Source organism: Suncus etruscus, chromosome 7, assembly GCF_024139225.1.
Source record: "Suncus etruscus isolate mSunEtr1 chromosome 7, mSunEtr1.pri.cur, whole genome shotgun sequence".
Lineage (NCBI taxonomy): Eukaryota > Metazoa > Chordata > Mammalia > Eulipotyphla > Soricidae > Suncus > Suncus etruscus.
The window spans coordinates 131,605,069-131,748,760 of record NC_064854.1 but is presented as its reverse complement, the minus strand read 5'-3'; the positions used below and the strand labels follow the sequence as shown (position 1 = coordinate 131,748,760).

The 143,692-nt window shown below is 45.5% G+C and overlaps 3 protein-coding genes across 8 annotated transcripts; 2 read left to right on the top strand and 1 right to left on the bottom strand.

Moving 5' to 3' along the window:
• Positions 1–22,621: 22,621 nt before the first annotated feature.
• Positions 22,622–84,102, top strand: FAM107A (family with sequence similarity 107 member A). 3 transcript variants are annotated; one of them, XM_049776212.1, is made up of 5 exons: positions 22,622–22,887; positions 59,195–59,258; positions 80,708–80,882; positions 83,254–83,410; positions 83,842–84,102. In XM_049776212.1, the coding sequence occupies exons 1-5, from the start codon at positions 22,864–22,866 to the stop codon at positions 83,947–83,949; spliced, it is 528 nt and encodes a 175-aa protein (XP_049632169.1). In that variant the 5' UTR covers positions 22,622–22,863; the 3' UTR covers positions 83,950–84,102. The 3 variants fall into 3 exon arrangements, with proteins under 3 accessions (XP_049632169.1, XP_049632168.1, XP_049632171.1); XM_049776211.1 differs by lacking the exon at positions 22,622–22,887 and having other exon boundaries at positions 59,020–59,258; XM_049776214.1 differs by lacking the exons at positions 22,622–22,887; positions 59,195–59,258 and adding an exon at positions 72,062–72,301.
• Positions 84,103–97,735: 13,633 nt separating this feature from the next.
• On the top strand, positions 97,736–133,891 carry ACOX2 (acyl-CoA oxidase 2). 4 transcript variants are annotated; one of them, XM_049776185.1, is made up of 15 exons: positions 97,736–97,889; positions 99,693–99,874; positions 100,890–101,049; positions 101,211–101,362; positions 101,880–101,987; positions 104,220–104,339; positions 104,602–104,717; positions 105,777–105,949; positions 107,386–107,548; positions 109,183–109,373; positions 111,137–111,316; positions 114,257–114,362; positions 117,540–117,757; positions 127,802–127,934; positions 133,739–133,891. In XM_049776185.1, exons 2-15 carry the CDS (start codon positions 99,715–99,717, stop codon positions 133,799–133,801), a joined length of 2,043 nt encoding a protein of 680 aa, XP_049632142.1. In that variant the 5' UTR covers positions 97,736–97,889; positions 99,693–99,714; the 3' UTR covers positions 133,802–133,891. The 4 variants fall into 4 exon arrangements, 3 of the variants coding, with proteins under 3 accessions (XP_049632142.1, XP_049632143.1, XP_049632141.1); XM_049776184.1 differs by having other exon boundaries at positions 97,737–97,889; positions 99,689–99,874; XR_007497515.1 differs by lacking the exon at positions 117,540–117,757 and having other exon boundaries at positions 99,689–99,874.
• A 4,126-nt stretch (positions 133,892–138,017) lies between these two features.
• On the bottom strand, positions 138,018–142,353 carry KCTD6 (potassium channel tetramerization domain containing 6). The gene is made up of 2 exons (XM_049776210.1): positions 142,218–142,353; positions 138,018–138,950 (listed from the first exon to the last, which is right to left on the bottom strand). The coding sequence occupies exons 1-2, from the start codon at positions 142,320–142,322 to the stop codon at positions 138,264–138,266; spliced, it is 792 nt and encodes a 263-aa protein (XP_049632167.1). The 5' UTR covers positions 142,323–142,353; the 3' UTR covers positions 138,018–138,263.
• Between the last annotated feature and the right edge of the window lie 1,339 nt (positions 142,354–143,692).

The following is a 143,692-nucleotide window of genomic DNA, read 5'->3' as shown; positions in this document are numbered from 1 at the left end:
GTGTGCCCAGAATAGGACAGGGACAAAGACCTCGTGGTCCCGTTGATCCCTCCTTATATAAGATGGGAAGTGGGAGGGGAAGGAGTGACGCTACTTCCTTGAGGACTGGACTTCCGCTACGGTAACACAAATCATTGGTGAGGTAGGGGTAAAGGTGGGACTTCCTTAAGGGCAGGACATCTGCCAAGATAAAATGAGTTATTGGTGGGGCCGAGGTAGTGACGACTTCCTTAAGAGGCGGGACACCCGCCAAGGTTGGTGGAGGCAGGGCTGACTTTCCTTTTCAAAATAATATACTAATAACTAATATTTTCCCAAAAAGACAATACTAATTCATTATTTTGTAAATTTCTATGCTTAATTATTTTCCTTATAAACTCATTTTTAGGACAAATATTCTAAGCATTGCTAAAATATAGAAGGCATTTTAGCTTCATTCCCCCATTGGAAGGATAATACATTTAATTAAATTAAGTTATTTTATATGAGGAAATTTTACATTGAATCTGTTTTCAAAGATTTTCTTGTGTGCAACTCTTTATAACATTTCTGTCAAATTAATACAGTCTATCAGGCAAAAGGTCAGAACAGTTCCTATATAACCATTTTTTAATTTTTATTATCATTTTATTTTGTGGCCCACACCAGCAAGTGTTCAGGGTTTACTCTTGGCTCTGCACTCAAAAGATCACTGCTGGGCAGGTTCAGGTGATCTTATGTGATGCCATGGATCGAATGCAGGCCAGCTGTGTGCAAGGCAAGTGCCGTACTTGCTATATGATTGCTGTGGTCCTCTATGTAATATTATACAAAGAAAACTCAACTACTAGATAGTAACAAAAAAGGTCTTTGACAGTCTACTTACAAGAGAACTACCAGCTCCTTCCTACCTTCAAATACTGATACAACATATTCGGAGAACTTTCCAATTGTCTGAAATCAGATTCAAGTTGAAATGAGTTTGCAGGAACTGGTGGATAAACTGATAAACTGAGTGGGTGCTTTGTCTGGCTCTACAGAAATCTTACTGAAAGATCGACATACACTCTGTTTCAAATTCACTTGATCTGAAACATGCAGAGGCAATTTTAAAAAAGCATATAAAAAGTCAAAGTTTGTGTAAGGGGCTGGAGAGATAGCATGGAGATAAGGCATTTGCCTTGCATGCAGGGCGGTGATTTGAATCCCACTATTCCATATGGTCCCAGAGCCTGCCAGGAGCGATTTTCTGAGCTTAGAGCCAGGAGTAACCTCTGAGTGGAGTTGGGTGTGACTCAAAAACTAAAAAAAAAAAAAAGTCAAAGCTTGTTGTAAGAAACAAAATTTTTAAAATTTCTACATTTACTAGTATTATATTCTTAAATTACAGAAGTATTTCAGTTGCTAGTATATATATTCTTGGCAAGAACACAGAATATTCTATTCTTATGTTCTGAGCCATATTAAATTAGTCATAATTTAAACACATCATTTTATATACTTTTATTGCTTCATTACACATACACAAAACTGACTTTTAAAAATCTGAACTATCAGTTTAAGAAAGATATCCCAAGAAAGAATGTTTCCGTGGGGTCTGGCCCTGCTGTGAGAGTGGCGACTGTGATCTGTAGTGTTTTTCTTCTCTTCTGTCTCCTGAAGCTCTCCTGAGAGGGCTAGGAAGGGCCCAAAAAACTGTCTCCTGGAGGTGCTCAGGCTGAAAAGCCAAGAAAGACTGAGTGAGTGAAAACAGGCTACCAGAGGTGCCAGGCAGAAAGATGACTCTTTTGTCTGTGAAAGCAGGTGGAAGGAGTCTGGCCCTGCTGTGAGATTAACAACTGCGAGAGACTGAGGGGACCTATTGGCTTTGTGTGTTTCTCTTCTCTTCTGTCTCCTGATGCTCTCCTGAGAGGGCCAGTAATTGCCCAGCAAAAACTGTATCCTAGAGGCTCCATAAGAGTGGCTCAGCTTCGCCTCACCACTGTGCACACTTATTAACTAATGACCCTACCATAACATGCAGAAAAAAATTACACTACAAGAGTGACAATGGGGAAACCTCGCTGGCAAACACCATGCACAGAGAATGAAGATGATAGCTGTGATGACCCAAAAAATACCAATCATCTGATTAATCTCTCAGATAAGAAATTTAGAATAGAAATATGGAGGATTCTCATGGAAATCAAAGAAAACATAGCTATAGATGAACAGAAAACAAAGACAAAATGAGAAAACTCCAAAATGAAATTATAGATCTGAAAAACACGGTAGCTCAACTGAAAAACTCAGTGGATGGCCTCTCCAGCAGGGTAACAGCAGCTGAGGACAGAATCGGCGTACTGGAAGATGAGATGCAGAAAAATTCAACACAGCAGAAGAAATTGGAAAAGAACCTTAAGACAAACGATCAGGCAATGGAAAAAGTACTCAAGGAATGTGAACAAATAAAATAGAAGTCTTTGATAAACTCAACAGAAACAACATAAGTATCATTGGAGTCCCAGAGGCCCAGGTAGGAGATCTCCAGGAAGAATCAACTGTCAAAGACATGACCAAAGAGATACTCCCAGAGTTAAAGACTACATGCAATCAAATCCTGCATGCCCGGCTAAAAGAGACCCAAAAAATAAAACACTCCAAGACACATCCTTGTTACGATGATAAATCCCACAGATAGAGATCAAAAAGGGAAATTACATTCAAAGGAGCATCTCTAAGATTTACAGAAGACATATCACAAGAAACTCTCAAGGCCAGAGTAAGTGTTGGGATATTGTGACAAGTCTGAATGAAATAAATCCCTCACCAAGAATACTGCACCCAGCCCGACTCACGTTCAGGTTTGAAGAAAGGATACATAGCTTCATGGATAAACAACAGCTCAGAAACTTTACAGATGAAAAGCCACCCTTAAAGGAAAAACTGAAAAGTCTACTTTAAGACAAGAGAGACCAACAAACACAGCAAACTTATCTACAAAGATGGCATTAAGTCCTATGACATTTATCTCCCTCAATGTCAATGAACTAAATTCACCAATTAAAAGACAGAGTGGCAAAAATGGGACAAAAAGATGAATCCAACCTTCTGCTGCCTACAAGAAACACATCTGAATAGTCAGAACAAACATAGACTCAAAATCAAAGGCTGGAGGAAAATCAGCCAAGCAAATAGTACCCTTAAAAAAACTGGGGTGGCCACCCCCCATGTGCCAGCGGCCTCGTGGTCTGGCCTAGGGTAGGGGGGCCCGGATCTGGGTCACCCGACCCCCTCTCCCCCATTCCTCCGGATCTCCAGGTGGGTTCCTGGGAGGAGCTGACGGGGCACCCGGGGTTTTCCCCACTCCCAGGCCAGGCCGGACACTGGCCTAGGGTGGGGCTTAGGGGGTGGAGTTTGATCTGGTGGGTGGCAGATAGCTGCTCAGCTATACTCTGGCTGTCACTGGTAATTTCATACCAGTCTACATTTTGCAAACCGCGCAGGGGCTAGCGCCCCTGTGCTAACATTTGCTCCTTCCAACCATCAGTACCCCAGATTTACCCTTCTTAACTTCAGTAACACATAGTTCTAATCTCTGACCTAAGACATACAGTATATCTAACAAATCCCAGAACTATTTAGAAGGACACAAATTGAACACATATATCTTTTAAATATTTTATGGGTATTTTCTTTAACTGATGTAACTCTCTATATATTCTTCTACCATGATGTTTCTATTCACTTTTCATCTTGTCTTTTCTTTGTAAGCTGTTCAGTAAGGATTGTTGGTGGAACTGTCCCTCAGTTTGATGCCTATGATTGAACTATGTCATGGAAATTTCTGGTCTTGTTCCTATTGCCTCCAGATGCACCAATAACGCCCCATGGCATTGATCCTTGTTTGCATAGACACATTAAAATGGGAAAACACCATACATACAGATAAGTTCTTATCTAATAAATCTCAGTGCAATGTACCTTACACCCTGAACATTGATATAATGACCTGGCACAGGCCTCAGAAGAATGGGCATCCTCCATTCACGCCGGAACCAGGCAAGCTATCTACGAAACATCCAAGGTCTTTTATAGCAACAGCTGGAAGCAGTCCTCTACCAGGAAAGACACTACCAAGGGTCTGACATCGACCTCTTAAAAAGAGACTTCCGTTTACACTGAGAAGACTTGACAGCAACAATGACCTGCTCTACAGGATATGGTTCTCTCTAGTGCCCCTTAAGTGTGAGGTGAAACGAGAGGATGCTCTGCACCATCCTGACTGCAATATGGGATATGCAGACTCCAGGATCTTTAATACAGAAGCATGATACCAACAACAGAGACTATGTGAGGAATGGAAGTGTATTGCCACTACAGACGATGACTTGAATTGGACAAACTAATTTGCCTGGAGCCTAGAGTCAGTCCTGTGCCAGGAAACTTCAGGGGTAGGGTCTCCTTGTATTTAGACCATAATTTGTCTTTCCATGTCCCTTATGTTTTGGTGGGCCTATGCAAACAAATGCCACTTTAATACCATTTTTTACTATGTTCCCTTGACTCCAATCCTTAAGAAAAACAAGCCACTAAAACTTTTGAGGTTAACTTAAACTAGTTAGCATGTGCATGGAACTAGAGAAATGTACTTTGCCCTCAATGTTTAAGGAGTTACATAAGTCTAATGTCTTTAGATTATATTGTGTGCTGCTAAGAAATAGTATGTACTACAACTGGGGATTTGAGGGACAAAGTAATTTTATTGTACATGGGTTCAGTTTTGTTTTTCTTAATGCTCTTTGGCTGAAAGTTCAAGGCTGGAATATCATCAAAGGGACTACCGAGAATTCTGTTTATGGGTGATTGGCTTCTACTGTAACTTTACCCTGTCCTCTTTCTTTTAAACTTTGTTGTCATAATTAAAATTAAAAAAAAGAAAAATAAAAAAATAAAAAATAAAAAAATGAAGATATTCCTATACAATGAAAGACAAAAATGTTTGTTAGTGAGCTTTTTACAAGAAATGTTAATGTTTTTAATACTGAAATAGAACATAATTAATGTTTTAAAGTCATATAAAGAAATAAAATGTTTGATAGACAAATAAAAAAACCAAAAATGAAACTGGGGTGGCCATATTAATATCTGATGACACCAACTTTATACTCAGAAAAGTTGTAAGGGACAAAGATGGACACTATGTACTAATCAAGGGATATGTGCAACAGGAAGAAATCAGGCTATTAAACATATATGCACCCAATGAGAGATCAGCAAATTATCTAATACAATTACTGACAAATCTGAAAGAAGACACCAATAATAACACAATAATTGTGGGAGATCTCAACAAGGCGCTATCAACACTTGATAGGTCAACCAGACTAAAACCCAACAAAAACATACTAGCCCTGAAAAGAGTAATGGAAGAAATAGGACTAGTAGATATATATAGGACATTTCACCCAAAAAAACCTGGATGCACATTCTTCTCCAATGTACATGGGTCATTCTCCAGGATAGACTACATGCTGACACATAAAAAATACCTTCATAAAATTAAGAGGATAGAAATCTTGCAGGCTACCTTTGCTGACCACAAGGCTCTGAAATTAGATGTGAACTACAAAGGCACACAGAAGAAAAACTTTAAAAATTGGAAATTAAACAGCCTACTACTGAACAACCAGTGGGTCCAAGATGAAATCAAAGAGGAAATCAAAATTTTCCTGGAAACAAATGATAATGAAGACACAAACTGCCAGAATCTATGGGACACAGCAAAAGTGGTCCTGAGAGGAAAATTTATAGCTCTACAAGCACCCATCAGGAAGAAAGAAGGGGCATACCTAAATAACTTAATGGTGCAGCTCATAAAATTAGAAAATGAACAACAAAAGGAACCAAACATAGGGAGACAGAAGAAAATAACATAGCTGAAAGCAGAAATCAATGAAGTGGAAAACCAAAAAACAATTCGAAAGATCAATGAAAGCAGAAGTTGGTTCTTGGAAAAAATAAACAAGATTGATAGACCACTGTCAAAACTCACAAAGACAGACAGAGAGAGAGAGAGAGAGAAACCTGATAAACCATATTAGAAATAAAAAGGGGAGATCACGACAAATATTGCAGAGATCCAAAGGGTAATCAGAGACTACTTTGAGAAACTTTATGCTACTAAACATGAGAACCTAGAAGAAATGGATAAATTCTTGGACACTTATAACCTTCCACAGTTAAGTAAGAAGGATGTACCATATCTAAACACCCCCATCACTATGGAGGAAATTGAAACTGTAATCAAACATCTGCCCAAAAAGAAAATCCCAGGCCCAGATATATTTACTAATGAATTCTTTCAAACCTTTCAAGAGGAGCTACTACCATTTCTAACCAGGATCTTCCATGAAATTGAAAAAGCAGGAACACTCCCAAACAGCTTTTATGAAGCCAACATCACCTTGATACCTAAACCAGACAGAGATGCTGCCAAAAAAGAAAATTACAGACCAATATCCCTGATGAATGCAGATGCAAAGATCTTCAACAAAATCCTGGCAAATAGGATACAATGCATCATCAAGAAGATCATACACTACGACCAAGTAGGTTTCATCCCAGGAATGCAAGGATGGTTTAACATCCGTAAATCTATCAACATCATACACAACATCAACAACAAGAAAAATAAAAATCACATGATCATATCAATAGACGCAGAGAAAGCATTTGATAAGGTCCAACACCCATTCTTGATCAAAACTCTCAGCAAGATGGGAATGGAAGGAATCTTTCTCAATCTAGTTAAAGCCATCTACCACAAGCCAATGGCAAATCTTATCCTCAATGGAGAAAAACTAAAAGCCTTTCTTCTAAATTCTGGTATAAAACAAGGCTGTCCACTCTCACCACTCCTCTTCAACATAGTACTGAAAGTGCTTGCTATAGCCATCAGGCAAGAAAAAGATATCAAGGGAATCCAGATAGGAAAGGAAGAAGTCAAGCTCTCACTGTTTGCAGATAACATGATACTCTACTTAGAAAACCTAAAGACTACCAAAAAGCTTCTAGAAACAATAGACTCATATAGAAAGGTGGCAGGCTACAAAATTAACACACAGAAATCAATGGCCTTTTTATACACCAATATTGATAGGGAAGAGATGGACATAAAGAAGGCAATTCCATTCACATTAGTGCTACACAAACTCAAATATCTTGGAGTCAACGTGACCAAAGACGTGAAGGACCTATACAAAGAAAACTATAAAGCCCTGCTCCAAGAAATAAGAAAAGACATTCAGAAATGGAAACACATACCATGCTCATAGATCGGCAGGATTAACATCATTAAAATGGCAATACTCCCCAAAGCATTATACAGATTTAATGCAATTCCTCTAAAAATACCCATGACATTCTTCAAAGAAGTGGATGAAACACTTATGAAGTTCATCTGGAACAATAAACACCCTCAAATAGCTAAAGCACTCCTAAGGAAAAGGAAAATGGGAGACATTGCTTTCCCCAACTTTAAACTGTACTACAAAGCAATAGTTATCAAAACAGCATGATATTGGACTAAAGACTGAACCTCAGATCAGTGGAATAGGCTTGAGTTCTCAGACAATGTTCCCCAGACATACAATCACCTAATTTTTGACAAAGGAGCAAGAAATTCCCCCCAGTTAACATCATGTACGAAGGTAAAATCCAAATGGATTAAAGACCTTGATATCAGACCTGATACCATAAGGTATATAGAACAAGACATCGGTTAAACACTTCATGACATTGAGACTAAAGGCATCTTCAGGAGGAAACTGCACTTTCCAAACAAGTGGAAGCAGAGATCAACAGATGGGAATACATTAAGCTGAGAAGCTTCTGCACCTCAAAAGAAATAGTGCCCAGAATACAAGAGCCACCCACCGAGTTGGAGAAACTAGTCACCCAACACCCATCAGATAAGGGGCTAATATCCAAAATATACAAGTCTCTAATGAAACTTTACAAGAAAAAAACATCTAATCCCATCAAAAAATGGGGGAGAAGAAATGAACAGACACTTTGATAAAAAAAAAATACAAATGCCAAAAGGCACAGAAAAAATGCTCCTCATCACTAATCATCAGGGAGATGCAAATCAAAACTACTATGAATGGTACCATCTCACACCAGAGAGATTAGCACACATCACAAAGAATGAGAACAATTAGTGCTGGTGGGGATGTGGAGAGAAAGGAACTCTTATCACTGCTGGTGGGAATGCCCCTCTAGTTATCAACCTCTATGAAGCGACTATGGAGATTCCTCCAAAATCTGGAAATTGAGGCTCCCAATTCGACCCAACTATTACACTCCTAGAATATACCCTAAGAACACAAGAATACAATACAAAACACCCTTCCATCACACCTATATTTATTGCAGCACTATTCACAACAGCCAGGCTCTGGAAACAACCAAGATGCCCTTCAACAGACAAATGGCTAAATGAAACTGTGGTACATATACACAATGGAATATTATGCAGCCGTCAGGAGAGATGAAGTCATGAAATTTTCCTATACATGGATGGTACATGGAATCTATCATGCTGAGTGAAATAAGTCAGAGGGGAGAGAGAGAGATGCAGAATTAGTCTCACTCATCCTATGGGTTTTAGAAAAATAAAAGTCCATTTTTGCAACAATCCTCAGAGACAATTGAGAGGAGGCTGGAACTTCAGCTCACTACATAGACTCAAAATCAAAGGCTAGAAGAAAATCATCCAAGCAAACAACACCCTCAAAATCGCTGAGGGTGGCCATACTAATATCAGACAACACAAACTTTAGATTCAGAAAAGTTGTAAGGAAGAAAGATGGACACTTTGTACTAACCAAGGAATATGTGCAACAGGAAGAAATCACACTACTAAACCATATAGCACCCAATGAGAGACCAACAAAATATCTAATACAGTTTATTGACAAATTTTAAAAGAGAACATACAATAATAAACACAATAATATGTAGGAGACCTCAACACGACCCTGTCAACACTTCGATAGGTCAACCAGACTCGAAACCCACACAAAAATATACTAGACCTGAAAAGAGAAATGGAAGAAAGAGGCCGTAGTAAATATATATAGGACCCTCTATTCCCAGAAACCCGGATACACATTCTTCTCTAATGTACATGGGTCATTCTCCAGTATAGACACACAGCTTGGTACATGAAACATACCTCCATAAAATAAAGAGGATAGAAAATTTTGCAAGCTGACTTCCGGTGTCCACAGCCGGAGCCGGCGGTGCGCTGGGTGCTGCGGCGCGTCGCGTCTGGTCGCGTCGCCTCGCCTCGCCTCGCAGGTTAACATTTTTATTTATTTTATATATTAAAAATATATAAATGTGGTGACACCAGGCGGGGAAAATCCGCAAAAGTACACCGGCCCAGTGGGGCTCAGCTGTGGAAAGCCTGTGAGTGTGACCTGTCTATGTCTGTCTACTGTCCTCTTGCGTGAAACTCTTGCGAGTGGGGCAAAAAGAGGCTCTCTGGACTGTCTTCTCTGTTGCATGCTCGGGCCTAAGATTTGACCCAGTGTGAGGCTTCATCCACGGAGGACTCCCCTCCCATAGAGGCAAGTCAGCCCATCCAGAAAGGGAGGAGCCAGAGGAGTGTGCTGCCTACATCATATAGACAATGAATACCACTACAACACGTAGAAAAACCCACAATACAAGTGTGACAATGGGGAAAACAACGCAGGCCAGCATCAGACATAGAGAATGAAGATGACAATTCTGAGGACCAGATAATGACTGAACAACTAATCAACCTCTCAGATAAGGACTTTAGACTAGCAATATGGAAGGTGCTCAACAGACTCCCAGAAACCATGGATCGAGTTGAACAGAACACTAATAAGAACCAAGAAAATATGAAGGCAGAAATGACAAAACTCCAAACTGAAATAACATGTCAACTAACAGGACTGAAAAAGTCAGTAACGAAGGTGAATGACAAAATGGATAAGCTCTGGGACAGGGTATCAGAAGCTGAGAATAGACTTGGTGCTGTGGAAGATGAGATACATAACAATTCCATACAGCAGGAGAGATTGGACAAAAAACTTAAAAGCAAATGAGCAGACAATGGAAAAATTAGTCAAAGAATGGGAACAGACGAAAATAGAAGTCTATGATAAGATCAACAGAAACAACTTAAGAATCATTGGAGTCCCAGAGACCCAGGAAGAAAATTTCCAGGAAGAATCAATGGTCAAGAACATCATTAAAGAGAAACTTCCAGAGCTAAAGAATATATGTGATCAAATCCTGCATGCCCGAAGAGTACCAACCAAAAGAGACCCCAGAAAAACCACCCCAAGACACATCCTAGTCACAATGACAAATCCCACAGATAGAGACAGAATTCTGAAAACAGCAAGATCAAAAGGGGAAATCATGTCAAGCAAGCTTTCCCTGAGATTTTACAGCAGACCTGTCACCAGAAACGCTCAATGCCAGAAAGCAGTGGTGGGATATTGTGACAAGACTGAATGAAATGAATGCTTCACCCAGAATACTATACCCAGCAAAACTCACTTTCCGGTTTGATGGAAGAATACATGGTTTCACAGACAAAAAACAGCTCAGAAACTTCACAGACACAAAACCAGTCTTAAGAGAAAAACTGAAAGACCTAATCTAAGACAAGACTACCCAAAAGGACACACCAAATTTTGAAATAAAGATGGCGTTAAATCCCAGGGACAATTCTTTCTCTCAACGTCAATGGACTAAATGCACCAGTTAGAGACACAGAGTGGCTAAATGATCAAAAAAACTCAATCAACCTTCTGCTGCCTACAAGAAACGCACCTGAATAGTCAGAACAAACATAGACTCAAAATAAAAGGCTGGAGAGAAATGGAATTATCCAAGCAAACAACACCCATAAAAAAGCTGGAGTGGCCATACTAATATCAGATAATGCAAACTTTATACTCAGGAAGGTTGTAAGGGACAAAGACGGACATTTTATATTAATCAAGGGGTACGTAGAGCAGGAAGAATTCACTCTCCTAAACATATATGCACGAATGAGGGGCCAGCAAAATATTGACAACTGTTGACAAATCTGAAAAATAATATCAACAACAACACAATAATTGTGGGGGACCTTAACACGGCTTTGTCAACACTGGACAGGTCAACCAGACTGAAACCCAACAAGAATATACTAGACCTGAGGAGAGAAATGGAAGAAAGAGGCCTAGTGGATATATATAGGACACTCCCATCCCCAGAAACCTGGATACACATTCTTCTCCAATGTACATGGGACATTCTCCAGGATAGACTACATGCTGGCACATAAAACATACCTCCATAAGATCAAGAGGATAGAAATTTTGCAGACTACCTTCGCTGACCACAAGGCTCTGAAATTATTTGTGAACTCCAAAGGGACTCAGAAGAAACACTTTAACACCTGGAAGTTAAACAGCCTCATGCTCAATACCAGTGGGTCCGAGATGAAATCAAGGAGGAAATAAAAAGGTTCCTGGAAACAAATGACAATAAAGACACAAACTCTCAGAACTTATGGGACACAGCAAAAGCAGTACTGAGAGGAAAATTTATAGCTTTGCAAGCACACATCAGGAGGAAGAAGGAGCTTACCTGAGTAGCTTAATGACACAGCTAATAGAACTAGAAAATGCTCAACAAAAGGACCCAAGAATAGGAAGACAGAAGGAAATAACAAAGCTGAGAGCAGAAATCAACGAAGTGGAAACTCAAAAAACAATCCGAAAGATCAACGAAAGCAGAAGTTGGTTCTTTGAAAAAATAAACAAGATTGATAGACCACTGGCAAACCTAACAAAGAAAGAGAGAGAGAGAAACTTGATAACTCGTATCAGGAATGAAAAAGGAGAGATCACTACTGATATGACAGAGATTCAAAGGGTAATCAGAAACTACTTTGAAAAACTCTACGCCACTAAAAATGAGAACCTGGAAGAAATGGATAAATTCTTGGACTCTTATAATCTTCCACGGTTGAAGGAAGAGGATGTAGCATATCTAAACACCCCCATCACCATTGATGAAATTAAAACAGTAATCAAATGTCTGCCGAAAAACAAAAGCCCAGGTCCAGATGGATTCACTAATGAATTCTATCAAACTTTCCAAGAGGAACTACTGCCAATCTTGGCAAGACTCTTTCATGAAATTGAACAAACAGAAACACTTCCAAATAGCTTTTATGAAGCCAACATCACCTTGATACCTAAACCAGACAGAGACGCTACCAAAAAAGAAAATTACAGACCAATATCACTGATGAATGCAGATGCAAAGATCCTCAACAAATCCTGGCAAATAGGATTCAATGCCTCATTAAGAAGATCATCCACTACGATCAAGTAGGTTTCATCCCAGGAATGCAAGGCTGGTTTTAACATCCGTAAATCTATCAACATAATACACAACATCAATAACAAGAAAAATAAAAACCACATGATCATATCAATAGATGCAGAGAAAGCATTTGATAAGGTCCAACACCCATTCTTGATCAAAACTCTCAGCAAGATGGGAATGGAGGGAACCTTCCTCAATATAGTGAAGGCCATCTACCACAAGCCAGTGGCAAATCTTATCCTCAATGGAGAAAAACTGAAAGCCTTTCCTCTAAATTCTGGCACAAGACAAGGCTGTCCTCTCTCACCACTCCTTTTCAACATAGCACTGGAAGTACTTGCTATAGCGAATAGGCAAGAAAAGGATATCAAGGGAATCCAGATAGGAAAGGAAGAAGTCAAGCTCTCACTGTTTGCAGATGACATGATACTCTACTTAGAAAACCCTAAAGACTCTATCAAAAAGCTTCTAGAAACAATAGACTCATATAGCAAGGTGGCAGGCTACAAAATTAACACACAAAAATCAATGGCCTTTCTATATACCAATAGTAATAAGGATGAAATGGACATTAAGAAAACAACCCCATTCACAATAGTACCACACAAACTCAGAATATCTTGGAATCAACTTGACTAAATATGTGAAGGACCTATACAAAGAAAACTATAAAACTCTGCTCCAAGAAATAAGAGAGGACACACGGAAATGGAAACACATACCCTGCTCATGGATTGGCAGGATTAACATCATCAAAATGTCAATACTCCCCAAGGCATTATACAGATTTAATGCCATCCCTCTAAAGATACCCATGACATTCTTCAAAGAAGTGGATCAGACACTTTTGAAATTCATTTGGAACAATAAACACCCTCGAATAGCTAAAGCAATCATTGGGAAAAAGAATATGGGAGGAATTACTTTTCCCAACTTTAAACTGTACTACAAAGCAACAATTATCAAAACAGCATGGTATTGGAATAAGGATAGGTCCTCAGATCAGTGGAATAGGCTTGAATACTCAGAAAATGTTTCCCCAGAGATACAACCATCTAATTTTTGATAAAGGAGCAGGAAATCCTAAATGGAGCAGGGAAAGCCTCTTCAACAAGTGGTGTTGGCACAATTGGATAGCCACTTGCAAAAAATTGAACTTAGACCCCCAGCTAACATCATGTACGAAGGTAAAATCCAAATGGATTAAAGACCTCGATATCAGCCCCAAAACCATAAGATATATAGAACAGCACATAGCAAAACACTACAGGACATTACAGGCATCTTCAAGGAGGAAACTGGCACTCTCCAAGCAAGTGAAAGCAGAGATTAACAGATGGGAATATATTAAGCTGAGAAGCTTCTGCACCTCAAAGGAAATAGTGCCCAGGATACAAGAGCCACCCACTGAGTGGGAGAAACTATTCACCCAATACCCATCAGATAAGGGGCTAATCTCCAAAATATACAAGGCACTGACAGAACTTTACAAGAAAAAAACATCTAACCCCATCAAAAAATGGGGGAGAAGAAATGAACAGACACTTTGACAAAGAAGAAATACGCATGGCCAAAAGGACACATGAAAAAATGTTCCACATCACTAATCATCAGGGAGATGCAAATCAAAACAACGATGAGGATACCACCTCACACCCCAGAGAATGGCACACATCACAAAGAATGAGAATAAACAGTGTTGGCGGGGATGTGGAGAGAAAGGAACTCTTATCCACTGCTGGTGGGAATGCTGTCTAGTTCAACCTTTATGGAAAGCGATATGGAGATTCCTCCAAAAACTGGAAATCGAGCTCCCATACGAGCCAGCTATACCACTCCTAGGAATATACCCTAGGAACACAAAAATACAATACAAAAACCCCTTCCTTACACCTATATTCATTGCAGCTCTATTTACCATAGCAAGACTCTGGAAACAACCAAGATGCCCTTCAACAGACGAATGGCTAAAGAAACTGTGGTACATATACACAATGGAATATTATGCAGCTGTCAGGAGAGATGAAGTCATGAAATTTTCCTATACATGGATGTACATGGAATCTATTATGCTGAGTGAAATAAGTCAGAGAGAGAGAGAAAAACACAGAATGGTCTCACTCATCTATGGGTTTTAAGAAAAATGAAAGACACCCTTGTAATAATAATTTTCAGACACAAAAGAGAAAAGAGCTGGAAGTTCCAGCTCACCTCAGGAAGCTCACCACAAAGAGTGATGAGTTTAGTTAGAGAAATAACTACATTTTGAACTGTCCTAATATTGAGAATGTATGAGGGAAATGTAGAGCCTGTTTAGGGTACAGGCGGGGGTTGGGTGGGGAGGAGGGAGATTTGGACTTGGGTGATGGGGAATGTTGCACTGGTGATGGGTGGTGTTCCTTTTATGACTGAAACCCAAACACAATCATGTATGTAATCAAGGTGTTTAAATAAAAAAAAAATTAAAAAAAAAAAGAAAAGAAATTTTGCAAGCTACCTTCGCTGACTATAAGGCTCTGAAATTAGATGTAAACTACAAAGGGACACAGAAGAAAACCGTTAACACCTGGAAGTTAAACAGCCTATTACTGAACAACCAGTGGGTCTGAGATGAAATCAAAGAGGAAATCAAAACTTTCCTGGAAACAAATGACAATGAAGACACATACTATCAGAATTTATGGGACACAGCAAAAGCAGTACTCAGAGGAAAATTTATAGCTTTTCAAGCACATATCAGGAAGGAAGAAGGAGCATACCTGAGTAGCTTAATGACACAGCTTATAAAATTAGAAACTGATCAACAAAAGAGACCAGAATTAGGGAGACATTGTACAGATTTTATGTGACCCCTCCAAAGATACCCATGACAGTCTTCAAAGAAATGGATCAAACACTTCCGAAATTCATTTGGAACAATAAACACCCTCAATAGCCAAAGCAATCCTTGGGGAAAGGAATATGGTAGGTGTTATTTTCTCCAATTTTAAATTGTACTACAAAGCAATAGTTATCAAAAAAGCATGGTATTGGAATAAAAACAGACCATCAGATCAATGGAATAGAGTTGAGTACTCAAAGAATGCTTCCCAGACATACAATCACCTAGTTTTTAATAAAGGAGCAAGAAATCCTAAATGGGACAAGGAAAGCCTCTTCAACAAGTGGTGTTGACACAACTGGATAGCCACTTGCAAAAAAGTGAACTCAGACCACCAGCTCACATCATGTATGAAGGTAAAATCCAAATGGATTAAAGACCTTAATATCAGACCTAGAACTGTAAGGTGTATAGAACAACACATAGGTAAAACAGTTCATGACATTGAGACTAAAGGCATCTTCAAGGAGGAAACTGCACTTTCCAAACAAGTGAAAGCAGAGATTAACAGATGGGAATATATTAAGCTGAGAAGCTTCTGCACCTCAAAAGAAATAGTGCCCAGAATAGAAGAGCCACCCACTGAGTGGGAGAAACTATTCACCTAATACCCATCAGATAAGGGGCTAATATCCAAAATATACAAGGCACTAATGAAACTTTACAAGAATAAAACATCTAATCCCATCAAAAAATGGGGAGAAGAAATGAACAGACACTTTGTCAAAGAAGAAATACAAATGGCCAAAAAGGCATATGAAAAAATGCTCCACATCACTAATCATCAGGAAGATGCAAATCAAAACAACTATGAGGTGCCATCTCACACCACAGAGATTGCACACATCACAAAGAATGAGAACAAGCAGTGCTGGTGGGAATGTGGAGAGAAAGGAACTCTTATCCACTGCTGGTGGGAATGCCATCTAATTCAACCTTTATGGAAAGCGATATGGAAATTCTTCCAAAAACTGGAAATAGAGCTCCCATATTATCCAGCTATACCACTCCTAGGGATATACCTTAGAAACACAATAATACAGTACAAAAATCCCTTCCTCACACTTATATTCATCACAACACTACAATAGCCAGACTCTGGAAACAACCAAGATGCCCTTCAACAGATGAATGGCTAAAGAAACTGTGGTACATATATACAATGGAATCTTATGGAGTCTTCAGGAGAGATGAAGTCATGAAATTTTTCTATACATGGATGCACATGGAATCTATTATGCTGAGTGAAATAAGCCAGAAGAGATAGACGAGAATACACTCATCTATGGGTTTTAAGAAAAATAAAAGACATTTTTGCAATAATTATGAGACAAAAGAGAGGAGGGCTGGAAGTTCAGCTCACAATATGAAGCTCACCAAAGTGATGAATGCAGTTAGAGAAATAACTACATTGAGAACTATCATAACAAAGTGAATGAATGAGGGAAGTAGAAAGCCTGTCTAGAGTACAGGCGAGGATGGGGTGGGGAAGAGGGAGATTTGGAACATTGATGATGGGAATGTTGCACTGGTGAACATGACTGAAACCCAACTACAATCATATTTTTTTTGGTTTTTTAGGGCCACACCCGTTCGATGCTCAGGGGTTAATCCTGGCTAAGCACTCAGAAATTGCCCCTGGCTTGGGGGAACCATATGAGATGCCGGGGGATCGAACCGCGGTCCTGATCCTTGGCTAGCGCTTGCAAGGCAGACACCTTACCTCTAGCACCACCTCACCAGCCCCTACAATCATATTTTTAATCAAGGTGTTTAGATAAAGATATTAATAAAAAAAAGATGGGGCCGAAAATATAGCATGGAGGTAAGGCATTTGCCTCTCATGCAGAAGGTCGGTGGTTCAAATCCCAGCATCCAGTTCTGACAGGATTAATTTCTGTACAGAGCCAGGACAACCTGAACTCTGTCAGGTAAGGCCCACAAACAAGAAGGAGGAGGAGGAGGAGGGGGAGAAGAAGAAGAAGAAGAAGAAGAAGAAGAAGAAGAAGAAGAAGAAGAAGAAGAAGGAGGAGGAGGAGGAGGAGGAGGAGGAGAAGGAGGAGGAGGAGAAGGAGGAGGAGAAGGAAGAGGAGGAGGAGGAGAAGGAGGAGGAGGAGGAGAAGGAGGAGGAGGAGGAGGAGAAGGAGGAGGAGGAGGAGGAAGAGAAGATGATAAAGAAGAAAAGGAGGAGGAAGAAGAGGAAGAAGTAGGAGGAGGAAGAGAAGAAAAGAAGAATAAAGATGAAGAAAAGGAGGAGGAGAAGGAGGAAGAGAAAGAGGAAGAAGAGAAGACAGAAGAAGAAAAGAAGAAAGAAGAAAATAGGAAGAGGAAGAAAAAGAAGGAAGAGGATAAAGGAAGAAGAAAAGAGGGAAGAAAGAAAATGAAGGAAGGAGGAGGAGAAGGAGGAGGGAGAGGAAGAAGAGAAGATGAAGAAGAAAAGAAGGAGGAGAAAGAAGTAGGAGGAGGAAGAGGAAGAAGTAGGAGGGGAGGAAGAGGAATAAGAGAAGAAGAAAAGAATTAGAAGAAGGATGAAGAGAAAGAGGAAGAAGAAGAAGAAGAAGAAGAAGAAGGAGGAGGAGGAGGAGGAGGAGGAGGAGGGGGAGAAGAAGAAGAAGAAGAAGAAGAAGAAGAAGAAGAAGGAGGAGGAGGAGGAGGAGGAGGAGGAGAGGAGGAGGGGAGAGAAGAAGAAGAAGAAGAAGAAGAAGAAGAAGAAGAAGAAGAAGAAGAAGAAGAAGAAGAGAAGAAGAAGAAGAAGAAGAAGAAGAAGAAGAAGAAGAAGAAGAAGAAGAAGAAAGAAGGAAGAATAAGTAGGAGGAGGAGGAGGAGGAAAAAGAAGGAGGATGTGCAGAAGGAGGAGGATATGGAGGAGGAGGAAGAAGGAGAAAAGAAGAGGAAGAACAAGAACAAGAACAAATTCCAGGCACTGGGGACCTGATGCAAGAGAGGGAGTGAGCATGACCTGCCAACAAGACCCAGCCTGGGGATGGTCTAAGAGTGCTCTCTGGGCAGAAATGCCTTGAGGCAAGTGGAATCTCAGCGAGGAAAATCTTGGGGTGAGAGAGCTGGAGCTTATGGAAAACACCACAAGCTGTCTGCATGTTGAGGAGGCTGAGACCAAGGCTGTGCCTGCTGGATCTTGTACTCCTCAACAGGGGGCACAATGTAACTCCGGTGGATGCCCCCAACAGGCCATGTTATGCCACCAAACCCACCCAGGAGATGGCGAGCTAGAGCAGTCACCTGGGGCTTCAGTGGCAGTGCGGCCACAGGAGGCTTTTTGAAAGTAGCAATGGTTATCGGAATGTCCACACTGAATGGTCAGGGCACTCTGGCCTCTAGAAACAATCCCCAGGCAGTTTGGGGAAGTATTTGAGTCCAAGAAAATGTCTGTGCCAGGGGAGGGGGAGCTAGGGGCAGCAGGTGAGGAATGTTGGCAATCTGGTGGGAGGTGTGGTACCAAAAGCTCTCTAAGCCCGAAACATGGAGACAAAGACTATAAATCATAATTCCTTGGCCAACGGTTTTTAAAAAGTGGTGGAAGTGGCGTTACATACAGTATGGCAGGTAAAGTACTTGCTTGCCTTGCATGCACTGACTCAAGTTTGATTTTCAGCATCCTAAATGATGCACCAGCTGGCCAGGAGTGATCCTTGAGTGCAGAACCAGGAAAAAGTCCTGAGCACCGCTGAGTGTGGCCCAAAATAAAACTTAAGTTAATTTAAAAGGAAAAGGCCAGTCTATAGAGCTGGGCCTATAACTGCTTAAAATCTGTTTCTTCAAATCACAAACAGTCCACCTCTCCTGCTGTGTCTGGGTTGGTGCCAGGACACCCAATCTAGGGAGCAAGTAGAGAGGCTGCTTGGCTCCACCAGGACTATGCTGGGATCACTGGGAAGTGCGGGAAGAAGCCCCTGTGTGCAGGGACTCTGGACTAGGCAGAGAACAGCAAGAAGCGGCCTGGAACAAGAGCTAAGTGGGAACTGGGAAGAGCCTGAAGGATCTTGTCAGCTGGGAGAAGAGGCTCTGGCATTGCCTGGGAACTGTGGGGACACACTAGGCCGTGGGGGACGAATGACCTGGAACAAGATTTCTTTTGGCTGCGGTGTGGAGAAAGGAGAGGAGCCAGTGCTTGGAGAGATGGTGGAAGACTGCACCAGGATAGAGAGAGGGATGGGGAATCAGGTCGGTGCCAGGGGGAGAGAAAGGACATGACAGCCGCTGACTCGGGCAGTAGAGCAGGTGCATGCCAGAGGCCCGGGTTCTAGTCGAGGCATGTAGTGGCCCCCAGAATCGAGGCCCGAGCACTGAGTTGTATGAAGCTTGGCAGGGTGTGACCTCCGTTGTCTTTCCAGAAGCTGTGATTCTCATATTTGGCAGCAGGTGGCACCCCAAGCTAAGACGGTTGTAAGATGGCAGGATTCCCTGGACCATCAGTTTGGGGAGGAAGTGTGGATACTAGGTTATTAAGGATTAGGGATTTGCCAGTGCGCTATGGATTCATCGTCATTATTATTATTACAGCAGCATAGAATATCACCTCAATTCTGAGCCTTATCTAAATTGACCTAAATTTAATCCACCTAGCCCCAGGAAACGGGAGCCTTTTACACATGAGGAAAATAAGACTCAGAGAAGCCAAATGTCTCACTCAGAGAAAGCCACACAACTGAGGAATCTCTGAATAAGGGCAGGAAAGGTAGTCTATATCCACTGCTAGGTGGAAACACAGGCCCTGAAATGAAAACAAACAAAAAACAAACAAACAAAAAAGTGTTTTTCTGAGCCTATTCTCCTCCCTTTCTCTTCCTCCTTTTCAGTTTCCTCTATCATTTCTTCAAAAGAAATGATTTAGTATGGGTTTAGCATGGGAACGAACCCTCTTTTCAAAACCCTTAGACTTTGCAAGCCCTGCTTTCTACCACAAGACTGTGTTTCAATATAGAGCAAGGTTATTCTCATAAAAAGGATAAAAGATGTTAAGAGAGAAGCCCAGGTCTGGGAAAGCTGAACCTTGAGTCCGGTTTATCAGACCATGGATTCCTGCAACTGTCTTTTCAAGCACTATGAAAGTGCCAGGCACAAAGCATGCTCCAGAATCATAATGGGCCATTCCTTGTCCCCCGGGTGTGGACCTAAGTTACACCTCTCAGACCAACATCCCCCAGGAGCTGGGCTGCAGCTTTCAGCCAATTGAGGCTTCCAACCAACCTGGTTTTCACAGCTGTTTCTAAGCCATATTTCTGCAATACTCTAAGCATATGTGGGGGAAATGAATAGACATACAAAATTCATTTGTTCTCATTCCATTCCACAGAGATCTGTCAACAGAATTTGAGCTTCAGGGTTGATTTTTGACATTCTGACTCTTCTAGCTTCCTCCCCACTTAGCCCTTGCCCTTTCCAAGTTTATGGGCCTCCTTATTCCAGGAAGCCTGAAGGTGTATCCTAGCCTGAGTGAATTAAAAAGAAGAGGAACAGGGAGCAGTCAACTCTCCTGAGCAGTTGGGCTGAGTTCAAGGGACAGAAGGAAGAAGCCATTTTTATTTTTTTGTTTGACTGGAAGGGTATGAGGGAAAATTGAGCAGATACAGTGTTAATGGCCTTTCAAGGAGCACTTTAGCAGAGTCAGGCTCTCTCACATGAGAGGCAAGTCTCCCCCCCCCCAAACCCCCACACAACTCAATTTAGGCTGTTCCATGGAATCTGTCACTGTGTTGTTCATTGATGCTGTCTATGTTTATGGAGCCACCATAAGGTACCAAGTGCCTTCCACACCCCAAGACAAACTGATGGAGGAAAAAGTCCAGTTCCCAGCCTTTATGCTATTAAGTGCAGAAATAACCTCTTGTTCACTTCTAAGTGCCTCGAGAAAGTGAAGATAGACCGGAAGACTTCTTCACAAAGGACAATAAGAGAAGGTTCCTGGGAGGAGGTGGTTGTGAAGCCTAAAAATGAAAGAACCCTGCAGGGATCAAAACAAAGGAAAAAAAGAAAGTGAGTTGAGCACTTTCCAGCAGAGGCAGCCCAGGCAGTGGTTCAGAGGTTGGAGGAGACACTGACCCAGGAGCCATCCAGAGAGAGAAAACTAGGACTTGAGGACTTGAGGCCCAACAAGGAAGCAAGACCAAACATATGGTCCCAGAGGCTGTCCTTCTAAGGGTAAATAAAGTCTGAGCCTGGAGCATCATCCTTGGCCCTTTGCCACAACTGTTTCATGAACCATCTGTCTGCCTTCTCAGGGCCTGTTCTGTGCCAGGCACAGGAGCCTAGGCCAGGGCAGGGGTTGATACTCCCCACCTCCCTTCTGGGGAAATAATAAGGCGCCACTCTCCACCAGTTACAGGGACCTGCCCAAAGGAAAATATGCCACTATCGCTGATAGAGCCCTAAACCGAAGCAAAGGGAACCTCTGTGGAGTATTGCTGTTGTCCGAATGTGCTCAAGCTCCAGCTTGCCATGAATTACCTCACTCCACCCTCCCCACCCAGTGAGGGTCATTGTTATCCCATCCAGTCTAGAGGAAGATGAGAGAGAAAATGGGGGAAACCATGGCCTGACTTATACTTTCACAAAACAATGGCTTCCACCACCTACTCCAAAGCCTGAGCTTAACCCTGCCTTGTCAGATTCTCTCTCTCTTGTCGGATGAGAGAGAGAGAAAGAGAGTGAGAGAGAGAGAGAGAGAGAGAGAGACAGAGAGAGAGAGAGAGAGAGAGTCCCATCAATCAGATCTCCTGTTGATGCACAGAGTTATACATATCTTAGCCTCACTCCCAGGCTGCTGATGAGGGTGTGTGTGTGTGTGTGTGTGTGTGTGTGTGTGTGCGCGCGCGTGCAGCAGCGGTAACTGTGAGGGTGCAGGGAGACTGAGGATTTGGCCCCAGGCCTGAAAATATTTTCCTGGTCTAAGCCCAGATTGAGACCCAAAGGCCCCCCTATTCAGCTGCTGCCCCCCAATACTGAACATACAGAACAAAATCCATTTTTGATCTCTGCTCAGGATGAGATGCTACTCACATGTCTCCAAAGATGGATTCTTGTTTGTCTCAACTGTGCTCAGGGGCTATTCCAGGTGCATTGTTCAGGGGACATACAAAATACCAGGCACACACACACACACACACACACACACACACACACACACACACCACGCCAAGCCTAGCAGTGCAGGCACCTCACACAGCTCCACTCGCCTGAGCCCTGCCTGCCTGTTGAGCACTGGCCAGCCTGGTAAAAAGGCCAAGCCCTGCCCGCTGGGCCGGCCAGAGGTTCCCCGCCATGCCAGAGCTGTCACTGAGAGGATTGCTGGGTTTCTTCCTGACTCTGGCCAGCCTGGTTTCCCTTCCCAAGTGGAGAGGGACTGCTGGAAGCACAGGGGCCGTGGGGGCTGCCAGGACTTGCAGCTCCTGTCAGGACCAATCTCCCTAATCCTGTCTGAGGAGCTCCAGGCTTAGGAGCAGCTGTGAAAGCCACCTTTGTGACTAAGGAGAATGCACTTCCAGAGGATGGGGACCCCGGGCTGGGGGAGCCCTCTGGGTTCCTGAGATCAACTCCAGGAGGAAAGACCCCCAACCCCAGGCCCACCTCGTGCCATGGGAGCTGCCCAGGGGAAGAAGGTAGGCACCCCTGATTGGCCCCTCGTCTACCAGCCTATGAGCCCCCCTCCTCGAGCTCACACCTAGAAACCTGGGTCCAGGGCAGGGCTGAGGGCCCCTCTCCCCATTTCTGAACACAACACATGAAGGGGCGACCCAAACTCTTGTATCCTGGGATGTGCCACCCACCACCCAGCACACAGGCTCCAGCCCCCCACCACACTCTAGGGGTGTGGGGTTTAGAGGGGTGCAGAGGCGAAGTGGGGAACTAGGACCGACCTCACAATGCTGCCTGACACGTGGGCCTGATGCCAAGATGAGGACAAGTTAGTGACATTGTCTGGGACTTGCCTTTGTCGAGAAGATGGAGACATTGGTTATCTCTGAGTGTCACCAACAGGAGGTGAATTCTGGGTGCCATGTTGGGAGTTGAACCTGGCACCTGGTGGGTGATAGATACAGAAGAAATTGCTAAAATTATTTTCTTGCTCCATCTGTTCCCCTCTTTGTCCAGTCCCTCAGCAGGCCAGTACTGTTTAGGGAAATAGTCTGTGCTCTGTGAGATGGGGCAGGTGTGGTTGAGCAAACACTTCTAAGTACTCCCCCACAAGCTCTGGGATTCTTTTCTTTTATTGGGTATGAGAGAGGTGGAAAGGGCACTTACAGTGGTGCCCAGGAGCTCAGGGACCATAATAGTGAGCCAATTGGGAGACTGCCAGAATGGTAATACAGTGGGTAGGGTGCTTGCCTTGCACTCGAATACCCAGAGTTCAATCCCCGCCATTTCATATGGTCACTCAATTACCACCAGGAGTAGTTCTTGTGCACAGATTCAGGATAAACCCTGAGCATCACCGAGTGTGGAGGCCACAAAAACAAACAAAAATACTAATCAGGCTATCTACTCAGTGGTAAAGCTGATTCTAGGGACCACCGAGGGCACCCCCAGGGGGTCTCAGGGCCTCCAGCAATGCTGCTGTGAGTGGAGCAATCAAGTGATTTAGAGGAGAGTTTCAGGCTTCAGTCATGCACTATAAATGCTGAACTATGTATGCCCTGGGCCCCTCTCAGGCATTCTTGAACTTGCTAATAGGCCATTAAAGCAGGCAGGATGGTGGAGTCTGTGACCACTGTAACATGACCAAGCTTCCTGCTACTTCTGCCCTCTGACCGCACCTCCATCAACTGGGACTGGTACCTCCACCTCAGGTGTTCTGAGAACTGATATTTACCATGTGCTGAGCCCCCTGCCTGTTACACAGGGCCTTAGTTCTCAAACCACCCTTATGATTTGGGCCATTTGAGAAGGAATCAGAAGGGCTAGAGCAATCGTACAGCAGGTGAGGTACTTGGCTTGCATATAGCCTGGCTTTGATCTTGGCATCCAATATGGAGGAGCACTATGAGAGGTAATTCTGAGTGCAGAGCCAGGAGTAATCCCTGAGCACTACCAGGTAAGCCCCACCCACCCAAAAAATGGTGTAGCCGGATGTGAGTGGTTCGCCAGGGTCAATAACTATTGGGGTAAGGCAGGATTTGGACCCGTTCCATTGAATTTGGAACTTTCTACCAAACTAGCCAACACCATCATGTTAATATAAACTAAAAGGCATCATGGTGCCAGGGAGGAGGCATCCAAAACCTCAGTGTGCAGAGCTAGAAAAACCTCACAGGGCTCCTCGTGTTGTCCTCAACTTCCCCTCTCTCTGCCTCAAACTCCAAGGTGTTTGGGGATGGTCCCACCTCCCCTCAGCACCACAACACCCTACACCTAAAAGCCTGATGCCACAATAGCTCAAAACAGAGCCAACTCAAGTATCCAATAATAGATGAGTAGATGAGGAAACTTTGGTATGTGGACACAATGGTTATAAGAAAAAGACAAACTCATGCTATTTGCCACACTACATGGATGGATCTGGAGAGTATCATTCTGAATGAAGCCAGTCAGATGGAGAGGGACTGAGTCAGCACCATCTCCCTCATATCTGGGATACAAATAGGCTGTAAAGGAGTAAAGAGATGGCCAAAAGTTAATGGTGCTTAAGAACTGGTCTACAGAACTGGGCTCACCACGTTGGGGTAAGGGCAAGGTGGGAGAGGTGGAGGGAAGCAGACTCTGGGGGAGTCTGTGTCCTGTAACATCCTACAGAAGTGAATCGTGGTGCCTAAAATTAGATGTGAGAAACGTGTCTGCTGAGGTGACTGGTTTTGACCCCTGTCACTGCGCAGACCTGGTGCAGCCATGGAGGCTCTCAGCAGTGCAGCCCCAAAGCAACGTGGTCTCCCTGAGCATTGAACCACCAAGCCCCATACAGCCGGACCAAGAATTATCAGATGTCCCCACTCCTGAACACTGCTTGGAAGGCTTCCCAAAAGTAATGTAGGTAAACCAAAGCAAACCTGATGTCTGGATCTGTTTGTCCCTCGCCCAACAATCCGTGCTGGCTCCTCTCTGCAGGGTCCCGTGCTGGTCACCTCTAACCAGCATGCGTACATCACAGGGCGCCTCTGTTCCATGAGCACTGCCTTTCCAGGTGGGTCTTGTGCCTGGATCCCTCCACTTCCTTCCTTCAGGAACACTTTTCCTGCCCCTTTCCAACCAAGGGAGAATGAGTTCAGCCTCAAGGTCTTTTTATGCCAGTGTGAATGTGACACTCTCCTTAAAGACCAGTCTCCCTGTCCTAGAGAAACCTCACATGGTTTCCCTGGGTCAGCAAACAGCTTCTGTACTGCCTCTCCTTGCCCTGCACCCACAGCAGACATCACCAGTCAGTTTCTGTGCTCTTTCCCTTTCTTCAGGGGAAAAACCTCCTGACCCTGGGGCTGCAGCAAAGCATCAGTAAAGAGGCTCCTGGGAGCCCCAGTGAAAAAGCCAACAGGTTCTGGAAACTTCACCTCCAGTCTCACTCAGATCCAGAGTCCTGCTTCCAGGAAGGAGATGGGCCCACAAGTTTTCAGGGGCTGATCCTAGACTAGTCTAGCACCCCCCGGCCATGGCTTTCATCCTACTGATGAAGAGCTGTGAATAAACAATATAAAAATAATAACCTCACACACACACACACACACACACACACACACAAGAGAACATCACTGTTTACAGCTCACATTGCAGTTTTTATGCCAGTTTTCTCATGGACTCTTCAAAAAACTCATTTTAATCAAAAAATAAGAACAAAACAAAAACCATGGTGCCCAGAGAGCTAGTATAACAGGTAGGGTACTCGGTTTGCACATAGCCAATCCAGACCTGATTACTGACACATCATATGATTCCCTAATCCTGAGTGCAGAACCAGGTATGGCACAAAAACAAACAACAACAACAACAAAAATAGACCTAGGGAGAGGTTCAGCCGTGCACAGCCCCAAGCAGTTAGGCCCTCTAGGATTCCAGTAGCACAACAGGGTGAGAGCCCAGCGAGCACAGGAATGCAAAGATCAGTGAGCACTGTAGAAGTGCAGCTGTGAGCATTAGTTGAGCATACAGAAGCTGCTATGACCAAAATGTCTATGAGCACCACATCTGAAGTGTATCACACACACACACACACACACACACACACACACACCAAGCACCACCAGCAAGTGTGTGAACACCATAGCCAAACAAACACAGGTACCATTTGACATAGCACCACAGCCCCACTGGGGGAGAGGAGGCATCTGGTACACTAGGCTGAAGGGAGGTGCTGGTACTTGGCAGAACTCCAGCAAGGACTGTGGCATTGTCACCAGCAGAAGGGCAGGTGTCTCACCTGCCTTTATCAGAGAGGACTCCCTCAAAGGCTGAGACACTCAGGAATTGGGGATACTGAGAAATACCCTCCAGTATCTCACCAAGCTCTACACCATCAGCTTTCTCAATTTCCAGAACAAACGCAGCATCGGAATTCCTGGGTGTTGGCCAAGACATTCCTCCCCTTGCATTCATCTTTGTTACATGAAAGTTTCCTTGATTGAAACCAAAGGGGAAGAAATAAGGGCCCTGCAGCTAAGGTTGATAAATGGCTGAAATGGAGTGTTCGTTCTCAGAGCCCAAAAGGCACTCACTCCCCAAACAATTGTCCTGAAGTGATGGATGGCCTGCTCAAGTTCCATGGTCAGTGCCCAACCCAGCAAGGCATGAGGACCTTCTTAGGAGTCCTTGGGTCATTCATCCCACCATCCCCACTTTATCTTCCTGCCACAAATGAATTTTGAGGGGTCATGGACCCAAGGACTCTGTGAAGAGTCCATAGCTGGGTTCCCAAAGGACTCCTGGGCCTGAAATGGGAGGCTGGGATAGGAAGAGGGGGTCAGGACCAGGGAGATGCATCAAAGGCTGAACACAATCTTACCGTGTCAGAAAACAGGTTCAATCCTCAGCTCTGCATAATCTGAGGAGCTGCCAGGAACAATGCACACACACACACACACACACACACACACACACACACACACACACGATAAGTTGTCAGAGCCGTCCTTACCCACAACCTTAGCAGAGTTATCTGCTCCATCCAGCTGTCTCCTCGTTGGTCTTCAAAGTCAGACAATCCAACCTGTTATAAGACCCCAACTCAGTGCCCTCCCACTGCTTTTGTATTTAGGATACAGCTGTGCTTAGAGTTCTGAATGCATTCCAAGAGCTAGCCCACCATTGTGAGCCCACCACTGTCTGAGCCCCGGCCTGGTTCTTACTATGGCCAGAGTGATCCCTGAGCACAAAATCAGAAGTATTCTCAGGGCATTTCCAGGAGAGAGAGAGAGAGAGAGAGAGAGAGAGAGAGAGAGAGAGAGAGAGAGAGAGAGAGAGAGAGAGAGAGAGAGAGAGAGAGAAGGCAGAGAAAGGAGAGAAGAGGGTAAGAGGAGAAGGGAAAGGAGAGGAAATGAGGGAGGAGGAGAGAAAAGGAGAGGAGAGGAAAGTCCATGAACACTGCTGGATGTGAACCCCCAGCCCCAACCCCAACTCCAAGAATGTTTTCTAATCAGAATTCTTGCCAATCTAGTCACTAATTTGAGGCATATCTGTCCCCATGTTACCAAGGCAAAAACCAAGATTCAGAGAGGTTGGAGTCACTTTTTAGGACCCCACAGCCAGCAGTGCTAGAGTCAGGACCTGGACCCAGATATGTCTGCTTCTACCAGCCATGCTGACATGGGTCTGGCTGAAACTGGGCACCTTGGCCAATATCCACCTTCACCTGGCCCTGGCAGAGTTGCATGATTCGCTGGCAGTCCCTCCCAGCCTCTTGGGAGCAATGCTGAAGAGGGACATCAAAGTTCAGAAGAATTGAATTTCCATCCCAAGAGCGCTCGGAGGTGGAGTGAGAGAGGCCGAATCAAAAGCCAGCTTTTCGGAAGGCAGAATCCCAAACAAAGGTGGCAGCCTGGCCTAGCCCCAGGATCCTCTTTCAGAACATTCTGCCTTCGAAGTTGACATGAAAGAAGGACTTTGTTGCAGTAAGAGATCAGGTCTCCCTTGGGTTTGAGGGGAAGGGTGAGTGAGGAACGGAGTGTTTCTTTTGTCATCTAAGGCCCACAAAATGCCAAAACCAAAACTGGAATGCTCCCAGCCCAGGGAAGCTGAGAATTAGACTTGGTCTTGGTGACATCTTGACTGTTAGGTAAATGCAATGTCCCACATGTCCCACAAGGAATGACATACCCCAAATGTGTAAACTTTGGAAGCCAGAGAGGGCTGCTGTTTTGCAGGACCTCCAGCTTTTCCTCCGGCACTGGGCTCTGGGAAAGACGTTGGTGTTGTTTTATGTTGTACCAATGCAGGGTTTGCTAAGACTTCAGTCACAGGGCCTGAAGGAATGTGTTCAAGGAGTCCCTTCAAGGCAATGAGATATCTCTGAGGCTAAATGATGTGGCATGCTCATTTCCTGTGACTGTTACAACCAATTACCACAAACTGGTGGCTGAAGACAACAGCAATGTGTCCTTTCACAGCTCTGAAGCCATAAATCAGGGAGTCAGCATGGCCTCATTCTGCTCTGTTCCCCATGTCTCTCCAAGTCTCTGGTGCAGTTGGCAGGCTCTGGTGCTCCCTGGCCCCAGATGTACCATCCCAGACCCTGCTGCCCCAGTCACATAGCTTCTTCCTGTATGTCTCTGCCTCTTCTGCTCAGTAGATAAGGACACCAGACCCAGTAGTAGAGAGTTGACTAGCTTTGATTATATCTATAAATAAACTGCTTCTAAATAAGGTGACTTTCAGGGCTGGAGAGAGAGCACAGTGGTTAAGGCTCTTACCTTGCACATGGCTGGCAAGGGTCTAATTTCCCAGCACAATCCTTCTGTATTTATTTGGGGAGAAGAGCACACCTGGAAGTGCTCAAAGATTCCTCCTGCTCTGCACTCAGCTCTGCACTCAGGAATCACTTTTGGCCTACCGAGGGACCAATGAAATGCCAGGGATTGAAACTGGTTCAGACACATGCAAGGCAAACGCCCTACCCACTTGTACCCTCTCCCTGGCCCCTTCATGCTGTCTTTAGAAGCCCCAGCTCCATTAAGTTTCTGTTGGAAATCTAAAGTCTGTGAGTTGTTTCAGAAAGAACTTTCTAAATACCCTAAACTTCACCATTGACCTTCAAAAGCCCTGAGAGAGATCACACCTGAGATTGGACTGTCTTCCAAAATCCAAACATTGGTCCTTTTCCGTTACTGGATTTGGGTTTTCCTGAATAGAGAACACAGTATGTCTTGCATTAGAAGACCCTGACATGTTCTTCCTCAAAGATGATGTTTTGGATAGGAAAGACAACCATCTTATTATGGTAATACTAACTTTTATAGGGGGCTGAAGAGATAGCATGGAGGTAAGGCATTTGCTTTGCATGCAGAAGGATGATGGTTTGAATTCCACATCCCATATGGTCCCCCTAGCCTGCCAGGAGCGATTTCTGAGCGTAGAGCCAGGCGTAACCCTTGAGCGCTGCCGGGTGTGACCCAAAAACCAAAAAATAATAATAATAATAATAATTCTAACTTTTATAAATTATTTAATTGAATATTAAATAGTTAGGAAGGATTATCTGGAAAGTTGCATCAATAGGGTTTAATGCAGCATGGCCAACAAGAAGTAGGCTGATTGCATCTAACTATCTAAAGATAATGTATCCTCATCTGACTCCCCCAGTCATAACTTTCCCTTCTGAGATCACCAATCTTCCTCTTGGTCATTAACATAGAACCCATAAATTCTATTTGTTTGAGTGGGTGGCTTTAATGAGGCCTTTTTTTTTTTTTTTTTTTTTTTTGAGAGGAGAGGAGAGGAGAGGAGATGTTTGAGCCCTCCCAGGTTCTTGGAAGGCTACTTCTAGCTCTGTGCTCAGGGGTCATTCTCAGTAGTGCTCAGTGGGTGATGAGATGCAGGGGATCAAACCAAGTTTGGCCATATGCAAAGTAAGTGCCTTACCTACCTCTCAGGACCCTAAATTCTAACATGTTGAGATTGCTGCATAAACCAAGATTAAGGTATTCATGTCTTCCACAATTAGATTCATTCATTAACTAATCTTAAGATTCATACATGCTATTGTAAGTCTGTATATTATTTTCAAGCTAGAATGAGTGTTACTATCCAAATAATCCATACTTCATCTTACACCACTGCTGGTGAACATCTGGATTTTTCTCTGAATATTTGCAATATTCGCAAAATATTTATAATATTTACAATTGCAATATTTACAAAAATGATGCAGTGACCTTTCTGGTTTGTTTTGGAGGGTCTGTGTGTCTATAGAATGAAGATCTCTGCAGCTGAGGGCATATACATTGCCACCACAAAGAAAGGCAAAAATTTCCCTCTCCTCTCCAGATCTCCTCAGACATGACCTTTCAGAAACCTTAAAGTTAATTCAAACTAAGAATAACAAGGGCAAAGTTTGTAAACTTTTATAAGTAAATTGGAATCCTACTTAAAGAATGAAGCTTATAAAGTAGATAGAGGCCCAAGGGCTTAAATATCAGAATGAACAATGATTAGCAATTGTGGGAAGAAAGTTCCTGAACTATACAGGGAGAACTAGAGGAAGACAGGAATTACTTAACAAGATCTGTAATACAGATTTCACTTGGCCTCAGTTCCCTGTCTCTAGTATAAGATTATTTTCCTCCTAAGATAGAGAAGGTTCCTTTACAGGCATTTTATCTCTCTCTTTTAGGGAAAAAGAGAGAGCCCTGCATGCTCTTTTGCACCTGCTGCTTTTCAAGTATCTTTAGCTCAAAATATTACCTGGCCAAAATAGCATTTTTAGGGATGGCAGAGTCAGCACCTTAGCACCTTTGCTAGATAAAGCCACCCAGTCAGAGTAAATCACACAGTAGACCATCCACCAGCAGTCTAAGAAAGGCAAAAATTGTCTAAGAAAGGTACATCCGCACCAACAATTTTATTATTACTCTTTAAGCTTTTCTAATTGTATGGACCTAGCAGGTGTCTACTGGTGTCTCGTCATGACTTTTGCTTTCTCTTTTGAATAACAACCTGATTTTCCCCGAGCATTCTTAAAACATTTACAAATGCTGCCCACATTTTACCTTACAAAACAAATTTTTATGCCAAAGAATGGGCATCATATACATCCCAACATGTGCCTAGCACACGGCTTAGGAATTGAGCAAACAAAGGGAAAGGAAACTAAAGTAATTGAAAAATGGAAAAATGTGAGAGGCTTTGGGAAGAGAATCACATCGAGCAATTCCTTGCCTCTGTGCTCAAGGATTGCTCTTTGAAGGCTCAAGGGACCTTGTAGGGTGCCAGGAATCAACCCCGGGTCAGCCTTGAGCAAGGCAAACACCTACCCACTGTACTATGACTCAAGGCCCCTTAAGAAAATCTGTATACCCCAATGATAATAAAATATTATCTATTGCAACATGTGGGTTCAACTAAAACTATTTAAGAAATAAGCTTATAGCTATATGAATTATAGATAGAAAAGAAGACTGAGGTTCAATGATACTTATAGTTAGTTAAGAAGTTTGAAATAAAAGGGGAAGTAAATAGATAAATAAGGATTATGCTTCAACTGAAAAGTGAGTAGAAAACAATTTTAAAATGTTCAATTTGATTTTTAGACATTTTTATTTTAATAGCTTCTTATAAGAGGTGAAAGGAAGGAGTTGGTGAACTTGATGGCCTGGAGCACATGCTTTGCATGCAAGAGGCCTGAGTTTGGTCTTCAGCACTACATGGGCCTACAAGTTTCACGAGTGACCTCTTAAACTTAACACCTTACCTATGGAATGCTTAGATGTGTGTCCTAAAAAAAAAAATTAAAACAGTGAAAACAAAAGTTAGTAATGAGACCTAGAGACAATTCAATAGGCTAAGCACATGATTTGGAGGCAGAAGGTCTGGGGTCTGATCTGTAGTGTTACCTCAACCAGGAATGAACCCTAAGCATCCCACAAGGAGTATTCACTACACTGCCAGTTACAACCAAAAAACAAAAACAAAGTAAGTTGATAAAAAAAAAAAGAGAAGCAATCCAAAAACTAAGAGGTCATCAGAAAACAAAAATAAAAGCAGAAACAAAATGGTAGAAAAGAAATACCATATACTTGAATAATCCAGCTTTTGCAGTGCAGTGCCAGAGTCCAGTTTTGTGCAGATAAACCTACATTCAAGAACCAAACGAAGAAAACATAGAACACGAGAAGATAAATCAACATTAGATTATGTGGCAGACGTTTCCCATTATTTAAGACTGTCTTGAATGTTTTATGGCATGGGCCTTTCTCGGACATGGACTCTAAAACTAACGATACAGGGCATACCATGGAAACATCTCAAAAGAAATTCAAAAAGCAAAAAGGAGGTCCAGTCAAGGATATAACTAAAACTGAGATTCTATCACTAACGTGAACAAGAAATTTAAAAAGGCAAAAGTAAAAAGTCAAGGGGCCAGAGTGGTGACACGAGCAGTAAGGTGTCTGCCTTACTTGCACTAGCCTAGGATGGACCGCGGTTCGATCCCCCCAGTGTCTGTATGGTTCCCAAAGCCAGGGGACCATATGGGATGCCACGAATCGAACCCAGGTCCATCCCCGGTTGGCCATATGCAAAGCAAATGCCCTAGCATTCTGCTATTGCTCCAACCCTATCATAAAACTTTTAATGTAGGAAATATTTCTGACTAAATTGGACTTCAGGAGAAAGAAAAGCTGAATGATAAATAGTACTTAAAGACATTGAGTCATAAGTTAATCTTTCTACAAAGGATCTATCAAACCATCAGTTTTACCGGTCAAGTGTATTAAACTTTAAAGGAACTCATCAATTTGCTTTTATCCAAAGACTGCAAAGATTTCCCCCTTCATTTTATGATAGTGAAATCACTTTGATACTAAGTTAAGCCAGGTCTTTGGAGGAGAAATTATAGGCCAGCCCACTTGTAAATATTAATGAGAAATGAGACTCTGGTGCAATGTTTGTGGACAAAATCCTTTCAGCCTGGGGCACAGACTTCTCCCTGGAGTCTAGTCCAGGTCACAAGAAGTAGCCCAGGCTTCTCCCCTCTGATTCGCCACATCTGATGGATACTTTTCTTTTCTTAACTTTATTGATTTATTGGTTGGTTGGTTGGTTGGTTTTTGGGCCACATCCAGCGGTTCTCAAGTGTTACTCCTGGCTCTGTGCTCAGAAATTACCCACGGAAGGCTGGGGGACCATATGGGATGATATTCCCAGGTCAGCCACATGCAAGGCAAAAGCCCTACCGCTGTGCTATCTCTCTGGCCCCGCATCTGACAGATTCTAAGCAAGTCCCAATGAGTTTCCCAGGGAATGCGGCCATCCAGACTCCAGCCAGGTCACTGCTACAGACAGGGAAGTGTGCGGGAGAAATCTTGGTAGAGTCCTGCTCAGATCCCCGTTGGACCCTGCCCCAGACAGGCCTCAAGACCCTTCAAGCAACAGCTCCAGCAGACCAGGTTTGCGGCAGCTGGGAGCGCCAGAGGTCCTGGGGAGAGCTGAGTAGAGATGGTCTCCTCCAGAGAATGAGCCCCAATAAGGAATTCCCCTCACAGAGAGAAGGCAGCTCCACGACACCCACCTTGGGAAGGAGGTTCAGGTGCAGCAGAGCTTTTGTTCAAACTCAGCTCTGTACCAGGTTTGGCTCCCACTCAGGAATGTGCGAGCAACTCAGCCAGGTGGAGCTTGGAGATGAGGGAAAGGGGGGTCAGGCTGAGAGTGGGAGAGTCCTGCCGAAGAAGACAGCAGAAACCAAAGCCCTTCAGGTTCTAGGAGCAAGGCCAAGAAGTCCATCAGGAAAGGCAGGTCAGAGAGAGTTTGGGCCCTGAATTGAGGTGAACCTCAGCTGGACCTCTGGTTTTTTTTCACTGGCTGCTCTGTGATCTGGACAAGCACCTCGACCTCCCTTGGCCACAGTTTCTTCATCTACAGAAATGGAACCTACCAAAGACTGTGTTTGACACACAGGACGAGCTCAACCAATGGCAGCAGGCCTGTCAGAGAATCAAAGCTAGCAAATCCCCAAATCTCCAATACTTTATGGGTTTTGGGTTTGTTTGATTTGGGGGCCACATCAGGACTTACTCCAGGCTCTGTAATTAGAAATCACCCCTGGTGGTGCTCAGAGGACCATATGGGATCATATGGGATCCCAACAAGAGTTGGCCATGGGCAAGATGAGAACCCTACCTGCTGTATTGTTCTCTCCTATCCCAAAACTTCATGTTCATTGGTTTATTTAGATAGGCTTTGATTTGCTTTGTTTTAGGTGGGCAGTGGGTTTGGGGTACACCTGGCAATGTTCAGAGGATCACATAATGCAGGAGATTAAAGTGGGGTACCTCAGCCATGCAAAACAGGCACTTCAGCTTACTGAGCTCTCTCAGTACTTTCTATCTTATTATTATGGAGGTAATAGGGTTTACAGTGGTGTTAATGATCATGCTTCTGATATAACATTACTGCACCACCATCAAAGTGAACAAGACCCCTCCACCACTGATCAAGTCATTTCTAGTCATCTTGGCCGTTCCTCCCTTCCCATGTTTATTAATTTATAAAAATAAAATTTGCTCCTATTATATTATATCTTTTTTGTGATGCCAGGTATGAAACCCAGATTTCACACATGCAAGGCAAATGCTCTACAATTAAGTCCAGTGGTCCTTGAACTTTATAAACAGGGGGCCAGTTCACTGTCCCTTAGACTGTTGAAGGGTCAGACTATAGTAAAAACAAAAACTATGAACAAATTCCTATGCACACTGCATATATCTTATTTTGAAGTGAAGAAACAAGATGGGAACAAATACAATATTTGTGGCCCATGGGAGTCCCATCCTCATCCCCTGCTCCTGTCATTTTTAAATGTGTCTTATTTTATTATACAAGTAGCACTTTTTTTTTTTTTTTTTTTTTTTGGTTTTTGGGTCACATCCGACAGCACCCAGGGGTTACTCCTGGCTCTATGCTCAGAAATTGCTCCTGGCCAGCTCGGGGGACCATATGGGATGCAGGATTTGTTTCCCTTCTCAGCTTTGTTATTTCCTTCTGTCTCCCTATTTTTTGGGTCCTTTTGTTGAGCACTTTCTAATTCTATGAACTGTGTCATTAAGCTATTCAGGTAGGCCCCTTCTTCCTTCCTGATGTGTGCTTGCAAAGCTATAAATTTTCCTCTCAGGACCACTTTTGCTGTGTCCCATAGATTCTGGCAGTTTGTGTCTTTATTATCATTTTTTCCAGGAAAGTTTTGATTTCCTCTTTGATTTCATCTCAGACTCACTGGTTATTCAGTATGAGGCTGTTTAACTTTCAGGTGTTAAAGTTTTTTCTTCTGTGTCCCTTTGGAATTCACAAATAATTTCAGAGCCTTGTGGTCAGCGAAGGTAGCCTGCAAAATTTCTATCCTCTTGATATTATGAAGATAAGTTTTATGTTCCAGCATATAGTCTATCCTGGAGAATGTCCCATATACGTTAGAGAAAAATGTGTATCCAGGTTTCTGGGGGTGAAGTGTCCTATATATATCTACTAGGCCTCTTTCTTCCATTTCTCTTCTCAGGTCTAGTATATTCTTGTTGGGATTCAATCTGGTTGACCTATTCAGTGTTGACAAAGCCGTGCTGAGGTCCCCCACAATTATTGTGTTGTTATTGATATTATTTTTCAGATTTGTCAACAATTGTATTAAATATTTTGCTGGCCCCTTATTCTGTGTTTTCCTGAGTATAAAGTTTGCATCATCTGATATTAGTATGGCCACTCCAGCTCTTTTATGGGTGTTGTTTGCTTGGATAATTTTCCTCCAGCCTTTTATTTTGAGTCTATGTTTATTCTGACTATTCAGATGCGTTTCTTGTAGGCAGCAGAGGGTTGGATTGATTTTTTTGATCAATTTAGCCACTCTGTGTCTCTTAACTGGTGCATTTAGTCCATTGACATTGAGAGAAAGAATTGTCCTGGGATTTAATGCCATTTTTATATTGAAATTTGGTGTGTCTTTTGGTCAGTCTTGTCTAAAAGTAGGTCTTTCGGTTTTTCTCTTAAGACTGGTTTTGAGTCTGTAAAGTTTCTGAGCTGTTGTTTGTCTGTGAAACCATGTATTCTTCCTTCAAACCTGAAAGTGAGTTTTGCTGGGTGCAGTATTCTAGGCGAAGCATTTATTTCATTGAGTTTTGTCACTATGTCCCACCACTGCTTTCTGGCCTTGAGTGGGATGCTGGGATTTGAACCACCATCCTTCTGCATCTAAGGCAAATGCCTTACCGCTGTGCTATCTCTCCGACCCCCACATTTTTATTCTTAAAAAAAGAAAAAACATATCAAGGTCTTTAATCCATTTGGATTTTACCTTTGTACATGGTGTTAGCTGGGGGTCTGAGTTCGCTTTTTTGCAAGTGGCTAACCAGTTGTGCCAACACCACTTGTTGAATAGGCTTTCCTTGCTCCATTTAGAATTTCTTGCTCCTTTATCAAAAACTAGGTTGTTATATTTCTGAGGAACCTTCTCTGAGTACTCAAGCCTATTCCACTGATCTGAGGGTCTGTCTTTATTCCAATACCATGCTGTTTTTATAACTATTGCTTTGTAATACAGCTTAAAATTGGGGAAAGTAATGCCTCCCTATTCCTTTTCCCAAGGAGTGCTTTAGCTATTCGAGGGTGTTTATTGTTCCAAATGAATTTCAGAAGTGTTTGATCCTCTTCTTTGAAGAATGTCATGGGTATCTTTAGAGGAATTGCGTTAAATCTGTACAATGCTTTTGGAAGTATTGCCATTTTAATGATGTTGATCCTGCCAATCCATGAGCAAGGTATGTGTTTCCATTTCCGTGTGTCCTCTCTTATTTCTTGGAGCAGTGTTTTATAGTTTTCTTTGTATAGATCCTTCACATCTTTAGTCAGGTTGACTCCAAGATATTTGAGTTTGTGTTGTACTTGATATCATATCTGAAGCTACAAGGTACATAGAACAACATGTAGGTGAAACACTCCAGGACATTGAGACTAAAGGCATCTTTAAGGAGGAGACAGCACTTTCCAAACAAGTGGAAGCAGAGATAAACAGATGGGAATATATTAAGCTGAGAAGCTTCTGCATCTCAAAGGAAATAGTGCCCAGAATACAAAGGCCACCCACTGAGTGGGAGAAATTATTCACCCAATACTCACCAGATAAAGGACTAATATCCAAAATTTACAAGGTACTGACAGAACTATACAAGAAAAAAACAACTAACCCCATCAAAAAATGGGGAGAAGAAATGAACAGACACTTTGAAAAAAAAAGAAAGGCAAATGGCCAAAAGGCACATGAAAAGATGCTCAACATCACTAATCATCAGGGAGATGCAAATCAAAACTACTATGAGGTACCACCTCATGCCACTGAGATTGGCACACATCACAAAAAAGGAAAACAAGCAGTGCTGGCGGGAATGTGGAGAGAAAGGAACTCTCTTTCACTGCTGGTGGGAATGCCGTCTAGTACAACCTTTATGAAAAGCGATATGGAGATTCCTTCACAAACTGGAAATTGAGCTTCCATATGATCCAGCTATACCCACTCCTAGGAATATACCCGAGGAACACAAAATATAATACAAAAATCCCTTCCTTACAAAAATTCATTGCAGCGCTATTTACAATAGCCAGACTCTGGAAACAACCAAGATGCCCTTCAACAGATGAGTGGCTAAAGAAACTGTGGTACATATACACAATGGAATACTATGCAGCCGTCAGGAGAGATGAAGTCATGAAATTTTCCTATACATGGATGTACATGGAATCTATTATGCTGAGTGAAGTAAGTCAGAGGGAGAGAGAAAGACGCAGAATGGTTTCACTCATCTATGGGTTTTAAGAAAAATGAAAGACATTTTTAGCAGTATCTCAGAGACAAGAGAGATGAGGGCTGGTAGGTGCAGCTCATGACATGAGCTCAATCACATAGAGTGATGAGTGCAGTTGGACAGATGACTACACTGAAAACTATCATAACAATGTGAATGATTGAGGGAAGTAAAAAGCCTGTCTCGAGTACAGGTGTGCGGGGTGGTGGGGAAGAGGGAGATCTGGGAAATTTGGTGGTGGGAATGTTGCACTGGTGAAGGAGGTTGTTCTTTACATGACTGTAATCATACAACTATAATCATATTTGTAATCATGGTGTTTAAATAAAGATAATTATAAAAAAAAGTACCAAATTAAAAAAAAAAGAAAAAACAGAAAATGCTGATCAGAATGCTGATCAGAAAAGAAAAATTGACTCTCTTTTCATCCCTTCAGCCAATATAACCACTACAGACATGTGGTGTGAATCCTTTCTAACTTTGGTCAAACTACACTCTCACATACACTATACTGGTTCCCAACTGCTTTTTCCTCTCCACACTCCACTCCTTTCATGTTAGTCTCTTTTTTATGGTACAGAGCACTCCACAGATATGGCCAGGCCTCAGTAAACTGAAGCCACATCAGCTGCTCTCCACCAGCTCTGAACCATCTGCTCTCCAGGACACAAAATTTTGGCTGCAAAATTCTGTTGCTGCCATACTGTGAGGGAGCAGAAGGGTAAGATCCCTCTTTCCCACACCACTTGCAAAAGACCTTACCAAGGACAAAAGCAATGTGACACAACCCCAAATTCTGGTGGAAATGCAGGCATTGCATAAGCCAAACTAGCTACTAGCCAAACTGCTCCCCTGCCCCAGTCAAGTAAAAAGATGATCCATATGAAGTCAGTAATTCCTCAGCCACACTTTTCTGGACCCCCACTTATCGGCAGATCCCCCACTCACCCGGAGCTGTGGATTTGGATTTGAAATGAGTGAGGATTTGGATTTAGAGATTGTCACCAGAGGGCTAGAGAAAAAGAAAGATGTGAGGGAGGGGGGTGTCCAGAGAGCCTGTCTCCATGCCACTCCGAGCCAACTATGACTGTTCAAATATGTGTTTGACTGTTAACAGGATAAGTTTTCTAGCACAGCGATAGAATGGGCAACTTTTTTATACATGCAAAGAAAAAAGGGGATAGGGCTAAATAGGAATGCGTAGTGTCATTTTACAGAAGTAAATGCAAGCCCAGAAGGGCTCAGCCTTTTTCCCAGAGTCCACACAGCAATGATAGGGTGGTCAAACCCTAACTGCCATTGCTTCCCTGCACCCTGGAAGCCCCCACAGGGCTGGGGCTATTTTAAGGTCATAGGGGGCGGAATATTTTCCACACCAGGCCCTGCAATCAGCCAGCTTACCCTTCAGCAACCCCAACTCCTTAGAGATTTCTTGGGAAGAACAATCGATCTGTAGCCCAGGAAGGCAGCCAGTGGAAAGTGAGGTGCACGGGCCCCCATTCCAACTCCATGGACTTGCTGCTTATTCATCAATAAAACAATACTCGGTCTATTTCGGGCACCTGGAATTTTCTACTTGACTAAGCTGGGAAGTGGCTGCCAGCCCACGTCTCTGCCCTGCTCACCGCCTGGAACAGAACTGAGAAACGTGATCGCCGCCGTGTAAGGGGATCTGCAGCCAGGCCTCATTCCTGATTTCCTTGCCTTTGTCCCATTCCAGAAAGCCCAGGTGTGTTCTCTTCCTCCTCCAGGGGGTCAGAAGGGAGCCTTTCGGGCAAATTTGGATGCCGTGCCCTACGTGGTTTCTGCAGGAGCAGAAGGCAAGCCCCAGCCTCGATATTGTGTAGCTGTGGGGCCTTGCACAAGTTACTGACCATTCTGATCGCCAGCTTTCTCTTAGGAGTATCTAGGCCACCCTTAAAGGAGCAGGTTTGGTGCAGGGGCTGTGTCGAGTTCTTACAGGCGCTGTTACTCCAGGAATGAGGAAGGGCTATTCTGGAAGATTCTCAGATTGTCCTCTGGCCCTACTGCTGGCCAGCTCAATTCTAAAGAGAATTGAGAAGTGAATTTCTTCCCAAAATAATTTTAATCAAAATCTGTGCTTCTATTTATGATATAATCTAGGATGGATTTTTAAAAACTGGAAGTATGAAATATCATCATGAAAGAAAACCAGCCCTGTAAGAGTCCTGTATATAAGGTCACATGACTGGTAAATGAACAGCATTAAGCCAGGCATCTCTAGTGTGCCTAGTTTTTGTTTATGTATTACCAGTTACCACCAAATCAGCAGCTTCAAATAGCTATCATAATTTCCCTAGACAGGCGTGCAGGCCAGGCTTAGCTCTGTCCTCTGCTCAGAGTTTCACAAGACTGCAAGCAAGCAGTTTGTTGGGGCATGTTCTGCTCTAGAAGCTTGCAGAGTAAGAAGCTGCTTCTGAGCTCATTCATGGTGTTAGCATAAAATTCACTTCTTTGTGGTTGTAGGACGGGGGCACCAGATGCTTGCTGGCTGTTCCCTAGAGGCCACATGCTCCTCTAGAGGTTATCACAAACCAGCCACTGGGGCCAGGCCTCATTTTTTATTTCCTTGCCTTTGTCTCATTCCAGTTTGCCCTGGAAATTTTTGGCATGGCTGCCCCTTTTTATCCAGTCAGCAAAGAACCTCTCATTAGTTCCTACAATATGGAGTCTATCACCCAATCACTCTCTCTCTCACTCACTCCCTCCCTCCCTCCCTCCCTCCCTCACTCACTCACTCACTCTCTCTCTCACACACACACAAATGAACATTACACATATAAAAATTATATTCCCAGCCCAAAGCAAAAGAGCATTTGCTTTGCATATAACCAACCCGCATTTCAATCCCCAGCAACTCATATAGTCCCCCAAGCACTGTCAGGAGTATTCCTGCATGCAGAGCCAGTAGTAACCCCAGAGCATAGCCAGAACAAATAAATTATATATATATATATATATATATATATATATATATATATATATATATATAACATATATTTCATTTTCATGTATTACATAACATATCATACTATAATTTAATAAATACATTTGTATATTGAGTGTACATGTCTATATAAACTACATGTATTAAATCTTTCATTGACTAGTAAAAGTTCCAGATCCTCCCCATAAACATACACGCATGTAAACATACATACACACATATTCTGGGTAATAGAGGGTATAGCGCCATCATGAGATAATGGAGTTGGTTGGATTACTTTACTTTGGGGTACTTCATGCTTCTTTCACCACCTCAGCTCTTCTTTTCCACATTAACTTCCCTCAAATCCACTATCTGTAAGAAAAAGCTCAGAGATGGCATCTGTGAAGTTAATTTCCCATTGCAAATATCTGATCATATTCTGAGCTAAGGAAAACGTCTCTAGTGACAGTGACTCAGATACATGGAACCCACCTCTGGACACTACACAATGTAAGGCTTTAAGGGGGAGCAGAAGTGTGCACAGTCTCTGAACACATACCAAAAAGCTGAAAAGACTGCTCTTTTGGTTGCAGCAGCCCCTGAGTGAAGAGGAAGAAAAAAAAATGTATTGGCACTTGTAGTTGGAAATCTAGTAGCAATGATACCAGGAGAAGTTAAATCTTGGGACCCTCAGATTAAATCTTCCCAGATGTAGTCCTTTTCTTCCTCAAGATTTCACCATCCTTCCTGGCTAGTCTCATTCATTGGTCAATCTTCCTCTCACAGAAACTCCCAATAGTTGTAGGTTAGAATCATTTTTATAGTTAAAAGGAGGGTATAAAAGACTGGAGGGAAAATGTCATGACTTCATCTCTCCTGACAGCTGCATAATATTCCATTGTGTATATGTACCACAGTTTCTTTAGCCACTTGTCTGTTGAAGGGCATCTTGGTTGTTTCCAGAGTCTTGCTATGGTAAATAGTGCTGCAATAAATATAGGTGTAAGGAAAGGGTTTTTGTATTGTATGTTTGTGTAATTTTGTGTAATGAAATTTTCCCTATACATGGATGTACATGGAATCTATTATGCTGAGTGAAATAAGTCAGAGAGAAAGAGAAAGATGGAGAATTGGTCTCACTCATCTATGTGTTTTAAGAAAAATGAAAGACATTTCTCAACAATTTTCAGAGACAAAAGAGAGGAGGGCTGGACATTACAGCTGACCTCATGAACCTCACCTCAAAGAGTGATGAGTTTAGTTAGAGAAATAACTACATTGCGAAACTATCCTAACAGTGAGAATATATGAGGGAAATAGAAAGCCTGTCTAGAGTGCAGGTGGGGACGGGGAGAGGAGGAGGAATATTTGGGTCATTGGTGATGGGAATGTTACACTGGTGATGGGAGGGTGTCATCTTATATGATTGAAACCCAACCACAGTCATGTTTGTAACCAAGGTGTTTAAATAAAAAATATTAATAAAAATAAAGTATTATCAGAAACAAACAAAAAAGAAGACTGGAGGGAAAAAGAAGTAGTAGGAAGGAAGATGGTATGTGGGAAGAAGTCATGTAGATGACACTAAAGGGGTGGGTAAAATATAAAAGAACTAGAATGCAGGCAGAAAAGACTAACTTTTCATTTGTAGTCAATTACTTTCAGTGTGTTCTGCAAGGTGCTAATAGTCATTAGATAAGCCAAGGGCTTCAGGGTCAATCGCTGGGGCTAAGCCCAAGGGAGCAGTTTTCTTTCCTGTGCCACCTATACTTGTTTATACTTGCAGCAAAGACTTATGGGCTCCAGTATTACTCAAACCTATATCTTGTCCCACTGGTGGTCACAGGAGCTACTGAAGGCAGGGGAGTGAGATAAGATGACAGCCAAAGTGTTCTGGGAAGAACCACAATGAGAGGCCCACAGGAGGTGACTATAAGCATTCATCTACAGGTCCAGGAGTCATCGACAGAAGCAGAAATAAAGGCACACAGAGAGAGGAGATACAGAAAAATACATAAATTGACTTAGATTTGGAGATGGTCATAGTGAAAATTTGGTTTGATTTATTTTAGCTTTTCCACTGAAAACAGAGGTAGTGCAAGAATAAAACATGGACTCTGATGCTCAGTGAAATCATAATCAGCTCTGCCCCCACTTTGTCATTTATGCAAAGGTTTTGCTCTCTTCTGAATCTCAATTTTCTTCCATGTGCATTTGTTTGGGGCCTACTCAGGGCTTACTCCTGGCCCTTGTGCCTCGGGAATTACTCTTGGTGATATTTTAGGGACATATGCTAGTGCCTGGATTAAACCAGAGTCCTGCTACTTGCAAGGTGAGCACTTTATCCTTTGTCCCATCTCTCCAGAACCAATCATTTCCTTACTTTTAAAAGAGAAAATCAATCTCTTTTTTTACTCAGGCCTTTGTAAGAATTCCAAGGTAAATGTGAAGAGACCGTCTAGTTATAAGAAAGTGTCAGGCCATGAGGCGGACTTTACAACCTGGCACTTAAGCAGCTCTGTTCTGAAGCAACGTAACTTTTGACAAAACAAGAGGCAATTGTTTTCAGGCACTGGGAGCAGGCAGTGCAGAGTGAGCACTTTGATTCTCAGAATGTGAGCCATCCCCTCCATCATCAGGTTCTTGTCTGAGAAATTCCTGAGATTGGCGCAGGACACTGAAGCCCAAACAGAATACAATAGTCCCTCTGAGCTCCAAAGACAAAGATCAGGGTTTAGGACAACTTGGAGAATGAAAGATTGACTCTGAAGGGCAGGAGTCTGGGGAAGGGGGTTTCAGAAACCTGGAGAAGATCCTGGGACCCTCACATCTTTATCCAAAAGCAATATTTGAACATAGCTAGGTGAGACTCTTCAAAGCTTCCCAGAGAGAACACCTAGGGGACTGAGAGACATTGAAGTATCCCTTCCTCCATGCATACAGTTAAAACACCAGAAAGGGGGTTGTCTCCAGGAGCCTTGAGTAGCAATGACCAGGCTCTGGATAGACCTGCCCTAGCCAAAGCTACAGCCAAATCCTCCCAGGTCCACAGGGAAGAGTGTCAGAGTTATTCAGGATTAATAAAATGAGGGGAAGTCTGGAAGGAGCCAGAGCCATAGTACGATGCCTTGCATGCAGTTGATCTGGGTCCCATCCCCGGCATCTCATATGGTCCCCCCAGCACCGCCAGGAGTAATCCCTGAATGCAGAGCCAGGAGTAATTCCTGAAAATTGTTGGTGCAACCCAAAAACAACAGCAAACAAATTTCAGAAAAACTCAGAAAATAGTTGTGCATTGCACAATTTTTTCCTAAGAATGTATAAAATCAAACTCAGAATTTCAGTGGGATCAAATGTACTGCACACTAAAATAAAATATAAGACTCTTCAGAAAGAAATAACAGAATCCAGAGTTGGACAATGTGTCACATACATATGAAATATATTAAAAAGACTAAAATTTTCTAGGCATAGAAAGAATCTAGAAGATATAATTCTATTCCAAGAAAAAAAAGTCAGGGGCTGGAGTGGGTGGCCTACAGTGGTAGGGCATTTGCCTTGCATGCACTAACCTAGGACAGACTATAGTTTGATCCCCCGGCCTTCCATATGGTCCCCCAAGCCAGGAGCGATTTCTGAGTGCATGCCCGAAGAGTAACATCTGAGCATCGCCGTTGTGAACCCAAAAAGCATATATAAAAAAAAAAAGAAAAAAGTCGATAGAAAGTGACTTCAAATGGCCCATGTGAATAACAAATATCAAATATCAGACAAAGACCCTACAGTTTCCACTCCAGTGTTTGGCACGGAACAGATACCCCAGTAAGTGCCAGCTGCTCTTTTGCCATTTGTGTAAACACAATAAATCATGACCCTGCACCAACTCTTCAAGTGAGTGCTTCAAATCTCTGTGCCTCAGCTTCCCCACTTGTTGAATAAGGAAGTTAGGAGGAGTATCTGCAAGGGCCTTTTATCTTCAGGATTATTTGTCCACCATAGAAATTGTTCTCAGTCTGGATACACTGAACGAGGTCCTAGAAGAACTGGTTAGAGAAGGAATCAGATCCACTTCTAATACCTCGGGGAAAACTTTTCTGGGATGTAGAATAACAGGTAGAATAACATGGGGCTGTGGCAAAAACTGAGCTACTTTTCCAGAAGAGCCTTTCTTGAGAAATGTCTCCTAGCAAACCAACTTCACCGCCCAGTACAGCTTTCAGGGACCTTTGGAGAAACACAAAGGCTTTTTGTGGCAGCCTTCTTCAAAAGCCCAGGTTGCAACTGCTGATCTGCCCAGATTGCCAACGTGAAATACAGAGATCATGTGGAGGGGTGTGCCGGCGGTAGAGGAAGGGTATCCACCCACACACACCCTCGGCTCCTTTGTGACATGATCAAGGTCTCTCTTCAGGACTTGGAGCAAGGCCTAAGTTCACACCTAAGTTCAACACCAGGCTGCCTCTCTTACTAGACAAGACTCTCCCTCTCTGTGTTACATGATTTGTGCTCAATTTAGGCCCCTTCTCCCTAGACCATACCCATCACCTCTTTGCTGCAGATGTTTGACCACTACCAAGAGCATTCTCTCCAGAACACTTGACCTTGACTGATGAGAGCTGTCTCCTGCAGGTGAGAGCTGGCCAATTTGCCTTCGATCTTTCCCATGATCCAATGGCCCAAAACCACTTGAAGTGGTTATGGAAAGCCCAGTCCCCTTGCCTCCTGGAGGGACAATGGTGTAGCTTTACCAGCACTCAGAACGGACCGTGCTATCAATCTGAAATTGGACTTCCGCTGACCCCACATCTTTGCTTACTTTTCCCCCTTTTACTTCCTTCCCTTATACCTTTGCAGATTTCACGTGAGGGCACTCCCTCAGTAAGCCACCTGCAAAGAGCTGTCCTCAGATCAGATCACTCCACCTCAGATCACTGAAAAATACCAAAAAAACATCTGGCACACAGTGCGTGATTAGGAAATAGCCATCATTCTTCTCCTCCTCAGTAGCATCACTGTAATTACAGACAGGCCTGGGATCAGAGGACACTTCCAGCGAGGACAGGGCAGCAGTCAGGCTTAGGTTGAGGGGATGATAATTAAATTGGACATACTAATATAGCTAACAAAGAATTATAGATTTTCATGCCTTTCTAGACTAATATTATGAACTATTTTTCTATTATAAAAGGAATACAATCCCCTCAAAACAAAAATATTGAAGAAATTCTGAGATATATTAAAACAAGTGTGAACAAATTAATAATTTCCCTTCATTTGAGTATAATCACTGTGGACATTTTGATTTGAATCTTTCCAAAATTTTTTCACATAAACTTACATAAAACACATATATACACATATTTGTAGGCATATTTACATAATGCAGACAAAAGTTATATAGATTTCACAAAATATAGAATGCTAAATATGTTATAGATTGCATGTATGATAATATGAAATACAATTTTGCTATTAACAAAGTGAAATCTCACACTCTACACACTAGTCTATAAAATTGGGCTCCTTTTTCCCTTGGTTTTCATAATAAAGCTAATGAGTCTCTTCTGTGTTTGTTAACATAGATCTACAGTATCACTTATAGCCACAGTAGTTATATTTTTTATTGGTGACAATACAATTTATAGAATCATTTTTTATCTCTGGTCATTTATTGTAACTTTTTTTGTTACCATTACAAACACTAATGTCTAATGCATACCCTTGATCACATGTATCTTTGTACATGTGTTCCAGACTTTTCTTATAATGAATTCCTAGAAATGGAAGCACACAGCCATGGAGTGCACACATCTCCCTACAGAGGGCCAGTACTACTCACTCTCTCTAGGACTCCCATTTCCCCCACTAGGTATCCAGCCCTTTCCAGTACAGGTATTATTTTTGCTGTAATTTTTGCCAATCTGATAGGCAAAGAAAAAATAATACTCCATTGTTGCTTGAGTGTGGATTTCCTTGGCTTCTGAGGGAGGCTAAGTGTCTTTTTCTTCTATGTGCACTTCTTGGATTTCACCTACTGAGAACTGCCATTGTCCAACTGGTGAGGCTCTTTTGGGTGTCCCTTCTCTGCCCTTCCCCGCCTTTCCCCACAGTCTCAGTGGCTCTCCTGGAGTGTGATTTCATACTATCTCAGTGTTTGCTTCCTACAGGACTGGCCTCATAGGAAGGCAGAACCTGAGCTCTCAGCAACCACTCAGAGCTAGCTGGGATTTGTAAACAATTGTAAACCCTGATGTGATTCCCCACCCATCCTCAAGTAAAATAAAATGGGAAGGGAGAAAAATAACCAGAATTCCAATGATAAGAATCTTTTCTCTGGGGCTAGAGTGATAGTAGAGCAGGAAGGACATTTGCTTTGAACAAAGCTGTCCTGGGTTTGATATCAGCCATCACATCTGGTCTCCTGAGCACCACCAGGAGTAACTTCTGAGCAAAAAGCCAGGATTAACCCCTGATCAAACCAGTTGTGACCCCCAAAAAGAGCCTTTCCTCTGGAAAGCTGAGCTCAGCCCACATACAAAAAAAACACGCGACATCTCAGAAGAGCAAACTTTGTGTCCATAAGTAAGAACTTGAAAAAATTAATTCTTTTCATGGGAAAACCTGACAGACAATAGAATAGGTCCAGACTCCAAAATAACCTAGTTAATGGAAATGGGCCCTTGAAATAGATTAAAGTGAGACTAGGGAATTGCTTGGTGGTCAAGCATCGTTGCCCCTCTGCCCTACCTGTGTATTCCAGCCCTAATAAATGACCTATAAAATGACCTTATAAATGGCCCTATAAACTACCACTCAGATGGTCCTAGTGGCCCCAAACTCACTGGGCCCCAACAGAACTACCTTGCCAGGCACAAGCATTGAAAGTTTTGGTCTGGTTGACCAAGTATCAAGGGTTTTAAAAAGAAGATGGTCTGAGAGATATTAGAGCAGTTAGGGGTACCCTGGATTCTAGTCTCAACACCCACATGGTTCCCCCAGGACATGTCAGTAGAGCCCTGGACATCCCCAGCCTGCAAGAGGACTGGGAACGCCCAGCACCACAGGAAGCTCAGGCAGCTTCATGCCTCCCGGCCTTTGCACTGAATCAACCAACCAATTGGTATAGAATCACCCCCTGAGGCCCTGAAATCCTGCGCATTGCTGGGGAACCCCTATAAGAAAGAAATAAGTCAAGTGATAAAGCAAGTTGCAGAACAATGCATTTGGTGTGAGTTTCTTTGCGATTTTCAGGATTGGAGGGAGACACTCCTAGTGATACAGGACAAGGATCAACTCTTGGGACTCCAGCATGATCATTCATTGCAAGCCTTTGAGTCAAGTCCTACCCACCCCTGTTTCGCACTTTTCAAAAGGATGGATGAGAATTACTCCAGCACACTTGGCGGACCACTTCGTACATGAGGAGGTTTAGAGACTGGTGTGGGCCCCTCAGAACACAGAGCCTGGTTGCGCTCTACAGTGCAGGTTCTGGGGCCTGGAGTGAGAAATGCTGCCTGTAGATTTCTTCAGAGCTCTCTGAACTAGTCTTTCCAGGGTGAGCTAGGGGGGTTTTCATATCTGAAACATTACCATCATTGAACATTCCCCCCCTGAGAGCCTTGTCATAGCTTTCAAGCATGCAAACCTGAGCTCAAGCATTTCTCTACCACAAGCTAGAAAATACATCTGTAAAGTGAGGTGGGGCTGGAGAGATAGCATGGAGGATGTAGGGCATTTGCCTTGCATGCAGAAGGACGGTGGTTCAAATTTCAGCATCCCATATGATCCCCCGAGCCTGCCAGGAGTGATTTCTGAGCATAGAGTCAGGAGTAACCCCTGAGAGCTGCCAGGTATGATCCAAAAACCAAACCAAAACAAAACAAAAACATCTGTAAAGTGAGTTGACAAAATGCTACTTTACTGAGCTATAACAGGTTTAAAATCATACCTGTTGTGTGGTTAGCCCAATGCCTGTCACATGAGCAGCTCAAGGACTAGGAGGGAGGATATGATGCTGTAGATAATTTCCCAACATAGTGTCAACTCCCTGTTCTGAGCCTCTGTAAAATGAGATGGTGTGAACCTACGCAGAAAGTGTAGTGAATCAACCTAAATCTCCACCAGGACTAGATAAAGACCACTGTGGCATTCTGCAGTGAAATACTGCTCAACTATGAAAACAAAGAAACCATACCCTTGTTCACAGAGTGGAGGGTAACTTGAAGAGATGAGGACAAAACAAATACGTCCATGACATGAAGAACCATCAAATGGTCTCACTCATGTGGCATACAAAACCAGGCAAACCAACTAACAAGAACAGCAGAACTAAGCCTTACTGTGAAAATGATGAGTGTTACCGGTAGGGAAAGGGGAGTGCGGGAGCAGTGGGCAGTGCCACGGTCTGAGCTGTGCTGGGGGTGCAGTGAGAGACAGAGAGAGCTGCGACTCCTGTAACCAAAGATAGATCTCTACAGTCTCAGAAGACATGGGCCACCTAACTGAAGACGAAAAGAAAGAACACATCAAAGACATTCTAACGCTCCCTTGGTACTGTTCCCCATCCTTTTATGTTCCCACTCCACGCCAGCTGTAACCACTGTCCTGCCCCTTTTTTTAAGGAACCATGAGTCACTCTCTTGCTTTTAATGCCATATATCAGTTCTTGATAGGCAAGACCATAAAGAACCTTTCTAGGGGCCTGGAGAAGTAACGGCAAGTACTGCTGACCCTGATCCCTAAGCCCTGAGAGTTGCCAAGGATGGTCTAAAATTCCTTCCCCAAAAAATGATGATTGGGCTGGAAAAATAGCCAGGAGGATAAAGCACGTGTCTTACATGTGATTGACTCTAGTAAAAAGCCCTGGCACTGCCACTGCATATAGTTCCTCAAAGATTCATCAGGGACAGAACCCTAAAAACTGCTGAGTACTAGTGGGAGCCCAAATTGAAGAGAAGTAAAGAAGTGATGTTATGTGAATAAACAGGCATGTATGAAAATATCAGGAGCAGGAATTGTTTGTAATAATGAAACATTGGAAATAACCTAAACATTTAAAGAAAGGAATTTGATTTTTAAATTTTTTTTTTTTGGTTTTTGGGCCACACGCCTGACTGCTCAGGGGTTACTCCTGGCTATGCGCTCAGAAGTTGCTCCTGGCTGGGGGACCATATGGGACACCGGGGTGATCGAAGCGTGGTCCATCCAAGGCTAGCGCAGGCAAGGCAGGCACCTTACCTCTAGCGCCACCGCCCAGCCCCTGATTTTTAAATTTTTTAAGGCAGCTCAGTATTTTATTATTCATTAAAGTTGATAAGAATGACTCAGAGGGCTGGAGCACAGGGGTGTTTGCATTGCATGCAGTTGACCCAGGTTCAACCCTTGGCAATCCATCTGGTCCCCTACGCGTGCCAAGAGTAACCCCTGAAAGCTGTGGTCTAAATTTAAAATAAGAGTGAAATGGAGAGCTATATAAATAGTATGGCAGTCAGGGCTACATAGGTTCCATACCCCACTACCCCATATGGTCCCCAGAGTACTGCCTAAAATTATTTCTATGGGCAGATCCAGAAGTGGTCCCTAAGCATGGCCATATATAACCCCAAAACAAAACAACAAGAAATGAGTGAAGTAGATTGGGGCAGGGAGATAGTGTATGCACCTGACCAGAGTGTGGTTCCTGGCACCACATGGTCCCAAGCATCACCTAATGTGGTTATGGAGTCCCCTGAGCACAACCAGGGTATCCCTAGTGGTCACAGCACCAGTAGGGGCCATTGCAGCACTGTATTCTCAGGCCTTATAATTGAACTGATCAATTATTTCTAGGAAGAAAATATTTTCAGGATGGACACACAACCCCCTCAGTACCTTTTGGGATCCTCTTCCAGACTCAAAAAGAATGAAGTGATCCACATTTACTAGCATACAAATCAATCCCAGATATAGTGTAGATGTTACCAACACAAGCTTAAAACAGCATAAACAACAGCTAAAATATATATTCAACCTCAAAACCACCTTACAGCTTTGAAGAAAGGGATGTCATTTGGTTAAGAGGGGTCCAGAAGAAATTATTTATTTATTCGATTCATTCATTCATTTAGGTTTTTTAAGCCACACCTGGCAGTGCTCAGGGGTTACTCCTAGCTCAGCACTCAGAAATCATCACTTCTGGCAAGCTTGGGGGACCATAAGAGGATGCCTGCCAGAATTGAATCCAAGTTCGTCCCTGTCAGCCACGTGCAAGGCAAATGTCCTACCTCTGTGCTATCGCTCCAGTACCCAGAAGAAATTCTTTATACTTATATATTTTTAAACCATTCTAAAGGTTTAAAGCAGCCAGCTTATTTAGGATTGTCTGAGCTAGTCTCCATACCTTTGATTAGTAATTTTGGGAGGGGTCACACTGGCACCACTCAGGGGTAACTGTTAGCAAGGTTGGGGGAGCATATGGGATACAAGGAAACAAACCCAGCGTGGGCACAGCTGTGTGCTATCACTCAACAAAATCTACCTACAAAATCCTAGGTTAGATGGAAGGATCTGTCTCCTGGGTATGGGGTGGCTCCTCCCATTGGGTCCTCACTAGGGGCACAGGGACCTCACCTAGTGTGCTAGGTCTCTAGACAGGAGGGACAAAAAAGGACTGAGCAGCAAAATAAGACAGAGTGACACAGTGAGTAAATTGCTACATGGGCAGCAACACTCAGAAATCTCAGAGATACTGCTGATGAAAGCAAACACACAAAAAAGGCAATTTCATAATACCTCTTAGATGAAGTTTTGAAAGAACAAGATAAATAAATATGAGGACCTGAGCGATAGCACAGCAGTAGGATTTGCCTTGCACGCGGCTGCCCTGGACAAACCTGTGTTCAATCTCCGCCACTCCATATGGTCCCCCAAGTCAGGAGTGATTTCTGTGAGCACAGCCAGGAGTAACCCCTGAGTATCACCATGTGTGGCCAAAAAAAAAGAAGGAAAGAGGAAGGAAGGAAGGAAGGAAGGAAGGAAGGAAGGAAGGAAGGAAGGAAGGCGGAAGGAAGGAAGGAAGGAAGGAAGAGGAAGAGCGTCGAGAAGGAAGAAGGAGAGAAGGAAGGAAGAAAGAAAGAAAGAAGAGAAAGAAGAAAGAAAGAAAGAAAGAAAGAAAGAAGAAAGAAAGAAAGAAGAAAGAAAGAAGAAAGAAAGAAAGAAAGAAAAAGAAAGAAAGAAAGAAAGAAAGAAGAAAAAGAAGAAGAAGAAAGAAAGAAAGAAAGAAAGAAGAAAGAAAGAAAGAAAGGAAAGGAAGGAAAGAAAGAAAGAAAGAGAAGAAAGAAGAAAGAAAAGGAAGAGAGAGAGAAAGAAAGAAAGAAAAAGAAAGAAAGAAAGAAGAAGGAAAGAGATAGAAAAGAAAGAAAAGAAAAAGAAAGAAAGAAAAGAAAAAGAAAGAAAGAAAGAAAGAAAGAAAGAAAGAAAGAAAGAAAGAAAAGAAAGAAAGAAAGAAAAAAAAAGGAAAGAAAGAAAGAAAAGAAAGAAAAGAAGAAAGAAAGAAAGAAAGGAAAGAAAGAAAAGAAAGAAAGAAAGAAGAAAGAAGAAAGAAAGAAGAAAAAGAAAGAAAGAAAAAGAAAGAAAGAAAGAAAGAAAGAAAGAAAGAAAGAAAGAAAGAAGAAAAAGAAAGAGAGAAGAGAAAGAAGAAAGAAAGAAAGAAAGAAAGAAGAAAAAAAGAGAAAGAAAGAGAGAGAGAAAGAAGAAAGAAGAAAGAAAGAGAGAAAGAAAGAGAGAAGAGAAAGAAAGAAGAAAGAAAGAAAGAAAGAAAGAAAGAAAGAAAGAAAGAAAGAAAAAAGAAAGAAAGAAAGAAGAAAGAAAAAGAAAGAAAGAAAGAAAGAAAGAAAGAAAAGAAAGAAGAAGAGAAAGAAAGAGAAAGAAGAGAGAGAAAGAAAGAGAGAAAGAAAGAGAGAGAGAAGAAGAAAGAAAGAGAGAGAGAGAGAAAGAAAGAAATAAAGAAGAAAGAAAGAAAGAAAGAAAGAGAGAGAGAGAGAGAAAGAAAGAAAGAAAGAAGAAAGAAAGAGAGAGAGAGAGAGAGAGAGAGAAAGAAAGAAAGAAAGAAAGAAAGAAAGAAGAAAGAAAGAAAGAAAGAAAGAAAAAGAAAGAAAGAAAGAAAGAAAGAAGAAAGAAAGAAGAAAGAAAGAAAGAAAGAAAGAAAGAAAGAAGAAAGAAAGAAGAAAAGAAAGAAAGAAAGAAAAAGAAAGAAAGGAAAGAAAGAAAGGAGAAGGAAAGAAAAGAAAGAAAAGAAAGAAAGAAGAAAGAAAGAAAAAAAGAAAGAAAAAGAAAAGGATGAAAGAAAAGAAACGAAGAAGAAAGAAGAAAGAAAGAAGAAAGAAAAAGAAGCTCAGGGGTAGCTCCTGACTGTGCTCAGAAATCATTCAGGGGACTATTTGGGATACCGGGATCAAACCTGGGTCTGTCCAGGGTCGCCACATGCAAGGCAAATGCTCTACTGTTGTCACTCTGGTCCATAACAGTCATTTCTGAGTGAAGATTCAGGAGTATATTCCTGAGTGCAGCTTGTTGCAGCCAATAAAAGAAAAGAAAAGAAATGAGGGAGACAGAGAGTAAAGTTGGCATGGGTACTTGCATTGCACACAGCAGCCCCAGGCATCTATCCATAGCACCCATATGGTCCCTTGACTCCTGCCAAGAGAGGTCCCTGAGCACCAGCAGATGTGGCCCAAAAAAAAACTAGTGAGTCTCAGAGATAGAGATAGTCCCTTAACCCTTACCTGTACCTGATCCAGTTTGTCAGTTTGATCTCTGGCACTCCATATTGTTCCAAGAGAATGGCATGGCTTTACATATGCCATCACACAAATTACTCCCAGATATGTTGTAGACATTAAAGCATGAACTGAGGATCGGAGTGATAGTACAGCGGTAAGGTGCTTGACTTGCATGCTTTGTCAATTCCCTGTATCCTATATGGTCCTCAAATTCACCAGGAGTGACATCTGAGCATTTATATAGCCAGAAGTAAGTCCTAAGCACTGCTGGGATGTGGCACCAATCAAAATAATAATAATAATAATAATAATAATAATAATAATACACAAGCTGAAAGCAAAACAATGGCCGAAATACCTAAATACTCCCCCAGGAATGACCCTTGAGCATCCTCAAGAATAGCTCTTGAGTACCAGGTATGGACACAACAAAAAATTGAGTGTACTTCATGAATGTGATATTTCACTTTTTAAACCAAGTGAGGTTTTCTAGTATTAGTTGGGTCAATAACAGTTATTGAATTAGATTCATGGCCTCCCTAACACTTATTTTTAAAAACAACTTTTGTATTGAGATATTCCTACTGAGACTATTATTAATATTCCTATTCTAGGCTTACAGTGCTATTACATATATCTATACCAGCCACCACCCACCAGGGTGTCAGCCTCTCTTCCACACCATCACCTAGGTCCCTCCTCTGCCCCCACCAGGGCTTCCTCAGTTCTATCTCAGGATTTATTTTCTTGACAATTGTCTGTTCCCTTTCTTTGTTTCTTAGACTTCAATTTATGAGTCAGATCATTCTGTATTTATTTTTCTCCTTTGACTCACTTCATTCAGCCTGCTGCCTTCTAGTTCCATCCAAGTCTTAGCAAAGGGACACCTATTTCATTGTCTTTGACACTTAAAGAAGGCATCAACCTTAAGGGGAAGCAGCAGAGGGGACACTAGAGGGATGGACTCACTGAAAGTCACCAAGGACCAACCTGAGAGGCTCTTTACAATAGTTGGGGCACATTATGGAAGCTGGTAGTGGTCACCCAAAGAAAGGAGAAATGCCAATATCTTTGGACTTCTGCAACACTTGAGCCCCATATTGTCTTCAGCCCATACTGCAGCAGATTGCACCACATATAATAATACTTCCTCTGGAAACTGGGTGTGCTAAGCAAAAGTATAACAAACCAACATCTTTCAATGCTGAAATTGTGTGAGCAAATGAAAAGTAGCGTATTTATTAGCATGGTCTTTGGGAAAGACTACGATTGCCAGCAACAACATCAACAAAAATTCAGGCTTTTCAATAGGCTCTGCCTGTGGCAAAGAGCTGCATGCAAGTAGAGAAGTTCTCACTCAAATCAAAGTCAACCACAGAAAGAGGAGAAGCTTCTGCCTTGGTCATTAGGGCTCTACTGGACACAAGGCTGCCCTTATTTCTCAACAAGTCTTTCATGCAAAGGGGATTGGCAGGCTGCAAGGGACATTCTTTGAACTTCAGATCTGAGAGCTGCTCCTTATGAAATTCTGGTTTGTGATGCTAATCGTGTTGCCCTTGGGAGCCAGCCCCACTTTTCCCAGCTGAGGAGAAGCTCAGATCCCCCTTTGAGCCCTCTAGAGCAGGTTCTTTTTCAATGTCCTAGAATTTTCTTCCATAGATAAAGTTACTTGTCCTCTTAAAAACCTTTTGTAAAAACCATAAAAGAGCCTTGGCCAGATCCCAAATACCTTTCCTCTTCCATGCCCTCATTGGTAGCAGAGCTCAAGTTGGGTAATCCCAGGGAGAAAGTCAGGGGACCTCAGGTCCTATGTCTGTCCTGGGAAGGAAGCAGGGTGGGCCCTCCCTCAGTTCTGGCAGTATTCACTACTATTTGTCCCACACAGCTCAAAGTTCCACATAGTGGTGCAATCATTCATTCAATAATTTATTTCATGCATTCTTTTAATTAGTCATTATTGTCATCAATAAAAGCCCAGCCTTGGACCAGGCCCTGAGGAGAGATCCGTGACCAGCACCCAAGTCCCCCCTTGCCAAGAGTAGAATTTAATGTAGAGAGATGACAACCCTCTGGGGAAATTAACACTTGATGCCTGAAGTCTTTATGGAAAACTCTTGATTGAAGTCCCCTTGACCAAGGCTTCTAATGATAAGGAAAAATTACATAGGTAGGCACAGCTGGGGGCTGTCCCCCTGGGGAGGTGGAAAGTGGAAAGAGAGAGACAGCACTACTTTCAGAAAACTTGAGTAGTTCTTAGTGGCTAACCTTGTAGAGTGAGGCAAGTGACCCCAATTCCCTACTTACCTTCCTCAAGGCTTTCTCTTCATTACCTCCACCAGGCCATCCTGGTTGCCTGTCTCCTGAACATTCTCCAGCCTCAGCACCTTTCTCTGGTTATTTATTCTATCTGAGATTGCTCTTCCCAATATATCTCTTTGGTTCACTGCCCCACTTCTCTATGACAACCCTGTAATTACTACATGCCACCCCCACTTTCCATTAAATGCCTTGTGTCCTCCTCTACTATTCTTTTTTTTTTTTTTTTTTAATAAAATCTATCACCTTCAAACAAGCTATCTACTTGACTGGTTCCTGAAGCCTATTGTCTGCCGACCCACCAACATGGCTCACTTCACAAGGTCAAGCACTTTTGTCTGTCCTTCATGGAGACATCCTAAATCCTTGAATATCTATTTTAAACAGATGGTATTTTGGGGCTGGGAGTAGCACAGTGGTAGGGCTTCTGCCTTACATGCGACTGATCCAGGATGGACCTGGGTTTTGACTTCCAGTGTCCCATATGGTCCCCCCAAGCCAGGAGTGATTTCTGAGCAAATAGCCAGAAGTAACCCCTGAGCATCACCAGGTGTGGCCCAAAAACAAACAAACAAAAAAAGATGGTATTTTGCGGAATTTTGAGAGGTATTTTGGAAGGAAGGAAGGAAGGAAGGAAGGAAGGAAGGAAGGAAGGAAGGAAGGAAGGAAGGAAGGAAGGAAGGAAGGAAGGAAGGAAGGGGAAGAAAGGCAGGAAAGAAGGAAGGAAGGCAGGAAGGAAGGCAGGCAGGAAGGAAGGAAGGAATGTAGGAAGGAAGGACGGAAGGAAGGCAAGAAAGAAGGAAGGAAGGCAGGCAGGCAGGAAGGAAGGAAGAAGGAAGGCAGGCAGGCAGGAAGGAAGGAAGAGGAAGGAAGGTAGGAAGAGGAAGGAAGGCAGGAAGGAAGGAAGGAAGGAAGGAAGGAAGAAGGAAGGAAGGAGGAAGGAAGGAAGGAAGAAGGAAGGAAGGAAGGAAGGATGAAAGGAAGGAAGGAAGGGGAAGAAAGGCAGGAAAGAAGGAAGGAAGGCAGGCAGGAAGAAGGAAGGCAGGAAGGAAGGAAGGAATGTAGGAAGGAAGGACAGAAGGAAGGCAAGAAAGAAGGAAGGAAGGGGAAGAAAGGCAGGAAAGAAGGAAGGCAGGCAGGAAGGACGGAAGGAAGGAAGAGGAAGGAAGGCAGGAAGAGGAAGGAAGGCAGGAAAGAAGGAAGGAAGGCAGGAAGGAAAGAAGGTAGGAAAAAGGAAGGAAGGAAGGCAGGAAGACAGGCAGGAAGGCAGGAAGGAAGGAAGGAAGGAAGGGAGGAAGGAAGGAAGGAAGGGAGGAAGGAAGGAAGGAAGGAAGGAAGGAAGGAAGGAAGGAAGGAAGGAAGGAAGGAAGGAAGGAAGGAAGGAAGGCAGGAAGACAGGCAGGAAGGCAGGCAGGAAGGAAGGAAGGAAGGAAGAAGGAAGGAAGAAGGAAGGAAGGAAGGAAGGAAAGGAGAGGAAGGAAGGAAGGAAGGAAGGAAGGAAGGAAGGAAGGAAGGAAGGAAGGAAGGAAGGAAGGAAGGAAGGAAGGAAGGAAGGAGGAAGGAGGAAGGAAGGAAGGAAGGAAGGAAGGAAGGAAGGAAGGAGGAAGGAAGGAAGGAAGGAAGGAAGGAAGGAAGGAGGAAGGAAGGAGGAAGGAAGGAAGGAAGGAAGGAAGGTAGGAAGAGGAAGGAAGGAAGGAAGAAGGAAGGAGAAGGAAGGAAGGAGGAAGGAAGAGGAAGGAAGGCAGGGCCTATTTTGGGATACTATGGGATATAGGTATGGAACAGACTAAAGAGAACTCAGAAAGTGAACTCGCTATTGTCCTGGGGATATGAAGGACAGTGACATGATGTGAGGACTATGAGAAAAACTGAGGCAATAAACCTCCTGACTTCTGCCTGGGGTCCAGAATGGAGCCCCTTGCTGAGAGGAAGGGCCAAGTCAGGGGCTTGTTAGGGGCTAGATGATAAAGTTCTGAGTTACAGTCAGTTGAGTTATTACCGCTTGCAAGTGGACACCCTTAAGTAGTCCATTGAACAAATGGAGTCCCAGTAAAAAAAAATCTGGATTGGAATATGGATTTGAGGATTGTTAAAGTTATCACAGCCACGAGAGTCAAGATGCAGAAGAGACAATTTCTAAGAAGCAACCTTGAAAGCAATGCCTTGAAACCCTGTGAATAAGAAGGTGCAGATAAAGGAGGAGTTCCAGGGAGGTTGAAAGAAGTTAGTCCAGGTAGGAGTAAACCCTTGAGCATTGGCTGGGTGTCATAAAATAGATATGTATATATTTATATATGATATACTTTATTTTTGTTTATTTTATATATAAACAAGCAAAATTATGCATAAATTTATATATATATATAAACTAAGAAAGTCTGAACAACATCAAAACCTGAGAAACCTAAGGAGACATGAAGACTGATTGTAATGTGGTAGTCCAGGTAAGATCCTGGGGTGGAAAAAGGGCATAAAGTGAAATATAAGACAACCTGAATAAATCCTGGATGCTAATTAATAGTAATATATGATCATGGGGTCATTAAACATGTACATCTACATATTTGGAAGCATTAATATGAAAAATGGTGCATAGCATTAGGCACTCCAAATTTTCTGTAAAACTAAAAATATTTTTAAAAAGTCTATTTTATATAAAACAGTTGAGACTATGAGTCTCATAAATGCCCCCTACCTTTGCCTCTCTACCTATATTCTCTCTCTCTCCTCTATCTCCTCTCTTCTCCTCTCTTCTCTTCTCTTCTCTTCTCCTCTTCTCTTCTCTTCTCTTCTCTTCTCTTCTCTTCTCTCTCTCTCTCTTTCTCTCAAGTGCTCATGTAACTTGTTTCTCTGGAGAGATCTTCCACCTGACTAGTCCATTCAGTGGCCAAAAGACTCTGGAACTATGATTATTTTTCCTTGCCAAGGAACAGAAGGTCCTCACCTCCACCTACTCTCTTCCTGTTCACAGAAAGAATATTCTCCTCAGGCCAAATTTCATCATGAAAATGTGAAGCAAAGATCAACTGATCCAGGTAAGGTAGGCTCTCGAAGAATTCATGAGGAGTGCAACCCAAGTTAATCTATAGAAATGCTCTGCAAAAGCATATCCCTTAGTTACAATTTTCTTATACTCCCACCTTGCTCAATGGTTGACTTGATTTCCTCCCTGCAACAAAAGCTTTCATTCTGTGTGGTTTCAAATTCCATTTCCACCATTACCTCATCACTTGAGCCTTTTTTTCCTCAGCTCTAAAAGAAAGGAACCATCGCTCCATCTAAGAGCAACTGAATAGATTGAATGAGATGAGTGGTAAATTAGATATAATTTCTTCCTCCAAAAAATAAATACAAGTTGGTGAATATCAAATGTCTGGAACCATACCTGGCACTCTTGGTTGTTGTTGAGACATGATCCATTTGGCCAGTGAAGTCCCTAAAGATCTAAGTGTATCACTTGGGTCCTTGGGACCCTGATGGATTCAGGAAACAGCCACAAAGATGTCTGAGTCAGGTAGAAGCTGGGCCTGGTTCCAAAGACCAGTGTTGAGGGGTAGGGCTGGGTGGCCATAAATTCAAGATTTACACCTGGTCCATAGAAGGTGCAAAATTGAACTGGCCAGTTCCAGTTTGAGGTTTCCTGGTCCCCACAGAGCCTTAAACGTTGGGCAGAAGGACCAATTCTCTGGACAGCTCCAGAGGGTATCTATCAGTTCAGGATGGGCTGGATTGTGGTTGGAGGACTGAATGGAATCTTGATTCATCCAACTAACTGAGCCTTAACAAGTAAAAATGTCATCTCTCAGTGACAGATAATTGCTCCCCTTCAGCATTTTTCTGATGAGGAAATGAGGTGACCATGAAGCAGGGACACAGAGTGACCTGCTCTGGGAGCCTGGGGGTCAGGTGACAGATTTGTATTCCAGCTCCCCATGGGGTGTGCGCAAAGAAGAGGCCGCACGTCTATGAGCCTCTGACTCCCATCTATGAAGTTGGAACTTCTATAAATTCTAATAACAATGTTCAGATGATTAAAGAGACTAGGAAATGGGCCTGGAAAGATATTACACTGGTTCGGGGGGCTTGCCTTGCACGTGCCTGACCGGGGTTTGATCCATGGCACCCCAGAAGGACCTTGCATAAGTCCTGACCATAGCTGGGTGTGGTCCATAAAAATGCACGCACATGCATACACACACACACAAAGACTAGAATATAATACACACATACAATTATCAACTATTGTTTTATTGAATTTTTTCATCTTGCATGTTTTAAACCCCCCCCTTACTTTGTATTGATTGAGGCAGTGGCAGCAATACAGGTGGAGCTATGCATACGTTGGTTGCAGAGGTAACAGGACAACCTCAAGCTTCCTTGCGCTGTGATGTGTAAAACATTTTAGAAGGGAGCCTGCATGCACCCAGAGGATACCAAAGATGACATTCAGCTTGCGAGGACAGTGTCCCTGGTCATATAGGTTCATGCTCAGCATGGAGCTCGGTCTCATGCCCAGCAGACAGGTGCTGTACCCCTGAGCTATCCCAGACCTTACACAGTTGTTTTAGAGTGGCACCAGACACACGGTCAACATGACGCCTTTTCATACATTCCAAAACCACCTGCCTTCATTTAATCCTGATATCCTTTTGATTGGTCCTCCCATCTGTCACTGTTGGAGAAACAGATAATAACCCTGTAGAGGCCACAGGCAGCCACAACCTTCTTCCCCTCACCAAGCCCCTTGCTTCTTTCTCAGGAACAACATTTTGATGTCAAGTATGAAGTGTTCCGTGCTAGCCAGAAATCTAAAATACACAGACAGACAGACAAATATGGATATGAATATGGCTAGAGACAACATGTCCCTCCAGATCTGGGTGATCTCCCTACATAGACACACACACACACACACACACACACACACACACACACACACACACACACACACACACACCGTGCCCCATCCAGGGGAGGAAATTGAGACTCTGGGGTCAGGTAGCTCAGCCTTGAGGTCCCACAGCTATTAAGTGGACCCCAGGGGGGACACTCCAGTACCCCACCCCTTCTCAGTGGCTTCGTCTAGGGCCAAGGGGCCCCCGAGGCGAGGGCCTGGCCTGCCCAGCAGCCAGGCTGGAAATCAGGACTCGGGGGTTCTCGCCTGGGTGCTGGCTGCCGGGCAGGCGGGTGTCCTGCGGGGCGCTCACCTGGGCGGGGACACCTGCCCGCTTGGCGCCTCGCGTAACCCGACCGGGCGCGGCGGGGTCGGGGCGCAGAAGGCGCTGGCACCGCGGGCCGGACCGTGCGCTCGGGGCTCCGGGCGCGCCGGGCCGGGGACGCCGGGCTCATGGCACAGAGGCTGGGCGAGCGGGCACTGGCTCCCAACGAGGCCACCGGGCTCTACCGGGCCGTGCTGCTCCGGTCGGGTAAGTGCCAGCCGCTGTCCGAGGCGCCCCGGACTCTCCACTTTAGGGTCCCCGGAGAGCGCGCAGAACGCGCTCAGCCGCTCTCTGCTCCTTCCCTTCTCCTCCTCGCACCTGCCCGGCCCTCCTCCCTCCTTCTTCATGTCACTCGCCTTGCTCCTTCCCTCCCTCCTCTGTTTTCCTTTCAGCCGCTTCTTGGGCCACTTTGGAGCCCCCTTTGGCATTTCTGGGGACGCGCGGGTTCAAGTTCTGGGCGCACGCGGGTGTGCGTGTGGGCGCGCCTTGGTGGAGGCCTCCGGCTTAGCTGGTTCTCCACTGAAGGTGTCGCTGAGGTCTGGGAGGTAAGTTTCAGGCTCCGTTTTTCTCCAAGCCTGTCTTCGCCTTAAGGGGAAAAAAAAAGATCTAGAAAGAAACTCACGATGGATGTTTCGCGTGGCAAGTGGAGTCGGACAGGTGTTTTTCTCCATTTCTTGCCCATGTGTTTCCTTGCAGTGAGCATAGACTGATGAAACAAAGGAAACAAGTGAGTTCATTTAAGCATGATTTGCATAATCATAATGCCCCCCTTTTGCAGTTTAGTTCTTTTGGTTTGGGTGTTATTGTGTTCTGCAGACTCTTCTTGGAGAAGAGAGAAGTTTGGAGAAGGTGAAAACGGGTCTAGGATAAGAATCAGATAGTTTATGATAGGAAATGTCAAAGGGTGGCTGGAGAGATAGTACAGTGGGTGGGATGCTTGCCTGGCACATGGACCACGGGGGTTCAAGCCCCAGAACCCCATATAGTCCTCAGAGCCCCACCAAGAATAATCCCTAAACTCAGAGTCAGGAATAACCCCTGAGCATTGCTGGCCCAAAACAAAACAAACAAAAACAACAACAAAACCAGAAAGTGTCAAAGGACCAGAGGCCCACTCCGATGCCTTGTGCCAGAACCACCCATCCTCCCAACCTTCCCAGTGCAGACCCAGAATCCACAAGTTCTAGGAGCAGGTGCTATGACTGAGTTTCCCTTCACCTAGACTGTATCTCCAGAGAGGTGCAGCGTCAGGGTTTGCAGTGGGGAACTCTGGAAGAGGGGATCTCTAAACTCAAGACAAACCCTGGCCATACTTCAGTCAGGCAGCACTTCCATAGGAAGCACCATAAGCCTGATTGAGGGGCCTATCATCAGATGAATCTGGTTTCAAATCCCAGCTCCAGCGATTGCCCTATAAAGCACTCCCAAGTGCTCCTTCCAAGTTTTTGTCTTCTCCCAACTATAAGAAATAGATATCTCAGATGGTGACAGATTATCTCTCAACCCATCCACAACAGCAGCAGTCCTTGGAAGGTGCCTATGCTAAGCACCGTGGATGGTCTTCAATCTCCAACACCAAAAAGGCATGAGTAATTGTCATCCTAATTTAACCTTTGGGGAGACAGGTGTTCAGAAAATGTAGGTAATTTTCCCACAGAACCCCCTTCCATTCTGTTAGGGATAGAAGAGAACAGACTGAAATGTAACAGGTCCAGCGAGGTGTGGTTTGAGCATCTTCTGAGCACAAAAATAATCATATGAGTAATTGACAGCCATTTTTACACTTATTCTCATCCAGATGCTGCTGCCATCTCAGGATCTTTCATTGCACATTACAGCCGGTGTTCATTGTCTCTGATCTCCAGGCCCTATGCAGAGCCCAAAGATGTTCTGATGAAACACCTATGACCCACATTGCAGGGAAGGAGGCACCATTCACCCCTACTCTAAAAAGGGAAAGGGCGGTAACAGGAGGAACAGCTGAGATTTATCCAGGGCTACATCTTACTTAAGCAAAAGCAAGAAGAGATGCAGTGATTGAACATGTGTGAAGCCCTGGGCTCAACCCCTTCAGTGCCAAAAAATTAAAAGAATATAAATCTGGGGCCGGAGAGATAGCATTAAGGTAAGGCGTTTACCTAACATGCAGAAGGTTGGTGGTTTGAATCCCGGCATCCCATATGGTCCCCAGAGCCTGCCAGGGGTGATTTCTGAGCAGAGAGCCAGGAGGAACCCCTGAGCACTGCCGGGTGTGACCCAAAAACCAAAAAAAAAAAAAAAAGAATATAAATCTTACTTAGCAGGGGCAGTCAGTTGTCATTGTATCTTTCATGAAATGACAATAAACATCCATTAGAAACCCCCATCAATGGTGTTATAGAACCAAAGACCGTAGCCTCAAGGTGTATACCTTTTAATGTAACACTCTTTGAAAAGTCTTCAAAATTATTTTAAAACCATTTTCAAGGGCATTTGCCTTGCATGCAGCAGACCTAGGAGGGACCAGATTCAATTCCTGGCATCCCATAGGGTCCCCCTAGCCTGCCAGGGATGATTTCTGAGTGCAGAGCCAGGAGTAGCCCTGAGCACTGCTGGTGTAGCCCCAAAACCAATTAAGCAGCAAATAAATAAAGTTTAAAGCCACTTTCAACTATTAGGGTAGTATATTAGTCCCTAAAACATGTTGGAATTTTTTAGAGAAATGGGAATAAAGTAGAGGAACTCAAGGCTGGAGAGATAGCACAGGAGTTGAGACATTTGACTTGTCTGAACCAGGCCAACCCTGGTTCACTTCCTTCGCCCCCTATACATCCCCTGAAGAATCGCCAGCAGTGATCCCTGAGCACAGGACTGGGAGTGAACCCAGAGCCACACTGTGTGACCCAGAAAGACAAATAAAGACAAATTCTTGCCCATAATGCCACTCGTCACAGGAATCATCACTCAGTATATCACTAATCACTGGTAATACTTGAATGTATCTCTTCCCAGTTTTTGCTCCACACAACATGTGTGTTCTAACTTTTTTTTTTTAATTCTCAGAAGTCCCCTTGCTGATATCTTAACTTTGAAATTTCAACCAAAGAACATTAAGATAAATAAGACAGAATCCATGTACAATTACTTTGTCCCTCAAGTCCCCAGATTGTAACACATTATAATATTTCTTAACAGCACACAAGGCGATCTAAAGCCATAAAACATACGTAACTCCTTAAACATTACAGGCATAGTATTTTTTTACATTTCCATATACATGCATATTAGCTTAAGTTAACCTCAAATTTTAAGTGGGTTCTTTTTAAGGATTAGAGTCAAAGGAGCACAGTAAAAATGGTGTTCGAGTGGCAACTGTTGTTTGCATAGGCCCACCAAAATATGAGGGACATGGAAAGAAATAACCTTGGCCTAAATACAAAGAGACCCGACCCCTGAAGTTTCCTGGCACAAGACCAATTCTAGGCTCCAGGCAAGCTAGATCGTCCAATCCAAGACACTTTCTGTAGTGCCATGTGTGTTCTAACTTACATCTTTCGTGGAGGATCACACTCAGCAGTGCTTAAGGGTCAGTCCTGGCTTTGTGCTCAGAAATCGCTTCTGGCAGGTTCTAGGGACCATATGGGATGCTGAAGATGGAATCCGGCTTGGTCCCAGGTCAGCTGTGAGCAAGGCAAACGCCCTACCTGCTATGCTATCATTCTGGTCCCCTTGCCGTGCATTTCTCACTGAAGAAACATCCATGTGGCTCTTAAGTGGTGACTAATGACGATGGAGCCCAGCCTCTACAGACACTGAGAGGAATTTTGGGTGCTCTAGCTCCCCTTTGCCTCAAAAAAAACTGCTTATCCCATCTCAGGAGTGCAGGCACGAAACCTGTCTGCGCTCAGTTCTTAGCACCGATGGGAAGGGTTCCCACTGCAGATGGACTGTGGACTGTGGGCCCTGGAGTGATGCTGTCGAGGTTGACCCATAGAACATGACCTATAGGAGCTGGAACTTTTTTTTTTTTGGTTTTTGGTTTTTGGGTCACACCCGGCTGCACTCAGGAGTTCCTCCTGGCTCTATGCTCAGAAATCACCCCTGGCACGCACAGGGGACCATAGGGGATGCCGGGATTACAACCACCGTCCTTCTGCATGAAAGGCAAATGCCTTACCTCCGTGCTATCTCTCCAGCCCCAGGAGCAGGAGCTTTCATGCAGCAGGTAGAGTACTTACTTTGCATGCAGCTGACCTAGATTCAATTTCAGCATTCAAATAGTCTCACAAGCACCACCGGAAGTGATTCCTGAATGATGAGCCAGGAATAAGCCCTGAGCATCAACAGGTTTGTGCACCCCGCTTTCCAACCCTTCCTCCCCAAAAGGACATGATCTCCAGCCTGCCTCCTACCTGGAGCTCAGGCCAGGCTCCCGGAGCAGGAAGCAGCTCTAGAGGGCACCCATGACTGCATTTCTATTACCCGTATTGTTGTGGATAAAAATCCCCTGGCAAGACAACCATCCTTTCCACCCTAACTTGCCACCACTCCCAAAGCAGGATAGCCAGATAAATTACAGGATGCCAAGTAAACGCGAGTCTCGGGTACACAACAAGCAATATTTTAGTCTAAGTGTGTCCTCAATACTGCATGAATTTTCTTTCTGAAAATTATCTGAAGGTTAAACATGCTACTTTTTTTTTTTGTTTTTGTTTTTGTTTTTGTTTTTGGGCCACACCCGGTGACGCTCAGGGGTTACTCCTGGCTATGCGCTCAGAAGTCGCTCCTGGCTTGGGGGACCATATGGGACGCCGGGGGAATCGAACCGCGGTCCATCCTAGGCTAGCGCAGGCAAAGCAGGCACCTTATCCCTAGCGCCACCGCCCGGCCCAAACATGCTACATTTTTATTTGTTACATCTAACAACCCCAGAAATCTCCATGGCTTGATAAGCTTTGCTTTGTCCAATTGGGTTCCCCTAAACACACACAGACACAAAAACACACACACTCATATTTACATCCATCCTCTCCCCCACCCACATCTATGTCCATCTCTTCGCAGAATGAAGGCAGGACACCAAGACATGCTCGGGGGACTATATGATATAAAAGGTCAGACCCAGGGCCTCCGTATTCACTCCAGCTCTTTAAGCCATTCCCCTATCTTCAATGACTGTCTCTTGTTTGGTCATAAGTGAATTAAAGTGGATCAAGAGAGGAAGGCACCCCAGGGTCATTTGCAAACTAAGAGACTGGGACTAGCCATGCCTAATTGCAGTGGGGTTGAGAGCCAGCACTGTGAAACAAGACTCTTACTTATTCCCCACTCTGCCACACTTTCCAGTTTCACACTTGAAATCCCCCCACTGGATAAATTCTTCCTGGATCCAACTTGTTGTAAGGGCAACTCTCCTTTTTTTCCTTTCATAATTTCTCGGAGGATCCCATGACAAGTTTTCCTGCCAATACTGCTTCTCCCCCAGCCTGTCGGAAGGAGGGGGGAAGGTTGGATCTTGGGGATGTTTTGTTGGGTGGCTTCTCAGAAACCTCTTTGAAACCTTGAAAAGTGGCCTTGGAAATTCAGCCTGAACTGGTGGGCAGAATTGGATGTTTTTGAGTTGCCATGGAAACTTCTTGTCTGATGTTTCTGGGCCCAGATAAGCTGGCGCCTGTGCCTGTGGACTTGGAGAAAGTGGGGTCAAAAAGAAAAGGAACGATGTTTTTGGAGCTTCCTAATGCAAGCAGAGACTCAGCCCCCTCCACTACAGATGCAAGGCAATACCGCACTCCCACTCAGGACAGCTTCACCGAATCTTCACGATCCCTTCCTCTTGGTTTCTCCAGTTCCCAAGAAAACAGAACTCAATGGAATGGGAGTGTACAATAGGACAGCCTCTGGAATCCCTCTTTAATTCCATGGGGTTCAGAGTGAATTTGAAGCCCCTGCCCCTGCTCTTCCAGAGTTCTTTCTTTTAGGAGAATGGGGAGATGGACAGGGAAAAACAAGCAAACAAACAAACAAACAAAAAAAAAAAACACTGAGCCCAAGAAGGGTGATAATAATTGAGGCTTGAGTTTGGCCGTTACTGAGGGAAATTCCTAAAAGGTACTTTTGGCCCAGATGTCCTCTGTTTTCCAATTTGTAAAATGGCTACTACAAAACTGGCTGTGATTAGTACCAAAATTATGCCTGTTTGAGAAAATGGGCTCTTATTATAATTTCAACCTGTATTGGTTTTGTTGTTTATACTGTGTATGACAGAAAATATATGCTTATTTTGGGGGGAAGATTTGCAAGAAGTTGTTTTTCAGGTACCAGTTTTTCAGGGACACAAGGACACTCCCTGTGTTACTCAGCCACCCTGGTGGGAAGGGTCAGTGCTCAGGCTCAGAAATGCACAAGGAGCCATGCACAGGAATTAACTCAGAGCCCCACATATCCAAAACATGTGGTCCCACACCATGTGCTATCTCCCTAGTTCCTATGTTTGCTTTTTATATGTATTTCTTTATTTGGGGACCACACCCAGTGGTACTCAGGGGTTACTCCTGGCTCTGTACTCAGGAATCACTCCTGGAGGTGTCTGAAGACTATATGGGATGCCGAGGACCAAACCTGAGTTGGTCATGTGCAAGACAAGTGCTCATCCACTGTACTATCTCTCTAGCCTCTTGCGTGATTTTTTTAAGTCCCAGGCATTATAGAAATGCATTGACAAAGGTGAAGCGTCTATGATTTTATGCAGTAAGAATGTTTCTCAAATGCTGAAGTATAAACACATTTTCAAAGGAACATGGCCCCCTCTGTCACTGTTTCTCACTCAGTAATCCATGACCCAGTGGCTCTATTTTATGTCCCAATCATTCCAAAGGATGTCTAGTAGTGACATTTGAGATTTGTTGGTTTATAACTGGCCTCTGTTAACGATCCCTTTAAATCAAGTTTCCGTGTATATATTAACTTTTGATCTTGGGAGAAAGGGTGATGAACTCATATGTGGGATTCTTCCGTTTGATTGATACTTCACCAAACATAGTGGCTGATATCTTTCCAGTCAGAATGAAAGTGTGTTCAAAGACCTTTGTTTCTCTTGCTGCTCATTTCTGTTGTCCCTTTCCTTTGGTCGCTGCTGCTGCTGCTGCTGTTGTTGTTGAGGTCATTGTTGTGGTGATGACTGGAGGTGTCATACACTTGATCGTGACTGGAGGTGACATACACTTGATCGTGGTGCTCGCCAGGGCTCGAACCCTGGGATGCAGTCTCACACACGCTCACAATGGCACACTTTGTTGGCACCAGGGAGCCCAAGAGGCTGTGTCTGGGAAACTCAGGTGTGCCAGGGCAGTGTCTGGAATCGGACACAAAACCTTATGTCTACAAGATAGGCAGTCAAATATCCTGGAACCCCAAATGGATGTGCCATCAGTGCATCCCATCTCATTATGTGGTAGAACATAATCTCTCAGTGATGGGGTGTGACCTGAACCATGGTGACTATTGAATATACACATACACACACACAAGTACTCTAAAAAGGTGGTATGTTTTAAGTTCAAGAATTTATATGTGGTAACCTAAGAACCCCAAAATACAATGTAGAAAAAGCCCTCTGCATTCTTATGTTCATCACAGCACTATTCACAATAGCCAGAATCTGGAAACAACCCAAGTGCCTGAAAAAAAAAAAAAGATGAGTAGATAAAGAAACTGCGGTACATCTACACAATGGAATACTGTGTAGCTACTAGGAAAAAATGAAGTCACAAAATTCTCATATACAAGGATAAATATAAAGAATATTATGCTGAGCAAAATGAGTCAGAGGGAGTGGGATAGACATAGAATGATAACAACCATAAAAAAGAATAAAAAAAAGATAGTATAGTAATACTATCCAGAGACAATAGAGATGAGGGCCAGGAGGACCAGTCCATTGAAGCTTCCCACAAATAGTGGGGGAGAGCAGTTAGAACAGAGGAGGGACCACTATAACAATGATAGTTGGAAATAATCATTCTAGAAAAGAATTGGGTGCTGAAAGGAGGTAAATTGATAGGCATGATACCCCTCAACAAGAATATTGCAAACCACAGTGTCTAAAAGGGAGGGGGAAGAAAGGAAGAGAGAAAGAGAGACAGAAAGATGTCTGCCACAGAGGCAGTTGGGGAAGGGAAGGAGGGAAACTGGAGACATTAGGGGAAATGTGCAGGAATGGAGGGTGTTGTATATCATATGATGGAAACTCAACCATGATAACTTTTATCTGTAAAAAATAAACTGTGTTATAAACAACCTTCTAATCACTGTGTTTAAATAGAGATATAGTCATTAAAATAATAAGTCAGTAAAAAGGACTTCTGTGAGAAGGGAGTAAAAGTACACCAGTAGGTCATTTGTCTTGCACATGGCCAATTCAGATTCAGTCACCATTTTACCACATGATCCCCTGAGCCTGCCAGGAGTAATTCCTGAATGTAGAGCTAGGAGTATCCACTGAGCACCACCATGCGTGACCCCAAAACAAAATAATAATGATAATAATAATTTGGTGTGTTTATGTCAATAGCTACTGAGCACCACTGTACTGAGACTAGAATCCTAAGTAGGATAAGATGAGATATGGCCCCACTCAGGCTGGGAGTTCAGAGGAAGAATGAGTGAAATTACATTCAATGTGTCTGACTGCCTGGGGAAAATGACAGCCATCTCTGGGAATTCCTGCCTAAGTCCTGGGCTCTCAGTTACCCTGGAAGCTGCCATCAGTCTTCAGCAAGTGTGGAAAACAAGGTCACAGCTCACAGGGGTCTCTGTCTCCTCCAAAAGAACTGATAGAGGAGTCTGCCCTCTCCGGGAGGCAGAAGCTGTCAATGGCATCTTGCCCCAGGATCCCTCCCATTCTTTCAGCTGTCAGAGGGCACTGGGATTGGCTCAGACAAGCCACTGTGGGCCTTGGAAGTGCTCCAAAGAATCATTTGGGAGCAGGACAACATGTGGGTGGGGACCAGGACAGCAAAGAGTGGTTAGACAAGAATTTAGTTGTAGTTAACAAGAATGTAGCTTAGTTTCGCATCAGAATTCAGCAACTTAAGCCCGAACATGGTGGGAAGCTGGGGGCAGTCGCCATTCAAAATATCTCAAGAGAAGCAGAATTGAGGGGAAAAAAACAAAAGACCACACATTGTTTCCAGACTATTATTTCCTAGCCAAGAATCTGTAGGACTTTCCGTTTCAATGGCAGGCTGCAGGGCCCCCCAGGACTTGTACAACCTGCCCCCCTTTACCCCATGTGACCCCTCCAATGCACACACCCCAAACTCCAGCCCTACTGTCCTTTATCCATCCTATCGAGCTCACTCTATCCCTGGAATATTCTAGATTTCTCACCCCCCAAGCCTCCGTAAGTGTCACCTCCTCAGGTTGTTCCTGCCCTTTCACCTCATCCACTCCTACCTTCCCCACCTCATTCTTCACAGCTCCACATTTCCTCATAGGTCTTCTCAGTTTTTAATCTGTCCCTCCCCTGCTGTGGCCAGTAACTTGAGCTCAATGAAACAGTTCCTGGAACACAACAGGTACTCAGTAAGTACCTGTCACATGAATAATAGATTTTTAAAACTGTGTTCTTGGTGCCTTTATTCATGTTCAGTGTATGTTCTGGCCAACCATGGCCCTTTATGAGGGAGTTGAGCTGCAACCTACTTTCACTAGCTGCCACCAAGTGTTCTTGCAATGTGACTGAAGGCAGTGAGTAGAGCTTAGAAACACTTGCCTATGTTCATGAGAACGTTAGTTCCTTCTCTGTAAGCACCCAGGTGAACCTTCAGCCTCTGGGCATTGGGGAGTCCACACATGGCAGCACTCAGAGGTTACCCCTAACTCTGCACTCAGAAATCACTCCCGGCAGTCTCGGGGGACCATATGGGATGCTGGGAATCGAACCTAGATAGGCCGCATGCAAGGCAAATGCCCTATCTGCTGTGCTATTGCTCTGGTTTCTCTCTGCACATTCTTTATCTTCACAGTCACACCTTTATTCTCTGAGAACAGTTCCTGGAGCAAAGATTCAGCCAGGGCCAACACTGGGGAGTTCTGTCCCTCTACAGGAACAGGCCAATTTGCTGCACTCCAAACTCCTGCTCTTACAAACGTCATCCCATCTCTAGCATCTCCCAGACCACCTATCACTATATGACATTCATCACGCACACAGACCAAAGCTCCCAGCCATGGCACGGCTCTTAAAGAGGCTGGGACCCAGCTGGGCTGCCCCAGGCCCATTCCCCAGTCCTGGCCTGGGGCCACCTCCACTGTCCCCTCTCCTATTCCCTCTTCTTCGTATCATCATCTGTCAGAAGGAAGCTCAGGGGCGATGAGTCAATAATGTAGATGAAGTTTTCAGATTCCCCGAGGCTGATGACTGGAGCTGAGTGGTTTCCCCACCGCTCACCCCCTGCTGCAGGAAGCGGGCTTCCCTCCTGGGGGACGTGCTGGAATGTACTTGCTGACCCTCCCATGAGGGAAATGCCTCTACATGAGCTGCTCTGCTCAGAACAAAGCCTGGCAGGTCTCGCTGGCTGCCAGAATAGGTATTTATTTGTGCTCTCCAACACGCGGTGTGGACACGGTGTTCCGCATCATGGAAGTGGCCGTGTACCAACTGAAATATCTGTTACTATAGTAACAGTTCCTTTTTATTGATACCAGAATAAACAGGAATGCAAAGCTGCCTCCCTGGCTGGCACATTGCAACAGCCTGCAAGCCCGGGGAGTTTAAGAACCCGCCCTGTGGAGGCAGCCTTCTTGCTAGCCGGGACTTCCCACGGAGCGCCCAGCCTGGCGCTCAGCTCCTGCGTGGCCTTCGAGGACGCCGCTGAGAAGTAAGACCATTACTCTTCTGTTTGAGCTGCCGTTAAGCGGGGTGCTTGCTAGAAGGGGGTGCAGGGCAGGAAGGCTCAGGGAGCCCACGAGTCTGTCTGGGAAGCTGAGCACTTTGAGCTTAGGTCCCCAGGCTCTGCCTCTAAAGCTAGAAAAACTTCAGAGGTGCCTTCTGACCCCCAGGTTTGGGGAAAGGAGAGGAGACAAGTGGAAGGCCCTAGGGCCTAGATTCACTCCCTGTTCTTGTTCATCTCTCCTTTTATAGATGAATAACAATCAGTGTATGTCTGGTTTCATCCAGTCTTTTATCACAAGAATGGGGTTTTATGTTCACAACTGAGACATGAAGGTGGGTTGTGCGGGAGAATGCAAAGGTGAGAAGGCATATTTGTTTGTCAGACAGCCTTGGGCTCAGGTCCTTGCCCCTTCATTCACAGGCTCTGTGAGCTGGGGAAGACTGAAACATCAGTTACCCCATCTGTAAAAAGAGGTAACCACTGGACTTCTGTCCTCAGCTCTACGGCTGGAATTTCATGAGATGTGGCTGTGAGGAATCAGCCCAATGTGTCTTGTCACCCATATTTTAGGTGAACTTGACTCTCACATTCCGTCGTCCAGGGCAAGTGTGGAGCTGGGCCAGAAAGCAGGGACGTTGGATGAGGTGTGCCGACTGTTTGGAACTGCCACCAAACCTGACTGGTTCCTCACTATGAAGCAACACAGACCCGAGTATTGGGTGCTTAGCTCCCAAGTGCTCCCAAAAGTTCTGTTGTGGGAGTATCTTCCATGGTCTTTTCCCTGTAGACCTCTAAATGGAAGTAAGGAGCATCCTGCCAGGGTGAGGAACAGGTCTGTCTGCCCTGTGTCCCTTTCTCAGAGCCCAACTTTACCACCCACTGAACTGGATGCTGCTGCCAACTGGATTCATACCCTGAGCACTTGCCCAGACACTGGGAGGTCACAGGGACCATTCAGGATCCTGGAAGTTTATCTTGAGACATTTTCTCCTGGACAGGAAGTGGCAGCCAATGGACAAGTCACTCTGACAGGGGCTTCTAGCCTGGACCTCTCCTCACCCACCCCTGGGGGAGACCCAGAGAAGCTCCAGAGACACTGTCCTTTGGTGCAGAAATAGAATTGGATAGACTAGAAATAGAATCAGGAAATGCAGTGGCCACACTTGTCGCATTTACTGAAAGCTTCTCTCTCTGCCCATAGTTATTTAAAAGTGTCTCTCTTCTCTGTGCCTCCACCCTGTGAGACCTTGAACCAAGTGGGGCCTGGGTGTGTTCCAAACCCATAAGTTTGAACAGAAGTAAGAACTCAGCTCGGAGGGCAGGACAGGGCTGGGGTGGCCAGAGGGGAAGTTTGACCACTACCCAGGGGAGGAAGATCAACAGCCGTTCCCTCCTGAGCTAAGACTGACCAGTAGGCAGACAGGACAGGCCCTGGACTCTGGCTTCGACCCGAAGCTGCTGGGGCTGGGTGAGGTCAGTTTATACAGGGTACAGAGTTTGTACAGTTACCAGGCTCCATTTTCTCATCTGTAAAATGTGCTCAGGCGGTCTCTTCAATAGGTTCTTCAATAAGTCTAATAAGTTCATGGGGCTGGAGAGATAGTAAGGCATTTGCCTTGCATGCAGAAGGTCGGTGGTTCGAATCCCAGCATCCCATATGGTCCCCTGAGCCTACCAGGAGTAATTTCTGAACATAAAGCCAGGAGGAGCCCCTGAGTGCTGCCGGGTGTGACCCAAAAACAAACAAAAAAGTTCAAAAAGTTCTTAAATTCTTCACAGAGAAAGAAAGAGCACATATAAATTGACTTTGGATAGGATCAGGACTTTGCACATGAGAGAATGAAAGTATTAGGAAAAGCGCTTAATTGGGAATCTGCACACACCTTTTGCCTAGTATCGTGGAACACCAGTTTGGACTCTCTAAGCTTCTTTATACTCACCTCTGAGGTGGGAATACTGACTCAGCACCACTGGCTGCCTCCTGGAGTGACGAGGTTGGGGGGTGCTGTTGGGCTGCAAAGGAGGCAAGTGAACTTTTACTTCATGCAGATCCCTCTTTGGGCAGGAGGATCCCAGTTTGCCTACACTCCAAGTCACCGATTAACTAATCATGCACCAAACCATTCCACTTTCTCAGTGCCCTCTCCCTTCTGGTAGCTTTAGTCATTATTTCTTTGGTATTGGGGCTCAGAGACATTCAACCTCCCAGCAGCTAGGAAGGGGTACGGCCATGATCCAAACCCAGGCAGCCTCCCACAAACATCCTCTTAAACTACTTGGTTTCACTAGCTGGTGATCACTTGTTAGAGTGGGTGCATAGGAGCTGGGACAGGACTGGGTACCCAAAGGGACCTAAGGCTTAAGCAACTGCTATTCTGATGAACCAGTCCCTGGTCTTATGACTTGGCTTAGCTCAGGGTGACGCTCTTACAGTCACATTTCACTGCGAAATACAGGCCCATCTTGTAGCTGGGAGTATGGTAATATGCTTGGCTCGATTGCTGACGCTGGTTTGATCCCGGGCACTATCTGTGGTCTTCTGAACACATGAAGGGTCATGCTTGAGCATAGAGTCAGGAGTAGCCCCTCGTCCAAAATCTCCTTCCCAACGAAAAAGGAAGAACTGTGTGAACCAAATGAGACCTGTGAGGATGCCCAGTCAGCTGAAATCACTTAGGCCAAGGCAAAGGAGTTTGGTGTTGGGATGGGAGAGCTAGTTCTCTTTTTTTGACTCCAAGGTTTGCAACATTGGCTAACTAGTGGAATCCCCTGGGAAGCTTTTAAAATTCCAAAGACCATGTCGACTCCCAGGCTGGCAAGATCAGATTACAGGGCAAGACTCTAACACTGGCATTTCAGAAACCTCCTCTGATAATGTCAGTGTGCAGCGAACCGAATAGTTCTGCCTCCTTCGGCCTTTCTCTAACAACAAAACTCTCCTGCCATTTAACTCTCTCCCCGGCTCTCCTAGTCTTCTCCCCTCCAGCTCTTCCTTTGGCACTTCAACTGTTTCATTTCGGAGATGACCTGAAAGCATTCACCTCACCTGTCCAGAGCAGCCCTAGGAAAGGACCCCTCCTCTGGCCAGGAGGCCCACCTGACTCACAAGAGAGCCAGGATTTGGGCACTCCTAAGTGTCTCTTATTCTGTCTGGCTCCTATAGGATGCTCTCCGACTCAGGTTTTGGGTTATTGAGTTAAGTTGGGGTTTTGGTTTGGAGAGGAGGAGTGGGGGAACCCAATGAAGTTCAGGGCTTACTCCTGGCTCTATGCTCAGAGATCACTCCTGGCGGTGCTGGGCCATTTCAATTCACCTGAAGGGTAAGAAGCCTGGTTCACAGGTCGATAAGCCCTGAGGCATAGAGGACAGCAGTGTTCCTGACCTCATGTTCCTTGGGATTCCCCTCACTAAGCAGCTTCAGTTTTCCATCCCTGAACTGAACAATCAGCTGCATTCCTCAGATTCCAGCCTCAAATAACACACCCCTGGCCTCAAAGAAACACCAGCCCTCACAGCTCGTTGCTAATTTCGAAAGAAAAAAAGAAAAAAGAAAAAAAAAAACAGGGCTGGAAAGATGGTTCAATGGACTGATGAATACCTGGGTTCTGTCCATGACACCACCACCACCCCCACCCCCGGCACTGCCAGGTGTCACACATTCCCTGCACCAAGCACAGAGCCAGGAGTAGAACCCATGATTATAATAACATAGATAACTCAAAGGGTTGGTGCACATGCTTTGTATATGGGAGACCCTGATTCAATGTATGGCACCACACAATCCCCCAAGCAGTGCCAAAGTGACCAAGCAATGTCGTTTCTGTGTATCAGCCCCCCACCAAAAAATCATTACTATTAAATAATAATAATGAAAGGCCTGAAGTCTATCCTTGAGCAAGAGATCAGGGAGTGATTAACTCATTGACAAGATATAGAATTGGAACTGTAGCCACAGGGGCCAGCACTGGCTGATGCAAAGAGCCCTTCTCCCAAGGAGGACTTTGTCTGTCTGTCCCTCTCCTAGTGAGACCAGGTGGGGCAGACAGCCCATTGGCTGACTGAGGGGATGGCTTTGGGCTGAAGGTTCACAGACTAACCTAGTATTTCACACTAGAAATAGAGGGCAAGGCCTTGCCCGCTGGAAAAGAAAAAAAGCGAAAGGCATTAAAAGCCAAAAAAAAGTTTTCTCAAACAACCTGCTGATTTTTTTTTGTTCCCCATTGGGCAGTGAGAATGACCTTTTAGAAACTGAATGAAATGTGATCTTGACCCAGCTTATACACACCCTCGCTCACTCTTTCCACCGTCACGCACACCCCTCCAGGCACACTGTGCCTTTTCATTCCCACAACAAACCAAGGTTATGCAAGACACAGGAGTCACATAATCTCTTCTCTCTACCCGGGAGAGTCTCCTTCGTTCTTCTTTCGCTTGTGTGTGTTTGGGACCCTACTCAGAAATTCTCTGGGGTTATTCCCACCCTGCGCTCAGACATCACTCCTGGGGGACCACATGGCATGACCTGAGGTAAAACCTGGGTCAGCGTGTTCAAGGCATGCACCCTACCCATTGCACTAGGCATCCTTCGTAAACAACCAAGCGATCATAATCACCTCACGCACACTGGGAAGGCCCTCCCTGGGCCTGGCGAAGGGAGACTGTTTCTGCCACTTTCCCTGGCAGCCTGCCTGGCACCCTCCAACTCTTAACCTTTGATTCTTACTGTTTCATGTACATGTTTACTGTGTGCCTCCAAGTAGGACTGTGGGGTCAGGGACCTTACTTGTTTGCAGGTCTCTGAGTCTGCCCAGGGTCCTACAAGGCCAAATGCAGAAACTGAAACCTGATGTGGAAGAAATGCTGCTTTTGTCCTCTCCTTTCTCCATACTCATTCCTGTTATGCACAACTTTTGTTTTTTAAGTATTTATTTTGAAGGAGGGCACATTACTGACTCTCCCTTCCAAATGCTTCTCTGTTTAGCCACTTGAGACTTCTGAATACATGGCAGTCTCGTGCATACATTACTTCTGCCAACTTTTTTAAAGTTTCAGAATTGATTTCTGATTCCTGCCTTATTACTTCATCAACATGTAATTAGTTCTTGGGCTACAGAGGTAGCTCAAAGGGCTGAAATATATGCTGAACTCAACACTACACAATGCCCCTGGTATACACGGGTAATGACTCCCCAGCACCAAACCACTGCTGGGGAAAGGAAAAGAAAAAGGTGATATGACTGATGAAAACTGTGAAGCTTTGGAAAGAATGAGGCCCAGGCGGACCAAAAGCAAGATAAACAGTAACAAAGCTGCAGTTATTTAAATGTGGGGTGACACTAGCCTGGACAGGATGAGCTGAGGACATAGAGAGGGAAAAAAGCACGTATTTGATTCAGTGATCGCAATGGGGAGCACAAAGGTTCCCAGAAGGAAAAGGAATTTCTGAACGAAGGCATTTCAGTGCATTGCTCCCAGGTTGCTTAAGCCCAGGCCCTAAGAACATAGTTCCTTTTTCACAAAGAGAAAGAGTTGACAGAGCTCTTTGAGTCACACCAGATATTATCACGATCATTTATTAAAGGGCAAAAAAGTAGAGAAATAACCAGCTTTAAACGAGAGAAGATGAAAAGAAGGAAATTAGTTAATTTTGTTTGTTTGTTTGTTTGTTTGTTTTTCGGGTCAGCACTCATGGGCTACTCCTGGCTCTGCACTCAGAAATCGCTCCTGGCAGACTCAGGGGACCATATAGGATGCTGGGGATTGAACCTGTGTCCAGCCTAGATTGGCTGTGTGCATGGCAAATGCCCTACCACTGCACTATCTCTCTGACCCCCTAAAATTCATATTTTAAATCAGTTTTGGGAGGCTGGAGAGATAGTATAGTAGGTGGGACTCTTGTCTTGCACACAAGTGACCTGGGTTCAATCCCGACATCCAGTATGATTCCTCAAGACCCACCAGGAATGATCCCAGAGTAGAATCAGGAGTGAGCCCTGAGCACTGACGGCTGAGTATGACCCTTAAACAAGATCAACAAGAAAAAATAACAGTTTGAGAATATGAATTCGAGAAGAATTAGCAAATAGAACCCTGTGCTTTGACACAGTATCTATATCCAAAAAATCCTATAATCATTCATACATTTTTCTAGTTTACACAGTGCCTTGCAACTGTGGTCCCACTTAATCGTAGCAAGAGCCCTCTGGTGAGCAATACAGAAATCTTGACCATAAGTCTGCCATGCCATCATTTGCCAAGTCTAGCCTCCCCTTTCGTGTCTGCATCTCTGATACCTCGCATTGCAGTCCACATCCATCAGCCCTCCTCCTGTGTTTTTCATTCCAAAAGAACTGTTGCCCACTTCCAGGGTTTTTTCTTTGGTTTGTTTTTGGGCTTTGAGACTATTCCCAGTGGCGCTAAGGCCTTACTCCTGGCTCTGTGCTTAGGGATGACTCCTAGTGTGTTGCATCAAATAATTAAAGATGGAAAAGGATGGAGGTGGATGGAGGCCTTTATCCTTAGGCCCCGGCCACGTGGCTTCATCCCCCATCAATCGGCAGGTCTGGGGTCCAGGAAAGCGATGGGTATCGAACTCACTCACAGGCAGGCATCAGGAAGCATCAACTTTATTCATGCCCTATTCACCACATGTGTGTGGCCTCTCTCATAACCCTTCAAGCACAGCCATTCTTCGCTAGCCCTGCATCTTAACTCCTTTCAGCCATCTTCCCTTTGAGCTCCATGCTGGCCAAAGACCAGAAGCACGAGAGCGCCAGCCAAAAATACCTAATCCCCTCTGGTCCATACCTTATCTACCTTTTCCAAAACCCCTCCCAGGAATGGGCGGGGTCTTGCAGGTAAGGTCAACTTACATAGGGAGAAAGGGTGGGGGATGAGGCTTCACTAGTGGGACTCAGGACGACATGGGATTCCAGGGATTGAAGCCATGCAAGGCAAGCACCCTATCCACACTACTATTGCCCCCCACTTTCAGAAGCCACCATCCTATAGAGTTCAGAGAATGCCCATTCAACCATCAAAGCCCGCTCATTCTCTTCTCAGTGCTGGAAGGAAGTGAGGCCGGTCTATAGGCAGTGGAGTGCTTCCAAGTAGGGTGAAGAGAGAATATGACCATTCCATGGCCAGGTAGAAATCATCTGCTGTAAAGTCACAAGTTCACAAGATTAATTCTGTGCTTTGGTTTCTTCTGCAAAATATATATCTACCAATAATTTATTAAGTGCCTATTATCGACCATAGCAGACACTGCCTCTCTGTGTCTTTTCCTTTTGCCTTCTCATAAACATCTGATGGATGTGCAGCCAGCCAGCCAGCTCAGTAGTTGTCAGCCACTGCTCTGGCCAACCAGAAGCATTAAAGCTCTCTGCATTAGAAATGACAAGCTTCTCTTGATAGTGAGACTAACTGTAGTTCCAGCTTGTATACTCTTCTCTTTGATTCAGAGATGAACTGAAGATTAGAAGTTAGGTTAGGTTAGATTAGATTAGATTAGATTAGATTAGATTAGATAGAAGGATGGACTCTTCTACCAGAGAATTTGGAGCTATAGGTAGGGAAGGTGTGCCCTAGGGTAATGTCTTCTTTCTATCGCTACTTTTCTTGAGGGGGAGTTTTTGGGCAGCACACGGCAGTTTTCCAGGGTTACTCCTGGCTCTGCACTCAGTAATCACTCCTGACCGCAGTGGACTAATAGGATGCCGGGGATGAAACGCTGGCCAGCCACTGCATGCAAGACTATGCCCGATCTGCTGTGCTATTGCTTCAGCCTCCTCTATCGTTGCTTTTATCTGAAGTATCTTTAACAAATAAAATCAATAATATCTTGGGGCTGGAGTGGTGGCATGAGCCGTAACGCATCTGCCTTGCACACACCAGCCTAGGACCGAGGCTCAGTCCCCTGGCATCTCATATGGTCCCCCAAGCCAGGAGCAATTTCTGAGTGCATAGCCAGGAGTAACCCCTGAGTGTCATCGGGTGTGGCCCAAAAACCAAAAGAAAAAAATCAATAATATCTTTTTAATGTCTTTCTCAAATACAGTCTCATTGGAAACCCAATCCAGTTTTTCTCTACAGGGGAGGCAGGTGTTCTCCACTGGGCCATAAGCACCTCTGTGTGTCCGTTCCAACTCCCATGACCCAGCGACACTTACCCCTGTCCCCTCCTTGCCCTCAACCTCTCCAGCCCTCACCATCCTCCACGCAGTGTCCACAGTTTCTAGTTCCAAAAAAGGCTCTGAAAGGCTGGCCCATTGGTCAGAACCAAGAAGAGCAGGTGGCCAAGTCCACAACACACCAAGTCCTGACTCTAGAACGGTGTAATGTGGGGAGGTCTTGTCTCCCAGCTCAGACCTGCTCCCTCTCTTGCTCTAGCCGCCATGTACTCGGAGATCCAGCGGGAACGAGCAGACATCGGGGGTCTGATGGCCCGGCCAGAGTACAGAGAGTGGAACCCAGAGCTTATCAAGCCCAAGAAGCTCCTGAACCCCGTGAAGGCCTCCCGGAGCCACCAGGAGCTGCACCGGGAGCTGCTCATGAACCACAGAAGGTGGGTTCTTTCTCTCTCTGTCTCTCTGTCTCTCTCTGTCTCTCTGTCTCTCTGTCTCTCTCTGTATTTCTCTGTCTCTCTCTGTCTCTCTCTCTGTCTCTCTCTGTCTCTCTCTGTCTCTCTCTGTCTCTCTCTGTCTCTCTCTGTCTCTCTCTGTCTCTCTCTCTCTCTCTCTCTCTCTCTCTCTCTCTCTTTAGGGAAAGGGAATGATGTCCACCCTGGCGGTCGTCCTGAGCCCTGAGGGGGCCAACAGTCCTGCGTAGTCACCCTGTTCCTACCCCACTCCAGTTGCCACCATAGGCATTTCCTGAACACCTGCTTTGTGTCTGTCACGGTGTCCAGACCTGGGGGAACCAGGAGGCGTGAGACCCAGTTCTGTCCTTCCAAAGGAATGGGTATAAAGTGGACCCCAACCTCTTTCCTTGGAAATCTGATGAGGGCTTTAGGGACATATTGGGACCTCAGAGGATCACCCAGGAGGACCTAAAATGACCTCAGAAAGGAGGCGACACCTCGACCCAGAGCGGAAGGTAGGCAGGAGTCACCCAGGCCAGGAAGTGGGAATCGGCAGGCAGAAGGGAGAACTTCCCGGCAGAGATGTGCCTGTGTGAACACACAGGAGAACGTGGCCATGGCCCAGAGCATCGCTGCCCTGGGAGGTCTCTGGTGGGGAATGGCAAGGGTGGAGGAAGCGTAACTGGAGTGGAGAGGGAGAGGCACAGTCGTGCTCTAAAAGAGAGATGGGCTTGCCATGGCAGGGCTGGCAGGCGGCATGTGAAGTAGGAGAGAGCTGGTTAAAGTCAGGATGACCATACAGTCGTGTCTCTACAGCTCTCTCTGCTGGCAGATTCTGGTATTGGTGGCGGCCGATTTCATGGTGTGTGGGAGGGGGGGTGTCTGTGTGTGTGTGTGTGTGTGTGTGTGTGTGTGTGTGTGTGTGTGTGTGTGTGTGTGTGTGTCTGTGTGTCTGTGTGTCTGTGTGTCTGTGTGTCTGTGTGTCTGTGTCTGTGTCTGTGTCTGTGTGTCTGTGTGTCTCTGTGTGTTTGGCTTTGGAGGCCACACCCAGCAGTGCTCAGAAGTACTTTTGGTGGATTTAGGGGACCATTTGGGATTGCCCCCGATTGAACCTGAGTCAGCTATGTGCAAGGGAAGTGCTCTACCCACTGTTCCGTAGCTCCAGCCCCAATTTCATTCTTTTTTGTTTTGTTTTGTTTTTTGGGTCACACCCAGCAGTGCTCAGGGGTTACTCCTGGTTTTGTACTCAGAAATCGGGGCACCATATGGGATGCCAGGAATTAAACGAGGGTCCTTCTTGGGTTGGCCGCATGCAAGACAAATGCTCCACTGCTGTACTAGCACTCTGGCCCCTCAAATGTCATTCTTGTTTCACATGCTAGTGACCCTCCCACAGATTAATAGCATTTTATTTCCTCTGTGCTTTCTTTTGAGTACATCATAAGTCATTCCTCTAATTGCCTTTTAGAGTCAGCCATTTAAATGTCAAAGATATCACAACAATAGAAAATGAAAGCCTAAAAGATAATCAGGGGAGAATATTTCAGTATAAACAACAGATTTATATTTACACAAACCCGTAGCAAAAAACAACCAACAAGCAACAGTTCACAAAAGAAGAAATGAAAATCAGACAACACATGATCACTGAGCTACATGCCTGCCAATAGTCTTCAGTGTGAAAACATTATCTACAGGGGCCAGAGAGATGGTATAGTGGGTAGAGTACTTGCCTTGCACATGGTCAACCTGGATTTGATCCCTGGAATTTCATAGGGATCCTTGAGCCAGGATTCTTGCCCAGGTGCAGAGCCAAGAGTAAATCCTGAGCATAACCAGGTATGGCCCCAAAACATATATAATAACAATAAAATATTATTTTGCTTTTGAGCCACACCAGGCGCCACTCAAGGGTTACTCCAGGCTCTTCATTCAGAAATCGCTCCTGATCGGTGCAGGGGACCATATGGGATGCCAAAGATTGAACCTGGGTCCATCCCAGGTCAGCAGCATGCAAGGCAAATGCCCTGCCATTGTGCTAGCACTCCAAATATAATGATTTTTAAATAAGGTGTTGTTTAATTACCTGGAGATAAAGAGAAGCAGAAGCTCTTGCCAGAGCGATTTTGCTGGCAGAGTATAAACTGGAGATCTTTGGGGGGGGGGGGGAGGGACACTCATCAACTTCACCTCCAGAAACTCACTGAGAAAACAACCAGAAGCCACGTAAAGTCTGGCCTCTGCAGCCAGGCAGGGAAGGCTGCATGAAAGAAGGGTTGTGTCACCACCAGAGGACACATCTGGAGCTGGTGCAGGGGCCTGTCCAGGGCCCCCTGACGGTTCCCTCCCACCCCAGGGGCCTGGGTGTGGACAGCAAACCCGAACTGCAGCGGGTCCTGGAGCACCGTCGGCGGAACCAGCTCATCAAGAAGAAGAAAGAGGAGCTGGAGGCCAAGCGGATGCAGTGCCCCTTCGAGCAGGAGCTGCTGAGACGACAGCAGAGGCTGAATCAGGTGTGGGGAGCCCCCAGCCATGCCCCCTTCCAGGTCACCTCCTGGGCCAGGAAGGGACTCTGCAGGCGATCTCAGCCCGCCACAGAAAGGAGGCTGAGCAGAACAAAGCCTGGACCTGGGGCCACTGCTGGCCTGAGTCCTCCCTTGGTCACTCACTTTGCTAGTGACTTTGTGACTTCCCTTCCTTGAATCTCTTTCCTCGGCTCTTGCCCGGCCAGGAGTCATTCCCTTTATAGTCTTGAAAACCTGGGGGGCTCAGAGGATGTGGGGAATGTAAACCAGGCTGCACAGGCTCAAACTGTGTCTCCCACCCATCTGCCAAGCTCGGGGTAAGACAGATGCCAGGCTCTCCCCAAGCCCACCAGCCTCTGAGACTAGGAATATTCCTTTATAGCTCACACATTGTCCATTTTTGCTTCTCTCCCCTTCAGCTGGAAAACCCCCCTGAGAAGGAAGAGGAGCACGCCCCAGAATTCATAAAAGTCAGAGAAAACCTGCGAAGAATTGCCACGCTGAGCAGTGAAGAGGGAGTGCTGTAGACTGGGCCCCAGGGAAACCCTTACAGCCCCTGGCCCCACCTCCAAGCCCCGCTCCAGCCCTTCTGTACCCAGTAGCCTTGGGCCTCAGGTGGGGGACATCTGTGGTGTTGATGGGCGCTTGACTTGCTTCTCTAGAAATACACCATCCCTGGGGCTCTGAATCCAGACTTTCCAGAGTGTTCATGCCTCCTGCTCCAACAGAGGCTAGCGTGGTACAAACCTCCCAGCAAGACTCTCTCTTTGGAGGGGTCCTGAGCCCTGCGGGTCTTTCTAGAACAGTCCAAGAGCCAGACGGGTCCCTAGCCTGGCAAGCTAGCTTCTCTGGCAGCCACAAGGACTCCTGGGAGAGTGTCGGCCACTAGTGACCCCGACGCAGGGCTGGGTCATTTGCCAGAACAGACAGGATGCCTGTCCAGGAGAGGATGTGGAGGATGCTGTCCTAGGCAAGGCAGGCCCAGGTGGCCCCCGATGGGTCAGGCACTGACATCTCGGGGCTTGCCAGCCTGTCCCTGACACCTGCTTCAGCCTCTCCTCGCCATTGCCAGAAAAAGTCCCGTCCCCTCCTGGGCAGCAGCTTCCCTGCTCCCAGCAGCCTCAAAGTGCGTGTCTCCAGTGTCACCGTGCCTGTGGGCTCCTGGGGTCTGACTTGAAGAGCTGAAGTGAAGCTGAGCATCTGCTTGTCCAAGCCAGGGCCACTGGTCTGAGGACCTGGCTATGAGCCACGCGCTTCCTCATCCAGGAGGGGTCCTGGCTGGAAATCTTCAGAAAGCTCTCGCTGGCCCTCAGCTCCCATGCACCTCTGCCCTGGGGGTTCTCACCCCACTACACAGCCCCAAGGGCTCTTTCTGATGCGCTCCATGGACACAGACAGATCCTTGTCTTGCTCACGGGGGTGGACATGGCGGGGGTTTGCACCAGTGAGTTTGTTGGGCACTTGCCAATCTGCATTCCTTGCCACAGTCAGGACTCAGTCTAGCCAAAACCAAAGCCTGGGGGATAGCAAAAAACACAAGGACGAGCACAAGCTTCTGGTGGAGATTTGAGGATCCCACTGCCCTTTTGAGTCCCCATCTCCAGCCTGAGATGCCCCTGGACCTTGATTTAGCACCAAGCCAGGAATCTCATCCTAGGGAGACCCTGCATCTTGGCTGTGGATAACTCTAGGTTTGGAGAATGAAGGAGCCAGGCCTTTTCCTCAAGTGTCACCACCACCACCCAGGGCCCCAGCCATTTTAGACTCTGGAAAGCCATTTCTCTTAAAGGAGGAGGCCTTTTCTCTCACTGCCACGCCCAAAACTGCCCTAAGAGCTTCCAGTGGGTGGCTGCTTGATTCTTAGATCCAGAGGTGGAACTTCCAGGAGTAAAGGAGTAAAGGGTAAACTCCTTGGCCCCTGGGTGGTTGGAGGGAGCAATCCCAGGATGCATGGATCCCGCAGAAGGTGTATATGTGGCTGTGCTACCTGTGTGTGCTTGAGAGTGTGAGTTGAACTTGAAGACTCCCAAGTGGCTGATTTGGTGAGACTGGGATGTCACTGTCTCCAACTTGTGCCTGGTGAGAGGAAAACAACGATCCTGAAGAAAGATCACAGATTTCCCCCCAAGAAGTCACCCATGGGTCTGTGGGCCCTTCACATCTGAAGGGAAGCAAGATTGAGTGACTGGGGCAGAGCAGGGCCTCAAAGGGAATGTTTAAAAAGACCAAAAGAACTAGCAGTTCTTTTGCTGCACATCATAAAGACTGTCCCAGGAACAGTGTCCAGGCTCTCAAGTGCCATGTGGCCCCGAGCCATGGCAGACACCCCAGGACACTCCCTAGCTCCCCTTGGGCCACTTCCCACCATGCCGTTTGTAAATCCACATTCTTGCCCAACCTCCTTTGCAGCTTAAGGTGTCCACTTATGACCAGTGAAATTTAAAAGGGGGTCTGGGAAACTTTATGCTTTTCTGATCAAAGATTCTGGCACGGCTAACGCTTCCTAGTCCCTCCCTTCTTTCTGCCTTGGTTGGTGATATGATGCCCAAAGCCACAGCAGACATCTTGCTACCAGGGAAAAAAATGGCCAAGAGTCTCTCGGAAACATTGCGCCTTAGTATTATTGACATAGTCAATGCCAGCGGCCATCCTCTTCCAGAATTCTTGTAAATAAAATAAAGCCCTCTTTGTTTAAGACACGGTTGCTTGGTCTTAATTACAAAGCCGTCCTAACTAATACAGAAGGCCAGTGCTTCTCTGCCCAGAATTACCTGCGGCCTGTACTGAAAATCCAGGTTTTTCTTTAACATCAAAACTCAACTGTAGGGGCCGGGCGGTGGCGCTGGAGGTAAGGTGCCTGCCTTGCCTGCGCTGGCCTAGGAGGGACCGCGGTTCGATCCCCCGGCGTCCCATATGGTCCCCCAAGAAGCCAGGAGCAACTTCTGAGCGCATAGCCAGGAGTAACCCCTGAGTGTCACAGGGTGTGGCCCAAAAAACAAAAAAAAAAAAAAAAAAAAAAAAAAAAACTCAACTGTATCAGGATTTCCAATAGTAATGCCTAGGATGGCCCAAGTCTGGGAGCTGGCATTTGGGCATCACCAATGAGCCCATGCAACCAGTCTAGGTTGAGGGCCTGTGTTGTGCAGGGCACAGTGGGGGCAGAGTGTGCCTCCACCTACTTGGTCTCGATGTGTAGCCTCTCACATAACAGAGCAGCTAAATGAACCTGCTACAACCAAAGGCAGATCTGGCCACTACTTAAAAGAAAAACAACTTTATTGATTGATTGACTTTGGGTCCACACCCGGTGGTGCTCAGGGGTTACTCCTGGCTCTGCACTCAGAAATCGCTCCTGCAGGCTTGGGGGGCCAAATGGGATGCCGGGAATCGAACCAGGTCACTCTCAGGTCGGCCACATGCAAAACAAAAGCCCTACCGCTGTGCTACATCTCAGGCTCCAGATTTGGCCACCTTTCTGCACCTGCCTCTGCAGAATAGGAGGTCTGCGTGCCCTGCTCCTTCTTTTTGGGGGGGAGAGGGGTATAGCATGGTATTTGGGGGAACCATGTGCTGCCAGAAATCAAACCCAGAGCACCCTCAAGCAATGCCTGCACTCCAACCCTTGGAGCCACCTTCCCAGCCTCCCAAATCCCTTTTGTACTCTGACCTACTTCTGAGGCTCTCCCATCCCAGGTCAGCCCACTTAGGGGCACTTATGGGCCTGGTCCACCTGGCAGTGCTCTGGACAGTGTACAAGATGAAGAGAAATGCGATCTACGCATTGAACATTTTGGTATCCGGGGCCCCTATTCTCATGTGTTTTTTTGTTTGTTTGTTTTTTGTTTTTTGTTTTTTGTTTTTCCACTCAATCCCCAGAACTTTGCTGTTGTTACCCGCCTTTTGTGCAGGGCCCATGAAGCATGAACGCGAGTGGCCAGCAGGTGGCACAAGTGAGACGTGAGCCAGTGTCTGCCCGGCTCCAGGCAGCATCTGTGGTGATGGCCCTGAGAGGGAGGATATTTTTCCAGGCACCCACATTCAAGCTCTGCCATCTGTCCCCACCAACATTCTGCTGGCGTGCTGAGGCCAAATGGCCTTCTGCCTTCCTCCATCCCCGCCAGGTCCATGCCGATCTGGCAGAGCAGGTCTGGGGGACACAAATCTCTGCCCCGGCCTGATTGAACAAGGCCTGGGGAGGACACGAGGCTCCAAAGGACCACCCTTGGCCTGCAGCTCAGCGAAGGTGAAGGGCAGAAGCATGCATGGAGCACCAGCTACTGAATGCTTGGTGTGTTCTGGCTGAGAACAGACACAAAGCATGTGACCCAGAGCCTGACACACTTTCTGTCGCAAGGGGATGTTTCCTGCACCCCTTTACCCTGCACAGGTGGCAGGACAGCTCAGCCTGGCACTCAAGAGCCTCGCAGTCTAGGGAGGGTGGGAGGATGCAGCTCACGGATGGTTTAGCCCAGTGGATGGGTTTGGGTTTCTCATCTCTTAATGAAGGCTGCAATAATGTCAACCTCAAGGACAGTTAACAAATCTCAAATGTTTGGGAAGTACCAGGCACAAAGCCAGCACCCAATAGAAATGAATTATTAACAAGGGCTGGGGAAATAGTCCAGGGGTGAAAGCTCTTGTCTTCCATACTGCCAACCTCCATTTCATTGCCAGCACTGCGTATAGTTTCTCAAGGACTGCCAGGAGCACAGAGCCCGGAGTAAGCCCTAAGCACTGCCGCATGTGGCTCAGACTCCCCAAGTTAAATACTACCATGTCCCCTGCCCTTGGCAGTCCCAGTAGTGCTTCGACTACTTAGGCTTCTTAGATTTCAGCTGGCCCCGCACTCAGCTCTCCCTCAGAGCTGACACCCTCAAGAACGCCACCTGCCCATCTCTCAGGCCTCGGGTTGGGGGTGCAAGGTACTACCCTATACCTCTTTATCTTTATGTTACCTCTTCCTTTACTGCTCATTTTGGTTTGGTTTGGTTTGGTCTGGTTTGGTTGGTTGATTTAGGGGTTTGACCACACCCAGAGATACTCAGGGCTTACTCCTGGCTCTGCATCCAGGAGTCACTCCTGGCAGGCTCAGAGGATCATTGCAATGCCAGGGATTGAATGTGGGTCAGTCACGTGCAAAGCAAACTCCCTATCTACTGTACTATTGCTTCCTCATTATGGCACCAACATTTTGACCGTGGCACCAAATGCTATTCTAAGATGAAGCCACAAATGTTGACAGCAGGTTCCCTGTTTGGGGCTAAAGAGCTAGTTCAATAGATAGACCAGAGGCTTTGCTTACAGCTGACCCAGGCTTGATCTCTGGCACCCCACATGGTCCCCCAAGTCACATCAGGAGTGATCCCTGGACAAAGAGCCAGAAATAAGACCTGAGCATCAATGGGTGTGTCCTCCAACCCCTTTCCTAGCTAAATAAAAATTTTAAAAAATCTGCATTCTTAAACTGAGTAAACATACATAGATGCAAATTGCGAGGTGAGACTAGCTAATAACACCAAAGGTGTTTTCCCAACTTCCTCTTCCGTGTAACCTCTTCCTTTGATGTACTTCAGATATTTTTGTGTTTCTCTTCACCTTTCCCTCTCGTATGGAGAATTAGTTTGAATAAAGAAGGAGTTCTGGCTGTTTGCTGAGGCAAAGAGAACACGAGGCAGAGAGGCCATGAAGCAAAAAGCAGACTGACTCCAATGACTTTCCATTTTTCCATATTTCCTGATGGTGGGATAGTATTTCTCCACCACTACAATGCTTCATCAGACATGTTCGCCAAAGGGGTTAGAAACATGGTGTGCGGGACGAGATCACCACTCGTGGATTTTTATTTTTTGCAAATGATAGGTATAGGGATAGAGATAGAGATAGATATGAATATAGATATATGAAAGAGCAGAGCAGCAGTCTACTTTCCGGGGTTGTTGTCCATGGAAGTGAGAAACTTTTTACACAAATCATCCCACTGGTTGAGCCCCAGATCCCCCTGGTCTGACCTGGCACTGTGCAGACACCCAGAAGGTGCTCCAGAAACTTCTGTTCGGGCACTGTGTGGAGAGGAGGCACCCACTAACGTTGATCTCAGAGCTGAAACCTGGGCAGGGAATGGAGGGGGTCGAGTGATAACACAGCAGTTAGGGTGCTTTGCTTGCACAGAGCTAACCTGAGTTCAATTTCTGGTATCTCATATGGTCCCCCAGCCCCACAAGGCGTGATCCTTGAGTACAGCGCCAGGAGTAATCCCTGCGCACCACTGAGTGCAGTCTAAGAACCAAGGGAAAATGTCAAAGAAAAAGGCAAAGCAGTGCCCAAGGCTGATTCAGTCGTGGAGCAGGCACGGGGCCCTGAGTTGAATCCCCAGCACAGCCTGACAGATACCTATGATCCAAGCTGCACTGCTGTTTATGCTCCTAGGCTCAGAACAAAATGTGCATCAAAATGTGCGACCAAGTGTGCAAACACTTGTGTGTCACCCCAGTGAGTGTCATGAGCAAATGTTCGAGTCCCTATTATCACAAAAACAATCACAGAAAGGGAAGAGGATTAAATTGGAATTTAAAACTGATTTACAGGGGCTGGAGTGATAGTACAGTGGCAGGGTGTTTGCTTTGCAAGTGGCAGGCCTGGGTTCGGTTCCCAGCATCCCATATGGTCCCCTAAGCCTGCCAGGAGTGATTTCTGAGCACAGAGCCAAGAGTAACCCCTGAGTGCCATCGGGTGTGGCCCAAAAAACAAAAATAAATAAATAATAAAAAGTATTTATAAACACTACCACCGAGGTGTAGTCTGAGTGACGATCCCTTCCTCTGTCCCATTTGTCACACAAAACATGTGCTTTCCCCACCCCCAGTAACCGATTTTCCAATTCCAGTTCTGACTGACTTCTTGGAGTTGGTGCTGACCACACAGCTTAAGCCTCAGTGCATCACACAGCTCCCACTTCACTCAGCACCCATCCCACGTACCATGCACCACCCATCCCCTCCACTGTCAGCTAGAAACTCAGGGGTTCCCACAACATCCTCCACGCGTTGAATAATTTTCTATAAAGACTTAGAGAACTCAGAAAATCACTTAGTGGACTGAAGTTTTGTTTTTGCCTTGTTTGTTTTAAATAAATAGCACAACTCCAACACAGCCAAATGGGATATATTCTATTGCACAAAAAGTGGGGGGGGGGGGTGTGCTTGGAAGCACAGGTTCTACTTATAAGGAATCAATACCTTGCAAAGACAGGAAGCAAGCCTGAGCAGCTCAGACTATAAGACAAGCTTCAGCTTCAGCTTCAGCTTCAGCAAGGGGCAAAAGAACACCGGTCTCTATGCAGAGGGGAGTTAAGGAGCCAGTGGTGTTCAACAGCCTCTGGTGCGCAGAAATATCCTGCCAGCCTTAAAAAAGTTACTGGCACTTAATATATAGTATACCTGGATTCTTCAACAGCTGAATATGTGCAAGACAGGTAGAAGCTGAGGAATGTACATGCTAGTCTATGAACCTTTGCTCCAAGTTCTTTCTACCCATTTGCAGCATAAAAGGTTTAACACTACTGATCTACTCGAGTTGGCTTATTTCAGGGAAAAGGAGGCAGATTTATGAGGGGGGACAGAGGAAAAGTGCTTCTGAGAAACATACACATGAACGTGCTGCTTGAGTTTGTCACAGGAACTGCTACTGAGAAGATCAGTAAAAGTCAGCAGGTTTATTTTTCAGCTGGTACTGAGAAGATGGGCTATCCATGCACAATTCCACAGACATGTTGTGCACCCAGGAGTCTGGGCATCCTCTCAGGGCAGAGTGTGGGCAGACCCTGTCTCACCCCACTGATGAGTAAGTGACAATACAGTCACTCTTAAGAAAGGTCACACTGGCCTTCTCAACAGAAGGCGCAGATGCTGGCCTCCTCTCCTCCTCTGGGAGAGGCTGTTTGGTTAAGGAGAGGGAAGAAGATGCAGGTTCATCATAGAGCAGCTCAGAGCTCATTCCCCAGCTCTGGACATACCTAACAGCACCTCATGGGTTTATCAACTCAGAAACTTCTTGAACCCTGTCTCTGAGGGTTTTGTTTTTTTAAAATTAAGATCTCATTGTCAATACCTTGTATATTTTTGATATTAGTCCTTTATCTGATGGGTATTGGGTGAATAATTTCTCCCACTCAGTGGGTGGCTTTTGTATTCTGGGCACTATCTCCTTTGAGGTGCAGAAGCTTCTCAGCTTAATATAGTCCCATCTGTTTATCTCTGCTTCCACTTGTTTGGAGAGTGCTGTTTCCTCCATAAAGATGCCTTTAGTCTCAATGTCATGGAATGTTTTACCTACATGTTGTTTTATATACCTTATAGTTTCAGATCTGATATTGACAGAACTATACAAGAAAAAAACATCTAACCCCATTAAAAGAATGGGGAGAAGAAATGAACAGACACTTTGTATAAGAAGAAATTCAAATGGCCAAAAGGCACGTGAAAAGATGCTCAACATCACTAATTGTCAGGGAGATGCAAATCAAAACTACTATGAGGTACCACCTCAAGCTACTGAGATTGGCACACATCACAAAGAAGAAAAACAAGCAATGGTGGTGAGGATGTGGAGAGAAAGGAACTCTTTTTCACTGCTGGTAGGAATGCCGTCTAGTCCAACCTTTATGGAAAGCGATATGAAGATTCCTCCAGAAACTGGAAATTGAGCTCCCATACGACCCAGCTATACCACTCCTAGGAATATACCCGAGGAACACAAAAATATAATACAAAAATCTCTTCCTCACACCTGTATTCATTGCAGCGCTATTTACAATAGCCAAACTCTGGAAACAACCAAGATGCCCTTCAACAGATGAGTGGCTAAAGAAACTGTGGTACATATACACAATGGAATACTATGCAGCTGTCAGGAGAAATGAAATCATGAAATCTTCCTATACATGGATGTACTTGGAATCTATTATGCTGAGTGAAATAAGTCAGAGGGAGAGAGAAAGATGCAGAATAGTTTCACTCATCTATGGGTTTTAAGAAAAATGAAAGACATTGTTAGCAGTATCTCAGAGACAAGAGAGATGAGGGCTAGTAGGTGCAGCTCATGACATGAAGCTCACCACATAGAGTGATGAATGCAGTTAGAGAAATAACTACACTAAGAACTACCATAACAATGTGAATGAATGAGGGAAGTAGAAAACCTGTCTCGAGTACAGGTGTGGGTGGGGTGGGGAGGAGGGAGATCTGGGAAATTGGTGGTGGGAATCTTGCACTGATGAAAGGGGGTGTTCTTTACATGACTGTAATCATACAACTGCAATCATGTTTGAAATCACAGTGTTTAAATAAAGATAATTTAAAAAAGCTCATTGTGGGGCCGGAGCGGTGGTGCAAACAGTGGGGCATTTGCCTTGTACGTGGCTAGCCTAGGACAGACTAGGACAATCCCCTGGCAACCTGTGTGGTCCCCCAGGCCAGGAGCGATTTCTGGGCACATAGCCAGGAGTGATGCCTGAGCATCACCAGGTGTGACCCAAAAAGAAAAAAAAAATCTCATTGTCAGTTGGAGTTTGCCTTGCACACAGCCAACCCAAATTAGATCCCTGGCATCCTTATATGGACCTCTGAGCCTGCCAGGAGTAATTTCTGAGCACATATCCAGGAGTAACAGGAGAGCTACTGGGTGTGGCAAATAAATAAATAAATAAATAAATAAATAAATAAGGTTTTTCCTCCAGGGCAGCCAGAGCAAGGTTGGCCACAACAATCTCTCATATCACAGATCTACCAATCTTGCCTATCCTTAAGAGGTAAAACTGGGGGCCGGGCGGTGGCACTAAAGGTAAGGTGCCTGCCTTGCCTGCGCTAGCCTTGGACGGACCGCGGTTCGATCCCCCGGTGTCCCATATGGTCCCCCAAGCCAGGAGCAACTTCTGAGCACATAGCCAGGAGCAACTCCTGAGCGTTACTGGGTGTGGCCCAAAAACCAAAAAAAAAAAAAAAAAAAAGGAGGTAAAACTACCTGTTAAGTTCTGTCAGTTCCTTGTATATTTTTGATATTAGCCCCTAATCTGATGGGTTTTGGGTGACTAGCTTCTCCCATTCTGTGGGTGGCCTTTGTATACTCATCACTGTTTCCTTTGATGTGCAGGAGCTTCTCAGCTTAGTATAGTCCCATCTGTTGATCTCTGCTTCCATTTGTTTGGAGAGTGCTGTTTCCTCCTTAAAGATGTCTTTGGTCTCAATGTCATGAAGTGTTTTACCTAAGTTTTGTTCTATATATCTTATGGTTTCAGGCCTGATATCAAAGTCTTTAATTTATCCGGATTGTACCATTGTGCCTAATGTTAAATAGGGGTCTGAGTTCACTTTTTTGCAAGTGACTAACCAGTTTGCCAACACCACTTGTTGAAGAGGCTTTCCTTGCTCCATTTTGGATTTCTTGACCCTTTATCATATATTAGATGAATATATGTATGGGGAGCATTCTCTGAGTACTGACCTATTCCACTTATCTTATTCCAACACTATGCTGTTTTGATAACTATTGCTTTGTAATACAATTTAAAATTGGGGAAAGTAATGCCTCCCATATTTCTTTCCTCAAGGATTGCTTTATATAATTGTGGGTGTTTATTGTTCTAAATAAATTTCAGGAGTGTTTGATCCACTTCTTTGAAGAATGTCATGGGTATCTTTACTTATTGCACTTACTTAATGCACTTACTGCATTAAGTCTGTACAATGCTTTGGGGAGTATAGCCATTTTAATGATATAAATTCTGCCAATCCATGAGCAGTGTGTGTGTCTCCATTTCCTTGTGTCTTCTCTTATATCTTGAAGCAGGCTTTTGTAGTTTTCAGAAGTTTCATAACAGACTTAACAAAAAAAAAATCTAACCCCATCAAAAAAATGGAGAGAAGAAATGAACAGACACTTCCTCAAAGAAGAAATACAAATGGCCGAAAGACACATGAAAAAAATGTTCCACATCACTAATCATCAGATGAAAATCAAAGCAACAAACTAAAACAAACATCTTACACCACAAAAACTGGCACATATCACAAAGAACAAGAACAATCAGTGCTGGTGGGGATATGGAGAGAAAAGAACTCTTATTCATTGCTGGTTGGAATGCCATCTAGTCCAGCCTTTATGGAAAACAATATGGAGATTCCTCAAAAAACTGAAAACTGAGTTCCCATATAATCCAGCTATACCACTCCTAGGGATTTATTTACCCTAAGAACACAAAAATACAATTCAAAAATCCCTTCCTCACACCTATATTCATTGCAGCACTATTTACAATAGCCAGACTCTGGAAAACAACCAAGATGCCCTTCAACAGATGAATGGCTAAAGAAACTGTGGTCCGTATACACAATAGAATAGTATGCAGTCGTCAGGAGAGATGAAGTCATGAAATTTTCCTATACATGGATGTACATGGACTCTATTATGCTGAGTGAAATAACTCAGGGAGAAAGATAGACACAAAATAGTCTCACTCATCTATCAGTTTTAAGAAAAAGAAAAGACATTATTGTAATAACATCCAGAGACAATAGAGATGAGGGCTGGGAGGACTGACTCACGATATGAAGCTCACCACAAAGAGGGGTGAATGCATTTAGAGAAATAACTACACTAACAACTATCATGTCAATGGTAGTGAGTGAGAGAAAAAGAATGTCTGTCTCGAATACAGGCAGGGGTGGGGGAGGAGGGTGAAGGGGCATTGGTGGTGGGAATGTTGAGATATTATATATATATACATATATATGTATATATATATAAAATAGGTGGGCCCAGAGAGATAGCACAGTGGCGTTTGCCTTGCAAGCAGCTGATCCAGGACCAAAGGTGGTTGGTTCGAATCCTGGTGTCCCATATGGTCCCCCGTGCCTGCCAGGAGCTATTTCTGAGCAGACAGCCAGGAGTAACCCCTGAGTAATGCCAGGTGTGGCCTAAAAACTAAAAAAAATAAATAAATAAAATAAAATAAAATAGGTGAAACTACATTTTTTAAATGATGCTCATTTTTAGGGCTGAGTAATAGTGAAGATCTCATTGTGGGGGGCTAGAGAGATACCACAGTGATAGGGAGTTTGCCTTGTACACAGTCGACCCAGGATGGACCCAGGTTTGATCCCCAGCATCCCATATGATCCCCAATCCTGCCAGGAGCGATTTCTGAATGCAGAGTGAGGAGTAACCCCCTGAGCATCACTGGGCCACTGGCCCATAAACAAAAGAAGAAAGAGAGGGAGAGGAGAGGGGGAGAGGGGAGGCAAAAAGAAAAGAACAAAACAGAAAAGCAGGGCCAGAGCGGTGGCGCAAGCAGTAGGGCATTTGCCTTGCATGCAGCTAACCTAGGATGGACCTGGGTTCCATCCCCATTGTCCGATATGGTCCCCCAAGCCAGGAGCAATTTCTGAGTGCATAGCCACCAAGTGTGGCACAAAAAGGAAAGGAGAGGAGAGGAGAGGAGAGGAGAGGAGAGGAGAGGAGAGGAGAGGAGAGGAGAGGAGAGGAGAGGAGAGGAGAGGAGAGGAGAGGAGAGGAGAGGAGAGGAGAGGAGAGGAGAGGAGAGGAGAGGAGAGGAGAGGAGAGGAGAGGAGAGGAGAGGAGAGGAGAGGAGAGGAGAGGAGAGGAGAGGAGAGGAGAGGAGAGGAGAGGAAGGAAAGGAGAGGAAGAGGAGAGGAGAGGAGAGGAAGGAAAGGAAAGGAAAGGAAAGGAAAGGAAAGGAAAGGAAAGGAAAGGAAAGGAAAGGAAAGGAAAGGAAAGGAAAGGAAAGGAAAGGAAAGGAAAGGAAAGGAAAGGAAAGGAAAGGAAAGGAAAGGAAAGGAAAGGAAAGGAAAGGAAAGGAAAGGAAAGGAAAGGAAAGGAAAGGAAAGGAAAGGAAAGGAAAGGAAAGGAAAGGAAAGGAAATAAATTCTCTCCTGTGGGGAACCATGGGGGGCATTGGTGATAGGAATGTTGCACTGGTGAAGAGGGCTGTTCTTTTTTTTTTTTTTAATTATAAGAGCAATGATGCAAATAAAGAGGACAAGGTAAAGTTACAGTGGAAGGACAATCACCCATAAACAGAGTTCTCAGAAGAAATCCCCTTGCTGACACCTAAATTTTGAACTTACAGTCAAAGAACATTAAGAAAAATAAAACAGAACCCATATACTATTACTTTGTCCACAAGTCCTCAGATTGTAGTACATTATAACATTTCTTAGCAGTACACAAAGCAATCTAAAGCCATATAATGTATGTGACTCCGTAAACATTGAAGGCATAGTATTTTTTTACATTTTCATGTACATGCATATTAGTTTAAGTTAACATCAAAAGTTAAACTTTAACTTAAACTTAAACTTTAGAGTCAAAGGAGCACAGTAAAAACGGTATTAGAGTGGCAAATATTGTTTGCATAGGCCCACCAAAATATGGGGGACATGGAAAGGAAAAGCCTTGGCCTAAATACAAGGAGACCCTACCCCTGATTTCCTGACATAAGACCAACTCTAGGCTCCAGGCAAACTAGTTTGTTCAATCCATGTCATTGTCTGTAGTGCCAATACAGTTTATTTTTCACGCAGTTTCTATTGTTGGCATCAGGTTTCTGTATTAAAGATCCTGGAATCTGCGTATCCTACATTAAAGTCAGGCTGGTGTGGAGCATCCTCTAGTTTCACCTCACAATTAAAGGGCAATGCAGAAAGCCCTGTCCAGTAAGCAGGTCCTTGTTGTTGTTAAGTCTTCTCAGTGTTAACGGAAGTCTCTTTTGAGTAGGTCGGTGTCAGAGCAGCAGTGGGGTCTTCCCTGGTAGAGGACTGCTTCCAGGTGATGTTATAGACAACCTTGGATGTTTCATAGATGGCTTTCCTGGTTCAGGAGTGAATGGAGAATGCCCATTCTTCTGAGGCCTGTGGAGGCTGTTCTTTATATGACTGAAAACCCAACTACAATCATATCTGTAATCAAGGTGCTTAAATAAAGATATTATTAAAACATTTTTAAAAATTAAACACACACACACACACACACACACACACACAATGCTCCAACCTTCCTTCTGCCCCTCTGCAGAGTCAGGGGAAGGAAGGAGAGAGGTGTCTGCGTTTCAGGGTTCGCTCTGCAAGTGAAAACAAGTCCAGAGGCCAGAGCCCAGAGCCAAGCTCTAGGGGCGGAGCGAGGGGGGACGCGGGCCCTGTGCCAAGCTGCCCACCGGTCTCCCCTCGGTGCCAGGCCCGGCCACGGCCAGGGCAAACCCTACTTGGACAGAACGGGCGGGCTGGCGGCCAGGGCGAGGGCTGGGCTCCCGCCAGGCAGGGCCGGCCCTGGGGGAGGAGAAAGAGGCCGGGCCGCCCGCCTTCCCCTTCCCCTTCCTTCCCCTTCCCGGCCTAAGCGGCTCCCCGGGGTGCGCGACCAGGCCTGCGGCAGAGGCGGCGGGAGGAGCACGGAGACCCAAGTGAGTCGGGCTGGCTGGGCCGGGACGGGAAGGATCGCCCAGCGCCCGGCCCGGCGGACAGCACCCTGCCATCCACCGCAGCTGCCCAAGGTCCTCCATGTGGGCCAGGCCCTGCCAAGAGGTTGGCACCTTGGCTGGGTACAAGCTGACCCCGTCCCCAAGTTGACCTTGGGGTGGGGTGAGGAAGCAAAGGAAGCCCCGTAAAACCCAGGAGCAAGTAGCCAGCCTCGCAGCTTGGGCAAAGAGGGGAGCTGGAGAGCGAAGAGGGTGAGGGCTCTGCATGGGCCAGGCCAGGGGAGGGAGCCTGGGTCAGGAAGAGGATGAACAGCAGGTCACACTGAAAAGGTGACTTGGGGGGCACACCCTGAAGGAGTGGCGAGGAGACAAGCACAGGTGGCAAGGAAAGGGAGCTTCTGGGCACGCTGGCCAGTGGCGAGGCCTGGGTGAGGCCCAAGGTCGCAGGGTTTCAGCACTTGGGGGAGCAGGGCCAGGAAAGTGGGGAGAGTCCAGGGGTGAGGCTTGAACACCGAACACGCCAGTCCCCTCAAGCCTGCCATGGGTGTTCCAAGGCCCTCAGGCCTGGGACTTCGCACAGCATCCTCCTTCCCCGGCCCCTTTCCTGCTGTACAGGGGACATGGATCGTGCTGAGCTGTAGGGTGGGCTGCAGAAGACCCAGGCCCTGGATAGTGGACCTGCAGGAAAGGGCCAGGGCTGCCGTCCACTCAGTTTCCGGGACCTAGAAGAAATAAGGGTGCCCAGCACTGTTTGCCCCCACAGCGCCAGTGGGGGTTGCGTGTGCTCTGAGAGGAGGGAGCCCGAGGTCTGGGGCTAGTACCCAGAGAGCTCCCACACATGCTTGGCTTGAAGGTGACAAAGAGGCCTGAGCAATGCCTCGATGGGCCGAACACATGTTGTGCTCGTGGCTCGTGTCGTTTGGATGCCTGCTGCACTGAGTCCCTTAAACACCACCGGCAGTGAACCCCGAGCTCTGGGCCAGGAGTAGCGCCCTAGCTCTATAAGGTGTGGTCCAAAATCAAAGAAACGAAAAACTGAGCAGAAGAACTGGACAGCGGGTGTAAGGAGAACAAGCTTTAACTGCTCAATATTACGCTGGGGTGGACAGGTGCTACTAAGAAGACGGGGGTCACTGTGAAAGAGTCAGGGTGGAGCCGAAGAGCTAGCACAGTGGTAGGGCGTTTGCCTTGCCAGCGGCCGACCCAGGAATGGCGTTGGTTTGAATCCCGGCATCCCATAGGGTTTCCCCCACCCCCACCCCGGGGCTGGCCAGGATGGATTTCTGAGCACAGAGTCAAGAGTAACCCCTGAGTGCCACTGGGTGTGGCCCAAAAACAACAACAACAAAGTGTCAGGGTCCCCCGTGACTATGGAGGACTCAAGGGCACACAGAAGTTAGACAGGCAGTTCCTAGGCAAGGAGAGGCTCTTGCCATTAGCACCCAGAGGCAGCCAAAAAACCCTGCACTTAGGGGATGTGGGAAAAAACAAGTGGGGCTCTCCGGGACCTTGCATGGATTGCTGAGCATGGGCAGGTTTTGTGGTCACTTTCTGACTAACATGTTCTGAACTGCCACTACCTACGCCGTTACAGAGGGTGATGCCCGGAGGCCCTGGCACAAAACCCAGTACCCAGGGGGAGGAGTGTAGGAGTGACACTAAGTATGGAGGGTTTGCTCCCCCAACGCGCGCGCGGCACACACACACACACACACACACACACACACACACACACACACACACACACATACACAAACACACACACGTTCTGTGCACTCCGCCAGACAGGGAGAGCCACACTGGAACCAGGATGGGCAGCCCAGTACACCGTGTGTCCATGGGGGAGACCTGGAGCAGGAAGATGCACCCAGACATAGAGAGTGAGAGGTCGGTGAGGCCTTTCAGCGTGGAGCAGCTCACCAACATCCTGGATGGAGGCGCCCAGAACACCGCTCTCCGCAGGGACGTCGGTAAGGGGCTGGAGATGGCGCCCGTGGTATCCTGGAAAAGCCCTTGCTAGCAGCCCCATCTCTCGAAAGCCAGCTCTGCTCTCAAATTCACTGATAAAAAGTCGTTTCTGGGCCACAGCAGTAGTACCCCATATGGTCCCCTGAGCCCCACGAGGAGTAATCGCTGAGCATCATTTGGAGCGTGGCCCCAAAACTAAAATAAATCATCTTTTTTGTGTGTATTGTTTGGGTCACAGCCGGTGGTGCTCAAGGATTGCTCATGGCTCTGCACTCAGAAGTTACTCCTGGCAGGCTTGGGAGACCATTTAGGACGCCAGGAATTGAACCTGAGTCACATGTGTGCAAGGCAAATGCCCTCCCTGTTGTACTATTGCCCTGGAATCTTTTCTTTCCCTTCGTATATGGGGCTAGAGCAATAGCACAGTGAATAGGGTATTTTCTTTGCACACAGCCGACCCAGGTTTGGTCTCTGGCATGCCACATGGTCCCCAAAGTCTGCCAGGAGTAACTTCTAAGTGCGGAGCCAGGAGTAACCCCTGAGTGCTGTTGGGTGTGGCCCAAAAAAACAAAATAAATAAATAAAAATTAATAAAAAAGACATCAAAATCCATTCCTTTGGGCTGGGAGACAGTATGGATGTTAAGATGCTTGCCTGGCATGCTGTTGATTCAGGTTCTATTCCCAGCATTTCCTGGCCCCTCCCAAACAACACCAAGAGCAATCCTGAGCACCAAGCCAGGAGTAGCCCCTGGTGCCACCAGGTATAGCTTACATCTCCCCCGACACCCCCAAAATAAGCCCCTGCCTGGTGCCAGGAGAGGAGTCTCTAATACGTCGGTGTTCTCCAAGCCTGCAGCCTATTTCTTTAGCCTCGGCGATTTAGGGCAAGTCGGTTGAGCTCCTCCAGACTGAAGGCCTCACCGCCCAGCCGTCCTCCCACACCACAGGTGGGCTGGAATGTGAGGCCTCCAAGATCCCCCCACGTCTCTGAGGCCCCATTCTCTGTTCCTGGCAGAACGCATCATCCAGAGCGACCCGGAGCTTAGCCTGGAGGATAATTATTTCATGACCCAGAATGAACGCTATGAGGCTGCCGTGAAGAAGTCATGCATTGTACAGATGCTGGCACAGAAGCTGGGCTGGTCCGAAGGTCTGGAATTAAAATATGCATACAGGTAAATGTTTCCCTATAGCCGCCATGCTCAAAGAGGGCTTCACAGGGCATCACCCCAAGCCCCCAGCCCCGGGAGCAAGTTGCCCCCAACAACCCTTAGGAAAGTAGGACCCAGGCACCCCTTCTCTCTTGAGGGTTGCTCACGCAGGCTCTTTCCCACAGAGCCCTTTCTGGAGACATGGTCTTCACCATTCACAAAGTGTTCCAGAAGGCTCTAGAAAGCCTGGGATCTGATGAGCAGATAGCGAAATGGGGCCCGATGTGCAACCGGTTCCAGATCATTTGCACCTATGCCCAGACAGAATTGGGCCACGGTGAGTCTGGGCCGTGTATGGTAAGTGTGCGATACAGCCTCGGTGGGCTCGAATGTCTCTGCACACAGAGAGCTGCAAGCTTGCCCGGCAGTTAGCTGTCAGGGAATCTTGGGAGAAAGGGCGCTGGGGCCCAACTTAGACCAACATAATGTGTGACAAGAGGGCAGGCCTTTTGGTGAGGCCAGCAGTGGTTTCTCATCCAACACATAAGCTGCTGCTGAGCGGGTGGGGAGAGAATAAGAAAGAGGAGAGAGAGAGAGAGAGAGAGAGAGAGAGACCAGAGAGCAGGGACCCGCCTGTCCTGATGAGGGTGTGGGGAGAGAATAAGAAATAGGAGAGAGAGAGAGAGAGAGAGAGAGAGAGAGAGAGAGAGAGAGAGAGAGAGAGAGAGAGAGAGAGAGAGAGAGAGAGAGAGCAGGGACCCGCCTGTCCTGAGGTGCCTGAGAGAGTTCTTGGCCTGGTTAGGAGCCTGGCCTGGCCTTAAGTCTCACTCCCCTCACCCCACCTTGATTCCCAGGGACGTATCTTCAGGGCCTGGAGACTGAAGCCACCTATGATGCTGCCACCCAGGAATTCGTGATGCACAGCCCCACTATGACTGCCACCAAGTGGTGGCCTGGAGACTGTGAGTCCCCCCTAACCCTGCAGCATGGGCTCTAATGTCCAGCACCTCTCAGACTGTTCCCTGTCCAGGCCAGAGGCCTTGAACCCTCTTGGCTGGACTCCCCCGAACTTCAGCAGCTCACCCTGGGTGAAACGTGAAGAATCTATCCTGTGAGGAAATTTAGAAGTAGCTGTAAAAGCAAAGCAACGCAATCTTTGGAGCATGTGCCAAGCGCGCGCGCGCACACACACACACACACACACTAGCATTTGACCTAGACCTAGTCTTAGGCACCTCCCACACTCGGGTTCCTCTTATCTCCCTAGTTAGTTCCAGATAACTTTGCTTGGACAGATGGAGAAGGGGTCTCTTCCCAGCACCCCACCTGACCCCTGGGATCGCCAAGTGGCAGCCTTTCCCAAAGCTTAGTGATCTGATAAGCCAAAGGGGTTCGAGGGAGGGAGTCCACCCTTTTCCTCCACTTGACAGTAACACCATGGAGGATGCTGTGACCTATGTATGTGGGTTGGGGAGCAGAAGGTAAAAACTCTTTGTGTGTGTGTGTGTGTGTGTGTGTGTGTGTGTGTGTGTGTGTGTGTGTGTGGTTTTTGGGTCACACCTGGCAGTGCTCAGGGGTTTTTCCTGGCTCTGTGCTCAGAAATTGCTCCTGGCAGGCACGGGGGACCATATGGGACGCTGGGATTCGAACTGATGACCTTCTGCATGAAAGGTAAACGCCTTACCTCCATGCTATCTCTCCGGGTCCTGGTAAAAACTCTTATGGGGAAGATAGAACAAAGCAGCGGTTGCAGAGTCCAACGACTGAATAGGAGAAGAGACGAGGGAGAAGATAGCCAATGAGGGACAGCAGGCCAGACTTGAAGGATAACAAGAGGGCTTGTGCAACCGGACAGGGTTAAAATTTCTGCCTGTCCCCTCCTGCCAGCCACCTTGAGGGCAAAATTTACACCTGCCCTGCAAAAATGGAAGGGCCAGCATAGGTTTCTGGCAGGCCCTGGAATTTCATGATCCATATGGATTCGTCCCCATTAGGCTCATAGCCATCATTGTTTTTCCTTTGTTTTCTTTTGTTTTGGGGAGCCCTTGCCTGGCTGTGCTCTGGATGTACTACTGACTGCACTCGGGAATCACTCCTAGAAGGACTTAGGGGACCATATAGAGTGCCAGGGATTGAACTTGGGTCGTTCATAAGCAAGGCAAGCACCCTATCAACCCCACGGAGCTTTCTCTCCAGTCTCTAGTACTAGGATTTTAGGAACAAAACAATGAAGATGCTTATCCACAGAGTGCCTGTTGTGAGTCAGGACTGGACTTGTTTGGCAAATTGGGAGCACCTCCCCATTTTCGCCTCGGGATCAGTGTCTTTTTGGAAGCCCCAAGTGCCTCTCCTCGGGTGGGGAGCAACATGGTCCCACAGTTCCCTGTGACTTGGGGCCAGGTTCTCATCATGGATCCTGACCTCTGTACCCCAGAAGCTCTTGGCATAGCTTCCTGTTTCCTGGTCCTGAGACAGACTCAGATACACGCCTCTGTCCAAAGGCTGCCAGAGACAAATCTCACACATCACTACTGCTGGTGCTGTCCACACAGGATGCTGTTTACTGTAAGGTGGTTGCTAACAGCAAACCTGGCATTTAAGTAGAACCCCAGGAGTCCATAAGTAGTCCCCCCAAGCCATACTTTCTAGTGAAGTCTCTCCATGACACCTTCCGGGCACCCCCAGCCATGACAGAGAAGACAATGGGATGAAGGATTCTCCCTGAGCACCCTGTTTTGGACCCACCTCCTCTCCCTGCCCCAGGAGGGACTGCCCCTGGTCTCAGGACTTTCACTGTACTCTTTCCTCATCAGGCAGATCCTTCCAGCATGACTATCCAAGGGTCCTCGGCATGATCCCGGGCCCACATTCCCCATCCCAGACGGGTCCTTCTCTTACATTAAAGGGGTCCACATGGGGCTAGAGAGAAAGTACAAAGGGAAAGGCGCTTGCCTTGCCCACTATTGAGCCAGGTTCAATCCCTGACCATATGGTGGCCATATGGTCCCCCAAGCACCACCAGGAGTAATTCCCAAACAAAGATCCAGGAGTAACCTGAGCATTGCTGGTTGTGACCCAAAAATCCAATAAAATTAAGGGGTCACACCCAGGACCCCAAGGAAAGGATGGCCCATCTGTTCCACACACCAGGGTGTCCCAAAGGCTCATGCGAAGCCTCTCCTCTCTGCCCTCAGTGGGGCGATCAGCCACCCACGCCCTGGTCCAGGCCCAGCTGATCTGCTCAGGAGTCCGACAGGGCATGCATGCCTTCATCGTGCCCATTCGTAGCCTACAGGACCACAGCCCACTGCCAGGTAAGCACTGCTGCTGTCGTCTCGGGGACCCCTGGAGAGAGGCCCTACCAACCTCAATGTCTTGGGTCCTAGGAAATCCTGGGCACACCACCTTGGGCAGAAAAGTCTCCAGTGGTACAGACCTGGTTCCGCCAACTTTGACTCAGCTCCTATCTGACCTCACTAGTACCCCCAGTATGATAGGTTGTCGTGAGGCTCAAAGAGCTGCAGTGTGTGTGTGTCTCTTGAATGACAGACCAGTTCCAGCTTTCTCCCCTGTTAGGAGTCACTGTTGGAGACATTGGGCCCAAGATGAATTTTGAACACATGGACAATGGCTTCTTGCGGTTGGACCATGTGCGAATCCCCAAGGAGAACATGCTGAACCGCTTTGCACAGGTGGGTGCATCAGATGGGCTGTAGGTACAGGGCCTATATACTATAGGCTGTCCATGGGCGGCCATTGCCCTCGGCTTCCTCCATGGAGCTGAGGTACCTATCCCCGGCCCCCAAGGCTCTGGTGTCCTCAAAAGCTGGATAAAAGATGTATAATCAGGGGCCAGAGCCATAGCACAGTGGGGACGGCATTTGCCTTGCATGTGACTGACTCAAGTTCAATCCCCAATATCCCAAATGATCCCCGAGCCTGCCAGGAGTGTTTCTGAGTGCAGAGTCAGGAGTAACCCCTGAGCACCACCAGGTTTGGCCCCAAAACAGCAACAACAAAAAAATATCTAAGGAGGGGCTGGAGAGATAACATGGAGGTAAGGCGTTTGCCTTGCATGCAGAAGGACAGTGGTTTGAAACCCAGCATCCTATATGGTCCCCCAAGCCTGCCAGGAGCGATTTCTGAGTGCAGAGCCAGGAGTAACCCCTGAATGCTACCGTTGTGGCCAAAAAAAAAAAAAAAAAAACACGAGAAGAAAAAATATCTAAGGGGCTGGAGCAACTGCATAATGGGTAGGGCATTTGCCTCGCAAGAGGCCAACTGGATTGGATCCCCGACATACCACATGATCTCCTGACCCTGTCAGGAATAATTTCTGAGTAGAGAGCCAGGAGTAACCTGTGAGCGCTGCCAGGTGTGGCCCAAAAAAAAATTTTTTTTTTGCGTGATCACACTTAGGTTCCACTTGATCTCACCAAGACTCAAATTCTGGTGAGCAAATGGGTGACAAGCTGAATAGAGATATGGGCTCTGAGTAGCAGCATAAAGGCATAAACACCACCAATCACAGAACAGAAGCCAGCTCAGAACCCCCTGGCAAGTATTGTGAGGTCCTAGTGGGAGATCGAGTGGGACACTGGGGAAAGTGGCACCAGCCACTAGTTCAGCTAGCAAAGGGCAGATACCATCCAGTGTTTCTACAGCCAACATCTGCTTTGGGAGGGATGCCTGATGCTGAGGCAGGCCTGAGAGCCTTCGCTCAGACCTAGCACCTGTCCTTGGCCCGCCAGGTCTCTCCAGATGGCACCTACATCAAGCTGGGGACGCCTCAGAGCAACTACCTCTCCATGGTGGTGGTGCGCGTGGAGCTGCTGCTGGGAGAGATCGTCCCGCTGCTGCAGAAGGCCTGCTGCATCGCCATCCGCTACTCAGTCATCCGCCGCCAGTCCCGTCTCCGGCCCAGGCAAGCGACTTTCTGGGAACGAGCACTCACAGAGCACCCCAACACCGGACATGAGTGACCATCCCCCTTGTAGCTGCCCACTCAGCATTTGCCTGGCTTCGGCCCCCGCTGGCCGTGTCAGTGCTGTGGCTATCTAGCTCTGTCAGCCCTTGTGTGTGTCATTGTGTCATCCTCTTGCACGCTATGTGTTGTGCTTTGTGGCTCTAGCACCGAGCCAAAATGTTGGCTGCCCTGCCCTGCGACTGACTAAAGGCATCTGGGGCAGCAGGTTGGCACATGGCAGGTGGCCTTGGCTTCGGCATTTGTTCACCCAGGCATGAGTATGTGTGGGTGGGTGGGTGTGACAATAATCATCCGACATAGCAAACGGTACTCAGCAGAAAGGGGTTTTCTGATAGTGAGTGACAGCCTCCAGCAGCACAGTAAGCTCAAGGTTGGGTCGATTTTGTTGTCTGTGGTTCCTCCACCCAATAGTATCAAACTCCTCCCTTAATGTCTGTGTATCTGTGTACACACATGCATATGCATGGTTACCGGGTCCAGAGCCTAAAAATGTAGGACTGTCCATTAGCTTTGAATTTCAGGTAAAGAACAATATTTTCCATGAAATGTGTCCCATAAACACATGACCCCCACTTCAGGATGCAGCAAAATAGTGCCAGCACAGAGCAGAGGAACGCCTGGCATAGCACCGCTACGTGAACTAACTCCTGGTTCGGTGGGACAACTTCCACTGGGCAGACTCCGCCAACTCTGTTCAGTGACTCTGGCAAGCCCTGCACTCTCGCTATCCCCTGCCTTCTTACTCCTAAGGTAGAGAGTCCGATTACCAGGAAGGACAAGAGCCAGAGTCTGTGAGCCAAGTGTCTGGTGGTGCCTCCTGTCCTGGGCGCAAGAACCCAAGAGTTGAATACCAAGTGCTAAGGATTAGAGGCCAGGAGTCTTGAATCCTTCACTCTACTTGGTTCCCTTGGGAGCTTAGGCCAGTTCCCTCCCTAAGAGCTCTAAGGACTGCCTCAGTTCTCAGAGCTCTACCAGATGTAGCCTAAAAACAAAACAAACAAACAAGCAATATATAATATATATATATATATATGCACATGTCTCTACATATGTCCCAGTGCACGGTAAACAAGCCTTGGCAGTAAAAAAAATACCAGTAAAAAATGACCAGTGTATGTGAATTTGGAACTTTCTAGGTTGTAGCAACAGAATGATTCACATGTTCTGATTTGTCAACAAAGGTTGACAATTCGCCAACAAAAGGCTCTATGATGAAACACTCAGATGAGGTTTTGTAAGGCCACCAGTAGCCCAGGTTTCGCAGTGTGTTACCATAACACCTGTTTGTTTTTTCTGGACTTTGTGGCATAGGGGATTGTAGGCTGCTGTTTGCACATGTCGCCATCTAAATCTCCTGCTTCTGCTCCATTCAGTGACCCGGAAGCGAAAGTCCTAGACTACCAGACGCAACAGCAGAAACTCTTCCCTCCCCTGGCTTCTGCCTATGCCTTCCAATTCCTGGGACAGAACCTCCTGGAATTTTTCCATCACTCCTACAGTGCCATTCTGGACAGAGACTTCACCCTCCTGCCTGAGGTACCTACTCTGATAGGCACTGGGACCTAGGGGCCTGGATTTCAGCCACAGAAGAGGGGCTGAAATTGTTCCCCCAATTACACAGCAACCACAGCCCTTTCCCATGGGCCCCTCCCTTCTTCCCCTCCCATATATTCATGGTGAACTTTACCCCCACAAATAAATACACCCCAGTCTGGCCTTCAGAAAGCTTCCCAAACAGTAGGAAACATAAATGCTTTTGAGAAACATAATTAGCTCACAGGCTGGAGCACATGTTTTGTAAGAAGGAGGCCTGTTTGATCCCTGGCACCGCATGATTCCTTCAAGCACTGAGCTGGGAGCAGACCCTGTGACCGACCCCAACTCAAAACAAGAGGAAATAATCTCGCCTCATATTCAGAACCCCAGATTGCTTTTGACACCCAAAGAGCTCAGAATGCCATAGTCTGAGACAGAACACATTGGCCTGGGAGATGTGGCACAGCCCACTGAGCCTGAGCACACTATGCAGCAGAAAATGTTATGGTGTTTGATCATTAGCCCAGATTATCCCAGGATCCTCTGGGAGTATTATAGTTAATCTACCTTAAATACTCCACTTTGCCATTTTAAAGCTCAAAAACTATTTTGATTCCTAAACACATCTGTCTTTTTTGTTTGTTTGTTTTGTTTTTGGGGCCACACCCATTTGATGCTCAGAGGTTCCTCCTGGCTAAGCACTCAGAAATTGCCCCTGGCTTGGGGGGGACCATATGGGACACTGGGGGATCGAACTGCGGTCCTTCCTTGGCTAGCGCTTGCAAGGCAGACACCTTACCTTTAGCGCCACCTCTCTCGCCCCAACACATCTGAGTCTTAGCTCAAAGACCATGGACTCACATACACCCGAGAAGAATCATGAGCCCCTATGTAGAACGGCTTCATTCATCTGTCAAGTTTATCCTTCCACGGGACAACAGGTCCCAACGGAAGGTAACATTCACAGGTCCCATTTGCACCCATATGGTCCCCCAAGCTTTCCAGGAGCAATTTCTGAGCACAGAGCCAGGAGTGGCCCTTGAGCATTGCCAGGTGTGGCCCAAAACCAATCAATCTATAAATAAATAAATAAATAAATAAATAAATAAATAAATAAATAAATAAATAAATAAATAAATACTGCTTAAAAAATTCTAACCCCAGAATGAGCAATGAGTGTGCCCCACCCAGGAAGCACGCTTCTCCCAGATCCCTTGTTTTGTTTGTTTTTGTTTTGGGGCTACACCCGGTGGCACTGAGGGGTTACTCCTGACTCTGTACTCAGAAATAGCTCCTGGCAGTCTTGGGGGACCATATGGGATGCCAGAGATCAAACCCGGATCTGTCCCAGGTTGGCCGTGTGCAAGGCAAACACCCTACTGCTGTGCTTTCACTCCGCCCCAGATTGTACTTGCCTACCTGCATGTCTTTGAGAAGGTGCAAAGCTTTCAGTCACAGCCTTCTCATTCTTTCCCCCCTTTCTCCACCTATGTCTCCTATATGCAAGACCCACACTTTGCTTCTATACTAGAACCTTGGCCCAGCCTACTCCATACAGTTTTGGGGCTCAAGGAGGGGTAATCCTGGTCAGAACTGGGGTGCCGCCTCACACTGCTCTCCCTCTCTCCTTACAGCTCCATGCACTAAGTTCGGGGATGAAGGCCCTGCTGTCGGAGCTCTGTACGCAGGGGACAGAGACATGCCGCAGGGCCTGCGGTGGACATGGCTACTCCATGCTGAGTGGCCTGCCATCGCTAGTCACCAAGGTGACCGCCTCCTGCACCTATGAGGGGGAGAATACGGTGCTCTACCTACAGGTGGCCAGGTAAGGTGGAGTGGAGCAGAATTCTAAGGTCCAGAGTCGGAACAGCCTCTTGAAGGGTCATGCAAGGGCTGACCCTGGGGCACCCCCCCCCCCAATTCCCCAGATTCACCACAGATCCCAGCCAAGCCTCTGCTCTCCTCTGGGACAATAATCTCAGCCTCCTCCTTGTCCCTGCCCCAAATCAATTCTCCCTCCGTAAGCAGCCAGACTGAGCCTTTCAAAGCTAAGGAAGGTCTCCTCTTTCCCCTGCTTTTTCTCCCATGCATGCTTTTCTGCTGCTCTCGGGAATCTGTCACACCCTGCCAGGTGGCCCTGTCTCCTGGGTCCTTTAGGCCTGGCCTTTCCCTCCTCCCCTTCTTCTCTCCCAGACTTCAGCCTGCATTCCCTTGTATCTCTGCCACAAGTTCTGCTTTCCCACCAGGGCACCTTTGCGCCCACTGACCCTCCCTTCAAGCTCTCTGCACCTGTTTTGTTTTGTTTGTTTTTAGGCCATACCCGGTAATGCTCAGGGGTCATTTCTGGCTATGCGCTCAGAGATCACCCTAACTGGAGGGTCCATATGGGACACAGGGGGATCGAACTGCTGTTCATCCTGGGTCAGCTGCGTGCAAGGCAAACACCCTACAGCCTTCGCCACCACTCCAGCCCCTCATGTATTATTCTGCTGGCTCCCTCCCATCCCTGAGTCTCAGTTCTAAGGTTCCTGATGGGGCAGAATAAGGGATACAGTCCCTGCCTGGGCTGCCCATCCTAGTCCTCCTACTTCCTGGTAACACTGAAATGTTTCCTGCCACGTGTGTGGTGCTCACGTTATTAGTCTCCCTTTGCAACAGGAGTGCCTCAGGGTCAGACACCCACAAACCCTGTACCCCATCAGGGCCTACTCACAGGGGGCTGCATTCCAAGAGGCAAGAAGGAAAGGCTGAATTGGCCTGCTCCAAGTCAGCTGCTTTTTTCTCTTTGATCCAGGGCTTGGCAGCTGCCCAGACCTTCCATACTCATTTATTCTCGGGTAAATATTTCTCTGTGCCAGGAGAGAGCACGCCTTCAAGTACTCAATGGAACATTTCTTGGAATTTCTTGAATCCTATATAGTGTATTGGTTTGGGTTTTTTTTTCCTTCAAACTCCCAAAAAGGCACAATATTATTTGTAGTAAGTGTGTGAGCGCTGCATGATACCTAGAATCTTACTCAGACAATTTTATTTGGCTTTCATGAGCCTCCTACCAGGTGAGAACCACAGGAGCCTCCACAGGAGGGAGAAATCAAGGATGAGGGAGGTGAAGTGACTTTAGAAGCATCACACAGATCTCAGAGACAGACTTCAGAGGCTAAACCCAGAGCCTTATAACCTCACGATTATCCAAAACACTAAATGCCCTGTAATCCGCCCACTCGTTAGCGTCCCTGCATCTCTCCGTCTTTTCTCTCGGCTAGGAAAATTTCATTTCCACAGTCTCTGAACTCCTCAGTACAAATCTCCGAGTCACAAGATCCTCAGCTGCAGAAAGGATTGTTTGCTCAGATATGAAAAGGGCCTGTGCTCAGGCCCTTAGCTTGTCAGCCCCGCTCCAGGGTGAGAGAAAATATGTCTCAGGGTGCTCTTCCCTAACGGTCTCACAGCAGCGGTCCCTGGGGGGCTTGAAGTGAAGAGTGACCCCAATCAGAGGGATCTAGGCAAGGCCTGAGGCCTGCAGTTCTTCTAGCTTGAGCTGGCCACAGGTCCCTCTATCCTCTCACCTGCCTCCACCCTCACCCGCAGGTTCCTGGTGAAGACCTACCTGCAGGCTCAGGCCTCCCGAGGCGCCTCACCGCAAATGTCTCTCCCTCAGTCTGTTGCCTATCTGGCCACGCCTGGCCAGCCCAAGTGTCCAGCCCAGAGGGCAGCTGACTTCCTTTGTCCGGAGCTCTACACCACGGCTTGGGAACACGTGGCAGCTAGGTAAGCCGGTGCTGGGACGATTCCTTCCCACAGGTGGGCCTCCGGAATTGCATGGGTGTCTGACCCAGACTCCTAGGGCCTCTCAGCTTCTGCCACGATGGGCAGAGAGGAGGAGGAGTCATATCTATAAGCCACCACCTATAAGACACCACCCTCTAGCAAGTACAAGGATTTTTTTTGGGGGGGGGGGGGTTTGGGCCACACCGGCAGTGCTCAGGGGTTACTCCTGGCTGTCTTCTCAGTAATAGCTCCTGGCAGGCACGGGGGAGCACATGGGACACCGGGATTTGAACCAACCATCTTTGGTTCTGGATCGGCTGCTTGCAAGGCAAACGCCGCTGTGCTATCTCTCCGGGCCCAAGTACAAGGATTTTTATTTATTTAATTTTTTGTTTGTTTGTTTTCGGGTCATACCCAGCAATGCTCAGGGGTTACTCCTGGCTCTGAGCTCAAAAATTGCTCCTGGTGGGCATGGGGGACCATGTGGGGTGCTGGGATTTGAACCACCGTCTGTCCTGGGTTGGCTGTGTGCAAGGCACATTCCTACTGCAGTGCTATCTCTCCACCCCCAGTACAAGGACTTTAGGGCTCAGAGATAGTCCAAAGGGTTGAAGCACATGCTGTGCATGAGAGAACCCTGAATTCTCTCCCCAGTATCACCAGAGTGGCTCCAAATCACTGCCAGATATGATTCCCCACCCCTTCAAATTATATATAAATATAATATATATATTATATGTCAAAAAGACAAATATTATATATATATAAAATATTTGTCTTTGGGACCGGGAAGGTGGCGCTACAGGTTAGGTGTCTGCCTTGCAAGCGGATGGACCGCGGTTCGATCCCCCGGTGTCCCATATGGTCCCCCAAGCCAGGGGTGATTTCTGAGCACGTAGCCAGGAGTAACTCCTGAGCGTCAAATGGGTGTGGCCCAAAAACTAAAAAAAAAAAAAAAAAAAAAAATATTTGTCTTTTTGAAATAGCCCAGAATCTAAAAAATAAGAACTTAAGGGCCAAAGAGATAGGACATCAGGTCCTATCTTGCCTTGCACATGGCCAACCCAGGTCCATTCCCATTTGTTCTTGAGCACCACCTGGAGTGGCCTCTAAGCATAGAGCCAGGAGTAAACCCTGAGCATTGCCAAGTGTGGTCCCAAAACAAAAGCAAACAAAAATTAGGACCCCTGTGGGCTAAAGCACTTGCTTTGCTTGTAAGAAGCCCGGGTTTGCCTATAATACCTCATGGTCCCCTGAATGCCATTAGGAGTGGCCCCTGAGTACAAATCTAGGAATAGGCCCTGAGAAGTGCAGAGTGTGGCCCAGAAACAAATAAAATAACATTTTTTCCTTTTGGTTTTGGTTTACACCTAGTGGAGCTCAGGGGTTACTCCTGGCTCTGTGCTCAGAAGTCACCCCTGGCAGGCTCAGGGGACCATATGGGATGCCAGAAATCAAACCACTGGACTTTTGGGTTGGTCGAGTGCAAGGCAAGCACCCTGATGCTGTGCTATCTCTTTGGTCCAACAAAATAACAATTTAGAAGATAAAATATGACTACATCAGAGCCTAGAAAATAATTTAGAGTGAGAAAGCACCTGCATTACCACACACCACATGGTCCCCTGAACACATCTAGCTGTAGCCCAAGTAACATAAAAATCAGTATGACTATGTCAAGATGTAGGACTTGTTTTTTTTCCCAGAGTCCCCAAGACTCCAGGGAATAAGAACAAGATAAAAGACACTTAAATTCTGTCAGACAGCAAATACTTCTATGTACCCTGGGGGGTATATATTCAGAGTGCTGAATTAACACAGACAGGAGGGGGTTGGCACAGAAATACGACTCTAACGCAACACAGGCCAGCACAGAGAAGAGCGAGAAGCCTACCACTGAGCCACAGACTAGACCCATGATGGAGGATCGTACACCAAAGCCAAAGCTTCCTGCCCCCTTCCTAACTAAAATACCAAAAGCAACCTGCAGAAAATATTTTTAGTATGTAAAAAGTCTTGTATGCCAAGTTTCTGTCCCAGGGATGGCTAATATTGTTTCAAGATCACAAGCAACTTGTAGCACTTGTTTGTTTGCTCCACAAGTATTTGCTAAGTGTCTACACCCTTCTGGGCACAGTGCTAGGCACTGGGGAATCCACCAACTAGGCTGGCCTCACACAAAGTGAGGTAAAGATAAGGCCATTCCTCAGATAGTTGACCCTGTGGGGGCGGGGGCAGGGAAGGGTCATAAATGCTGTTATATTGCTTTTAGATTATGTGATATCTGCTAGGCTGTTCCTAGAGAAAGCAAAAGAAAAAGGCTTCGTACAGTGGACTTTGCATATAGATTCCAAGTTTGCAGGTGGCTGACCCCAGTCCGAGATCTAGCGCCACATTCTGTCTCCCCCCACCCCCAGCACATCAGGAATGATTCCTGAGCACAGAGCCAAGAAGTCCTGAACACCTGCCAGGTGTCACCCCAAAACAACACAAAGTGACAAATTGGCCAAAGTATTGCCTTTGAAGGACTTTTCTTCTTTTAAGGGGGAAGGAAAGACGATGGAGCAAGCTGGATGCTCGCAGGCTCTGGAACTTTTAGAAAATAGCTCTGCTCCTTGCTGGGACCCAGACAGGCCATCAGAACATTGCTGTGAACACTGGGATCCCATGTTCTCTTGGCAGGCCGAGGGCTGGGGGCTCTGACCTGCTCCCCTCCTTACTAGCTGTGTGGCCAGATCAGTTTGTTCTACCCATGGTAAACTAGGACTCTACCCCTAAAAGGCTATACATGAGGCATAGGAAGCTTTGGGACACCGAAGAGGTCAGGAACGTGGGTGGCTTCTATTTCTGAGGGGCCCCAGACAGGCAGCCTGTAGCTAAACCTCCCAGATCTCTTTTCAACACAGCCGGGAGCTAAACCATTCTTCCCTTTGGCTCCAGGCTCATCAAGGACTCTGTGCATCATTTACAAACTCTGATGCAGTCCGGAGTTGACAGGCAGGACGCCTGGAACCAAACCACCATCATACACCTCCAGGCCGCCAAGGTGAGTTGCCAGTCAGTCATCTCAGCTGAAAGGGGCTTTGTGTTTCCCCAGCAGGCTCTCCTGCTGGGAAAAGCCCAGTTCTGCCATTCTTCCCTGGCCCTGCCCAGCAGCTGCCCTCATTTCACCACCAAGGTTTTAGTCTGGGGTATTTTAACGAGAGGACTTAACTCCAAGGCAATCTTGCTGGCAGTTCCAAGGGAAAAGCATAATGAGGCCATGTTATTGGATTTGCTTCAGGTTGTTCAAACATTTCCTCACAGATAAAACGCAGGTAAAAAGCAGGTCAAGTTCCCCTTCAGCCCCACAGTCCATCCTTAGACGTCTGAGTCCATGTCCATTTTCTTTTGTGTTCATACTTAATTCAGCCAGTCAGCAAGTCTGTTGGAGGCCTCTTCTCAGTTCTAGACATTGGGCTGGGGATTTGGCAAGTGTTTGCTCACCCATGTCTCCAGGGAAAGACACCCTGGGGTGGGGCTCCCACAGCAAGAGCTTCGATGGCATGGACGACATGGGTGCAGAATTTGGAGGGTTGGAGGGTTAGGCCACATCCCGCAGTGCTCAGGGGTTCCACCAGGCTCTGTGCTCAGAAATCATTCTTGGCAGGCTCGGGGGACCCTGTGGGATCGAGCCCGGTCCTGCAGCTGTGCTATGGCTCGGGCCCAGATCAGAATTATTAAGGGGTTAGGCAGAAGTCACAGGTTTCAGTAAGTGAAGGAATGGAAAGGAGGTAGGAATAACTCCTGAGCTCTGGCCCTGTTCTAGCTGGAAAACCCAGGGGGCTCGTCAATGGCTAGTTGTTCTGCATCCAATATATGACAATGGCGGTCCTAGAACAAGAGTTTTGCCCCTGGGCGCCACCTAGTGACCCACAACTTGCTTCAAACCCGCTGGTGGGGCCCTGCCTGCCTCCCCAGCAGCCTCCCACTCCCACTGCTGCAGACACGCTTCCGTCCATCCCTCTGGACTCAACGTCTCATCAGCACAGAACAGTGTACGCTCGCCAGGTTACGAAAAGAGAGAAAGTGTCCGAGCAACATTTGGCCCTCCCCACGCCCTACAAAAACAAACAAAATACCTCCTACCTGTCCTGCAGGATTATTTTGGATGATGAGATAAGAGAAATGAATGAATACAGCAAGGCAGCTAGTCCATAAGTGCTCCACGCCCCTGCCCACCACCACCCCATGCCCCCATATCAGACCAGATTTAAATCAAGACATATAAAAGCAGATCACGCCCATCGTGCTTAGATCACAGAGGGAAGGCTTGGCTCAGGCTTTGCCTGCAATGCAAGGGGTCACCTTCTTTTTCGGGGGCCCCCTTTGATTTCCACAGCAGAGCTCCCAATCCTCCCAATCCTCAGCTCAGGGAAGTTCAGACAAGAGCTGTGTCCCCCCTCCCTGGCAAAAGAGGGAAGCAGGGCCAACATGAAAGAAGTCTCCAGTTTTGTGCACAAAAATGGATCCAGTTAGAGCACTGAGGTTGCGTGGCATGGCAGGGACACGGAAGGACACCGGTTCTTCAATAGCCAAGTGTTGCAAGCCAGGTCAACCAGGTCAGGCAGCAATTTCATGTTATGTAAGTGCCCCACTGCCCTCTGCCCCCGATTCTTGCCTTCTGCCCCCAAAGCTCCCTCTGACCACGGTGAACTCCTTCCACCCGAGACCCACTTCCACAGGAGGCATGCTCTGGCTTGCTATCTATAAACAGCGCTGCCAGCAGTGTGGCCATCTCCCTATCCCCAAAGAGGCACTTCAACAAACGGTGTTAGAGGCAGGCATCTAAAAATCTGAGAACCCTGTTGGCTCCACTCCCTCTCCTCAGGGAACAAATATATTCCTCCCGAAAAAATAAAATAAAGTTTGTGCTTTGGGCTTAGGGAAGGGGGAAATATTCAAAAGATTTAACCAGTAGGACAGGGGCACTGACCCAACATAAGGACTTCAGGCATAAGAGAAGCAGGATCCTGAAAGTTTGCCAACATGCCAGGCATTTCTTAGCCTGTGTTGTGGGTTGTAGAAAGGAAGGAATCCCCCAAAGGAGGAGCTGGTTGGCAAAAGGGGAAGTTTTTTGTTTGGTTTGGTTTTGGTTTTTGGTTTTTGGGCCACACCTGGCGGTGCTCAGGGGTTACTCCTGGCTGTCTGCTCAGAAATAGCTCCTGGCAGGCACAGGGGACCATATGGGACACCGGGATTCGAACCAACCACCTTTGGTCCTGGATCGGCTGCTTGCAAGGCAAACGCCGCTGTGCTATCTCTCCGGGCCCAAAAGGGGAAGTTTTATAGTACATCTTTTTGTTTTGTTTTGGGACCACACTTGGTGGTGCTCAGGGCTTATGCTTGGCTTTGCACTCAAGAACCACCCCTGGTGGGGCTCGGGGAACCACATGGAGTGCCGAGGATCTAAGCCAGATCAGCTGTGTGCAAGGCAAGCACCCTACCTGTTGAACTATCACTCTGGCCCCTCTTGAACCTCTATTTCCTCACTCCAAGGCCCCCACACACCACTGCCTGGGTCATATCCGGCAACAAACAGCTCTTTTCTTTTCTTTTTTGGGGGGAGGGGCACACCTGGCAGGGCTCAGTCAGAGGTTACTCCTGGCTCTATGCTCATAAATCACTCCTGGCAGGCTCAGAGGACCATATAGGATGCCAGAGATGAAAGGCAAATGCCCTATTCACTGAGCTATCACTCTGGTCCCCAAACAACTGTTTTCTCATGTGCTGCCCTCCAGTGTCCCCAGGCCAGCCTTCAATGCTCCTGCCTCCTCTCTGATATCAAACCCATCTCAGTCGAAACCATCCCAGGAAAAAATGAAGAACTGATAGAACCATGATCCCCCTAGCATGTGTGTGTGTGTGTGTGTGTGTGTGTGTGTGTGTGTGTGTACGTGTGTGCTAACTCATGCACAGCATCACAAAAGCTCAGGCTGTTGGAAAGCTAACAAACACATGGAGCAGCCAGCTTAGCCAGTACCATGCCTCCAGAATGACTTTGGCAGAGTCAGAAATCAGTGGCTGAGGCCAGGGTGAGACCCTAGAAGGGTCTCATGTACATGATTAGCATGCAGGAGACCCATGTCCAATTTCCAGCGCTGCGCAGCACAGAGGTATATGTGGCCCAAAAGCAAAAGAAGAGAAAAGAGGTCAGAGGCTAACGCACTTTGCTTCTCCGTAGGCACACTGCTACTACATCACAGTGAAGAGCTTTGCAGAAGCTCTGGAGAAACTAGAAAGGGAGCCAGCAATCCGGCAGGCTGTCAAGCGCCTCTGCGACCTCTATGCTTTACAAGGCATCCTGGCCAGCACAGGTGACTTCCTCCACGACGGCTTCCTGACTGGGGCCCAGGCAGACATGGCAAGGACAGCCTACATGGACCTGCTCCCTCTCATTCGGTGAGTGGCTTGCCCTGGGATGTTCGTCTTCACAGAAACCCATGATCCTGCTTTCACGGGTCACTTTATTCCAATTATCTATCTTTTTTTGAATTTTGAGTCACATCTGGCGGTGCTCAATGCTGGCTGACTCCTGACTTTGCACTCAGGGATCAAACTCCTGATGGGGCTTGGAGACTGTATGTGCTGGAGGACAAACCCGGTTTATCTGCATGCATGGCAAGTGCCCTGACCACTATCCTATAGTTCTAACCCCTATTTTATTTTTAGCATTTTTGTTTTATTTTTATTCTTCCCCCTTCCCTTCTTTTTGTGATGACCAGGGTGCACACATGTGTCGTTAGAGTGTTTTCCCAGGTTCGAAAAGGGTGTGGTGGTCCCCAAAGTGCGCAGTCCCTAGTCGGAGTGCTTGTGCGCATGCTCACCAGGGGTCACGTTTAGTTTAGGCTCAGGTTATGATTGCAATACTCCCCAAGGGTTACAACACTGCACACTCATGCGTGCTCATCAGAGGTCATATTACCTGGCTATGATGTTCACACCTCTTTTTTAGCTGAGGTGTTCAGTTTACCCCTTTCAGTGGTATTCACACTGGTATCTGCCAGGCTCAAACCACAAAGCTGCTTGGGTTTTTTTGTTATTGTTTTGTTTGTTGGTTTTGGTTTTGGGGGCCACACCCAGTGATGCTCAGGGATTACTCCTGGCTATGCCCTCAGAAATTGCTCCTGGCTCAGGGGACCATATGAGATGCTGGGATCCAACCCGCATCCATCCTGGGTCAGTCGCATGCAAAGCAAACACCCTACCACTGTGCTACTACTCCAGTCCCTCATTTAAAAACTATTTACATCAGGGCTGGAGCAGTGGCACAAATGCTAGGGCGTTTGCCTTGCACGCACTAAGCTAGGATGGACCACAGTTCGATCTCCTGGCGTCCCATATGGTCCCCCAAGCCAGGAGTGATTTCTGAGTACATAGCCAGGAGTAACCCCTGAGCATCACCAGGTGTGGCCCAAAAAAGAAAAAAAAATCTATTTGTGTCAGGTGGGAAAGGTGCTTGCCTTGCACATGAATGATCTGGCACCACATATGGTCCCCAGTCCCACCTGAACATAGGGCAGAAGTGAGCCCTGAGCATGGCCAGGTGTGGCTCCAAAATAACAAAATAAAAACCAACATCCAAAACAAAAGAAAATATATACACCATTGATGTATATACTATACTATACACCATTGATGACTAAATACCAAACGAACAGGTGGTGATCAACACATTCTTACAATTAAATAATCAAAAACACAATTACATTTTCCCTAATATAGACAATTCAGTGGTAGAAACTGTTAATAGCACAGTTGAATATTTCACAGTAGAAACCTACCTCTGACTTTCTGAAACAGTTGGCATTTAAAAGCACATAAAAATGATAATGTTCCAGCCCTGATTGTCAGGGATGATGGAGCACAAAAGGATTACCTTAACAACTCATGCGCATGATTCTTAATCTGCAGCAGCATCTCCAGTGCTTGCCTCGCCTCCAGAGACTTTCAGTTTAAGACAAGACAGCCCTCCCTGACACAAATGGACAGCTTATGCATGCATGAACCCCCCAAATTGATGGATTCGTATTATGGTTTCTAAGTAACTTTGCCACTATTTGCAAGGCAATCGGGTGTGCTGCAGACTCTGAGCTTGCAGTGGTTATCATAGCATCTTGCTTTGATTCTGTATCATCACCCTCAGGTAGAAATGATAAAGGAAGGCTTTTATCGTGGGAGAGTTCTCTGGTAATGGTAATTAACAGGCCCAAGCAACTTTAAGTGGCCATAAATATCAATTGGAGGATATTTTTAGGAAAAAATGGCAGATTGAATTGATCGCTTTGTTCCATTTTGAAACCCATAATAGGGCCAAAGAAATAGTACTAGTGCCTTGCATTCAGCCAACTGTGGTTCAATCACCAGTGCATATACAGTTCCCTAAGTACTGTCAGGGGTCGCCCCTAAACACAGAGCCAGGAATAACCCCTGAACACTACCGAGTGTGGCATAAAGGCAGAAAGGAAAGGAGGGGGGCTATTAAGATATCAACAAGAGGGGCTGGAGAGATAGCATGGAGGGAAGGTCATTTGCCTTGCACGTAGAAGGACGGTGATTCGAATCCCGGCATCCCATCTGGTCCCCCAAGCCTGCCAGGAGCGATTTCTGAGCATAGAGCCAGGAGGGACCCGAGTGCTGCCGGGTGTGATCCAAAAACAAAACAAAAACAAAAAAACAAAAAAAAAGATATCAAGAAGAGGATTAAAAAAGACAAACATACAACTCAAGAGAAAATGAGAGAAGTAACATGAAAATTAGAAATAAAGGAGGGCCCGGACAGCAGCGTTTGTTTGCCTTGCAAGCAGCCGATCCAGGACCAAAGGTGGTTGGTTCGAATCCCGGTGTCCCATATGGTCCCCTGTGCCTGCCAGGAGCTATTTCTGAGCAGACAGCCAGGAGTAACCCCTGAGCACCACCAGGTGTGGCCCAAAAACCAAAAAAAAAGAAAAAAAAAGAAAAGAAAAAGAAATAAAGGAGAGATTTTACAGGGATTAAGGCCTTGCCTTGAGCAGCTGTTTCAGACACACTCTGGTTCAAATCCTCGGCACCATATGTGGCCGCCTACACATTGCCAAGCTAACTTCTAGGCACAAAGCCAGGAAAAGCCCTTGAGCATTGCCAGGTGTGGTCCAACCCTGACCCCCCAAATTAGAAAAGAGAAGAGGGACAGTGATTTAGTAAAACTGAGGGAACAGCATTGTGTCCTTTACTATGTATCTGAAAGCTCTTTGAAATGGTGAAGAAAAGCCACAAGTCCAGTGCATGAAAAAATGTTTTTGTTTTTTTTTGGATCACACCCAGCGGCTCTCAGGAGTTACTCCTGGCTCTATGCTCAGAAATCGCCCCCGGCAGGCTCAGGGGACCATATGGGATGCCGGGATTCGAACCACCGTCCTTTTGCATGAAAGGCAAACACCTTACCTCCATGCTATCTCTCCGGCCCTGAAAATTATTTTTTACCCAAAATTCTCTGTCATTAATTAAAAATAAATACTTGTTTCATAAGGAAAAAGTGGTCAAAATATTTTTGAGGCTTTATTTGTTAGTTCTTTTGTGTCATACCTGGCAGTATTCCAGGACTCCTCCAGGCTCTGTGCTAAGACTCTCATGGTGCTGCGGATTGAATTCGAGATGACCACATGCAAGACAAGTGCCTTAGCTCTTGTGCTGTCTCTTTGGCCCCATCATGGGGTTTCAAAATGGAACAAAAGTGATCATTTCAATCTCCCATGTTTGCCTACAAATCCTCTGTGCTATCTCTCTGGCCCTCAAAGTTTTGCTAGATTTTGAAATTAGAACAGGTTTTTCTGGGCTGGAGCAATAGCACAGAGATAGTAGGTTTTGCACGCGCCCAACCCGGAACACACCTGGGTTCTATTCCTAGTATCGCATATGGTCCCCCAAGCTTGCCAGGAGCGATTTCTGAGCGCAGAGTCAGGAAGCCCCGCTGGGTGTGGCCCCAAAAACAAACACACACAAAAATTCTGACAGATTAGCAATGGCGCATAAGAGACAGTAATTTCAGGGAGCTGGTTAGCAGAGCAACTGCCTTGCATGTGGCCAACCTAGGTTTAAGCCCTGGCATCCCATATGGTCGCCAGAGCCCAACCAGAAGTGATCCCAGAGCACAGAGCCACAATTAAGCCCTATTAGAGCCACTACTAGATATGGCCCAAAACTAAAAAATAAAGATACTTTTGAAGGGGCCAGAGTAATAGTATAACAAGTAAGGCATTTGTCTTGCATGAGACTGACCAGGTTGATCCCAGAGCTCTCCAGAAATGATCATTGAGCACAAACCAGGAGTATACCCTGAACAGAGTCAGGTATGAACTCCCCAAAAATTTTTTAAAAAGAGGGCTGGAGTGATAGTACAGTGGGCAAGGTGCTTGATTGCCTTGCATGTGGCTGAGCTAGGTCTGATCCCATCACCCAATATGATCCCCTGTTCCCTGCCAGGAGTGATACCTGAGTGCAGAGCCAGGAATATATCCTGGGGGTTCAGGGGAAGGAGAGAGGAGTGGGGGAGAGGAAGGGGGAGGGCGGGAGGGGGAGGGAGGGAGGGGGAGAGAGGGATGGAGGGGGAGAGAGGGATGGAGGGGGAGAGAGGGAAGGGAAGAGAGAGGGAGGGGGAGAGAGAGGGAGGGGGAGAGGGAAGGAGAGAAGAGGAGGAGGAGAAGAGAAAAAGAGAGGAGGGGAGAAGAGGAGAGAAGAGAGGAGGGGTAAGGGACAGGTACAGAGAGAGAAAGAGAGAATGATAGAGAGAAGAGATATATGCAGGGTCTCAAACTCGCAGCCACGGGCTGTTTGCAGCCCTCCGTACAACATTTTGTGGCCCTGCCCTAGAGGAATCTTCTTTTGTTTTGTTTTGTTTTGTTTTGTTTTAGTTGTTTAGGTCACACCCCCCAATGTTCAAGGCTTACTACTGACTCTGCACTCAAGGATCACCCCGACTTTGCCTCCTGCGTCCTGCAGGTAAATTGAGTTTGAGACGCCCGATAGAGAGAGAGCACAGATTCAGGGTTTTGGCCTAGACTGTCATTTAATAAATATCAAGGGAAAGATGGAAGACAGCCAAGTATGGACAAGATGGAAATGTTAAGGAATCAGAAGTTCAGTATTGAGCACATTAAGTTAATAAAAACCTGTTAAAAGTAGGATGTTCATAAGCAGGTGAGATTGGAAAAAGAAATTTGGAAGTCTTTGGCATATGGTTAGAATTTAAAATGCTGAGAAAGGCATCACAAGGAATGTAAGAAGAAATCCAGCCACTGAAGAGCTGGGACCCTAAGGAGATGACCTTGACAAGAGTTATTTCAGTTGTCTGGTGAGAATGAAAACCTGAATAGATTCAGTTTAGAACAGCAGAAGAATTAGAAATAGCATGCACACACAAACATAACAGTTTCCAGGCATTTTGTCAGAAAAAGGAGCTAAGATATGGAATATGTGAAGAAGAAACTGGTCTTTTTTCTGGTGAGAAAAAAAAAAAGGACCCAAGAGATAGAACAAAAGTTAAGGCTCTTAGGGCCAGAGAGATAGCATGGTAGTTAAGGCATTTGCCTTGCATGCTAAAGGAAGGTGGTTCAAATCCCGGCATCCCATATGATCCCCAGCCTGCCAGGAGCGATTTCTGAGCGTAGAGCCAGAAGTGATCTTGAGCACTGCCAGGTATGACCTAAAAACAAAAACAAAAACAAAACAAAAAGGCTCTTAGGCCAGAGCAAGGGTGTTTGTCTCTTAAGCAGAAGGTCAAGGTTCAATCCCCTGCATCCCATATGGTCCCCAGAGCCTACCAGGAGCGATTTCTGAGCGCAGAGCCAGGAGTAATCCCTGAGAGACGCTAGGTGTGGCCCAGAACCAAAAACAAACAAACAAAAGTTAATGCTCTTGCCTAACATACTGCTCCTGAGCACCACAAGGCAAGGCTACTGAGTTCAGGACCAGGAGTAGCCCCTCAGCACTTCTGAGGGTGATCCAAAAATAAAGAAACCTCAAAAAAAAAAAGAAAAAGAAAGAAATGGCAGCATGGGCCAGAGAGATAGCACAGCAGTGGGGCATTTGGTGGGACATTTGCTTTGCATGCAGCCTACCTGGGAGGAACCCGGTTGATTTTCTGGCACCCATATGGTCCCCCTGCCTGCCAAGGGTGATTTCTGAGTGCAGAGTCAGGAATAACCCCCGAGCACCACTGGATGTGGCCCAATAACCAATCAATCGATCAATCAATAATAAATAAAGTTGAAACATAAAAGAAATGGCAGCATGTCCCTATATTCATAAAGAAAAAGAATTTCTAAAAACTTTCCATGGGCCAGAGCGATAGCTCAAGGGCGTTTGCCTTGCACGCAGCTGCCCAGGACGAACCTGGGTTCGATCCCCGGCGTCCCATATGGTCTCCCGAGCAAGGAGCAATATTTGAGTGCAAAGCCAGGAGTAACCCCTGAGCATCACTGGGTGTGGCCCAAAAAACAAAATAAATAAATAAATAAAAATTAAAAAATAAAAAGTTTCCGGTAAGCAAGAGGAGACAATGCCAGGCGAAGAAGCCACTAGCCTGAGCAAGGTGCCTAGACAGTTTCTTGTAATGAGATGAGTCCTGAAAGCACTGTCTCTATAAATGCATAGAAGAAACTAATAGAAATGCCGTTATCTCTGGGCCGGAGAGATAGCGTTGAGGTAAGGCATTTGCCTTGCGTGCAGAAGGTCGGTGGTTCGAATCCCAGCATTCCATATGGTCCCCCACACCTGCCAGGATCGATTTTTGAGCCTGGAGCCAGAAGTGACCCCTGAGTGCTGCCGGGTGTGACCCTCCCCCCCCAAAAAAAAGAAAGAAATGCCGCTACCTCATCTCCCTTATCAGTGAAACAAGTGTAAAATAATTTGCAACATGCAAAATCACATAGTTAAGAGAGACAGAGGTGGATATTGTCGATCTGAGAATGGAAGAGAAAATTACCTAAGGAAATGAAAGAATTAATTCATCAGAGTAATCAACTATGACTTCTAGTAATAAAGTCCAGGTGATGCCTTATTATGCCAGTACTGATTTTGCTTTCATCCCTATAGTCACGAACGTGGTGATAAAAAAAAAAAAAGACTGAAGATACTAAGGGATAGGGTGTTTCTAAGTAAGTAACACAGAGCAAGAAAAATTACTGAATATATTTACATATATAAATCACACTTGCTCAGGGATTATTCCTAGTTCTGCACTCAGGGAAAATGCCTGTCTTGGGGAATATATGGGATGCTGGGAATGGAACCCAGATTGCATATATTACTTACTGTATTCTCTCTCTCTCTCTCTCTCTCTCTCTCTCTCTCTCTCTCTCTCTCTCTCTCTCTCTCATTGAATAGATTTTTAAGAGAGTGAATATAATGTAATGGATCATGTTTTATAGCTAGGTAAGGAGGGAAATGAGACCACAGAGGGATGAAGCAGATTAAATTAGTACATGCCAGTAGGGTCGGAGAACTACAAACAGCTCTACCTGAAAAGCACCTCATTATGAGGATAAAGGGACATCCAGAAAAGATTAAAATAGTATCCAAGTCACCTCAAATGCTTTGTGAAATGGGAGCTAAGAAAGAAGATGATTGCATATTAAACATTTTGCTGAAAAGGAAGCAAAGCTTCTTAACACTTCCTTCAATAAGTTAAAATAAAACAACTTGTTACTTGGAAAGAGAGGAAAAATTGTAAAAATCAAAATACTAGAGGCTAAAACCAAACAAAAGGAATCAGAATACTAGTGGGAGTAAGCTAAAAAGGCAGGAAACAAAGAGTTACCTGGTATAGCAAAACAAGAACAAAACAAAACAACAACAACTAAGGCAGGAGGCAATAAATAGTACATGGCTGAGGTTATGGATAAAGTCCTACTGTGTAATCTTGGCAGCGAATAACAAGGGAAAACTACAGATTCAGGTCAATGCAGAAGATTCAGGAACTACGAAACTACATTTTAAAAGAACAGCCACGTTTGGGGCCAAAGAGACAGCAAGGAGATAAGGCATTTGCTTTGCATGCAGAAGGTTGGTGGTTCGAATCCCGGCAGCTCACATGTTCCCCCGAGTCTGCCAGGAGCAATTTCTGAGCCTAGAGCCAGGAGTAACCCCTGAGCACTGTCGGGTGTGACTCAAAAACCAAAAAGAAGAAGAAGGAGGAAGAGGAGGAAGAGGAGGAGGAGGAGGAGGAGGAGGAGGAGGAGGAGAAGGAGAAGGAGAAGGAGAAGGAGAAGGAGAAGGAGAAGGAGGAGAAGAGCCACGTAAATGCTAACATCCCTAAGAATTTATGACAGGCGTGTTGAGAGTAGAAAGACTGAGCTTAGAAGTAAGTAGATTACTGTAATGAAATGTGGTGAGAACATGGCTCAGCTGTGGACAGGATATATATATAGTCATAATAGACAGGATACATACAGTCATAAGAGTATAATTGTGTGAGCACTATTAGCCCAGCCAATTGTATCAGGAAGCAGGAAAGCCAAGGGGAAGGAGCACTGGGGTGGGGTGGGAGGCAGGATGCTAGGTAGGGGTGAGGAGAGAGTACCAAAAATAAACGTTGTCTTTTGCACTAGAGCGCCACTAGATAATACCTCAACCTGAATAAGCAAGAAGTAACAATACAAATGAGTACAAATAAGATAATTCAGAATGCACACAGGTTATTCTGTCTCTAATTATTTGATATTAACCTTCATAAATACAAAAGTATCAACAGGAAAAATGTAAATGATGGTGGTAGGAATGGAAATGAGAGACAAAGGATATGGTGATTAAAACTGAAAAGCCGGGCCCGGAGAATCTCACAGCGGTGTTTGCCTTGCAACCACCTAAGGTGGTTGGTTCGAATCCCGGTGTCCCATATGGTCCCCCCATGCCTGCCAGGAGCTATTTCTGAGCAGACAGCCAGGAGTAACCCCTGAGCACTGCCGGGTGTGGCCCCCCAAAAAAAATAATAAACCAAAAAAAAATAAATAAATAAACCAAAAACTGAAAAGCCATGGGGCCTGAGCGATAGAGCAGCTATAGGGCATTTGCCTTGCATGCGGCTAACCAATCCCTGGTGTCCCATATGGTCCCCCAAGCCAGGAGCGATTTCTGAGCACATAGCCAGGAGTAACCCAAGTGTCACCGGGTATGGCCCAAAATCAAAACTAAGAAACTGAAAAGCCTTTAAAAATGACTTATTTTTTTATACTGTGCATATGCAGCTTGGGCCAAAAATATTTGTATTTATTTTGGGAGGTTTGAGGGATCACAATAGGCTGTGCTTAGGTTACTACTGATGGTGCACAGGGAACCATATGTGATGTTGGATATTGAAAAAGGCAAGTTCTGTGCCTGCTATATCATCTCACCAGCTACTAAAGACTATTTTTTGTTATTTTTGTTTGTTTGTTTTGGGGGCCCACACTAAGTAGTACTCAAGGCTAATTCCTGACCCTGCACTTAGGGATCACTCCTGGCGGGGCTTGAGGGACCATTTGTGGTGACAGGGGTCAAACCCAGCTTGGCCATGTGCAAGGCTGTACTATCTCTCCAGCCCCTAAAACTTTTGAAATTAAGGACCAAGGATTGTGGCTCAGCTATGGAGAATTTGAGGCACTGAGTTTAATTCCCAGCACATGAAAAAGAAAAAGGTATTATAATTAGGTGTTATTTGCCATTTCGATTAGATTAGATTAGATTAGATTCATAAAAGCAATGAATTACAAAATGCTGCGATAGACAGCATCGGGCATTTGCCTTGCACGTGGCCCACTGGGGCTGGCCCAGGTTCGATCCCCAGCACCCCATATGATCCTCTGAGCATCCCATATGGTCCTCAGGAGTGCAGAGCCAGGAGCAACCTCTGAGCACGGCAGGATGTGGCCCCAAAACAAAAAAATGCTGGGATCAGAAGAGCATATCGGCTCAGAGTACCTTGCAATCCAAATCTCCAGTATTCCTGTTCCACCACCTGCAATTCTGGCAGCCCCATCATTTGAGTCCTGGCAGCTCTGCTGTTTACAATCTCCTTAAGCAGCTTCTGGCTCAACTGTGGCCAGGTGTGTGTAAGCATCACAAAAAAGGAGAGTGACACCCCGAACCCCATCCCACTCCCGTGAGCACTAACCAAGATGTGTAAGCACTTAGCGGGGAAATGTGCTGTTCTGGTGAACACATGCTGGAGTCCCAGAAAACACAATTTGTCTGTCTGGACCAAGAATGCAGCCCTTGGGAAGCACAAGTGGAAACACTAGACTCTAGAGCCGCAGTGAGTACTGCAGCAAGTGTGAGAGCACCAAAACCTGATGGGAAACTCCTTGGCAGATACCACAGTTACAATATTTGCAGCTCCCTGTCTGGGCAGCACGAACAACAATGAAGGGGGACAGAATGCTAAAAATAAATAAATAGCTAAGAAAAATAAAATATGACTGTTTTCTCTCTCAGGAAGGACGCCATCTTGTTAACAGATGCTTTTGACTTCACGGATCAGAGTCTAAATTCAGCACTTGGCTGTTATGATGGAAATGTCTATGAACGACTGTTCCAGTGGGCCCAGAGGTCACCAACCAACACTAAGGTAACTGAGAAAACCACAGTTATAAGTTCTATGAAGAGGGGCTGGGGAGAGAGTACTGTGGATTTGGTCCTTGTTGACCTGGGTTCAACCCCCTGCATCCCATATGAGCCCCCCATCACTGGGAGTGATTCCTGACTGCAGAGCCAAGAGCAACCCCTGAGCAAGCCCATTCTAGTCCCAATAATTTTTTGTTTTTTTTTTTTTATTGTATGTACAGTGAACAAGAAGAAAAAGCATCTCTATTTTCCTCATTTTGATTGATTCCCATTATGTTGGAAACCATTAGATATAGCACATCTGTTTAAAATATTTTGAGAGGGCCGGGCGGTGGCGCTGAAGGTAAGGTGCCTGCCTTGCCTGCGCTAGCCTTGGACGGACCGCGGTTCGATCCCCCGGTGTCCCATATGGTCCCCCAAGCCAGGAGCAACTTCTGAGCACATAGCCAGGAGTAACCCCTGAGCGTTACTGGGTGTGGCCCAAACCCCCCCCCCAAAAAAAAACAAAAAAAAACAAAAATATTTTGAGAGGCACAGTGGTAAGATGAATGCCTTGAACATAGATAATTAAATATGAAAAGGGTTTCAGTGAAAAGTTAATTAGCAGAGAGGAAGAGGCCGTCGATCCTAACAACCAGAGCCAGGATCTCAGGATCTCAGACCTCACTAAGAAAAACGACAAATGTCAATGAATGTCTTACTGGAATGAATGAGTGAGTGAACGAGTAGAATTTGGGGAACCAGCATTTACTAGCAATAATAGATTAAAGCAAAGCTATCTTACACAACAAATCTAGGTACACACTTTCTAAAGGTTATTATGGATCACACACAGTGGTGCTCAGGGCTCATCCCAGGCTCTGCACTCAGGACTCACTCCTGGCAGGTGGCAGGGGACCATATGTGGTAGCCAGGGATTGAATCCAGGTTGGCTAAATGCAGGCAAGGGCTCTCTCTCTACCCGTTGTACTATTTTCCGGGCCCCCTTCTAAAGTTTTGTAGTGAAAAAAAGATGTCTTGTAGTGCAACTATGTTGTTATTCAGATGCTGAAGCTATTTTTTTTTTTTTTACCACTTAGGTCAAATTTCAGAAAAGGTGTCTTAACGCCACATCAAATTGACAGCTCTCTGGCTTTTATTCACACTTAACATGGTGTTAGACTTGCTCTTAACCTTTTATATCTTTATATAACATTATCTAGTTATAACCTCATCAGCCACTCTCCCTCCCCATCAAGATGGTTGTCCAATAGAAGACCACCCCATTTTGCTATTCCCAGTCTCTATAAAGTTGTCCTTCTAACTCAACAGGCAAATACAAACAACTCACCTAAAAGTCTGTTATAAGGTTAGGGATATGAATCAAGTGCCTTACACATATAAAACATGAGTTCCATCCTCAATATCATATGGCCTACAAGCACGAGGGGGTGAGACCACCTCCCACAAAAACAACCACAATATATAAAGAATTTTTTTTCTGTGCTCAGAGATCATTCCTGGTAGGGCTCAGGAAACCATGTGCTGGTTCCCTGGGTCAGCTGTAAGACAAACATACTTTACTCACTGCACTATCTCTCCAACTCTAAATACTCTTTTTTTCTTTAAAAGGAAGGTATGAGAGGGTCTGGAGAGATAGCACAGTGGTAAGGCATTTGCCTTAGACGCAGGACGGTGGTTCGAATCCCGGCATCCCATATGCCACCACTCCCACCACCACCCCCACCCCCAAGCCTGCCTGGAGCGGTATCTGAGCATAGAGCCAGGAGTAACCCCTGAGTGCTGCTGGTGTGACCCAAAAACAAAAACCAAAAACAAAAACAAAAACAAAAAAAAGGAAGGTATGAGAGCCAGAGAGCACAGCAGATAGCGCTTTTGCCTTGCATGCACCCAGCCCATTCAGATGCACCACATATGGTCCCCTGAAGCTGTCCAGATCTAATCCCTAAACGCAAAACCAGGAGTTAACCCAAAACACCACCCAATAAAGTCCAAAAAACAATAAATAATTAGGGTTAGGGAGATAGCTCAAGAGGAGGACTGCATGTTTTTGTTTTTGTTTGACTATTATACCACACCCCGAAATGCTGGTGGTATGCTCCTGGTGGTGTTTGGGGGAACCATACTGGATGCTGGGGATTAAACCAGTTTGTTTGTGCAAGGCAAGCACCTCCCACTGTGCTATCTCTCTGGCCCAGGACTCCTTGTAGTGCATGTAGGAGGCCCAGTTTCAGCCACTGGAGCTGGCTGCATAATCCCCACAGCGCCTGCCTCGCCAGCTGTCCACCACCAGTCCCAGCACTGCAGTGTGACCCAAATAACTACATTCACTGCTTAGTACAGCTAAACTACTTCTAGTGTTGCTTTTCCTGATCATTGGCTTTCAACTTTTTAACAGAAAAAGTCAGCAATCTGCCACTCCAAATAAGCTTTTCCCATCAAAAGATATACAACGTTTGGTGCTCCAAAGAAAAACCATGCTACAACAGCTGTCAGGAAATGCTGACACACAGAGCTCGAGCCTTTCTTTCACCAACAGCTCAAGGAAATCTGCCAAGTCCTGATTCACTAGTATAAGGGGTGTATATGTGTGTGTGTGCGTGTGTGTGTGCGTGTGTGTGTGCGTGCGTGTGTGTGTGTGTGTGTGTGTGTGTGTGTGTGTGTTAACTTTGTTTCTAACCCCTCACCTTTGTATTGGGTTTTGAGCTACACCCTGCAATAGTCAGTGGTTATGTTTGGCTCTGCATTCAGGAAGTACTCCTGGCAGTGATGGGGTACTGTAGGAGACACTGGGTTGGCTGCATACAAGACAAGTACCTTACCCCCTGTATTATCATGCCAGCTCCTTTAATCCTATTTGAAAAGACTAACTTCTGGGCCAGAGAGATAGCACAGTGGTAGGGTATTTGTCTTGCACGCAGCGGACCCAGGACAGACCTGGGTTTGATTCCCCATCCCATGTGGTTCCCCAAACTGCCAAGAGCGATTTCTGAGCACAGAGCCAGGAGCAACCCAGAGTGCTGCCTGGTGTGGCCCAAAAACAAACAAACAAACAAAAATACTAACTTCGACCTTCTTTTTTATTTTTTTAATAAAACCTTATTTAAGCGTGACTGTAGTGGGTTTCAGTCATAAACAGAACACCCCCCCATCACCAGTGCAACATTCCCACCACCAATGCCCCCATCTCCCTCCTCCCCAACTTCCTGCCCATATTCGAGACAGGCATTCTACTTCTCTCACTCATTAACCTTGTCATGATAGTGTAGTCATCTAACTACACTCACCACTCTTTGTGGTGAGCTTCACATCTAGAGCCCGTCCTTCCAGCCCTCATCTGAGCATTATTGTCTCTGAGCATTATTACACTAATGTCCTTTTCTTAAAACCCATAGATGAGTGAGACTATTCTCTGTGTCTCTCTCTCCCTCTACCTTATTTCACTCAGCATAATAGTTTCCATGTCCATCCACAAATAGAATTTCATGACTTCATCTCTCCTGATGGCTGCATAATATTCCATTGTGTATATGGACCACAGTTTCTTTAGCCACTCATCTGTTGTAGGGCATCTGGGTTGTTTCCATAGTCTGACTATTGTAAATAGCGCTGCAATGAATATAGGTGTGAGGAAGGGATTTATTTTTTATTTTTTATTTTTTTGGTTTTTGGGCCACACCCGGTGGTGCTCAGGGATTACTCCTGGTTGTCTGCTCAGAAATAGCTCCTGGCAGGCACGGGGGACCATATGGGACGCCGGGATTCAAACCAACCACCTTTGGTCCTAGATCGGCTTCTTGCAAGGCAAACGCCGCTGTGCTATCTCTCCGGGTCCGAGGAAGGGATTTTTTAAATGTATTTTTGTGTTCCTAGAGTATATCCCTAGAAGTGGTATAGCTGGAGCATATGGGAGCACAATTTCCAGTTTTTTGAGGAATCTCCATATTGTTTTCCATAACCATTCACTGCTGGTGGGAATGCCGTCTAGTCCAGCCTTTATGGAAAACATTATGGAAAATGACCTTTTATTTTTTTTTTTTTTTTTTTTTTTTGGTTTTTGGGTCACACCCAGTAGTGCTCAGGGGTTATTCCTGGCTCCAGGCTCAGAAATTGCTCCTGGCAGGCAGGCAGAGGGGACCATATGGGACACTGAGATTCGAACCGATGACCTCCTGCATGAAAGGCAAATGCCCTACCTCCATGCTATCTCTCCGGCCCCTGACCTTTTATTTTTTAACTAAGAATTCCAGGAAATCCTAGGTCCTGATTCCGTGTGTGTTGGCTCTTCTTTTTACAGTAATTTATATTTTAATCATTTTTCAACTAAACTCACCAATGAGAGAGAGAGAATATGTGCTGGCTCTTCTGTACACAGTAATTTATGAATGTGAGGCTACAAATGGAATATTTATTTCCAGATAGCTAAAATGGCACATGGTTGTCTTCAAATACAGTCACATAAATCTTGTATTTCTAGCTCCTACAGAAACCATCAGAAACAGCACTTTTAGGGTATGTTTTTCTAATCTGCTGCACATAATCTCAAAACTGAACTGAGACATTTTTCCTCATTTGTACGAAGACACAATGCAGGCATTTCAAATAAATTAAAACAACTACACTGAAACATGCCTTGTAGATACAAAAGAACTAATGAGCCTATATTTCTACTAAAAAGTGCTATTCTAAATTAAATGTCTTGGAACACGAGACAGTCTCCTCTATATAGGGCAGGTTATGTGGAAAGTTTTGCCCATGATAAGATGATGCACTCATTTTCCTATATTTACTCTGCCCATAGCATATGCTTTTCAGTTTTCCCCCCGATTTAGATGCTATTTTAAGTCAATTTCTCCAAAATTAACTGCAAAAAGCTGTTCCTCGTGCCCATCTGAGTGCTTAAGTGATTTTCTATAGATGCATGCTGTGAAGAAAACATCAAGAAATGCGAAACAAGAATCAAAATTCCCCGCAATTATTTTATCATCAAAATATGTCTACAAAGTGGCTAAATGGATTAAACACTTACTTCGACTGATCCACTTAACATTTAACAAGTATTTGTTGAGTATATGTTGTGTGCCAAAAATGCTTCTAGGTACTGTGGTACAGTGACTGAAGAGCAAAAAGCACAGATCTCATCTTCTGGAAGTTTACCATTTTAAACTGGCTAGGCAAGAAAAGGAAATGAATAAATATTATAAAAGACGAAGCTAGGAACCGGAGAGATAGCATGGAGGAAGGGCATTGTCCTTGCATGCAGAAGGATGGTGGTTCAAATCCCGGCATCCCATATGGTCCCCCGAGCCTGCAATTTCTAAGCGTAGAGCCAGGAGTGACCCCTGAGTGCTGCCGAGTATGTCCCAAAAACCAAAACCAAAAAAAAAAAAAAAAAAAAAAAAGATGAGGCTAGAGAAAGATATAAAGGAAAGACACATTACTTTCAAGGACAATGGGAATAATCTGTAAGACTAATACTGCTTACCTTATTCCACTCCTGGCATCTTGCTCTAGGTTCCTGCTCAGTTTAAAAGACCTCAAAAAGTCAACTCTTCTATTTGTATTGAATTCCAAAGGCAAAAAATAAGCTGTTTTTTTTTAATTGACTACCTGCATCCACAAATAAAATCTGCATGAGAAAAGGCAGGCTGCCCTTTGGGAAAGTTGCTCTCCATATGTTCACACAACATGAATTTAAAAATTAATTTGAAAAAATTAAGACTCTTATGTAATGTCACATTTTTGAAAGTAAAAGCAGTAATCCTGTCATGAATGTCATCTTAATAATGTTCTTCTTTCTACAAACAGGGGAACTCTGCCTATGAGAAATATTTAAGACCACTATTACAAAACTGGAGATCCAAGTTATGAAGCAATTGACAGCATTCAAGATCCACCACTATGTGATGATGGTACAATGGCAGACAAGTCATTATCAAAATTTCAATGTATGTAATTATATATATATATTTTTTTTTTGGGCCACACCCGGCGGTGCTCAGGGGTTACTCCTGGCTGTCTGCTCAGAAATAGCTCCTGGCAGGCACGGGGGACCATATGGGACACCGGGATTCGAACCAACCACCTTTGGTCCTGGATCAGCTGCTTGCAAGGCAAACGCCGCTGTGCTATCTCTCCGGGCCCGTAATTATATATTTTTAAGTAGAGTAATTATCCTTTACAGACCTGAAGCAGATGAAACATGGAGGGCCAAGCGATAGTACAGGAGGTAGGGCATTTGCCTTGCATATGGCAGACCTGGGTTCGATCCCCAGCATCCCATAGGGTCCCCCCAAGCCTGCCAGAAGTGATTTCTGATCTCAGAGCCAGGAGTAACCCCGAAGCAGCACCAGATGTGTCCCAAAAGTAAATAAATAAATAAATAAATAAATAAATAAATAAATAAATAAATAAATGGAGATTTACTTACTACAAAATAACCCATGAGAAGAAAAAGAGAAACTGGTCAATCGATATAGATATGTATCCATACTAATTTCTCCACTTTGAATGCCTAAAATTTTCCACAACAGAAAGGCAGTAGCATCTGTAACATCTATTTTAATGACAGAGTTTTGCTTTAGATCTACATTAGTTATCAGTTTGTATCTTTAGCAAATATTTATTTTAGCTACTGGTATAAAATGACACATACTTCCCTTATTCAACCAAAAGTGACTCTGCTTGGAATAATCTAAATAAAATGTAGACCCCCTGAGGGGCTGGAGCAGTGATGCAAGTGATAAGGCATCCCCGGCGTCCCATGTGGTCCCCCAAGCCAGGAACGATTTCTAAGCACATAGTCAAGAGTAACCCCTGATGGGGCCGGGCGGTGGCGCTAAAGGTAAGGTGCCTGCCTTGCCTGTGCTAGCCTTGGACTGACCGTGGTTCGATCCCCCGGTGTCCCATATAGTCCCCCAAGCCAGGAGCAACTTCTGAGCACATAGCCAGGAGTAACCCCTGAGCGTTACCGGGTGTGGCCCAAAAACCAAAAAAAAAAAAGAGTAACCCCTGAGCATCACCGGGTGTGGCCCCCCAAAATATGTAGACCCCCTGAGAATACAATTCAACATCAATTTTTAAAATCAACTTACCATGATAAAAATTATTTAAAATATTATTAAAATGGACATTAACTGGCTCAAATACAAGCAAACTACATACTTTCATATAAATTTCAATTGCCCAAGTAAATAAAACACTCAAAATCTGGTAAAATTGACCAAAAACAAACTTTACTCCAATAAATTTAGCAAAGAAGATAGCTCACAAATTTTGAATTTTCAAAATTCTGAAGTCCCATTTCCACAAACTGTTTGGCTAAAATCTTAAACTTGAGCTGACATCTACATGGGTAGGTTTCTGTCATCTGTCACCTTTTGTAATTATTACTTTGGGGTTTTTTGGCTTGTTTTTAGCTAACCACTGATCAACTGAAATAGGAGACAATTTCCACGGGGGCTGGGGAAAGTCTCATACTCGTATGTTTACTAAAATCATAACAACCTTAAATAACATTAAGGGGGTGAGGGAGGCAGGAGATGGGGGCATCGGTGGTGGGAACGTTCCATTGGTGAAGGGGGTGTTCGCTTTATGACTGAAACCCAACTACAAAAATGTTTGTAACCATGGTGCTTAAATAAAGATATTATTTAAAAGAAAATACATTAAGAGATTTTAACTTGTAAACAGTGGAACTGAGGTAATGATAGATTATAAACCAGGTTGGGCTGGAGTGGTAGCACAGCAGTAGTGCATTTGCCTTACCATGTGGACAACCCAAGAAGGACCCGGGTTCAATCCTGGAATCCCATATGGTCCCTAGCCTGCCGGGAGCAATTTATGAGTGCAGAGTCAGGAGTAATGCCTGAGCGCCTTCGGATGTGGCAAAAAAAGATTATACGTGTGTGTGTGTGTATGTGTGTGTGTGTGTGTGTGTAATTGTAATGTGAAAATTTAAAGACATGAGGAAAGATAGAGAAGTGTTTTCATTGGGGTGTGTGTGTGTGTGTGTGTGTGTGTGTGTGTGTGTGTGTGTGAAATGTGAAGATTTAAAGACATGAGGAAAGATAGAGAGAAGTGTTTTCATTATCCTTTCAAAGAATTTCAGAATCTTCTCAGAGTTTTTATTGTTTTTTGGGTTGGGTTTGTGTGTGTGTGTGTGTGTGTGTGTGTGTGTGTGTGTGTGTGTGTGTGTGTGTGTGTGTGTGTGTGTGTGTGTGTGTGTGAGAAATGTGAAAATTTAAAGACATGAGGAAAGATAGAGAGAAGTGTTTTTATTATCCTTTCAAAGAATTTCAGAATTTTCTCAGAGAACAGCCAGAGGATCACCAAGTGTGGCCCCAAAACAAAAACAAAAAACAGAAATCAAATACACTACACAAAATAATAAGACAGTGAAAGAATAAAAGCATATATATATACACACAAATACCCCAGATCTTCATTCACTCTATTTCTTCTGAGAAATAAATCTAATATTTAATAATAAAAGCACTTATGAGCCTGAAGAAATAGTACAGTGGGTATGGTACTTACCTTGCATAGTATAGTGCTTGTAGTCCTGTGTTCAATCTCTGGCACCCACATGGTCAGTGAGGAGTGATCCCAAGTGCAAAGTCAAGAGTAAGACCTGACCATAGGCCCCAAAACAAAACAAAATATACTGTGGATCAGGGCAGGATAGCACAGCAGATAGGGCATTTGTCATGCACTCGGTCAACTCAAGTTTGACCCCTGGCAGCCCATATGGTCCCCCCGAGCCTGCCAGGAGTAATTTCTGAGTAGGAAATAGGAGCTATAAGTAACCCATGAGCACCACTGGGTGTGGCCCCCAAAATAAATATATATAGTGGATCACTGCAATATATGAAAATAAAGGGGCAGAGGTAATGTTTATCTCTGTACTCAACACACATCGGATAGGTCATATTCCAACTGATGGTCTACTAAAGAAGGTCTTCTTCTACTTAAATCTTATTTTTAAAAAATCTGTAGGGCCGGAATTATAGGAAGAAAGGGCGCTTGCCCACATGTGGTAAAACTGGGTTTGACCCCCAGTATCCCATCTGGTCCCCAGACCCCTACGAGGAGTGAACTCCGAGTACAGAGCCAAAAGCAAACCCTGAGCACCACCAGATGTGCACACTACTCACCCACCGAAAAAATCTGTCAAGACACTATATGTTCACTTGATCAATGAATGCACTTAAAGACAAAACTAGTCATTCAGGGTAGCCCTGCTTCAAGGACACAATGAAACACAATAAATTTCATTAACACATGGGCCCGGAGAGATAGCACAGCGGCGTTTGCCTTACAAGCAGCCGATCCAGGACCAAAGGTGGTTGGTTCGAATCCCGGTGTCCCATAGGGTCCCCCATGCCTGGCCTGCCAGGAGCTATTTCTGAGCAGACAGCCAGGAGTAACCCCTGAGCATCGCCGGGTGTGGCCCAAAAACAAAAACAAAAAAAAAATTTCATTAACACGAAGCCCGAAAGTCCACCCTCTTGAATCAAGTCTATATGTGCTAGATAAGCAGCATATACCGAGACAGTAATGTGTACATTAGACAAGTAATACAACTGTCCCCATGACAACAATCAATAAATACAAACGTGATTTTTGTATTTCATTTTTATTAGGGTGTTTTATTTTCTTTTACTGGTAGACAGTACACTTGGGAATTATACTGCACCAGGTTTAAGACATAAGATTTCTACCAGAGGGACGTTTTGTAATCAGAATCCAATATAAATATTTCTAGTCAGACATTTCCATGGCTATCGATATTTGGTTGCTTGATTTATATGCATAGAAAGGAACAGTTGTCATAACTGGAAAGAGCGGTACTTAACAAGTACTTTAAATTATTGAAAAGTATTCCTTTAATATTAAATACTGCTTAATGGAACTAGGTCACCCTGATGATGTTTTGATTTTTTTTCTCAAAGATATCATACTTTGTTTATTCTTTGTTCATTCATGTGTTTTCAGCCTTCTAGTTAAATTAGGGGCTATCTAATCAGTAATCATTTTAGCACTCAAATTTGGGGGGAAAAAAAGCTCAGTTAGGGTAAATTATATATACCATAATGATTTTCAGAGTTCTTTTTATAAAAAAGGTATTTGGAGGCTCTGAACAGGCACATGCATACTCGGGTGAAGAGAACGAAACATACAGGAGTCCACTAACACACCTTCTGGTCCTTAACGCCTTCAAATAAATACATTTTTTTTATAAGCCCACAGTGTGATTTTTTTTTTTTTTTTAAATCTGTCTCTTTCATCTCCTGGAGAATCTGTTTCCAGAAACTTCTCCCAAGTTTGGAGATCAGTCGTCTGTCTTCCGGGCCAGCCTGCAGAAAGTCCAGTTGTGCTCCACCGTGTTCTCGTTGGCCCGCTCGCTCATGTGATGCACTCGCGTGTTGCGAATCGTAAAGCCTTGCTTGGTGATGTATTCCATCAGGTGGACCCGGAGAGAGACTTCCTGGTGATAGTCACAGGGTCCGAACGTGAAGGAAACCTGGCAATCTCTGGTGTCCATCATGTGCTTGTTCCACTTGGTGAAATAGTTGGAGATGCCTTCTAGCAAGGAGTGGACCTTGGTGGTGATGGTGAGCTGAGTGATGATGACGGCTACAGGGTTCGAGTACTTGGACAGCTTCCGCGTGCTCGAGAGCTCCACGACTTCTTCGAAAGTATCCATAGGATACAGGGGCTTAGGGTCATTGAGACACTGGATCAGAGGCTCAATCTGGTAAAAATCTGCTTCTTTCCTCAGCAGATCGAATTCTTTAAAATCCAGGGGCAGGGTCAACTCTGAAGTTCTCAAGAAATTGAGGACGTAGCGAAAAAGAGGTCCATCCCGATCGATGAAGTAATTGCCCTGGGGGTCTCGCGCCGTGGGGAAGTCGCCCCCAAACATAACTCCGAGCATGGAATCCGGGTATCTAGTTAACGTGGTGAGAGACGTTGTGTACAAATGTCCACCTACATTTAACGTGACTGGATCAGTCATCTGAAATTTTTTAAGAAATAAGATCAGTTATCTGAAAAATGTAAAATCCCAGCTTTAACAAATTTAGAAAATTCCTAAAGGATATAGGGAGACAGGTCGAAGACTGGAACACATACTTTACATGCAGAAGCCCCCAGTTGTGTCTCTGGCACTGCATTGCCCCCCAAAACACTGCTAGGTGTGAACCAAGAGCAAGAAGCCAATAGTTTCCATCTGGTACAGCAGGGTGGGACCGAAAAACAACATACAAACAAATGAGAGCCTGAGCAATGGCAAAGTGGGTGAGACACTTGGCTTGCACGTGGCTGGCCCAAGTTCAATCCCAGGCACCGGGAATTGTCCCCCCAAGCCCCACCGTGCAGAGCCAGGAGTAAGCCCTGATTACAGTGGGGTGTGGCACTAAATAAAATGAAAATCTATGCAGACCTTGTTTTATCATGAAAATGTTCGTGCCAATACTAAGTTAAAATATAGTTTCGGGGCCAGAGGCACAGTTCAGTAGATAAGGTGCTTGCCTTGCACAGAGTTGACATGGGTTCAGTCTCTAGCACCCCATACAGTGCTCCAAGCCTGGCAGGAGTAATCCCTGAGCACAAAGCCAGGAGCAAGCCCTAAGCACACTGCTAGGTGTGGCTCAAATATACATATATACACACATGCAGAGTTTATTTGTTTGAACACCTACTAGAGTTGCTCAAGGGACCATATGTGTTGCCAGGGATCAAATGCAGGTCAGCTGTGTTCAAGGCAAAGGCCTTCCCTGCTATTCTATCTTACTTTCTGGCCCAAAATACACAGTTTAGTCAACACAATCTCATATACCTGTGAGTCAAGAGCAGCTCGAATTTCATAATAATATAACAGTGTATTTTGTTTGAAAACATTAATGTCATGTCTGGCCTTTAAATCTGAGAAGCAAGCCTCTAAATCAGGGGTCTTTAAACTATGGCCCACAATCTCTATGTGGCCCACTGAGGACATTTATCCGGCCCTCTGGATGTTTTCACTGCCACTGCCTATCCTGCTGAGCAGCCCAGGACCGCAGTGTGCATGTGTGGGTGTCTGCCCACACGCCCTAACTCCCCTCCTTCTCTGTCTCTCAACTCCTCCTCTGAGTTTCGGGATCCTCAAACTATGGCCCGCCAAAAGCAGGCCCGTAGTTCCCATTAAAATACTGCTAAGCTTGTTAATTTAATTTTACCGTTCTTCATTTTAAATATTGTATTTGTTCCCTTTTTTTCTTACTTCAAAATAAGATATATGCAGTATACATAGGACTTTGTTCATAGTTTTTTTTAACTATAGTCCAGGACCCCCAATGGTCTGAGAGACAGTGAATTGGCCCTGTTTAAAAAGTGTGGGGACCCCTGCTCTAAATAATACATATTTTAAAATTAGTTTAAAACCTTTTTTTTAAATATATAATTAAAAAAATTTTTTTTTGTTTTTAGGCCATACCTGGCAGTGTTCAGGGATTACTCCTAGCTCTGCACTCAAGAATTGCTCCTGCAGTGCTCAGGGGACCATGTGGATATAGACCAGGTGGTTTGAGTGCAAGTCAATGCCCTACTCACTGTGTTACCGCTCCGGCCCCATAAAAAAAACAGAAGTTAAAACAATATCTGTCAGATTTTTAAAATATATAAATAGGGTACTGGAGTGACAGTACATCAGGTAAAGTACTTGCCTTGCACACCGCTGACCTGGGTTTGATCACCGGCACCACATGGATCCCCCGAGCCTGCCAGGAGTGATCCCTGAGAACAGAGCCAGGAGTAAGCCCTGAGCACTGCTGAGTGTGGCAAAAATAATAATGGTAATGATAATAATAATAAATAATCACAGAAATGGTCAGGGATCACAGCTTATGGTGGAGCATAAACTTGGCTTGTTTATATAAAGAAAGCTTAGGTTCACTCCTTAGCATGAGAAAAATAAAATCAAGACTAAGGTACCAGGCAAATAAATACATCTTATCAATGAAAAATAAAAAAAACACTTGCCAAAAAATGTACAAGCAGGAGACACAGCAGCACCTTGACCGTTTAGTTTCATGGCAACATGAAAAGCAAGGGAAAATAAAACTACTCAGAGAGGCTTTCTCTTTAAGCCTGTGTTCTCCCTCAAACACCTATCTTCCTTGCCTGTCTGTGGAGAAGCCTGTGTTCGTGTTCTCTCTCCCTCTTTCTCTCTCTCTTCACATCACCTTTCTTAACATCTTCCTAAGCAAATTTATCTTTAAGCCTGTGTTCTCTTTCAAATGCTATTTTACTTGCTTGTCTGTCTTTGCTTGCTTTTTCCAACTCTGGAGAAGCCTGTTCTTTCTTTCTTTCTCTCTCTCTCTCTTTCTCTCTCTCTCTCCCCTCTCTTTCACTTTCTCCCCCCTCTCTCCCTCTCTCTCTTCCCTCTCTCTGTCCCTCTCCTTCTCTCTTTCTCCTCTCTCCCCTCTCTCCTCTCTCCCCTCTCCCTCATTCCCTCTCTCGCTCTCTCCTCTCTCCTCTCTCTTCTCTCTCTCCTCTCTCTTCCTATTTCCCCCTCTCTCTCCCTCTTCTTCTCTCTTTCTCCTCTCTCCCCTCTCTCGCTCCTCTCTCCCCTCTCTCTCTCCTCTCTCCCCCCCTTTCTCTCTCTCTCTCTCTCCACATCTTCCTAAGCAAATTTCATTCAACAAAACTATCTTCCTTCACATACACACATAAAAAGTTACTCAAAGAGTCTACATTGAGTTTGCTTACATAAAAACACCAAACCAAACCCCAGAGAAATTATACAATAGTCAGGGCACTTGTCCTAGATGCAGCAGATGCCGGTAAAATATCTGGCACCCAATATGGTCCCGTAAACCTACCAGGAATAATCCCTGGCATAGAGCCAGGAATAAGACCTGAGCACAGCTGGTGTGGCCAAAAATAAAAACAACCAAACAAAAACCAAAAAAACCTCATCAAACCAAAGAAAAAGATCCAAAATTACATCTAAGTTGGGAGGAGAAGGGTGCTAAATTCAAATGCTTTACTTTTTTTTCTGTTGGGTCATATTCAGCAATGGTCTGAGGTTATTTCCAATGATATCAGTGTTTGGTCAGGAGACCAAGCCATGCCAGGGATCCAACCACGAGCTCCCAAAAGCAAAGAAATCTGGTCTATCTCACCAGCACCAGAATTTTCATTCTTAGAAAACTTTATGATGCGGAAGTATACAAGAGAAGGGAAAGAGACACAAAAATCACTTGCCAGTGTTCAAAATGCATCTGCCAAAAAAGCCTCTCACCATATAGCCCCAGTCTCCATTATCCATCTGCTCCAGTGCTGAGTCCCCAGGAGTCCAGGGTCCAGGGAACCTTAAAGAAGAAATAAAGACATGCAATAAGCACATGTAGCTGAACACAGAAAGGCTTAATACCCAACATAGCAAAAATCTTTGCTCAACTACAATCAGCTGCAAAGGAGTGGAGGAGAGAGAATACAGCAGGTAGGGCGCTTGCCTTGCATGTGGCCAACTCGGGTTCGAACCCTGCAACCCATATGGTCCTCTGAATAGCACTAGGAGTGATTCCTGAGTGTAGTGCCAGGAGTAACCCTGAGCATATATGGGGTGTGTCCCCCAAAAATCCCAACATTAAAAATAAAGCAATTATAGGGGGGAAAAAGTCTAAAAAAATATTTCCCTAATGGGGCCGGAGAGATAGCACAGCAGTAGGGCATTTGCCTAGCAAGCAGCCGATCCAGGATAGACAGTGGTTCGAATCCCGGCATCCCCTATTCCCCCCACCCCCACCGTGCCTGCCAGGAGTGATTTCTGAACACAGAGCCAGGAGTAACCCCTGAGTGGCACTGGATGTGATCCAAACCCCTCCAAAAAAAACTTTTCCTTAAGGCACTCTACATATATCCTCCCCTCAAAATGTTTGCAGGAAATTATCCTGCACTTAGAGAAAAGGACAATAAAAGTCATTCAAAAAGAAGGTCAATTTAATTTTAAAATTGAAAATTCAATTTTATTTTTTGTGAGGTTTTTTGGGAGGGGGAGGGGGATGTTGGGCCACAGTTGGTGGTGCTTGGGGGCTACTCCTGGCTCTGTGCTCAAAAATCGCTCCTGGCAGGCATGGGGGACGATATGGGATGCTGGGAATCAAACCCGGGTCCATCCCAGGTCAGCTGCGCTGAAGGCAAACGCCCGACTACTGTGCTATCTATCACTCTGGCCCAAAGAACAGTATCATTAATTCTATAATCTTACCCTGAACTGATCAAAGATTCTTATCAAAAAGGCTGCTGAAGCCAAGGGAAATGTACTGTGTACAGCACACGCCTGGAATGCGGGAGGTGCAAGAGTTTTTGACCCCTGGCAACAGCAGCAGCACCAACACCACCATGAAATAAGTTTGTTTCAGGGAGAAAGAGGAGAGTTTCGCCCACATCAGTTATACAAACTAAAAAAAATCTCAAAAGAGCAAGATATTAGTATCAGTTTTCAAAAGAAATACATCAGGATAGTATTTATTTTATAAGATAAGAAAAGCTATACATTCCAAAAATTATGCTTTTCTACTGTATCAAAACAAATAAAAATCAAGTTACATGTTAAACTATTAGAGCACAAGTTGAACAAAAAGAAATATAAATCTGTTTAAGTCATTTCTCTGGCATTTACAAAGAACCAGCCTTAATACAATGATAAACACCCCGATCCGAATGATACTGGTTTGAATTTATTTTTATCTGCGATTCAAAGGCACTTGGGCC

Excerpts from the sequence above, each read along its gene's own strand:
- KCTD6 (XM_049776210.1), bottom strand. The coding sequence starts at position 142,322 with ATGTGCTTATTGCATGTCTTTATTTCTTCTTTAAGGTTCCCTGGACCC. Across the intron at positions 138,951-142,217 it reads ATGGAGACTGGGGCTATATG|ATGACTGATCCAGTCACGTT; the intron begins GTGAGAGGCTTT and ends AAAAAATTTCAG.
- FAM107A (XM_049776211.1), top strand. The coding sequence starts at position 59,129 with ATGATTATTTTTCCTTGCCAAGGAACAGAAGGTCCTCACCTCCACCTA. Across the intron at positions 59,259-80,707 it reads GCAAAGATCAACTGATCCAG|CCGCCATGTACTCGGAGATC; the intron begins GTAAGGTAGGCT and ends CTCTTGCTCTAG. Across the intron at positions 80,883-83,253 it reads CTGCTCATGAACCACAGAAG|GGGCCTGGGTGTGGACAGCA; the intron begins GTGGGTTCTTTC and ends CTCCCACCCCAG.
- ACOX2 (XM_049776185.1), top strand. The coding sequence starts at position 99,715 with ATGGGCAGCCCAGTACACCGTGTGTCCATGGGGGAGACCTGGAGCAGG. Across the intron at positions 99,875-100,889 it reads CGCTCTCCGCAGGGACGTCG|AACGCATCATCCAGAGCGAC; the intron begins GTAAGGGGCTGG and ends TGTTCCTGGCAG. Across the intron at positions 101,050-101,210 it reads GAATTAAAATATGCATACAG|AGCCCTTTCTGGAGACATGG; the intron begins GTAAATGTTTCC and ends TCTTTCCCACAG.